The sequence below is a fragment of the Lactuca saligna genome, chromosome 8 (genome assembly GCF_052625555.1).
Source record: "Lactuca saligna cultivar CGN05327 chromosome 8, ASM5262555v1, whole genome shotgun sequence".
Lineage (NCBI taxonomy): Eukaryota > Viridiplantae > Streptophyta > Magnoliopsida > Asterales > Asteraceae > Lactuca > Lactuca saligna.
In genome coordinates, this window is record NC_136424.1 from 117,106,445 (window position 1) to 117,250,623 (window position 144,179).

Sequence of the window (144,179 nt, forward strand, 5' to 3'; positions counted from 1 at the left end):
CTTCAACTCTATGTCTGATATAATGGTACTTTCTGTCGATATGTCTTGATTTACCATGATCTTTCGGTTCATTAGTCAAAGCAACTTGTAATAAACACGTTAATAACCATGAATAATTATCGTGTTTTGTAAGCTTTATAGCTTAAAAGTGAATATTATATATAATATGATTTTGAGCGTTGCATTCTAACAAGATAGTTTAATGAGATTTGAATTAAAACTATGTTTAGAATCATTCAGAAAGTGATGGGAAGACTTATGAGATTCCGCTCAAAAAGTCAATTATCAAAATTAACGAACATGCAAAACTAAAAGTTTTAAATTATATCATTAGAAACGTTTAGGCGAAAACATCATCGAAATCCAAGTTATAACGAAGAAGTTATGAATTATTGAAGTTTCGCGACAAAACCGACACGACGCCATATGACGTAAAAAGTGAGTTTATGATAAGCTACTTATTAGCTTTAGTAATATAAATGAAAGTCGTAGTATTTGTTAAACGGAGAACTTTCATAAAAATTAACGTCCAAATCTGTCTTTGTATAGTGAAGTTATGATTTTTCTAAGATTCGGCATAATAGTGTACAACTCGAAATTCGAATTATAGTTCAAGCAAGTTTTAGCTGATACAACCTAAACAAAAATCAAAGATCTCGTCAATAATATTTCAATGGAAAAAGACAGACAAAAACGGATGTCGGATGAGGAAGTTATAAATTTTTAACGGACTTTTCCTGTCCCGGCCTGTTAAAAATATAAGATTAAAAATGAAATAAAAATTAGCCGACGGAGTCTAAATGAAAGTTTTAGAGTATAATTTCACCTACACATGGATATAAAGAACGTCAAAAACGGAGCTCGAATGCAAAATATATAAAATTTTGAAGTTTTAGATACAAACTTCTAGGCTGGAAGAACGTCCAGTGTACCAAGGTGTACGCTTAGCGTACAGATATATTCCCAACATACTTCAAACGTACGCCTAACGTACTACGGATGAAAGACACGTATCATACATTCTTGACACGTCTGAGGTTCGAGAACCAAACAGATGCCACACATCACTCTATGCGTCGCGTATTATGCTTACGCTAGTGTAGAGCGCTGCTACGTAATACACCCTGCGTATTGAAAATTTACGCCCAGTGTAATGCTGAACATCGGGTACTATATATAGAAAGTGAGTTTCTCTGAATTTTGTTTACAACTTTTACTCTTTTCACCCTCTACTCTCCCTCAAACTACCCTAACACCCCCCGAGGCCTAGGAAATCACCAACACCCGAAACAAGTCCCGACGCACCAAAGACCCCGAGAAAATAATATTTTCAAGTTGTAACTCTGCCCGCACAAGGCCCGATTTTCAACAAAAATCCCTGGTTTCATCAAAGAAAGTCATTTTTAGACACGCAGTGCTGCCAAAATTATCCTTTTATCATTCGGTTATTTCACAGTGAGTTCAATATAGGGACAATTGTATGGTATGTGTTATATGCTCAATGTTCTTTCCTAAGTTATTCTGGTTTTATACCATTGATCATGTAGATCATGACTCGTATAACTTCTGGTATTGGCTTTGAGCCTTTGGCCATGTCGATCATGTCTTGTTTTATTTATGGTATCAGATTTATGCCTTTGGCCATGTAGAGCATGTCACATATCACTTCTGGTATTGGTTGTGTGCCTTTGGCCATGTAAAGCATGACTCGTATAACTTCTGGTACTGGCATAGGGCTATGTAGGGCTGAAAGCCTGTATATTCTAGCAAAATGATAATCCGAATTTGTATTTTCTCTGCCACTTGGGCTGAAGCTTTATTGAAGTATATCAAGTTGAAATTGTTATGTCTTATTGATTATAAATATTTGAATCAAATGATTGGTTGATTTGGAAAGCCTAACATATGATACACATATGCCTTTGTTTTTCTCTTTGTTTCTGTCATATATATATATATATATGGCATAACGTTATATTGTAACTATTATTGAACTCACTTAACGTCATTCACTTATCCCTATCAATGTTGAACGGTTGTAGGTGATAAACATCTGGTATAGTCATATACTTTTGGAAGATGTAGAATAGATAATATTATAAGTTTTGTATTTAGAGTATAAACTCCTGGGAAGTTATGTAATATATAAAACTTTGTAAAAATCTTAATAGTTAGTTTGTATCTAGAAGATTGTAAATTGTATTATGAATATGCATGTAGAATGTTTGGAGTAATAATATTGTAATGGTATTAGAGAAGTGGTTCTCTCAATCATAGTATCAGAGCAGTAGTTTAAGTGAACTAAATACTACGGATTGGTATTTAGTCTTAAACCGCTGGAAGTTCAATATATGAACAGATTCATTATGAGTATACGGATACAAACCATCGGGAAGAATTAAGTGGGTTATTGGGTAATGATAAATCTTAATATTCTAAAGTTCTAAGTTACTTCAAAATTTTAAGAGCATTAGTGTAAGCGAACTAGGAATTGTGAGGATTTCTAGACTTAAACTTGGATTGCTAAGTGATAATGGTGCAATGTGTGTCTAGTATACTTTAGGTTCAATACCTAAATTAATATTAAATAGACACAAGAACTAGAATATTTTAGGAGACATGCCTTATATTCTAATATGTACTAAATGATAAATAATATAGAATGCCTTATGTAGCTTACCTATATAGCTATTACCTGAGGAAGTTTAAGGTCTGTTGCCGACCTTGGTTTGGAAGAGGAAATTTTATGTGTTTGAATTACATTTGGACGAGATGAATGTTTTTGTGTAATCCATGAAGTTGTTCCACTATTGACCAAATTGAAGCAATGATTGCTTACAGAGTTAAAAGAATTGAAGATTGTAATGAATATTTCAACAATATCGAAATTGATGGTGTGCAAGATTAAGAAGAATTCAATGAAGATCAAAGGAAAGGCTAACAAAAATTTCAGACTTAATTGGCCAAGACTTTGTCTAACATTGTGATGTAGTATGCAGTTCGAGTAGTATGATAAGAGTTGATATGTAACCCTATAAAAGATGCTTAGACTTAGTATTCAATAATATTGAGTGGCAATTGATTTCTATCACATCTTTATGAAAGTTCCATTGTATGTTAAGCTGACTTTAACATACATGATTAGGATGGTGAAATGAATCATTTAGTTATGAAAGCCTGAATGACTTACTAGTCAGAGTAAGGTAAAGTACATAGTTGAAGAAGGTACACACTCATAGTGTTGTATGAGAAGAGATGTTGTTGTCAGGAATGACAGAGAACCAAGTTGAAGCTAGTAGAACATGCTGATATGTAGTTAAAACTCCGACTTCCTAGGATAGATTACTATGAAGTAGACTTAAAAGATACACCCATGAGTTTCCCATATAAAGGAATGATGTTGTCATGAAAGGATAATGAAATGAATAAATGTGCATGGTGACTTGCATGAGTTAGAAAATGATGAAGATAGTTAGAGATCGTTTGTCTCCACATTGCTAGAGTATATTATGGTATAATCTGCCTTGCAGAGTAGACACTACCCGAGAAAGAATTTATATGAAGAATTTTGAAGTGAAATTCCTATCAACCTAGGAAAAGTATTAGGATATGCTAGATAGAGCATATGCGTGAAAAGGATTTTAGAAGGAGAGTATAGGAAATCCAAGATATATTTGGTAGAAATGCGAAATCCCCAGTTGAGTCTAGTAGAAATTGTTGAATGTACTTATTTGAATACGTTCATGTGTGATAGGTTGCTTTGTGAAAAACTTTTGTATGGTGACTTGGGAACTATGAGACAATACTTGGGACGAGTATGAGTAGGTGTGAATAGTAGTAGAGACCTATACTACTAGAAGCACAAGACTCACACTTGGATCAGGGAAAGTCACAAGGTTACCAAGAAGCTAGTAATTGATTCCATTTTTATTCAAGTATGTCATTACCTTAATTTCGGTGATGACTAAGAAGATGATTCTCGTTCAGACCTTAGTGGTCATAATGAATCGAATCCGATTAATATAGATCTGCGAAGTGAATTGATTGGTTCAGAGAACCATGTCTTGTGTAGTGACGAAACTTCAGTCGGAAGATTGAAGAATGAGATGGTCGAGGTAGTCGATAGAAGTATAAAAGCCTTCATCAAAGGACTAAGCAACCATTAGCTTGAAATGATACTTGTTATGAAGATATTATATCATATTAGTACATGAAGGAAGGTTTCTTCTGTGATAATTTTTTGACTAATAGAAACCAGAGTATGGTTCCTTGTGTGTCTTTTGCATTATGAAATCAAAGGTCACCAGAGTATGACCATTCGAGTTATTGTTGTAAAAAAGGTGAAGACCTTATCTTGATTTGAGTCTATAAACCTAATTTAAGAAGGAGCAAGAGTCTACAATGAGAATTGAGTTTTTAACTCGAAGATTAGGACCGAAGGCCCAATAGAGAATGAAGAGCGAGTGAAGGTTTAAGCATCACCATCAATTAAGAAGTTTGAAGAGTTTGAAAATCGTTTGGCAAGCCAAAATCGAAAGGCCATAAATTTTCATATTGCCATAGAGGAGGCACACGAGGACCTGAATGTTGTGACTGGTTCATTTCTTGTCAATTCTAGACTTGCTCACATCTTATTTGATTTTGGTGCCTAAATTTTTTTTGTTTCTGATGAATTTGCACATTCTTTTCAAATTGCTTGTTATACATTCGCACAATCATTTCATGTAGATACCTTGGGAAGTGTATCATTACTTACTGATAAAGTCAATAGAGATGGTGTCAAAGAAATTTAAGGTTATAATTTTCTTCTTAACCTGATTCCCATCTCCTTGCCTAACTTTGATATTATAATTGGCATGGATCGATTGTCAAAGAACCATGCAGAACTCTTGTGTTACGAAAAGATGGTACACATCCCTATCGAAGGGAAGGATCGTATTTATGTCTACGGTGAACAAAGACTTAATAATCTTAAAGTTAATATTTTTCCTAAAATCTCGTAAAATTATATCGAAGGGGTATTCTATTTATCCAGCGTATACAGTTGATATCTCAAAAGAGGGGAAGAAAACTGTAAATGATGTTCCTATTGTTAATGAATATGCTGATGATTTCCTCGATTATTTTCCTGAACTACCCCCGGATAGGCAAAAAGAATTTTGAACTGACTTGATGTTTAATACTGCTCCAATTGCCAAAGACTGTTACACAAAATAATAGCATTTGGATAATTGTTGATCGGCTGACTAAGAGTGCCCATTGTCTAGCCATGCATGAAACAAATCTAATGGAGAAATAAGCACAAGTATACTTGGATGAAATTGTTGCAAGATATGGTGTGCCACTAAAGATTATTCCCGATCATGATACACGTTTCACTTCTCATTTTTGGGAAAGTATGCAATGTGAATTGGGATATCGAATTACTGTCGGCACAACTTATCATCCCAGACAGATGGTCAGACGGAGAGAATAATCCAAACAGTGGAAGATATGCTTCGTGCATGTGTCCTGGAATTTGGTGGTAATTAGGACAAGTACTTACCTCTTGTCGAATTTTCATATAACAACACCATATTAGGCATTATATGGCCGTAAATGTTGTACTCCATTATGTTGGCATGATGTAGGACAGAAAATCCATGGTGGCCCTGGAAACGCATTATGCGATTTGGAAGAAATGAAAATTGAGTCCTAGATTTGTTGAACCATTCAAAATCATCCAGGGAATTCATAAGCAAGCATACCGTTTGGAATTGGCGGAAGATTTGACAAGTCTTCATGATGTATTTCATGTAAGTTATCTACGTAAATGTTTAAGCATTTATGATGAAACGGTCCCTTTATCCGAGGTGAAACTGGATAATCAATTAAGATATGTAGAAGAGTCTGAAGAGATCGGAAACGAAAGAACGACTGAATTGCGTAATAAAGAAGTAGAGTTGCTGCTTGTCAAGTGGAAACACCATCAAGACCCAAATTATACTTGGGAAAATAAGAATGAGATAAGAGCGAAATATCCCAATTTGTTTAAATTGCTGTAATTTCGGGGACGAAATCCTCAAAAGGAGGAGGTATTTGTAACATACACGTTAATAACCATGTATAATTATCGTGTTTTGTAAGCTTTATAGCTTAAAATGGAATATTAATATATACTATTTTATTTTTAGCGTGCGTTCTAACAAGATTGTTTTATGAGATTTGAAATAAAACTATGTTTGGAATCCTTTAGAAAGTGATGGGAAGTCTTGTGGGATTCTGATCAAAAAGTCAATTATCGAAACTAACGAACATGTAAAACAAAAAGTTGTAAATTATCTCATTAGAAACGTTTAGGCGAAAACCTCATTGAAATCCGATTTATAACGAAGAAGTTATGACTTATTGAAGTTTCGCGACAGAACCGACACGATATTGTATGACGTAAAAAGTGAGTTTGCGATAAACTACTATTTATCTTTAGTAATCTAAATGAAAGTCGTAGTATTTGTTAAACCGAGAACTTTAATAAAAAGAACATCTAAATCTGACTTCATATGAGTAAGTTATGATTTTTCTAAGATTCGGCATAGCAGTGTACAACTCGAAATTTGAATTATAGATCGAGCATTTTTTAGTTGATACAACCTAAATGAGAATCGAAGGTCTTGTCAATAGTAGTTCAACGGTAAAACGATAGACAAAAACAGATGTCGGATGAGGAATTAAAAATTAGCCGATGGAGTCTAAACGAAAGTTATAGAGTATAATTTCACCTACGAGTGGAATAGAGAACATCAAAAACGGAGCTCGTATGCAAGAGATATGAAATTTTTAAGTTTTAGGTACAAACTTCGAGGCTGGAAGAATGCCCAGCATACCAAGGTGTACGCTTAGCATACAGATATATGCCCAACATACTTCAAACGTATGCCCAACGTAATACGGATGAAAGGCACGTAAAATACACTCTTGACACGTCTGAGGTCCGAAAACCAAACAGATGCCACACATCACTCTAGGTGCCGTGCATTATGCTTACGCTCAGTGTAGAGCGTTGCTACGTTGTACGCTCCGCGTATTGAAAATTTACGCTCAGCGTAATGCTGAACTTCGGGTACTATAAATAGAAACTGAGGTTCTCCGAATTTTGTTTACAACTTTTACTCTCTTTCACCCTCTACTCTCTCTTAAACTACCCTAACACCCTCGAAGCCTTGGAAATCACCCCAACACCCGAAGCAAGTCCCGACGCACCAAAGACCCCGATAAAATAATATTTTCAAGTTGAAACTATGCCCGCACAAGGCCCGATTTTCAACAAAAACCCCCGATTTCGTTAAAGAAAGTGATTTTTAGACACGAAGTGCTGCCCAAATTATCGTTTTTTCATTCGGTTATTTCATAACGAGTTCAATATAGGGACAATTGTATGTTATGTGTTATATCTTTAATGTGCTTTCCTGAGTTATTCTGGTTTTATTCTGTTGATCATGTAGAGCATGACTCGTATAACTTCAGGTATTGGCTTTGAGCCTTTAGCAATGTAGAGCATGTCGTATATTATTCTGGTATTAAATTTATGCCTTTGGACATGTAGAGCATGTCTCTTATCACTCCTGGTATTGGTTTTGTGCCTTTGTCCATGTAGAGCATGACTCGTATAACTTCTAGTGTTGGCATAGGGCTAGGTAGGGCTGAAAGCCGGTATATTCTAGCAAAGTAATAATCCGAAATTTTATTTTATATGCCAATTAGGATGAAGCTTTATTGAAGTATATCAAGTTGAAATTGTTACGTCTCATTGATTGTAAATCTTAGAATCAAATTATTGGTTGATTTGGAAAGCCTGACATATGATACACAAACCTTGATATGTGCTCTCGTCTAGAAAAAGCTTCATAATCCCAAACCTTGATATGTTCTAATTACAGAACTTTCCCTATCCATATCTCATGAGGTGTTTTGGCAACTTCTTGGTAGGGATAAGATTGTGGATATGTACAACTGTATTTAAGGCATACCCCCATAAAGAAAAAGGAAGAGAAGCTTGACTCATCATGGAATGAACCATGTCTAACAAGGTCCGATTACTCCACTCATACACACCATTAAGTTGTGGTATCCTAGGAGGAGTTAAATATGAAACAATTCCACATTCCTTGAGATATTCATGGAACTCGATACTAAGATACTTTCTTCCTCTATCAAATCAGAGCATCTTTATCTTCCTACCTAATTGGTTCTCGACTTCATGTTTAAATTCTTTGAAGTTTTCAAAGGTTTCTAATTTATGCTTGATTAAGTATATATAATCATATCTGATATAATAATCTCTAAATGTCACATAAAATAGATTAACATCCCTTATTGTGGATCTAAAGGGCCCACGCACATCTATGTATCTAAGATCTATCAAACCCTCAACTCTTTTACAAGATCTTGTAAAAGGTGATTTTTTCATCTTCCCCAATAGACAAGAGTCACATTCATCATCTGGCCTTAAGTCAAATGATTACAACACTCCATCCTTTCGGATTTGGGCGATGTGTTTCTTATTAATGTGCCCAAGATGACAACTTCATAAGCATGCCTTGTCTAAACCAATAGACGAATCAATATAAAATACATTATTGCCTAAGCTATCATCACAAATCACAGTTTCATACACAGTATTACAAGGTAAAGCTTCAAACATAAAAGGGCCATTTATATAAACCAAAATTGATCCATTCATGTCATTAAACGAGTATCGAAAACCTTGTCTAAAAATTGCATGAAAAAAATAATGTTTTGCATAATTTCTGAAGAATAGCAAAAATTAACTCAATCTAATCTAACATCACTACTAGGAATAAGACTATAAGATCCAATCTGGGTAACAGGAGAATATCACTTATTGCCCATTATTAGATTTATCCTTCCATGGTCCACCTCTTCACTCTCTCTTAGTCCATACAGATCAGAACAACCACATCCTATATCAAGGACCCAAGAATGAGTAGGTTGTGAGTTATTAGTTCGAGTACTGTAAATACCTGCCAACGATGGCTTCACCTTACCATCCTTGATGTCCTGCAAGTAGTTAGGGCATCTTTTTTTCTAATGACCCTTATCATTGCAATATAATAAAATGGCCTCTTTGGGATCACTAACTAAAGGAATATCAAAACTGGGCTTTGCTTTTAGGCCATTACTAGCCGAACCAACATGGGCCTCTCCCTTCAAGTTATGCTTAGGAGCACCTTTCCTTTTCTTTTCTTTATTTCCTAATGGCAAGGACCGGAGCATTAGTAGAGGTAGGAGTTTGATTCTTCTTCATTCATTACTTAGTTGTTCGTAACAGGTTTTGGAGTTGGGCCGATGTGGTTTCTGTGTTATTCAAATGATAAGCTAGTATGAACTGAGCATAACAAGGTGGAAAAGAGTTAAGGACCTTGTCTATGGCCAACTCTTCATGAAATTCATATTCAGCCTTTCAAGGTGCTCCACGTATCTTTGCATTCTTTGCATGCGCTGTAACACCCGAAATCAGAAAGGTCAAGAAAGGAAAGGGAAAACTCTAAGTTAAAGAGGGGTGACTCGTCGAGTCGGTGCGGGATCCGGGTGTAAAGTAAGTGACCGACTCGGCGAGTCGGAAAGTGGACTCGATGAGTCTGGTCTGGGTTGGGAAACCCTAATTCCGGTACTTGGTACCCTATTTAAGCATCTTATTCTCTTCCCTAGGGCTCATTTGCAGCCCCTATAGTCCAGAACCTGAAACCCTAAGCTTCCATTGTTGCTCATTCAATCTTTCTTGCCATTGTGGGTGATTTGAAGGAAGAAGGAAGAAGGCAACCATTGGGGATTCAAGGATTGGCATTAGATCCAGAGTTTGTGGGATTTTCTAGAGCACTAAAGGTAATAAGTCACTACCTTCACTCCTTTGCATATAGATCAACCTTTATCATGAGATTTGGGGCTTTTAGGGCAAGTTTAAAAACCATTTCGAGTTAGAAGCCTAGATATGAAGTTGCTACTTCAAATCTAAGTGTATCTTGGTCTAGAGAATCATAAAGCATCAGTCTATGGGTTGATTGTTAAGCCCATTTGTCTTAAACCCTATTTTATAGTGTTTTGAGCCTAGATCTCCTTAGCTACATGTACAATTTGCCACTTTACATAAGGAATAGGCTTTAGAAGACTGGATCTACAATTTAGAGTCCATGCATGACTTAAAAGCCCCTTATTATGTGAAGGACTGAATAGACTCGGCGAGTCCTTCGAGTGGACTCGACGAGTAGTATGAAGATGAAGATGAACTCGATGAGTTGGATGAACAACTCGGCGAGTCTGTTGAAGATTGCCTTGGACTCGGCGAGTCAGGTCGCGAAACCCTAAACCCTTCGAGTTAAGACTCGGATCAGTGAGTTGAGTGGGGACCGAGTGAGTGGATAGGTCAGGACTCGGAAATCAGTAGACTCGGCGAGTCATGGTCTGACTCGGTGAGTCGAGTCGCGGATGAAAGGGATTTCAGAGCTTATGAACTCGGCGAGTCAGTAGGCTGACTCGTCGAGTACGGTCAACATGGAAGGTTGACTGTGACCAGGACTTTGACTTTTGATCAGAGTTGACTTAGTTGACTTTTGAAGGACTGTCACACTAAGTATCATTTTGATATTGATAGCTCAGAGAGTTAGAGGAGCAGCGGCTCAGAAGGTTGTCGGTTAGCAGCCAGGGGGTTATCAGCAAGTTCAGCAGTACCAGGTGAGTTTCCTTCCAGTAGGAATGGGTCTAAGGCCACAATACCGGCCGGTTTAGTTAGCAGTAGTTCCACACTTCAATATGAGGCAGTAGTTCAGCATGTTTGGAGTCTTTGTGATACAAGCATGGTATGAGTTATGTGTTCTGGATTATGGTCCGATGCAGTATGCAGTATATGTGTTCATGTTATATGATATGATTATGTTATGCTATCTTCAGTTAGTTCCGGACCTCGGTCCGATGCAGTAATTAGGGTGCTTGATGTCTCTGTGATTCAAGCATGCTTGTGTGTTATATGTTCCGGACTTCAGTCCGATGCAGTATGCAGTATATGTGTTTATACTAGTTGATATGTTTTTATGCTATGTTATGAGCAGTCAGTTCCGGATTTGGGTCCGATGTAGGGGACATGGTTCCAGTTAGTCCGGGCTTCGGCCCGATGCAGTTTCCGGACTTCGATATGATGCAGGGGCAAGGCCCCAGTTAGTCCAGGCTTCGGCCTGATGCAGTTTCCGGACATCGGTCTGATGCAGGGGGCAAGGCCCCAGTTAGTCGGGGCTTCAGCCTGATGCAGTTTCCGGACTTGGGTCCGATGCAGTGGGCAAGGCCCAGTATATGTTTACATGTTATTGTATGGTATGTAGTAGTTTAGGGGAGCTCACTAAGCTTCGTGCTAACAGTTTCAGTTTTGGTTTCAGGTACTCAGTTTTTAGAAGAGGAGCTCGGGAAGATTGCAATGCACACACCATTTGTTCAGCCTGGGATGTTTATACTCTGATATACTTGACAATTGTTATGATATTTTGAGATACATTGCTTATGATTTATATATGAGGTTTATCAACTATGGTTTTTATTATTAAATTAAACGAAATTTTTAGACTGCGTTTTCAGGATGTTTCACGCGCTTGCAGACAGACTCTCTTTCCTTCAATTTGCAAGACATTTGTCACGTCGTTATAGTGTTTCTTGTAGGAGGCTATTTCTTCAGGAGTAATAGTGGCCTCATCGACCATAATGATTTGTTTCTCAAGGACATACTCTTTGCCCTCGTATCGAAGATCCATATTGATGTTTTGAATCCAATCACTATAGTTGGTGCCATTCAATGTCACATTGGACACGATGAATTGGTGTGAAAAGTTGTGGGTGGAGTTTTGAGAAGCACAAGCATCACCAGGGGTAGACATCTATAGAGAAAAAAAAAGTTTTACTTAGATGATATAAATCTTAAATATTTTAACCCATAATTAATAATTAAGGCTAGGATCCAATATAACAATACACAACTAAGAAGAGGGATTTCGTAATCTTATTGCAAATTTATATAAGGTAGGTAAAAGAAATTCACCAATTTCGAACTATAAAATTCCAATATGTTTTGAGATTCATTGCATTTTATCAATGGCATTACTCTCGATATCATTTATCATCTCCAATTAATGTTCCTGTTAACCACACACTCCATTAACAATGATAATTTCCGAGATACCCATTATTACTCTTTATAGTCACTATTAGTGTGTCGGGTAACCACACATGCTCCATTAACTACATATAAAGCATAATGTGTAATTTTATGGATTAGCATATTTTTCACATTTTTCTTAAAGTAAATAAGAGTAAGATTTTTAAAAATGGTTTAGTTACTTTATATCATTACACTTATTAATGAGATTATGTCCTATCAAATCCGTTCGGCTAACGACCTTCCACCGTACAAGAGAGTGGTGGGTAAGAGTGGATACCCAATGAGGGTAATCTTATAGGCCACTACCTTAAACTCCCTTTATAGTATGGCTTCGTGAATCAAGCATACTAACGATTTGATTGACTTGTCTTATACATATAATATATTAATATTTTAATTATAGTATAAGGTGTATTTTAAAACTTTTTTTAAAATACTAGGTGTAAGTTTAAATTTTCAAAATTAATTTAATTTAAAAGTAACTATTTACAACTAACCAATTAATAAAATAATTTAAATTTAATCTTAATCCTAAGCCTTGTAATTTTCGAAAATAGGCAAGGGTTTATTAGTTTTTAATTTTTCATATTTTAAGGCTTTTAAAATAACAAATAAGGAAACAAGGTAAACCCTAAAAGGGACTCCTCAATTTTCAAAAATGGCTAAGGAGGTTAGGGTTTCTAAAACCGTTGCAAAAGTCGAAAATACTAGGGTGTCGGCTAAGGTTTCAAGAACCTTAGTGAATTTCGAAAATTTTCTCCTTAGGGTTCAGCTTTTATAAACCATAATTTTTATTTATTCAACTTTGTTTAGTATCAATGAGAATCATGGCTCTGATATCACTGATAGGTTTTATAGGTTACAAAAATCTTATTTTGGTGGGAAAAGTGAAACCCTAAGTTCACATGTAACCTAAAGGATCTATGTTCTCACTATGATTTGCAACTAACAATTGAATATTAGAAACCCTAATAGTACATTGATATGGTCAAAATTAAGAAAGGGATCTTAGGAATTATATACCTTTAGTTTATTATAGCAAATAAACTAGTAATGCTTCTTGATTGGTCTTTAAAAAACAAGCTCCAGAAGTCTTGTGCCTGTAATGGCTCTCACCAAAACCCAAGCAATTGGAAGATAAAGAGGAGAGAGGAGAGGTAAGAGAAGGAATATTTGGCTCTAAGATCTTAAAAAAGGGATGGAAAAAATACGAATCCCATAAGGGTTTATACAGTTTAGTAAGGAAGCTAGGCTAAGGCAAGTTTCCTTGGATAACCCTTATCCCTTTTCTTACTCCCTGAGACATTCTAAGCTTCCTTAAAGTCCAAGAAAAACTCTAGAATCCTCCTCTAGAGCTTTCTCCCTCTTGGGAGGTTCTAGAATTGTCAATGCTCAACTTTTGAAACATTATCACCTTTAGTCCTTTTACTTTTAATTAATCTAATTAATCCCAAAATTAATTCCAATTAACCTCTTATTAATTCTTAATTAAATAATACTAATTCTAATTAATATATTATTCTAATAATATATTAATAAATCATTTATTTTGATTTCGAATTAACTTATTAATCATATAATAAATTATTAAATCAGTCTCTCTTTCCAAAAAAAATCTAGTCAGTTACCAGGTTTAAGGGCAACCAAAATGACTTTGCTAATAATTTAAAACTATACTACTTTAGTTATTCGCTTAGACACCTTGTCCAACAATGTATGCTCTCGGTAACTTACAATATAATAAAAGGGCAATTGTATCTATGTTACTAAATATTAAGTTTAACCCCCACAAATAAATAAATTTCTCAAAACACGTCCTCAATTTAAAAGGACATTCCCCTAATAATAAACTAAGAAAACAAAGCATATATTTTCAAATAATATACATATGTATAACGTATCACAAATGGGAAAGCACAAGAAGGATACTCATTTTGGGGTCAAGTGTTCGAAGGTAAAAGTACTCACCTTAAGTCCTAAGCTTACAACACCGAAGATCTTCTAATCATGAGCTATGTCACTTCCAGTTCCAAAATCCCCAAATAAAACACTTAATATCATTATAATGTGTCAAAAGACTATAATACACTTCTATGGGAAAACTTAACATTCTAATTTCAAAATACTCCAAAATGGTCTATTAAGTCACTTATTAATTTCTTAATTCCAAAACTCAGTTTTTATGATTCAAAACCTTCCTCATGTTAAAAGAAGAATATAGACGAAAATTGTGCCCGATTTTGAGTCTGGGTGAAAAAGTTATGACCAAAACAATTTTTTTTTATATGTAGCAGAACACCAGACACTACCTGTGTCAAAATAACACGACCTGTGTCCATCCCAATTGGTCAAAATGTAAACAATTTCACTTTTAAACATCCATTTTTGGTTCCAAACATCCTATAACTTACACAAATGACTCAAGGAGCTTCAAATACATGTTAAAACACTTCAATTGACATATGAAAGGATCCCCAACAAGGTTCATATGTAACATCCTCATCTATCACATATCATAATATTTTCGGTTTTGGGCTCCCAACACAAAACTTCCCAGGGCTCATCCATCCTTGAAATGCTCTCACCCGATCATGCTTAATTATAGAGTTCTTATAAGATAGTTTGCCATCATGACTTTAAACACATTGTGACAGGAAAGGTATCCACACCCCTTTAAGTAATGTTTCATTCTCCTTCCCAACCAATGTGGGAACAAGTGAAACCCACCTTCCCCCCGCCATTATATCGTTCAACGTCCCCATCAAACACATCGACCCGTGCCCTAGATCTAATACCATTCTTTAAGCACTTCCTGAATATGATCAAGAACACTCTTTTAGGTGATTCAAATAAACTTTTAGCTTCAATAATGGTCAAGATGTAACAACGCAAATTTTCAAATAAAATTTTCATTTAAAATAAAGTGATTTAATTCAATCAATAGTATTTATTCCATGTTTCATATCAAATACATATATAAAATCCCCAAGATCTCAAATAGCAGCAGTGTGTATGCATCATGCCGGCGCCTTCCCACGGTCCTCGCTAGTACCTGAAACACATACATAACAACTTGTAAGCATAAATGCTTAGTGAGTTCCCCAGTATACGACTTACACACATACGCCCTTCCAGGCCCTGACCTTCCGGTCCACAACACTTCGCCTTCCGGCCCGTAAAATAATCGCCTTCCGGCCCATAACATATTGCCTTCCGGCCCGTAACATATCGCCTTCCGGCCCGTAACATATCGCCTTCCGGCCCATAACGCATTGCCTTCCAGCCCATAAACATATACAGCACATAATACATTTACTCTAACACATAAACACATGTATCATATATCATACCTGACTTTTCTGTCACATAACATATTGCCTTCCGGCCCATTAACACACATAGCATGCATAGCAACTACCTTTCTATTTATAGCGTAAATAACACATATCATATCCGACCTTTCGGTCTCATAGTCAAACCCTTCCGGGTGTAGTATAGTGAGAAGACTCACCTCGTGGTAATGAAAACTATCAACTCTTGAAATCACTCGCACTCAATCCGCCGATCTGCAGACTCCCTATAATACCATATACCCTTATTAATACTCTTATCATTTAAGACAACTGACCCTAAGAAATTATATGCAGGTCAACTCTGGTCAACGGTCAACTGGACCGGACTCGTCGAGTGCAAAGGTGACTCGACGAGTCGAGACGTCCTCTCCAACTTTCCCTGATATTCCCTTTCTACTCGTCGAGTATCCCCCTTGACTCGACGAGATCCACGTGGAAGAATCGCGGGGCCACCCCGACTCCACTCGCCGAGTCTGAAGAACAACTCGGCGAGTCCCAGTGAATCTTCAAGCTACTCGCCGAGTCTGTTCATTGGACTCGGCGAGTCCATGCCATGCAGTCGATCAACTGCTTCCTGAAATACGTATGGTCCCGAAATACACAATCATGGGACTTTCTGGACCTCTAAACATCCTATTACTGGGGTATAAACGTTTGGGTAACAACATAATAATCCATCTAATCACCAAATGGGTTTCATAAACCCTAAATCCGTGTACACATCAAAATAACAGGAATGATCCGAAGTATTACCTGAAAAACGTACTCTCTGTGTCCCCAAACCTCAGAACTCGGATCCCTTGCTGTTCCTTTAGCCAAAACTCCTCTCCTTCTTGCCCAACAATCTCTTCAAAGTTCCAATAGCCTCAAATCTTGCTCTAGATGTCCACAGACGCTTAGGGTTCTTCTCAATCGGCTAAAAGACGGACAATGACGGCCTAAAAGGCGTTATATACGATCCAAAACCAAACGGCTAGGGTTTCCGCTGAACAGCGCAGACTCGCCGAGTCCATAATGGACTCGTCGAGTCCAGTCGCGAACCCGCGACCCAGTCTGTGGTCCTACTCGGCGAGTCTGGCTCCAACTCGCCGAGTCCCTTCCTAAAACACCCCAAAAACAATATTATACAAATACCTGAAATTCCGGGCTGTTACAACTCTCCCCCACTAGGACTAGACTTCGCCCTCGAAGTCTCATTCTGCAAATAACTCCGGATGTTGCTCCCGCATCTCACGCTCCGGCTCCCAAGTCATCTCCGATCCTTTCCAGTGCTGCCACTGAACCAACACCAGAGGTACTTCCTTGTTCCGCAGAACCTTGATCTTCCGATCCCTGATAGCTACCGGTCTCTCGGCATAATTCAGGCTCGCATCCACCTGAATATCCTCTAACGGAACCACTGCCGATTCATCGGCTATACACTTCCTCAACTGTGATACGTGAAAGGTATTGTGAATCTGTCCCAACTCTGATGGCAACTCCAACCGATAAGCTACCCGACCTACCCTTGCAATTACACGAAATGGACCTATGAACCGGGGCCCCAACTTGCCCCTCTTTCTGAACCGGATCACTGCCTTCCAAGGAGAAACCTTCAGGAGAACGAAGTCGCCAACCTGGAATTCCAGCTCGGACTGGCGTCTGTCCGCATAACTCTTCTGTCGGCTCTGGACGGTCAATAACCTCTGCCTAACCTGCTGAATCTGCTCTGTCGTCTGGAGTACGATCTCTGTACTGCCCATCACTCTCTGTCCCACCTCTCCCCAGCAAATGGGAGTCCGACACCTCCTACCATACAACAACTCAAAAAGTGGCATACCAATGCTCGAATGATGGCTGTTGTTGTAGGAAAACTCAGCCAAAGGCAAATGCGCATCCCAGCTACCCCCGAAGTCTAACACACACGCTCTAAGCATGTCTTCCAATGTCTGAATCGTCCGCTCGCTCTGACCGTCTGTCTGGGGATGGTATGCGGTACTAAAATGCAGTTTAGTACCTAGCTCCTCATGGAATTTCTTCTAGAACCTGGAAGTGAAGCGTACATCACGGTCTGAAACAATCGAGATCGGCACTCCATGCCGAGATACTACCTCTCTCACGTATAACTCCGCCAACTTCTCCGCTGAAGAACTCTCGCTAATGGCAAGGAAGTGTGCACTCTTCGTCAATCTATCCACAATCACCCAAATTGCATCGACTCCCCTGGCAGTTCTCGGCAATTTGGTGATGAAATCCATAGTAATCTATTCCCACTTCCACTCAGGAATCTCCAAGGGCTGCAACTTACCATGCGGTCTCTGGTGCTCGGCCTTAACCCTACGGCAGGTCAAACACCTCTCAACGAACCATGCGACGTCTCTCTTCATACAAGGCCACCAATATTCCTTCCTCAAGTCCAAATACATCTTCGTAGCACCGGGATGGATCGAGAATTTCGATCTATGGGCCTCCTCCATCAAAGTGGCACTCGTACCGCCCACGAATGGTACCCAAATCCGACCCTGAAACGTCAGAAGTCCTCGTCCATCCTTAACGAACTCTGAAATTAACTCAACGACCCGCTCTTTCTTCTGCATCTCGGATCTCACAACCTCGGCCTGTGCCCCACGAATAGCATCTAATACTAGAGACATCACCGTCAGTCTCAGACATACGTCTCGCAATGGAGTGCTCTCCGCCCTACGACTCAATGCATCGGCTACCACGTTAGCCTTGCCTGGGTGGTATAGGATCTCACAGTCATAATCCTTAACCACGTCCAACCATCTCCTCTGACGCATATTTAGGTTGGGTTGATCCATCAAATACTTCAAACTCTTATGGTCCGTGTATATAGTACAACGAACCCCGTACAGGTAGTGACGCCAAATCTTGAGAGCGAACACTACTGCCCCCAACTCTAAGTCATGCGTGGGATATCTCGCCTCGTGAGGCTTTAGTTGCCTCGATGCATAAGCTATCACATGGCCTCTCTGCATCAACACTGCACCCAATCCCGAAATCGACGCGTCGCAATATACGACAAAATCCTCCATCCCCTCCGGGAGGGCTAATACCGGGGCTTTGCACAGTCTCTGACGTAGTGTCTCGAAGGAAGTCTGTTGCTCGGGTCCCCATGAGAATGGAACACCCTTCCGGGTCAATCTGGTGAGCAAGGGATCCGAGTTGCATTTTCATGGGGACCCGAGCAACAAACTTCCTTCGAGAGGTAAAAGGTAAATGCAAACCGCAGGATAAGAATGATTCATACAACTTAAAACACATAGAATTAAGAAGTCAGACTCATGAAAAGTGTAATTATATTTTCTCAATAGATCAAATTAAGATCAGGTCCAAATTAGACCAATAACTGAATAACATAGAACTGATTTAGTAGAAAATGAAAAAAAATAATAATAATCATGATAACGATAATTGCACACATAAAATTTCTAACTATAATAATTATTGATAATTTTAAAACATATAATTTAATATAAGCTTTTAATTAGATAAATAAAAATAACAAATTCGGTTATTTGGTGGACCATCCATGTAATGAACCGTAACGGCATAAAATAATAAAAAAAAAAAAAACATTATCGGTTCAATTAAAAAAAAAGGAAAATTAAAGAAAAAATGGTTCCGAAATGGTTTAGCGAACTTAAGTAAATTTACTTCAATTTAAATAAAAAAACCACTAAAAAACGATAAATAAATAAAATTATATAAAAACTAAAGATCAAAAAGGTAATTATTAAATTGTTAAAAAATAAAATAAAACCAATATATATATATATATATATATATATATATATATATATATATATATATATATATATATATATATATATATATATATATATATACTACTTAAAAGTTAAAATTAGCACTAGATGGACCATTCATGTAATTTTCAAAACCATCAAGACCAACGACGTGACATTTTTTTTTTTTTTTTATAGAAATCCTTAAAATGCAATATTTTATAAAATATATGGACCCATGTCAATAGAATTTACCTTGTAATTAATTAGCTTTAGTTATGATTGGAATTTCTAAAGTGAAATTAAACGTTAAAAGTATAAATTTATTTTACTATATATGTTTTATAAAATCTTCTAACATAAATACAAATTCAAGTCCATAAATCTAAAATCTTTGTTTATATTATATTCTCAACAATAATGTGGATTGTGTAACATATCAGCTATGGGCAGAATCGTTAGGCACTGAGACGGCATCATTGATCCATTATTGATTACATAGAACAAATACAACAATATATTCATAAATTAGGAAACTTTTATTACCAAAGGGGAAATTACATTTGATATTTAATCTGAAAGGACTAAAATTTGAAAGCACGGAACAAGCGTTAAAGAATTGGCCAACTGATGAAAGTACTATACAATACTATATAGACTGTCATTCCATTATTTTTATTTTCTAATTAAGATAATACATGTGATTTGAAACATGTCTACATAATCTACATAATGTTGATGAATTCATAAGGATGAATTATTAGAATCATAACTACTTTTAATCAAAGTATGTTTTCGGTGTATATAAGTAGTTTCCAAGCATATATATATATATATATATATATATATATATATATATATATATATATATTACACTCTTAATTTTACAATGATTCCATTTAAACGAGCTCCTAACTAGATCGTTTTCCCCTCTCGACGCTTCATTGGATGTCGTAAATGATAGACAATTATCACCCAGTGTGACTTTACCATCAAGTTTGTAGCTATCAACCACAGGTGGGGGTGTCACCCGTATAGATCTATACATTATCATCTCGCTCACGAAGATTAACAGCTATAGTTTAGCAGTCAGCTAATTATTTCACTTAGGTAATGAATATGTCTCATTTAAACAATTAAATGAAATTTTTAAAAGTTTGTAATCCCTAACTTGTATATAAAAGTGTCCGGTCATAATTTTGACAACATATATCTAATGTATATGTTCTCTAATCATAAGATCGACAAATTAAATAAATATCACTTTTGTATGTACAAGCGTGTGTTTTCGTAATAAATAATAGTTAATAGCAGTTTGACATATATTCCTCACCGAAATTGTAAAACGTTATAAGAAGGGGTTGTAAAACTCACTTTGGTGATCACATAGCTTATAATAATACTTCGGAGAGAGGCCCATAAATTTTTCTAAAAAAGGCTGAACAATGCTTCTCCGGACGAATGAATAGTAACTCGTCGTAGTTTGGCTGCAGAATATTATCGGAGGTTCGCTAGTGGTCGTTGGCGGCTGGCTATATCGAAGATAGTTCCTCACATTGGACTTGGTTGTCAGAGGTCGAACGGAGGTGGGAAACAGCTGATAGAGATGGAAGGTGGTGGTCCAGTGGCTGTTGGTGATGAAATACAGTAGTGGAAAGGTGGTCGGTGGTGGTTTGTGTCGAATCCGAGAAAGAGAGAATGGGAGGGAAAGACTTAGAGCGGGAGAGAGAGAGAGAGAGAGAGAGAGAGAGAGAGAGAGATGGTGTAAGTTGGAGAGAGGGACAAAGCCTCCTATTTATAGTTAGCCAAAACTAGATCTGACGGTCCAAATAATTTCTAGATTCGGCGGTTAGGTCGAGCTTGACGTGACTCGATCTTATCTAACACAATGTCGATTTTTCATGAAAAAATGTTAGAGCTCTATTTAAATACTAGGCTGTTTTATGATTTATGAAATGTAAAACATTGTTGTGAAGCAGTATAGATAACCTAACAAATCATTTTAAGTTTCATTTTTATGTTTTCGGTTCTCGTGTCCATGTCCATTTATTTGTTTATCGATAATTGTTACTTTTTCATACGAACTCTGTTTTTGATGTTCTTTATGTCCATAGTTTCATAATTATGTGTACTCTTTGTTTAGCATATCATATATACATATAATACTTAATACACATAGCTACATAAATTATTAGATTTTTATATTGACAAATGTTTGTTCGTCGACGATGTAAGAATATGAAATTTAGAGTGAGTTGACTTGTAGTCAACTATTGACCAAAAGGGGAAAATTATCATTAGTGAGAAATGTGAGATTATTAAGATGTGACTTCATTAAAATGGACAAGATGAGTTTAACTCACTAATATGATATAGGTGAGTAAGTTTAGGAGAAGAAATACATATGAAGATGCATTTTGACTAAACTGGTAAAATGGAAAAGTTTATGTTTTTGGTCCATCTTTGTGACTTAATTGATTAAGACGCATAATAAGTCAGTTAGAAATGAATTAAGAAAGATGTACAATATCCTCCCACCTTCGTGTGGATATAAATATCATAGGAAACAGGTTAGAAATGAAGAAGATATACGTGTTAGAAGTTGGGAAAAAAGTTATCCCCAAAGTTGGAATAGAATTAGCAATGAACTTTGCTGATCTCTAGTTATTGGGATGCGGTAAATATGTCTCCACATTAAGGTGATCGATGATAAGGATTTACTCGAAGTTGGTTGCTATATGGGAAAGCCATCGCGGCTGAGCAAGAGGTTGAACACATCCTATTTACACGCACCACGACATGGTAAAGTCTTCATCGCAACACAGTGTCAAGATAGATTAAAGATCTATTAAGCCTTTTGTTCTTGCCAAAAACAACCCTAAATCCTTTGGAGCTCATCTCCGAAGATTTTGAGAATGAAAGATGATCTAGAGGAGATCAAGGGTGTTTGTGGCTTAAATTGAACATCAAGAACTCAATAGGTAATCATATGCTCAATTTTTAAGCTAATTAGATCTTAATGGTGTTTTTTTGATTATTTGAGTTAGTTATGTAAGATTTTTCTAAAAAGGATTGTTAGTGTTGTGTAACAAAGTGTTTAGAAGTCTTGAAAAAGCTCTATATATGTTTTCCAAGGTGAAATCTACAAATGTAAATTTAGGGTTTGAAACCCTAACTAGTGGTACTATTCAATTGATGCATTATATATTAGAGTGTAATGAATTAGGTAGTATGGGATGACTAGTTTATTATTTGGATTGAATTTGGAAGTAAAAAATGAAATGTTAGAGTTTTGATCAATTAAGTGATCATTTTGACATTAGGAAGTAGATAAGATCTTAATAGAATAAGATGGGTTTTAAGGAACTTGAAATGTTGTATGAATAGTCATTGAGCAAGAGGATAAGCTAATATACATCAATTGAAGATTTGGAGTCAATTGGTAGTTAGTCCACACTAACTAACAAGGAAAGTCATTACCCTCTCTCTCTTGATTATGCTATATATATTCAGATGCATGTATGTAAGTATCATATATATGAGCATGATATAGATAAAGAAAAGATGGGATTTTATGTACTATAATCCTCTGTAATATTATATACTAAGCGTTATACACATAAGATCATGTATCCGAGCATGTATGTATAACCAAAGTATGTACATATGTATAAGGAAAGGATAAGGGTATTAATATTAATAACTATTGGGTTATATGTGCTATAATCCTATGTAATATTATATACCTGTCACACCCCCGAACCAGAACGACGGAAACGTTCGGAGGCAGGTGACATCATTGAGCAGTATCATAACAATTGTAAATAAATTAAACATAGAAAACCCAAACATCATACATCAATAATACAAGCTTACATTGTTTTACATCATGTTTATGTTTTTAAGTTTACACAAAAGAAACATCAGTAAGCAAATTTCCAAAACACAACAAATTAATCTTTAGTCCGCGATCCATAACCTGCTTATTGATTTCCTGAGAATACAAGTCGTTTGTAAAAGCGTCAACATAAAATATGTTGGTGAGTTCATAAACATTTTTGTATAAAACTTTGAGGATAGTTTAGAAAATCCAGAAAATCCAATATTTTTTTTTATCAAAATAGTTATGAGTCTTATTTAAATTCGGGTATAGTTGCATGTGTACCTTAATTCATTGTTTTCAAAATTGTAATAAATCGTATCTCCCAGAAAATTGTATATTTTCTTTTGTATAAACATAGTAGCTTTTATAAAGTCCTAAGACTTGTTTGGAAAAGATCTCATTGAGGAGATCAAGCGTAGTTAAGTGTGAACCGTAGGTGAAATTTGTATAAATATGATTCTAATATATGCTAGTGAGTCGTTATAACCATAATGATGTGACGGAGTGCCTGTTATGACATTCTTCAGGCGTCGGTTTTGTTCAAGACATTTGTCACCCTAGACTGGCCGGTCTAGCTGTAGCGAACATCGAAGGTGCGAGGTGTCAACCCTGTATAGATCTATACATAAATTGCTGCTCTCCCTCCAGGAGAATCTAGTTATAACTCTTACAGGACTTAAAGCGTACACTATTGTATGAATATATGTACTGTGAAGATTTGTCTGACTAGAATACTAACTGATCTTTCAGCATAACGTGAAACCCATTATTTACTAAATAAATAATAATACTTGTAGTCGTAACTAGATATTTTGCTTCGTTCGTTTCGTTTAATGAAATCAATCCACTTTGAAATATTTATCATAATGAATTGATATTATCAAATCCGGAAAACAACCCCTTTTTCTTTATAAAATACTATGTGTGACTCAATTTGTCAGAAAATGCCAAGTTGCGATTTATATATAACTTTGACTTGTGAGAGTTCATGACAGCAGCTTTATGACATGCGAATTTTTCTGTCATAAAGGCCCCATTTGTGTATTTCCATGGTGAAATTACTTATCAATATTTATTGTTGGGCTAGAGATTATTTTTGAAGATTGCGTCTTTTGGGCTCGTTTAGCATATGGCTTTTTGTATTACGGTTTGGGCCTGTCCAACCGTGAACCTTTTATGTTTTGTATATAAGTTTACGCTTGCATGCATATTAGGTTAAGGTTTTTAGAGATCTGAGAATAGTGATACATCTAGACGATAACAGGTTTCTTTGATCGTTCTTGTAACCTTCCAATCCTCTACAGTTGATGCTCTTAATCGAGCTCTTTTGAGGATTTTGTTTAATCATTCGACTCGTTTGATTCCATCTTGACTTATTCTTTTTATTGCGTTCTTATTGTTTACGTTTATATACTTTTTCAAGATCTAATCAATCTTTATAGATTAAAGGTTAGTTTAATCTCATCAATTGGTATCAGAGCAGGAGGCTGTGTAATCGATACACATCTTTTCTGTGAAAAAGATTTCAATTAGGGTTTTTCCGCAATTATCAATATTTATTGAGCCGTCATCTCTTTATTGACGTATCTTGATATTTATTGTTTTGCCCTAATCTGCTTTATTACAAGTCTGATCTTTGAACAGGTTTTTACGATCATAATGGACGCAACGCAATCAAACCTTCTTAATATTTCCAACAGCATCGGTTCGACGACAAGGATTCCAATCTTATACACCCATGACTATGAAGTATGGGCGCATCACTTCGAAGACTACGTAATTGGATCGGAGGATAATGGGTATCTCATATGGGAAGCCATCACCAATGGACCGTTTTCTCATTCTGCAACGTCCAGAATCATCAAAACACAAAAGGAGTACAATGATCTGCTAAAGGACGTGAAGGATATTGCACAAGATGAAAAGGATAAATTCCAGTGCAATATCAAGGCATTAAGGTTGATTAGATTCGCCCTTCAGTCCGACACATTCAGGTTGGTCAGCTCATGCACGACGGCAAAGGAAGTTTGGGATAGACTTCGTGAACTGTACTCTACAAATGAGGATCTTGAACATTCTATTCAAACTTTGCTTTTATCTGAGTTTGGAGAATTCAGGCAAGGAGCCGAAGAAACGGTGACCCAGACGTTTGATCGTTTTAATCATCTTCTCAGCAAGATGATTAAACATGATATTGAAAGGAAGCTTATCGAACAGAAGGTTACTTTCTTGAATGGATTGAGGTCTGAATGGAGAGCAGTAGTTTCCACAGTCAAAGCCCATGAGCAGTTTAAATCATACTCTTTGGCGAAACTGGTGGGTATTCTTAAGTCACAAGAGAAGATTGTGGTGCAAGAAAAGAACGTCGTTACTAGTCTTGGTTCGTTGGCCCTCCTATCTAAAAGTAAAGCTGTGATGGAGGATGAAGACCTCAACCTGGAGGAATATGATCTCACGTCTGAAGATTATGCCATGATGGTATCCAATCCCAAGAGGTTCATAAAGAAGAGATTCCCCATCAACAGAAACCGAAACTGGCAAGGGAGTTACAGCTCTGAAAAGGTGAACAATGAACCGAAGGCTGAGGAGCACAAGAAGGAACCGAAGGTGGATGGGGATTCCAGAGTAAGCTGTTTCTACTATGGTGGGAAAAACCACTATGCCAAGGACTGTGTCCTCAAGAAGATGGCTAAAAAAGATGATGGAAATGATGAGGAAGCTGTGTTGCAGAAAAGATTGGACGAGTTGAGAAAGAAGAAGTCTACCGCTAACCCTTCTATTAATTCTCTTATTGTGCAGGGTTCGGTTAAAGGTGACGAGTTCGGTAGCACGGAAGTTTGGTCTACCGACTTAGAAGACGATGAAGTGAGGAAGCCTACCCATGGAAAGGCTTATGTGGCTAAGGAGGAAAGCAGTGGAGGAAGATGCTTCATGGTGACTGATGTATCTCAAATGAGGGGATACTACACCGATGGAGGAAGCGATGGACCGAAGGTACAGGAGGATATGTGTTTTGCGGCCAAACCACTTAGCCAACAGTTCAGTGAGCTCGATGAACTGATAAAGAAGGTACAATCTGTTTTTGTTTCATCTAAAGTACCATCAACCTTATATGAGAAAGAACTAAAAAATGTTAATACAAGAATTTCTCATCTAGATAGTAGCTTAACTCAAACTCGAGTCACCAATTCTAACCTAACTGATCAATTGAGCAGGGTGGCATCGAAAAGTGAGGAGCGGAGAATGTGGATCGAGTTAAAGGAGTCGGAATTAGTTAAAGTTAGAGACGAAAACATTTATTTGCAAAGAGACAATTTAAAATTGTTAAAACAGCGGAATGTTTTTTGTTTAATAGCTAAACGTTTATACTCTAATATTACTCAGCTTCACTTGGATTGTGAAATAGGCCAAAAGATCCACCGCATGATTTTGCCCTTCCTAGAGTTTAAGGAAGATGAAATCGATGCCGAAGCCTACAATTGTGAGAGTGTGATATCGTCTGATGATGTCAATCCGACCTACATGTATGGACTGGACAAAATTGAGTCCTTCATTAAATCCAAGGACCACAAGGACATGCTTAAAAACCTTTTGGATGAAAATGACAGACTTAAACTGAGAACCGAAACCATGCAAAAATTTAACTCTTTAAACGCCAACGTAAGCTCAGAAAACAAAATTGATGTTGAAAATGCATCTGAGCTTAACGAGGATGAAAACATGAGTGAAATTTCTGTAAAGGACACGGTTGACTGCTCAGAATTTACTAAAAGCGGACCTGAAAACCACAAGAATCTTATTTCTGAAAATTCAGTAGAGTTCGCTCGTTTGTCCCATCAAAAGTCCCCAGTTTTAGTTGAGAAAGCAGTTGTGTATCAAAAGGTCAGGACCACTCCGAATCAAGTATACAAAGTAACAGGAGTAACCGAACATCAAACAACTGAACTTGTAGCCATTGTAAACGAAGACAATGCTGATGGCTGCGATGAGTACTTCTGGGAAGCTCCAATTGATAATGCAGACGAAACCATTGGTTTATCTGAAAGAACTTCCTGGAAGAGCAAAGGAAGATACATACCTGAACCCTTGAATAAGCCGAACAACTTCGATGAGCCGAGCACCGGTGGTACAAAAGATATTCCTCAGAAGAATGATCACTCGGCAAAAGAAGACATTCCCTCGGCTCCTTCAGCTCAAAGTAAAACTCCTGCAGTTCAAAAGGAACCAGCCAAAAAGACTCCGAAAACGAAAGCAAATGTTCATCATCAACCTACTCAGATGAGGAATAGGAAGAGAGAAAGGAACAATAGATACAGGAAGAACCTTTCTGAGAGGAAACAATTCTGGCACTCCCAGAATGCATATTTCTCACACCAAGACAAAAATCTAAAGTATGAAAATAATCCTGTAGGAAAGCTTGAAAGTCACAAAAACCGAAAGCCAAGGTTCGGTTCACAAGAAGATATCAACCGAAACCAAAGGTTCGGTTCCAAAGACAGCTCCAACCGAACGCAAAGGTTCGGTTCTGAAGTCAAAAGAGAACAAAACTCTAAGGTCAATCCCTCCAACGATCAAAAGCAAAAGGGTCACCTAGAGTCTCCAGCCAGGAAATCTTCTCAATCCAAACCCTCTCATTCTAATTCTTCTCGTTCATCTAATTCTTCTACTTCCACTGATTTATCTCCATCTTGTTCTAAAACTGATTCCTCTTGTTCTCAAAAATCTCACTCGTCAGCTGAACAAAAGGGAAAGCAGAAGGTGAATGAATCCAAACCAGAGTCCAAACCGAACACATCCAATCCTAACAAAATAAAAGTTTTTACCATTAAAAGGAAAGATGAAACAACTCTTATAAAACGAACTTATCTTGTTGACGTCTCTCTTACTGTTCCCGTTCCCATGCAAAGCTCACGTGGACCCAAGAAACTTTGGGTTCCTAAATCTGTCTAATTTTTGCAGGTTATAAGTGACGAGCAGTTCGACGAAGAATGGTACATCGATAGTGGCTGCTCACATCACATGACAAGGAGGAAAGAGGAGCTTAGGGAATACAGGTCTCTTGCAAATGGTGGCAACGTCAAGTTTGGAAATAATTCCTTCGGCACCATAAAGGGATATGGGATGATAACAAATGGGGACTTTACTATAAGGAAGGTGGCTTATGTGGAAGGACTCCAACACAACCTCATTAGTGTATCTCAGCTTGTTGGAGGTACAGGTCTCAAAGTCTCGTTCGATGATGAAGGTTCTGAAGTCATAGAGAAAAAGTCAAAGAAAGTGATTCTCAAGTCAGAGTGAAAGGGTGAAATGTTTCCCTTAAATCTTAAACCCATCAAAGGAAACCCAGCTATATGCTTGTTGTCAAAAGCTCAATTCGACGAAAGCTGGTTGTGGCACCGAAGATTATCTCATCTCAATTTTAAAGATATCAACCGACTTGTCACTGGAGGTCATGTTAGGGGTCTTCCATTGCTCAAGTTCGACAAAGATCATTTGTGTGCTGCATGCGAAATGGGGAAGCAGAGTCATAAAAGTCACCCATCTATAATCAACACGAAAGTTGTTGAACCACTCGAATTACTTCATATCGATTTGTGTGGTCCTTCATCTATCGAAAGCATCGGTGGTAGCAAGTATATTCTTGTTATTGTTGATGACTTTTCATGATTTACATGGGTGTTCTTTCTAAAGCTCAAATCTGAAGCGACTCAAAAGCTGAAAGTGTTTATCAAGCAAATTGAAGTACAACTCAAGAAGGTTGTTCGCAACATCAGAAGCGACAATGGTCTCGAATTCAAGAACAGGGATTTTGAAGAGTTTCTTGCAGAAAAGGGAATAAGTCACAATTTCTCAGCTCGCTACACACCGCAACAGAACGGAATAGTCGAAAGACGAAACCGATCTTTGTGTGAAGCTGCCCGAACCATGCTAAGTTTCGCTTCCTTACCTCTTTATTTTTGGGCTGACGCTATTTCGGCTGCTTGTTTTACACAGAACAGGTCCTATCTCAACAAGAGGTTCAAGCTCACTCCATATGAGATACTGAACAACAGAAAGCCCAATGTGAAATTTTTCCATGTGTTCGGCTCGAGTTGTTTCATCATTAATTCTAAAGAACACCGCAACAAGTTTGATGTCAAAGCCGACAAGGGAATTTTTCTGGGTTACTCTCTCACATCCAAGGCGTACAGAGTCCTAAACAAGCGTTCGAGAAAGATTGAAGAAACATACTATGTGACCTTTGACGATACCTATGTCAAGAAGCTACAGGCCAAAGAAGACACTGCAGGGGAAATCTTTCCTCTAACTAACAAGGTCACAGTTTCGGTCGCCAATTTATACAAGACATTTCTGGAGCTCTTTGACGAACCAGAGAAAGCTTCACTCTTCGAAGCAGGTGCAGCAGACAACAAAGTTGATCCTATGAAGCAGATTGTCGAAGATGCTGCAAGAAGAATGCATGAAGAAGGATCAACCACTAATGACTCACCTTCCAACAACGCTCAAGTCGAGGGGGAGCCAAGCTCTCAAGTTGAGGGGGAGCCAAGCTCACAAGTCCAGGGGAAACTAAATTCTACCACTCCAACCGAAGGTCTTTCACCAACCGAAGATGATTCTCCAACAGAAGATACCTCTCCATCCGAAGATGCCTCAATGCCTGGAAGCTCAGTACCACAAGAAACACCTGAACCTCATGCCTCTCAAAGCTCATCAATTGAGGACGAACATGATGATCTGACACTTGATTACGATAGCCAATCTGAGCCAGAAGAAATGATCAATGCTGAACTAGATCCAACCTTTAATCCGAATTACCCTCCTCTTATCAAATGGACCAGAGATCATCCTGTCTCTCAAGTAGTTGGCGATGTTTCTGAAAAGGTTCTGACCCGATCACAACTGAAGGCAAAACAGACATCCTTATTTTCAAAAGTTGAGTTTTGTATGTTTAACTCATTCGTATCAAAAGTTGAACCGAAGACAGTTAACTCTGCCCTAGATCACTCTGATTGGGTTCAAGCTATGCAAGATGAACTGAACGAATTTGAAAGGAACAAAGTCTGGCACCTCATTCCAACTCCTCCAGATGCTTCGGTTGTTGGTCTCAAATGGGTTTTTAGGAACAAATTGGACAAGGAAGGTAATGTTATAAGGAACAAGGCTCGTCTGGTGGTAAAGGGATACTGTCAGGAGGAAGGGATAGAATATGAAGAGACTTTCGCTCCAGTAGCTAGGCTAGAATCTGTTAGAATATTTCTGGCTTATGCTGCTCACAAGAATTTTGAGGTCTTCCAAATGGACGTCAAGTGTGCATTTCTTAATGGAGAACTCGAAGAAACTGTGTACGTGGAGCAACCTCCCGGGTTCGTGAACGAAAAGCATCCAAATCATTGCTATATTCTGGATAAAGCTGTGTACGGCCTCAAGCAAGCTCCGAGGGCCTGGTATGAAACGCTTACAAAATTTTTAAAGATGTCTAAATTCAAACAAGGTTCGGTTGACCCAACCTTCTTTCGCAAAAAGGAAGGTAACCACCTTATGATAGTTCAAATTTATGTCGATGACATCATCTTTGGCTCCACGAATCCCAGCTTAACAACTGAATTCAGAAAGCTGATGGAGACTAAGTTTGAAATGAGCTCAATGGGTCCTATTAACTTTTTCCTTGGTTTAAACATAAGACAGGGACCCGAAGGCATCTTTATTAATCAGGAAGCTTACACGAAGACTCTCCTAGCAAAGTTTGGTATGATGGGAGACACAAAAGTCAAAGTCCCAATGGCATTCGGCACCAAGCTTACCCCATCCCTAGACAAACCGGCTGTCGATATCACACTCTATCGTCAAATGATTGGATCACTGATGTATCTAACTGCTAGCAGACCTGATATCATGTTTTCTGTGTGTTATTGTGCTCGATTTCAGGCAAACCCACGCGAACCTCACATGCTTGCAGTGAAGAACATCTTACGATATCTCAAGCGAACCACCTCCTTAGGTCTATGGTATCCATCCAACTCAGGCTTCTTTGTTCAAGCCTATTCTGATGCTGACCTTGGAGGATGTGGACTCGACCGTAAAAGCACAACTGGTGGTTGTCAATTTCTTGACGGGAAGTTAGTCAGCTGGCAATCCAAGAAACAAACGTGCGTGTCGCTATCTACTGCCGAAGCGGAATACATTGCAGCTGCATCCTGCACATCACAAGTGATTTGGATCCAAAGTCAACTTCGAGACTATGGACTCAATATGAAGAAGATCCCACTATATTGTGACTCTGAAAGTGCAATTAGGATCCATCATAACCCAGTGCAACACTCCAAAACCAAACACATAGCACTGCGGTATCACTTCATCAAAGATCACGTGGAAGATGGAAATGTCGAAGTTCACTTCGTAAGAACCACTGATCAACTGGCTGACGTCTTTACAAAAGCTCTTCCTGAAGCGTCATTCAATAAAATATTGCAAGGACTAGGTATGATGGAATCAGAGTCAGTACCTCACACTATCTCTCAAACTCAAACGTAAGAACCGAAACCAACCGAACGTTCGGGTTCGGTTCAACTATCTGACTCACTCATTACTTCAAAGGTAGTTTTTCTATGTTGTATATTTCTTGTACAATTCTGTTTTTCCTCGTGTTAAAAATTTCTTTTCCTTGTTTGCTTAAATTTCCAGGTTCCTCAAAATTTTATTGAACCGAAACCAACCGAAGGTTCGGGTTCGGTTTTTCAAAATTTTCTAGAATCGAAACCAACCGAAGGTTCGGGTTCGGTTTTTCAGAATTTTCTAGAACCGAAACCAACCGAAGGTTCGGGTTCGGTTTTTCAGAATTTTCTAGAACCGAAACCAACCGAAGGTTCGGGTTCGGTTTTTCAAAATTTTCAACAACCGAAACCAACTGAATGTTCGGGTTCGGTTTTTCATTTGTCAAATTTTAAAGTTGTTTAAAGTTTTTTTTTATGTCTAATTTTTTTTAAGTCTTATTTTTTTTAAATCTCAAAAACTCCAATTTTTTTTTTTTCATTTCTTGTGTGTTCGTGTTCGTTTATGGGGATAAATTTGATGAAATACCTAAGTGTCCCTAGAAGCATGCTGCTGTATGTGTCTCAAGCCTCATAAGATTTTGAATAATGGCCCTCATGACCTGGTATACACAAACCTTGTCTTCCCAATAAGGCCAACTCATTTATTCTAATCGTGAGCTACCTCACTCTTTTCTCACATGAGTTAAGAGTTTCCTGCTTGGTCCTTCTTTTCGCAGCAGAGGTACTTCGCTCTCTTACACCATCTCCACATTACTTCTCCACTACACTCATTCCATCATAGTAACCCTTGAGACTCTCAGAAATTACCACTGAGGTTTATGGTTACACAACATATGTGTTTATGATCTTAGTATTGTGTCACTACGAACTAAGTGAAACCCAAAATTCCACACCTAATGAATTGACGGTGAACAATTAAATTGCTCAAGTTTTCACTACAGAATTGATGAAAGTTCCCTATTAAAATCTCCAATTTTATGTGGTTCCTATGAAATTGTTTAAACCCAAAACATTTCTTCCCTTGGGATCGTGTTCTTATTTTTCTTTCTGAGATTTTATTTCTTTTCAAGCCACTCTTATTTAGCCTAATTAAAAGAAGCCTTTCAACATTTCTTAATAAATGGTTGATCGTAATTTAACGGGAATCCTCTTTTAAACCTTAAGTTCTCTCTTGTCCTGTGGCATTAAATGCGCGTGTTGGAATAGTAACGGCTTGTCCCTATGAAACGGTGCTTGGTGGGCGGCGTGATCCTAGGAACCTGACACTCCTACGTGATCATCGCACGCCCCAACTGTCATCCATCTGTCACTCAACAACCCGGTTCAAATTTCCATAAGAGATTTGAAATGATTTTTCTCTCTCCTATCACCCATTATAAATAGCCCACTACACCACCTTTTACCTCTTTACAACCTTCAAAATTTCCAGAACGCAAATACTCCCAAACAGTTTCCTGTTCATCATCTTCTTCATACCTACAACAATGGCTGATTCCTCTTCTGTTCATGCTACCTCACAGATCCTTCCCATTCGCCCACAACAATGTCTGGTCATTGATCTTAACCCACTGGCGTACGACTCATATATGTCGCCGGTCATAGAGTGTTTGAAGTATTCCCAACTTGTTCCGGCTCTTTCCAGAATCGAATCGGTGCCGATGGTGGCCCTATCGCAGGTCTACGCGACTGCATACTACGACAAGGCCGTCGACCGGGTGTTCTTCGAGATTGGAGAACACAAAACCTCCGTCTCTCACCCACGTTTATGCACCTTGCTAGGGTTTGCTGCTGACCCTTCAAGAGTTCATCTGGAGTCGGTTCAGATTGGTCATCTGTATAACATGTTTTACAACATGGGATACACAGAAGTTCTTACTTCTGTCGCAAGGTTCAAAAAGTCATGCCTGCCGCCACAGTGGAACGGTCTATTTACACTCCTTTTCAAGGGCTTGTCGGAGAGAAGTTCAGGATCAGATGGTGCAAGTCGTCTCTTCCTCACCATCATGTACGGGGTTTACAATGGGATTAACTTGGACTATGGGTTTGTCCTATGGTAACAACTTATTCAAAGCCTCTCCTCTTCATCCCGACACTCTGAGGTATCTTTGGCTCGATTCTGGATCCTGATTACAAAATGGGCCATGGACATATTTGATGTTCCTACTGCTGATGGTGCATCGATGTATTCTGTTGGTACTTTCCATACCAAGAAGATCATCGTCTCAGATGCATCAAAATTCTCCTTCATTGGCTCTATCCCGGAGTCAATGTATGGCGACGTGCCATCTGATAGCAGGTTGATTCGGAAGCTCAAGGAGCTAAGGCCATCTGGTCCAAGGGATCTGACCCCGAATATGCTCAGGTCAATTCACGATGCAGACAAACCGGTGAGCAGGGGCAAAAAGGCAGAAAAAGGGAAGCAAACATCCAAAGCTCCAAAGGGACCTTCTCCTAAAAAGCGGAAACAACCGAAAGCCGCACAATCCCCACTGCCGAAGAAGAGGAAGACCCAACCGAAGCGAAAGCTTGTAATTCCCTCTTCTTCGAGTGACTCTGAGGGTGAGAGTTCGGGTTCTGACGACTCTCAAGGAGACGCATCTCCTCAACGAGGCAACACACCACCTCGGTCCCCTACCCCAGAGATGGAACTTCCAATTTCCCCAATTCCTTCCCCTCCACCAATCTTTACAACTACAACCGAATCACCACACGTAACCGAACCACCTCAAACCAAAACCCAAACAACCGAAACTACCCATACTCAACAACCAACCGAAATTATACCAACACCCACTCAACCTGATCCTACCAAACCCACAACACCCCCAACTTCACCACCCCCTTCATCTCCTGAAAATGCCTCTGAGGGTGAAAACCCTTATCTTGGTGGTGAAAATCTGATCTTTGATTCGGTCTACTATAGTCCGTTTCAAGTTCAAAATGACGAGGAGGATGATGCTCCAGTAACAAAGAAGCATCTAAAAGAGCTCAACGAGAAGATTGACCTACTTCTCGCCTCCTCTTCCAACCAGCAGTCCTCTCTGTCTGAAGCTGCCCTTCAGAAGATTGTTGATGCCTTCTCCAGGGCTCAACATGATTCGGTGGCCTCAGCAACTGCTGCGATTGAAGCCTCTACCAGAGCCTGTGAGGCAGCGACCGAAAAAGTCGATAAACTATTTTCTGATGCCTCTACCCTGCTGCAGTCCCTGCAGGAAAGTGCCAATGCCACCCAGACATCTTTGGAACAAATTGTTCAACAATTGGCCACCTTTGTCTCATCGGAGTTTCCTTCGTTCGCTACTCTCCGCCAAAACATAAGCGACGACAACTCGGCCTTTCGTGACTCCATTGATGCTCGCCTCAACAAACTACAAGAGGATCTTGCAACCGAGCGTTCGTTAATGGACGATCTGGCAACCAAAACAACCGCACTTGAGGTCAAGACAACTCAACTCTCCCAATCCCAACAACAACTGGAAGATCTTCGATCTGAAAGGGAGGTGATCAAGACATGTGTTTCGGATGTCCACGCTGCTATATCCAACATTCTGGAAGCACACGATCCCATCTTAAATTTTTCCGTAAGGCGTTCCCTTGCTGAAACACTCTCTCCAGCCATCGATCTTCTTAACAAAGTAGAAGGGCTACCAAGTTTCGTGTCCATTCCGAAACAAGGGGGAGATGAGACGACAGGATCAAAACCACCTCCTTCCTCCAAAGCTACTCACACGACCGAACCATCTCCGACTGGTCAAGCTTTAGGCTCAGGTGTGAAGGACAAAGGCAAAAACATAGCTGAGGAAGAAGATGAAGAAGGCGACAAGGAGACCATTGCTGACATTTTAAAAAGAAAGAACAGTCGCAAGGTTGATGATGATGCCAGTCGTGTGGCGCGAGAGGCTGCTGAAGCCGAACGCAAACAAAAAGAAGCCCACGATCTCCTTGAGAGCCGAAAGACTCTCTTCCCTGCCTGGACCAGGGAACGTTTGATTAAAGAGGCCATTGAAACTCCTAGCATCTTATGGCTCGAGCCGGTTATATCGTTCGACTGCAACAACACTGTCGATTCGCAGTTCGATATGCTGCTGACTCGAAAGGCGTTCATCTTCCACGTCTTCTCAAACATCTTTGAAGTCCCTCACCCGAACGCTGAGCTTGACAAGGAGCTCATTGACTTCTATCTGGCGGCTGATCATCCACAATTCCTTACTTGGAGTGCCCAGAAGATTGTAAACGTTCGGGTGCTGAAACCTTATACTGAAGGACGTTTTATAAATGTTCGGTTCAAGTTGATTCGGGGATCTGCAAGAACTGCTCATCTTATCTCCCTGGCAGATCTACCGAATCTAAATCCTCATGATTGGATTGTCCTGTATAATATCCTTTTGACTAATGAAGCTGAATATGGTCCCATTCTAGACCATGTCAAAAGGATGTTAGCCTGCTACATCATGGAGGTTGCCCTAATGGATCAGAAGGTCGCCACAGTCTTCAAGAAGAAACCCAAAATTGCTCCTGTGGGATCGGCCAGTGATCTCAATCAAATGCTACTGGGCAGGATCGACCCGAGACGTAAGTCGGTTATGTTCACTAGAGCGGAAGGACAGAAATGTCTATTCGCTTTAGCTGAGAAGCATCTTTACACCACAACCTGTTTGGAGCATGTGTTGTTCATTATCAAACGGTGTAAAGAGAACTCGGCTGATGACGTCAAGTACTTTGAAGATATGATTAACTGGTACATCCGGTTTAGACAGACCATTCTTTCCATCACCAAATGTCTGTTTAGTACCGTGAAGAAGAAGGTACCTGCTTCAGCTGCTGGCCCAAGTAACTAGTGAAGGTCTCGCTCCAAATTGACGCAAAGGGGGAGATTGTTGGGCTAGAGATTATTTTTGAAGATTGCGTCTTTTGGGCTCGTTTAGCATAAGGCTTTTTGTATTACGGTTTGGGCCTGTCCAACCGTGAACCTTTTATGTTTTGTATATAAGTTTACGCTTGCATGCATATTAGGTTAAGGTTTTTAGAGATCTGAGAATAGCGATACATCTAGACGATAACAGGTTTCTTTGATCGTTCTTGTAACCTTCCAATCCTCTACAGTTGATGCTCTTAATCGAGCTCTTCTGAGGATTTTGTTTAATCATTCGACTCGTTTGATTCCATCTTGAATTATTCTTTTTATTGCGTTCTTATTGTTTACGTTTATATACTTGTTCAAGATCTAATCGATCTTTATAGATTAAAGGTTAGTTTAATCTCATCATTTATAAATAACCCCTAATAGTTTGCAAATAGTCAAAAAGTTCCCATTTTCGAAAGTTACTAAAAATAGTGTCAACTTATCAAGGTTCCTTTTTATAACTTTTATTTCTACGCATGAAAGCATAGACAAAGAGGTTAAGTTGGACACACCCAATAGTTGGGAGGCTCTTTTGTACACAAAGTATCCTCTGTTCTTTATTAAGTTGTGAAAATTTACGTTCAAGAGAATATTACTAAACTAATAATTTAATAATATTTTACACACACATCCAAACATACGTATACATGCAATTATTCAAGTATTTAGACAAGATTTGACTTATACTCTCCCCCAAAACACTAAAACATTGAAAAAGGCGGGGTATGAAGCTTACCTTGGTTAGCTTGCTGGGTGATTTGAAGAGTGATGAGCAAGTTTCCAAGCTCCAAAGTTTGGAAGATTCTTAAATCTTTAGAGGATTCTAAGAATGTGTAAATATAATGAAATCTTAGAATAATGTGAAGAATAATTAGTCAAAGAAGATAAAATACTTACCAAAGAAATCTGGAAATTTCCTTAAAAGGAATGAAGTTGAACCTTGAAGGAGTTGAGAGTATTCTTAGGAGTTTTCTGGAAGTGAGAAATGAGAAGTGGAACTTGGGGAGGAAAAAGGAGTTCACATATTTAAAGGGAAGGATAAGGGTGACTTGACATTTGCATGGAGAGATGGTGAATAAATCTTGTTATCGATGGATAATGTGTGGTTTACTTAGATTTTCATGGGGAATCAAGGATTTACATCACATCACAAAGTCAAACCCCTATATTTCCTTAGAATCTCCAAGAAATCTTGGGCTTTATTTTATGTAAATATGTTTAAAATAATTAATTTTGGCATAAAATAGTGGTTTAAGGGGTCTAAGATATGAAAAATATGAGTTTGGAGGTATTCCCGACGTCAAAATGCCTTAAAATGATAAAAAGGTCCGGAAATGATAAATATCAGAAGCTTAGAGGCGAATTCCGGAGGGTTTAGGAAGGATTCCAGAGTCAGCTGATAACTTCCGAGGCTAGGCTCTAGTTTCCATAGTGCTCTTCTTGGTTTCCGGAGTCAGGAGGCGGATCAGTGGTCCGGACCGACCAAGAATTTCCGAAGCAAATTAAGAAGTTCCTTGGGCATGCTCTTTCAAGCTTTACTCCTCTCATTAAACTGAGATTTGACTAAGGAAAGGTTATATATGGAGATTAGAGAGAGATTTAACATACTTGGAGAGATGTGCGAGAGATTTTACATACTTAGAGAGATTTGGGATATATATATATATATATATATATATATATATATATATATATATATATATATATATATATAGTAGGAGAGATTGAGGGAGACTTTATCGGGAGCCTTTATTAATGTTTTTATTCATATAGTAAGGACTTTAGACATAGTTACATCCCATTTTGAGTGTTAAACACCCCCGAAGGGTACTTAATAGTACTTTATAGAGTTTCTACTTCCCTAAATCAGATTAGGGTTTTAAATTTTGAGCATTTCGTACTTTCAAGTGTTACTTTGCATTAAGTTTTATAGTTTTACATTAGTAAACGTAAAGAAATCCCTCACATATAACACTAGTTGGGTTGACCAAGTTGACTTTTTGACCTTGACTTGACTTTGACATGACTAGAAGCTTGCCGGTTGTCACATCATCCCGTGCTTGAAGGAATTTTGTCCTGAAATTTTGCTTTGAAGTAGCCTTTAAGGTTTAGCAATTCGGTGGGGATACTTCTGTAGCATTTGATCTTCACGTTCCCAGGTGAAATCAGGTCCGCGTTTGGCACTCCAACGAACTTTTACAATTGGGATGGAAATTTGCTTAGTACATTTCACTTCTCTATCCATGATTTCAACTGGTTCTTCCATGAACAAGAGATTCTCGTTTATCTTGATCTCTTCAAGCGGGATTACAAGGGTTTCATCCGATAAGCACTTTTTCAAATTTGATACATGCAAAATGGGATGCACGTTGTTGAGCTCGGAGGGTAGCTGCAGCTTATAGGCCACTGGACCAATTTGGGCAAGAATCTCGAATGGTCCGATGTATCGTGGGTTTAACTTTCCTCTCCCCCCGAAGCGGATCGTCCCTTTCCGGGGAGAGACTTTTAGTAACACGCGGTCCCCCACTTGGAACTCCAGTGGCTTTCGTCTTTTATTTGTGTAACTTTTATATCAATCCCAAGATGCTTTAAGTCGTGACCTGATCTACTCGGTTGTTTCCCGAATGATCTTACACCCTGTGAGGGTGCTATCCGGTAATTGCCTTCTTGCTTGCTGGGTGTCACCCACCTCGGCCCAACAAAGGGGCGATCTGCACTTCTGGCCATACAAGGCCTCAAAGGGGACACTCCTATGCTTGTATGGTAGCTTTTGTTATATAAAAATTCCACTAGGGGCAAGTGGGTATCCCTGGATTTTCCAAAAACTATTACACATGCTCGGAGCATGTCCTCTAGAGTCTGAATTGTTCGCTCACTTTGGCCATCTGTCTGGGGGTGGTAGGCAGTGCTCACATGCAGCCGGGTTCCCAATGCTTTCTGGAGCGATTGCCAAAAACGAGAGGTGAATCTACTATCCTGATCCGAGATAATAGATATGGGGAGCGATTGCCAAAAACGAGAGAGCGATTCCCAGCAGACTCGCCGAGTCCATGAAGGGACTCGACGAGTCCAAGGCAAAATGCATCCAACTCGACGAGTTTTGTTCCTGCACTCGACAAGTTGGACCCCAGACAACATATCTTCGAGGTTTTTGGCTACAAATGGACTAGGAACATTCCCCTAAGTTGTTTTTGAGCTTATAAACTTGTTTTTTAATGTGGTAATGTTCATGCTAATCCATTTTCAAAGATAATTGTCAATAGATTCATGTTTTGTATTAGTTTAAAGGTTAGACTAATTACATGAAAAAATTTGATTTGAATTATCTTGTTCTTATGAGTTGCTTAGATTAATAGGATAGTTACTTGAAATAGTTGTTTTCAATCCATTTTAATCTAAGAGTTGAGTATAAAATGTGTTTGTGTAACTTGTCCTCAAGTTACATATAGAGTCACATTAAAGACTCATAAAACTCATAAAAGTTGGCAAAGGTTACAAAAATGAAGAGTCTAGTTCTAATTAATTGGAGTTATGACTCCATAATTTGTCCTCAAGTTATGGAGGACCAAGAGTCTCTTCATTAAATAAATAAATAAAAAAAATAATAATGTAACCTTAATTAATTCCATAAGTTATAAAATAATGAAAAGTTAATTCTTTATTAGTTTAAAGTCTTCCATAATTTGTCCTCAAGTTATGGAACTTGAAGAGTTTTTGGATTAAAACTACTTTAAATACATAAGTTATGGAATTAATTAGTTTTGAATAGTTTCAAAACTTGCCCTCAAGTTTTGGAATTTGTAAAGTGTTCACTTATGAATACTTTAATTCCAAGTTAGCCCTTAGAATTTTAAAAAGTTAAAATTCAACCCTTATACTTTATAATATTATAAGTTAATAATATATATATGTATAAGAGTAAAGTCAGTCTTACCGCTAGTACGCCTCATTCACGAAGCCGGTCTATAAGGTGGGTATAAGGTTGTTGCTTATAAAATGGCAACTTAATGGGTGTCCACTCTCACCCACCGCTTGCTTGACTGGTGGAGGGTTGTTAGCCGAACGGGTTTGACAGGACTATACTTCTCCCTTCATTAAAAGTATTAATGATAAATACTAAGTAGCTAAACTCTTATAAATACCCAATCTTAGTTACTTAGGAAAATGTGAAGAAGGTGCTAATCCATGAAATTACACTTTGCACTTTGTTTAAGTCGGTTAGTGGAGCGTGTGTGGTTAACCGGCACACTAACTCGTATTTAACAAGGTAGGCAAAGGGTAACTTAATGTTTATCATAGTATCGATGGAGCTTGTGTGGTTAACCGGCACATCGATTGAGGGATAAACACTTAAGGGTACCATGTAATTTGCATGGTTACTTCACACCTTGTTTTGTGATCCTCGACATCCCAGTCACAAAACCTGAAGGGCACACTCGAGATTGAAACATGCCATTGAACAGTTCAATGAATCTCAAAAGATCTAGGAATTTCAAATCCAATGAAAACCTAATAATACATTTCGTTTATCTTGGTGGAAATTGGTGAATCGTCATTCACCTACCTTCAAATTGTTTTATAGCTTGGATTACGGCATACCTCTTCTAAGTTATAAAATAGTTTGTTGCGTCCTAGCCTTAATATTTCATATTGGGTGTCATATTAAGGACTTTAAGATCAACTATCTTGAATATCTCCCAAAACATGTCTGTTTTAGACATTTATGATCTTCCCAAATCTCTTGAAACAAGCATTCCTAATGAAGATGATGTCCCATGGATATCATACTTCTTTCTCCTCCTCCAATTATTCTCCCTAACCCACAAGTTCTTGAAAAGTTTAAGATCACTCAAGCCCCATTGGCAAGGCAAGGTCTAGGTGTGATCACATCTTGGAGATGTAGTCACATATTGACAAGCCGGGAGAGAAGGGTGTCAAAGTCTTGAGAAAGTTGGTGGTTCAACTACTTTCTAAGTCACATAGTGAGTTCTTTTGGAACACCTATGAAACAGACTATGACAAGACCCTTAATGATCTTATCTATTTGTTAAGATCAACTTCCTCAAAACTTGATGGACATTGACAATAGTGACACAGGAAATCCAGAAAAGCATTCTCTTCCCAATGGAAAGGGATCGGCCATAGTCAACTCGGTTGACCAAATGGTTAAGAGAAAAGTCTAAGTCTGTGATAGTCTCGTGTACCATTATCAAAGGGTCCATATGTTTATATCGCCAAAGAAAGGGTCATTAGTTGCGAAGCTGCCAAATTTACCTAAGGATGTTAAAGTCAATAAGATTGACTCTACTTCAGGTAAAGTCCACTAATCTAACTCTGTTAAGTTTCTATTCTGAGATTCCTGATACATGATGTGACTGGGTCACATGGTAATGTTTTAAGAATCAAAGAAAAAGTGAAGAAACTTAAAGAAAGAATATGCTGAATCTGACCGCGTAGATGGATTTCTATTGCGTAGTTTGAAGATCGGATTCTTGAGCTACTTCTTAGGAGTTATGAGTTATTGCTAAGGAATAGATAACAACAAGTTTTCATATGGATTGTAAGGATAAGTTTTTCCGCATAGTTTTAAAATAAAAGAAAATTTTGATTTTATTTATTTTAAAAATATCCTTACAATGGCATTTGAGGAAAAAAAAATTTTGTTGCTTATATGATTCCATTAATAGCAAGAGTGGAAATATGAAATTGATTCCTTCATTTGTGGTAATGTCTAAATTTACCAAATAAGAAAAGATTCTCATTACCACGTCTCAATTGGACCAAAACTTGGAATCATGCAAGCTGTATAGCATGATGAATGAGAACTTTCAAGTATGGGAAAAATTAAGACTAATTACTTGTTCACATGGATGTGTGAGTCAAGTAATGGACTAAGGGATCGAGTACATAGTCAGGTGCACTGATTAAGTCCACCACAAAAGATGTAAGGCTATTCGTCATAGTTTACTAAAGCTCAGTAAATATGATTATACTTACAAGCTTAAGTGTAACTCCGAGACATTGGAAAAGGTTTCAATGCATAGCAGAGCGGATAAGAAGAATCAAATTAGGCAGAAGGATAAAAGTTTCTCAAATTTGAAAAGATGGGAGAGTACTTTAGTATCATCTTTGTGATCATCTTAATGATTAAGAAACCATATCAAAATTTGTTCTCTAAGGAAGTCTTAGTGCATTCTTATGACTAAGAAGAAGGGATCTTGAAATTGTTGAAATGGTTAAATCAAGAAGATGAGTCATACTTCGTTCCAATACAAGTCTTAGAGTCATACTCCAAGATTGTAATATGAGTGACATGTCTTAAAGAAAGTTTAAGAACACTTATCAAATGTAAGAGTAAAAGTTTTCTACTCTTGTACAGTTGAAATTGGTAAGTTGTGATGTTTTGGATAAAACAAAGACCAACTTAGGCCAATTGTGTGAAGTGTTTGTCTTGGTTAGAATCCACACTATCTCTTGGATGTTTGACAAGGGAGTCTTATAGGTCAAGAGGACAGTGGGAGTCTTAAAGGTCTTGAAAGTCTCAAGAACTAATCAAGAATAAAACCTGAAGTTCTTCACTAGCACACGACTTGAGGTTTATAACCTATCGTGTTGACATATTCTGTGCCCATTTCAATCAAAGTTGGCTTTGCATATGAGTTCTTAGAATTCTCAATTGGTTGCACAACAACTTGGAAGCAATGGCAGGCCCTTGAGCTGCCAAGTGGCAAGAAATTAAGATTGAGTTCAATCCATAAGGTTTGGATTTGTCATTATCCTTGTCTTGTGACTATGGTTTTGACAATTCACATGGATAAGAACTCATACACCATTAAATCTAAGTGTCATAAGGTTTCTCTCCGATTCATGAAAATGATGGTGAGGAAACACTTTCACTAAGTAGATTTTAGCTAGATAGCAATTGTGATATTTGCATTCTCAAAGTCCTTAGTGGAGCGTGTGTGGTTTACCGGCACATTAACCTGGACTTGTGAGAAGTGGCAAAAAGGTCTAACCATTATGATTACGACATTCCTCTTCATAATTGTTTAGACACACAAGTGTGCTATCTAAGGGAAGGTGTATGATTTTGATAAAGTTCTATCAAAACAATCTAGTATCAGAAATCTGAACTTTGGTAAGAAAGTCAATAAAGTATTGATTTCTAGAAGTCCAGCTGATTTCTGAGTACATGTCAAAGCTAGTGGGAGCATAAGTGTTATGCTAATAATCATCATGTTAGTGGGAGCATGATAATTATGATAAGTATTGCAAGTTAGCAATGTTAATTATAGAAAACAAAAGTTTCAACTGGGAAAGAGTTGTTTTGCTATAATTAAGGGAGAAGAAATTATACTTCATCTCAAATCTATAAGCTTAGATTGTGAAGTTTTAATCATTTAGTCAAGGATATATATGAATTTCATGTTGGAATAGCTCAACATAAGGAAATTCTGTATATGGGTCCATTATTTGCGTTCTAAAATTCGATTATGATTACGGCATCCCTTTTCATAATCTGAATTATGAGAACTTGGCAAATAGAAATGGCAATGTTATAGCAAAAGACTGGTTTAGTCTTTATGTGAGACATCATGAATCGTGTCCCATATGCTTCGGATATAGGATCGATTACATGTGCTATATTCATCCTTTCTAAAATTTTCCAGATGTCTAGGGCATTATGAAGGGAAAAGGTTTAGAACCGGATATGACTAAAAGGATTAAACAATTGTCGAGGACAATCTAAGGTTTACCAAAGATTGGTTGCTCAAGGACAGTTGGAAGTATAGTGATAATTCTGGAAGGACCATATTGACATAATCTGTAAGGAGGCAACTCTTGTTCAGAAGTCATAGTCAAAATGGAATCTGGAAATGTTTCAAAGTTAGAATTTTCAATCTGTGTAAGATTAAGGAAACTTAATGCAAGAAGGATGGTTCCAAGGAGTTGATCTCCTTTGGAATGCTCTGTAATGATTGTTGTCAAGTCTTTCTGACTTTGTGCATAACCATTACAAGAGGATCAATGCATATAAGTTTAGAATCTAACAGATTTCAGTAAATGACATGAATTTGGAATTCTTGCATTTGTAGTAAGGATTTGGGAGTGTGAAAATAGAATCATTGAAGTTATGTTCAATTGATCTAGTTCACAAAGTAAAGATCATAGACAAACATAGTATGCATACTTGGTGTGTGGCATGACTAGTGTTTAGAAAACATAGTGTACATGCTTGGAGCATGGGACAACTATTGTTTTAAATTCAAGAATAAAGTTGATAGCTGAAATAGTATACAATAAATAATGTGTAATCATATGGTGATAAATAAAAGGTGTTTTATTTATGTTCATAGGTTTTGATACCATATTGGATTCAATTATTATTGTGTTTCACTTTGCATGTTTTGACTTCCCGAATAAACTAGGTTATTCTTCCGGAATGACTAAGTTATTCAAACCATCCACAGTCGGTCATATGTTGGAAGTAGATATGAATTAAGACTGTCATGGGTTGGCTTGTAGAGGTCTAAGGTGTTGGACAAAGGTCTACAACACTCATGAGTGCTCATAATTTCTGAGTATTGGATTCAACCCGCGCTCATTGGAATCATTTCATGGATTTTATCATGAGTGATCATGAGACAATAATATCTTATATTCTTCAAACCTAGAGATATGAGTTGTTAGTATGAGTTGGTTGTACATTGATTGCACGAAACCGCATTTGGTAACTCGGTGCTATAAAACGTGCCTTTGTGTATGATTCAACAAGTAGTAGAACAAGCCATATGAGTCGAAGTTTATCCATTCCTTTTACCTTCGGGATAAAAGCGATATCTGTGGGCCCCTCGATTATTTGATGATGACAAATAGAAGTGCTTGGCCGGGCCAGGACTGATTTGATTTGTTCAATTAGTCAGTCGTCATAAATCGGAAATCGGGAAACAACAAATGGACAGAGAGAATGATTATAATCCATGTCTCAGCTCATATGATATCTAGAATGGAGGAATATATGATCCCTTATCTAATGGACAAGTCATTGACAAAGGTCAGAGTTCATCTACAAGGTCAGAGTTCGACAGAAGCTTTTGAGAGCTACGATTGCCAGTTGGTTCCTGAAGTCATACGCAATAATAGTTTTAGAGTTATCCAAGTGGGAGACTGTTGGATTAATGTCTAAGTCCATAACTATAATTGGTAAGACTTGACCCGACCCGGCATGGTCCATTTGGGTTGCATGGCATCATGCACTTGGATAGACTATAATGAGAGAAATAAGACTCTTATGGTTATTAATATATTATAAGTTCTAGTATATTAATAATAAGAATAATAAGATTATTTAATTAGTATTGATCAAGAATTAATCTAGGATTAATTAAGTGATCAAAAGAAGACTAATTAAATATATGGGTTGATTGTGTAAATCATCCATACTTGTATAGTGGGCTAATGCTCCATGGATAATCAAGTTGGGCTAAAACCCATAGGATGGTCCATGGATGCTCCATGGTGTATTTGAACCCATGGATCCAAGGAAATGGAAAGTCATGACAATTAGAGTTTAACCTAATTGTAACACTATATAAAGATCTTATTCTTGACCAAAATCGGCCACTAGTGAGAGTAAGAAAGGGCTAGTCGATTTTCATGAAGTGTAGAATTCTCTCAAGTTCTTCCAAGTGTATTTGGTGTTGTGTGAACCATTTGAGGTGTCACACTTGGGGCACTAGGCACTCAAGCTTCATGAAGACATTCTACATCAAAGAGGTATGTATTCTATCTTGTTATATTGATAGTTTTGTATGCTATATTAGGATAATACCTTGGATGTTCATATTTGCATGTATAATAGAGAAAACATAGATCCAAGGTATTTAGGGTTGCATGTACACTTAGGAGTGTTAGAATGCTCATAACCCAACACTTTATTGGAAGGAAATGGGCGGATTTGGTCAATTGGTCAACGATCACCCATATAGTATCCACACCATCTTCCGTCTTGGGTAATTTGGTTATAAAATCCATTTTTATCCTCTCTCATTTCTACACGGGTATTTCGGGTTGCTGAAGTAGACCCGAGGGCTTCTGATACTCTACTTTAACCTTGGCACAAGTGAGACACTTGCCAACATAGGTAGCAATCTATGCTTTCATGTTCGACCACCAATAATGTTGTTTGATATCCAGGTACATCTTGTCGGAACCTGGATGGATCGGGTACTTCGTTTTGTGAGCCTTATTCATTATCACGTGCTGAATTCCACCAAACTTCGGTGTCCAGATTCAGTCCATAAGATAATAGGCTTCATCTTCTTTAACCATCAGATTCTTTTCCATTTCGCACAATGCCTCATTGGTGACATTTTCCGGCTTTAAGGATTCCTGCTGTGCTTCTTTGATTTGTGAGGACAGATGAGAATGGATGGTCATTGTCAACGTCTTTACTCGGAGACCCGAGTACTCTTTTCGACTTAAGGCATCAGCTACTAAGTTTGCTTTGCCTAGGTGGTACTTGATTTCGCACTTGTAGTCGTTTAGCAATTCGACCCATCTTCGTTGCCTCATGTTCAATTCTTTTTTATTCAGGATATGCTGGAGGCTCTTGTAATCTGTGAAAATGGTGCACTTTGTACCATATTGGTAGTGCCTCCAAATCTTTAAAGTGAAGACCATAACTCCTAGCTCGAGGTCGTGGGTGGTGTAGTTTACTTTGTGGGTCTTTAGTTGCCTAGAAGTGTACGCTATCAATTTTCCTCATTGCATAAGCACACAACCTAACCCTTGAATGGAAGCATCACAGTATACCACAAAGTCCTCTGTTCCTTCTGGAAAGGACAATACTGGAGCACTGTAGAGGGATCGTTTCAGGGTTTGGAAGGCATCTTCTTTTTTGTCATACCAAAGGAAAGGCACACCCTTCTGGGTGAGAGTGGTAAGAGGCTTGGCGATTTTGGATGAATCTGCGGTAATAACCGGCGAGGCCTAAAAATTATCAGATCTCGGTTGGGGATCTTGGGGTTTTCCAAACCTCAATAGGTTTGGTCTTGGCAGGGTCTACATGTCTTCCCTCTTCACTGAGTATGCGACCTAAACATTCCACTTTATGAATCCAGAATTCGCATTTTGAAAATTTCGCGTAAAGCTTTTCCACTCTCAATGTTCCCCAAATCTGCGGTAAATGTTGACTGTTTTTCCCTGGTCCTAGAGTAAATGAGTATATCATTGATGAAAACAATCACGAAGTTATCAAGAAATGGTCGACAAACTCTGTTCACCAAATCCATAAAGGCCGGTGACGCATTTGTGAGACCGAAGGGCGTGACTACGAACTCGAAGTGTCCATAATGGGTTCGAAAAGTGGTCTGTGGAATATCCTCCTCTCGGACTCTTAGCTGATGGTATCCGGATCTCAGATCTATCTTAGAAAAGTAAATGGCTCCTTGGAGTTGATCAAATAGATCATCGATTCGGGGGAGTGGGTATCGATTCTTGATGGTGAGTTTGCTCAATTATCGATAATCTATACATATTCTAAAAGATCCATCTTTCTTGTTGACAAACAAAATCGGAGCTCCCCAAGGTGAGAAACTCGACCTGATGAACCCGTTGTCAAGAAGTTCACTTAGTTGACTAGATAACTCTTGCATCTCATTACGAGCCAATCCGTAAGGTGATTTGGCGATTTGGGTGGCTCCAGGTACAAGATCAAATCAGACTTGACCTAGTACTCAGGCGGTATTCCAGGAAATTCCTCGGAAAATACGTCAGGAAAATCACGTACTTCAGGAATATCGTTGATGTTTTTCTCCTCCTTTTTTTATCCATAACATGAGCAAGAAAGGTGTGATTCTTTTTATGCAGGCACTTTTTGTTGGATAAGGTGTCTAAGTCCTTAACTATTTCTGGTATGTACTTGACCCGACCCGGCATGGTCCATTTGGGTTGCATGGCACCATGCAATTGGATAGACTAAATGAGAGAAATAACACTTGGAGATTATTAATATATTATAAGTTCTAATATATTAATAATATTATTTGATTAGTTTGATCAAGAATTAATTTAGAATTAATTAAGTGATCAAAAGATAACTAATTAAATATATGGGTTGATTATGTAAATCATCCATATCTTGTATAGTGGGCTAAAAGGCTCCATGGACTATCAAGTTGGGTTCCACCCATAGGATGCTCCATGGGAGTTACAAACCCATGGGTCATGGAAATGAAGAGTCATGACACATTAGGGTTTAACCCTAGATGTGTCAACACTATATAAGTAACATGTTCTCCACCTAAAATCGGCTACACTAAGAAACAAGAGGGCTTGGCCGATTTTGAGAAGTGTGTGTTCTCTCATAAGTTCTTCCAAGAGCATTTGGTGTTGTGTGAAGCATTTGAGGCATCACACTTGGGGTGCTAGGCTCACAAGGTTTCAAGGAACACAAACAACAACAAGGTAAGTTATTCTATCTATACTTTATGTTAAAATTGTTCCCCATGTATGCTAGATAGGAATATAACCTTGGAATTCAACTTTGCATGATAATTAGACAAACATAGATCCAAGGTTATTAGGGTTGCATGTACACTTAGGAAGTGTTAGAATGCTCAAAACCCATCAGTGGTATCAGAGCCTAGGCTTGTTTGCTCTTATTTGTGCTTAAAAGTTGAAAACAGAATCGGAAATCTTGCTGTCTGCGAATGGACTCGTCGAGTCTACAGGGGGGACTCGTCGAGTTCATGAGTATCTTCAACCAACTCGGCGAGTCAGTTCATGCACTCGGCGAGTAGGGTCGACTGATTGCAAAATTTCAATTCAGTTGCTGAAAATGAATTAGAAACATTACCCTAAACTGTTTTGGTAATTGAAAAACTTGTTTTTGGTGGTGTAATGTCTTTGCTAATTCATTTACAACAACTAGTTATCAAAATTACAAAGTTTTAAATGTAATTTTTGATTGTGTTCATATTCATGTTCTTGTTCTTATGATGTTTTAGATGATCATAGGAATTATTTGTAACCTATGTGGTAGATTAATTCTTGATCATAATGTGTTTTAATGGAGTCCATAACTTATCCTTAAGTTATGGAAAACCAAGAGTCACACTTGAGTTAAAACCATTAAAACAAATACAAGAGTTAGAAAAATGAAGAGTCTTCATTTTATTACTCTATTAAACTCATAAGTTACAAGAAATGAAAAGTTTTGAAAGTTACAAAACTTGCCCTCAAGTTTTGGAACAAGTAAAGTTAAGTTAAAACTTTAAGTTCCAACCCCTAGAATTTTAAAAGTTAAAATTCAACCCTTATACTTATATTATGATGATTTAATAATTATATATATGTATAAGAATAAAGTCGTCTTACCGCTAGTACGCCTCATTCACGAAGCCGGTCTATAAGGTGGGTATAAGGTTGTTGCCTATAAAATGGTGACTTAATGGGTGTATATTCTCACCCACCGCTTGCTTGACTGGTGGAGGGTCGTTAGCCGAACGGGTAAGACAAGGACTTATAAATTCTCATTCAAAGTATGATGAATATAATAAAGTAACTAAATATTTTATTAAATTCCCAATCTTAGTTACTTTAGGAAAATGTGAATAAGATGCTAATCCATGAAATTACACTTTACACTTTGTCTAAGTCGTTGGTGGAGCGTGTGTGGTTAACCGGCACACTAACTTGGACTTAACAAGGTAGGTAAAGGGTGACTTAAGGTTTATTATAGTATCGGTGGAGCATGTGTGGTTTACCGGCACATCGATTGAGTGATAAACTTTAAGGGTACTAAGTGATTTGCATGGTTACTTCACACCTCGTTTTGTGATCCTCGGCATCCCAGTCACAAAACTTGGAGGGCACTCTCGAGATTGAAACATGCCTTTGAAAAGTTCATTGGATCTCAAAGAATCTAGGAATTTCTAAAACCAATAAAAACTAAATATCTAATATTTCGGTTTTCGTGGTGGAAATTGGTGAATCGTCATTCACCTACCTTTCAAATATAGTATAGCTTAGATTACGGCATACCTCTTCTAAGTTATATTATATTGTGATTGGATCCTAGCCTTAATATTACATTTGGGTGTTTTATTAAGGACTCTCTTAAATCTAAACTAAACTTGTTCTTCTCTTTCAGATGTCTTCAAATAATGCTTCTGGCTCGAATCCTAATGGCTCCTTTACTCTTATGAGTTTGTGTGGGAAAGTCACCTTTGATGGATCCAACTTCAATAAATGGATCAGAAACATCAGGATGATTACCCGCTACGAGGACAAAGAATATGTCCTTGACAAGGAGCTTATGGAAATTGATGAGTCCACTGCAACTCCCCAGGAGATCGCTGACTTTCATACTCATGAAAGAGATGCAACCAAGTTGGCTTGCATCATGTTGGCCACAATAACAGCTGAACTCCAAAGTCTTATGAAGATTTCTACCCTTATGAAATGCACCAAGATTTGATGGAAAGATACCATCAAAGTGCACGACAAGAGAGGTACGAAGTCATCTGCTCCATGATAACAACCATGATGAAGGACGGAGAGTCCGTCACGAGCCACATGCAGAAAATGCAAAGGTATGTGGATCGTTTGCTGAAGCTCAATGTGAACTTCCCTGAGGAGCTTGCAATAGATATCATTTTGCACTCCTTACCATCGTGCTATGATCAATTCCGCATGACATATCACATGAACAAGGAAGAGGTCACCCTCAGCAAACTTCAGGGACTTCTCAAGACCGTAGAAACAGGTCTTAAGGGGAAGTCGGTTGCTATCACTCCTACTCCAGAATCAACTTCGGTCTTGGCAATCGGGCAAAGTCGAGGGAGGAAAAGAAAGAGATCTTCGAAGGGTACCAAGGCTCGGACCCTTGATGGCTCTTCTTCAAGTGGAACCAAGAAAGGTTTCATTACTCCTTCTTCTGACCCAAAAGAGGCTGAATGCTTCTATTGCCATGAAAAAGCTCATTGGAAGGGGAACTGCCCAAAGTACCAGCAGGATGTGAAGGATGGGAAAGTCAAACCCAACCATGCAGGTATTTACACTATCATTTCTAATAACTCACCCCATTCGAAATCTTGGGTCCTTGATACCGGTTGCGGTATTCATATTTGTTGTGACTTGCAGGGACTAGGAAGAAGTGAGAATGTGGAGCAAGGAAGAATAAACTTAATCATGGGGAATAGGAAAGTTACACCTGTCACCAAGATTGGAGTTTATACTTTATCGCTAAGTAGTGGGTTAAATTTAGATTTGAATAAATGTTGTTATTCGCCAGAAATGGCAAGAAATATTATTTCCTTTCATGCATTGTACAAACAAGGTTTCACCTTTTCGTTTGATAATGAAGTTGGTTCGATTAATGCTTTCCTTAATAATGTACTTTATTTTAAAGCATTACCTTGTGATGGTGTGTATGAAGCTGTATCTGTTGTAGATAACTTAGGAAATAATGTTTTGTGTATTGATTCTACTAATAATAATAACTTGGATAAAGCATCATTATGGCATTGTCGTCTTGGACATATAAGCAAGAAACGCATAGGCCAACTCCAAAAGGATGGAGTCTTGGAGTCGTTTGACCTAAAGTCAAATGATAGTTGCGAATCATGCTTACTTGGAAAAATGACAAAGTCACCCTTCACAGGCTCGTGTGAAAGGGGTGAAGGTTTGTTGGACCTTATACACACGGATGTGTGTGGACCATTCAAACATGCCACAAGGGATGCTAATCGTTATTATTTGACTTTTACTGATGATTACAGTAGATATGGATATGTCTACTTAATCAAGCATAAGTCAGAGACTTTCGAGAAGTTTAAGGAATTTAAACAGGAAGTCGAGAATCAATTGGGCAGGAACATTAAGATGCTTCGATCCGATCGGGGTGGTGAGTATCTTAGTTCAGAGTTCCTCGACTATCTTAGGGAATGTGGGATTGTCTCACAATTGACACCTCCCAGGACACCGCAGTTGAATGGTGTGGCTGAGAGGCGTAATCGAACCTCGTTGGACATGGTTCGCTCCATGATGAGTCGAGCTTCGCTACCAATCTCATTCTGGGGGTATGCCTTAGAGACTGCCGCCCATATCCTTAATCTAGTCCCTACAAAGAAAGTTGCCAAAACTCCTCACGAGATGTGGACTGGTAAAGTACCTAAACTAGACCACATCAAGATTTGGGGTTGCGAGGCTTTCGTGAGACGCGAGACTCATGATAAGCTCGAACCCCGAAGCGAGAGGTGTATTTTCATCGGCTACCCACAGCAATCCTTTGGTTACCTCTTCTACAGACCTAGTGACAATGTGGTCTTTGTAGCAAGAAGAGGAGTCTTTCGAGAAAGAGAGTTTATAAGCCAAGGAGACAGTGGGAGGCAAGTTGATCTTGAAGAAATTCAAGAGTCAAGTGGTGAAGGAACTTCAAACTCTAGCCCTCAACTTGAGGAGGAAACTCCTGTTGAGCCAATTGACGAATCTGTACCTCTGAGGCGTTCCACGAGAGTTAGGAGTGCACCTAAGCATTACTATGGATTCCACATTACTGCAGAAGGTGAGACACTTATTAGTGATGGAACACTAGTAAGTCAAGATGACCCTAACAGCTACGAGGAAGCCATGGCAGGCCCCGAGTCTGCTAAATGGAAAGAGGCTATGGATAGCGAGATACAATCCATGTATGACAATCAAGTTTGGAACTTGGTTGAGAATGTACCAGGTCGAAAGACTGTAGGGTGCAAATGGGTCTTCAAGAAGAAGACCGACATGGATGGTAAAGTACACACTTATAAGGCTAGACTGGTTGCAAAGGGCTTCTCTCAAATTCATGGAGTGGATTATGATGAGACCTTTTCTCCGGTAGCCAAGATTAAGTCTATTCGGGTTCTGTTAGCCATAGCCGCATTTCATGACTATGAAATTAAGCAAATGGATGTCAAAACCGCTTTCCTTAATGGGAAGTTGGCTGAAGATGTTTACATGAGTCAGCCAGAGGGTTTTGTCAGCAACGAGTACCCTAATAGAGTGTGTAAGCTTGAGAAATCCATTTATGGATTAAAGCAAGCACCTCGCAGATGGAATCTTTGCTTTGATGAAAAGGTCAAGGAATTTGGCTTTTCTAGGAGTGAAGATGAATCTTGTGTATATGTCAAGGCTAGTGGGAGTATAGTTAGCTTTTTGGTATTGTATGTGGATGACATACTACTCATAGGAAACGACATTCCAACCCTGCAGGAAGTAAAGTCCTGGCTTGGAAAGTGTTTCGCTATGAAGGACCTTGGTGAAGCTGCCTATATTTTAGGGATAAGGATCTTGAGAGATCGGAGTAAAAGACTAATTGGAATTAGTCAGAGTACCTACTTGGAGAAGGTTCTGAAGAGATTCAGAATGCAAGACTCCAAGAAAGGAGAGTTGCCCATCCAGAGTAACGCCAAACTGAGTAAGACACAAAGCCCTAGCACTGAGGCTGAGATAGCACAAATGAGTCGAGTACCTTATGCTTCGGCTGTAGGATCGATCATGTATGCTATGACGTGTACTCGACCTGATGTAGCTTTTGCCCTGAGCATGGTTAGCAGGTTTCAGGGGAACCCTGGCAAGGCACACTGGACTGCGGTAAAGAATATTCTCAAGTACCTACGAAGGACTAAGGACTGGGTCCTTACCCTCAGTGGGTGTGATGACTTGAGAGTTGTAGGGTATAGTGATGCTAGCTTCCAGACTGATAGGGATAACTTCCGCTCTCAGTCGGGCTGGGTCTTTACCCTAAATGGAGGAGCAATTTCTTGGAAGAGTTCCAAGCAAGAGACAGTGGCAGATTCTACTTGTGAATCAGAGTATATTGCAGCTAGCGAGGCGGCAAAGGAGGCGTTATGGCTGAGGAACTTCATTGGAGACCTTGGAGTTGTACCAGCTATTAAAGAGCCAATGGAAATTTTCTGTGATAGTGAAAGTGTTGTTGCCTTAGCCAAGGAACCAAGGGATCACGGGAGATCCAGACACATCGACAGAAAATACCATTTCATCAGATATCGGATCGAAGAAGGACTCCTCGTGGCAAAGAGGGTATCATCAGATGAGAATCCGGCAGATCCCCTCACGAAGGGATTGACTCGGATTAAGCATCTCCAGCATGCTCGGAGCATAGGGCTGAAGGATGATATTAGATTTAGTAGTTAGATAACCTCGAAATTTGTAAAGTGTAATTGACATTTGATGATGAATAAAAGTGTTTTATTTATGAGTAAAGTGTTGCTATCTCTTGTCGATCGTTTACTATATTTCTTTTGCATGTTTTGACTTCCAGAATAATTTGTTTGGTATAACATATTATTCAAACCTCCACAGTCGGTCATATGTCGGAAGTAGATATGAATCAAGACTGTCATGTTTGGTTGTAGAGGTCTTGGACAAGGCTACAACAATCATGAGTGCTCATAAGTTCTGAGCATTGGACTCAACCCACGCTCACTGGAATCACTTCATGGAATTCTATCTCGAGTGATCGTGAGACGGTAATATCATATAAGTCTTTAAGCCTAGAGATATGATTTGTTACTTACAACATTGATTGTACGAAAAATGCATTCGTAACTCGATGTTATAAATCGCGCTCTTGTGTGTAATTCAATAAGTAGTAGAACAAACATATGAGTCGAAGTTTATCTGTTCCTTCTTGGATTAGAAGCTGATATCTGGGCCCCTCGATGATTTTGTTTTGACCTATGTACCGGGCCCGTTCAGAACTAAAATTGATGTGTTCAATGAAGTTCTTTGTTAAACAAATTGTAAATCGGGAAACAAATTGTTGGACAATAAGTAAGACATTGTTCCATGTATTTGTCCGACTGATATCTAGAATAGTGGATTATATGATCACTTATCTTAAATGGCGTACCATCATCTTCTCAGTTTCGAGAAACCTTGTAAAGAGCTAAGATTGCCGATCGGTTCCTGAAGTCATACTTACAGTAATAGTTATTAGACTTATCCAAGTGGGAGACTGTTGGATAAGGTGTCTAAGTCCATAACTATTTCTGGTATGTACTTGACCCGACCCGGCATGGTCCATTTGGGTTGCATGGCACCATGCAATTGGATAGACTAAATGAGAGAAATAACACTTGGAGATTATTAATATATTATAAGTTCTAATATATTAATAATATTATTTGATTAGTTTGATCAAGAATTAATTTAGAATTAATTAAGTGATCAAAAGATAATTAATTAAATATATGGGTTGATTATGTAAATCATCCATATCTTGTATAGTGGGCTAAAAGGCTCCATGGACTATCAAGTTGGGTTCCACCCATAGGATGCTCCATGGATGCTCCATGGGAGTTACAAACCCATGGGTCATGGAAATGAAGAGTCATGACACATTAGGGTTTAACCCTAGATGTGTCAACACTATATAAGTAACATGTTCTCCACCTAAAATCGGCTACACTAAGAAACAAGAGGGCTTGGCTGATTTTGAGAAGTGTGTGTTCTCTCATAAGTTCTTCCAAGAGCATTTGGTGTTGTGTGAAGCATTTGAGGCATCACACTTGGGGTGCTAGGCTCACAAGGTTTCAAGGAACACAAACAACAACAAGGTAAGTTATTCTATCTATACTTTATGTTAAAATTGTTCCCCATGTATGCTAGATAGGAATATAACCTTGGAATTCAACTTTGCATGATAATTAGACAAACATAGATCTAAGGTTATTAGGGTTGCATGTACACTTAGGAAGTGTTAGAATGCTCAAAACCCATCACTTTTGTGCTTGGATGCAAGAAATAAGTCGAAGGTTTGAGCCAGGTTTATCGTCATACACCATTACAGTTTCTTTGTTGGGTAGGTGAAGGTGAACGACCTTCTCGTGACACATAATTTCAGCATGGTGGGGGCTAAACTAATCCATTCCAACAATCACATCAAATCACCTAATATTAACAGGCATCAAACTGATTGGGAAGGAGTGATTATTTAACGTTAGTGTGCACCCTACATAGACATCATTGGTTGATTATATTTTACCGTTGGCCGTCTTGACCGTATAAGATTTGTTCAATTTGTGAGGGTTTTGATTTAGTAAGTGCTTGAATTTATGGCTTACAAAGCTTCGCTCATCGCCACTATCAAATAAAATGCACGCATAAGAGTTGTTGAGGGGAAACGTACTAGTCACCACTGTTGGATCTTGAACCGCTTCACCTTGCCCCATGGTTAAGACCCTTCATGTGTTCTAATTGTTGTTCTTGGGGCAGTTGCATTTAAAATGGTCGGTTTCCCCGCATCCGTAACATGCGCGGTTGGCTCCGGTGTTGTCGTCATTGGATTGTTTGTTTTGTTGCCAGGGCATCTTGCAATACCGGATAATGTGTCCCTTTCGATTGCAGTTGGTGCATTGGAAATCCTTGCATGCCCCGTAGTGATGATAATTACACTTGTTACATTTGGGATTGGATCCTGCTAATGACTTGGTTGGCACTGTTGTAGTTGAGGCTGGGGTGGATGGAGCTGGTGCGGATGGAGCGGTAGTAGAATGGACTGTTACTGTCTGTGGTTTCTTGGATGGCCCTGCATCCTACCTTCCCTTTCGCTTGTTTCCCTAGTTTTTCTTGTTTCCTTCTTCTAGCTTTCTCTCTCCCTCGGTTGTTTTCGTGCTTTTTTTATCATTGTGATCGTAAAGCTTCTTGGCCAAGCTCTTTGCACTATCATAGGTTTCAGTTTTTGAGGCAATTATATTACCCTGAATGGGAGGCATCAACCCCCAGACCAATCGCTCGAGCTTCTTTCCTTCGGATGTAAACATACCAGGACATAAGTGGGATAGCTCGTCGAACCTTGAGATGTACGCGTCAATGTCCAAATTCTGCACTGTAAGGCTCCACAATTCTTGCTCAAGCTTTTGTACCTCCCCCCGGGGATAGTACTCGGCAATCATCATTTCTTTGAGTTCTTCCCAGGACATGGCGTTTGCAAAGGGGAACGTTATTGCCTCAAAGTGACCGTTCCACCATGAAAATGCTTGATCAATGAAGGTGGAGGCAGCGAAGGACATTCATATATTCTGAACATCGATTCTATCTTCTAGATCCATCGTTTTAAGGCTATGACCCCTCCAGTCCCTTTGAAAGTGTGGGGTCTTGCATTGGAAAAATATATGTAGGTGCAGGCCCTTACAGGTCCTTTATTCATCCCTTGATGGGAGCTTCCCGTCCCTTGACCATTACCACCATTATTTCTGCTTTGAATGTGGGCTAACTTTGTCGTTACTACTACTGAAACTGCCGCTTGGAAGGCCACAGAGTTTATCTCTGGCGGGGGCAGCGATGGTGGTGTTCTTTCTGTTTGGTCTGTTCGGCATCTTTCTGTCATGGATCAGGAGGGAAATAAGTATCCAAAGTATTTCTCTATATGATTTATTGATTATAGAATAGTATCGATGCTTTGGATGCATATAAACAAGTGTGTATAAATTCAACATGCAATAGTAACAATAGAGCGCAAAATGGGAAATCATATCATAAGAAGATATATATCCGCTTTCCATTGATAATAATTTCTTGAGCACATGAAAATTTTGCCCTAAAAGGCATACAATACATGCATTGAAATAAAAGCTAGCACGAAAATACATAGAGTAGTTCGCAAAAGAAAGTCGATGTGGTACCTAGAGAATAGATACTAGTCGTGGCGAGTCGGTTCCGGTGGGTTTGACAATGAGGTAGACGCACCATGGAGCTCAACTAACATGCGTTCGGTGATCCGTACATGCTCCTCCAAAGAGATGTGTCGCTCTTGGTATTCTCTGACCTCTGCACATGCAGTGGCAAGATCCTCCACAAGTCGTTCCACTAGATATAACTCTCGCTCTAGATCTCGCGTGCGAGCACCCGTGATCTGCATAGCTGCCAACATCTACATTACCCGATCAACGGTCACTCGAGTCTGGTCCCTGATGTCCCTAATACGTCTGCCCATGACGGGAGTGCATGATCCGTTGGTCCTCCATGCCAAAGATCGTAGTAATCTTGGTTGATCCCAAACGGTGGCTGCTGACCCTGACGTCAGCCCCATCTCTCAATAGTGTCAGCCCAAGGAGGTGTAGGGCCATTCTAGCCAATCTTATACGGTGGTACTCTTTCCATGTAAGGACGGTTGATAATTTCTGACTGAGCGTCTAATTCCTCGTCCTCCTCAACCTCCTCCTCGCGATCTTCCTCGATTTCTTCATCGATGTCCTCTTCTTCAAATTCTCTTGGTTCTTCGAGATCCTCCATAGGTTCCTCGGGATCTTCTTCTTGGTCTTCTTCAATCAAACCTCCATTTCCTTGATTGCGAAAGTATGGGTCTCTGGGGGTGGTGAAAGCATGCCATGTCGTATGTGCAAGAATAAGTGAGTACAAGGAAATAGATATTGTGTTAAAATACTCCTATAGTATTTTACTTGTTTTAGGGTTGGTTCTTAAAACTTTTGGATAACGAGTTAGGAAGCCTTAGACCAGTTGCAATACCACTACCACTCCCGAACACATGTTGGTCATATCTCAAATAAATATATTTGATCAGCCTATATTTATCCCAAATATGATTACATACTTCCCAAGTTTGATGGTATTGTTCAATCTCTCAGTTATTTTGTTTTACTTCTTCTTATGATACGTTCCTAAAAAGTATGTGTTCTTTTTGTCAAAGTGTTTTAGTCTAATTGTATTTATAGTTGTATATCCTGTTGGTGAGTTCATAAGCATTTTTGTATAAAGCTTTGATCATAGTTTAGAAAATCCAATATTTTCTTATCAAAATAGTTGTGAGTCTTTTTTCAATTCGGGTATAGTTGCATGTGTGCCTTAATTCATTGTTTTGAATTTGTAATAAATCGTTTCTCCCAGAATAATCCTATATTTTCTTATGTATAAAAATAGTAGCTTTTATAAAGTCCTAAGACTTGTTTGGAAAAGATCTCATTGAGGAAATAAAGCGTAGTTAAGTGTGAATCGTAGGTGAAATTTGTATAAATATGATTCTATTATATTCTAGTGAGTCGTTATAACCATAATGATGTGATGGAGTGCTTGTTATGACGTTCTTCAGGCGTCGGTTTTGTTCAAGACATTTTTCACCCTAGACTTGCTGGTCTAGCTGTAGCCAACATCAAAGGTGCGGCGTGTTAACCCTATATAGACCTATACATAAATTGCTGCTCTCCCTCCAGGAGAATCTAGTTATAACTCTTACAGGAATTAAAATGTACAATATTCTATGAATATATGTACTAAAAATATATGTCTAACTAGAATACTAACTGATCTTTGAGCTTAACGTGAAACCCATTATTTACTTACTGAATAAATAATAATATTTGTAGTCGTAACTAGATATTTTGGCTTCGTTCGTTTCGTTTAATGAAATCAATCCACTTTGAAATATTTATCATAATGACCCGATATTATCAAATCCGGCAAACAACCCCTTTTTCTTTATAAAATACTATGTGTGACTCAATTTGTCAGAAAATGCCAAGTTGTGATTTATATATAACTTTGACTTGTGAGAGGTCATGACAACAACTTTATGACATGCGAATTTTTCTGTCATAAAGGCCCCATTTGTGTATTTCCATGGTGAAATTACTTATCAATATTTATAAATAATCCCTAATAGTTTGCAAATAGTCAAAAAGTTCCCATTTTCGAAAATTACTAAAAATAGTGTCAACTTATCAAGGTTCCTTTTTATAACTTTTATTTCTAAGCATGAAAGCATAGACAAAGGGGTTAAGTTGGACACACCCAATAGTTGGGAGGCCCTTTTGTACACAAAGTATCCTCTGTTCTTTATTAAGTTGTGAAAATTTACGTTCAAGAGAATATTACTAAAATAATAATTTAATAATATTTCACACACACATCCAAACATACGTATACATGCAATTATTCAAGTATTTAGACAAGATTTGACTTATACTCTCCCCCAAAAAGACTACAACATTGAAAAAGGTGGGTTATGAAGCCCACCTTGGTTGGCTTGCCAGGTGATTTGAAGATTCATGTGGTAGTTTCCAAAATCTAAAGCTTGGAAGATTCTTAAATCTTTAGAGGATTCTAAGAATAATTTTTGTGTGTAAATATAATAAAATCTTAGAATAATGCGAAGAATAATTATTCACAGAGGATAAAAATACTTACCAAAGAAATATGGAAATTTCCTTTGAATGAATGAACTTGAAGCTTGAAGGAGTTGAGAGTATTCTTGAGTTTTCTGGAAGTGAGAAATGAGAAGTGGAACTTAGGGAGGAAAAAGGACTTCACATATTTAAAGGGAAGGATGAGGGTGACTTGACATTTGCATGGAGGGATGGTGGGTAAAGCTTGTTATCCATGGATAATGTGTGGTTTACTGAGATTTTCATGGGGAATCAAGGATTTACATCACATCACAAAGTCAAACCCCTATATTTCCTTAGAATCTCCTTGAAATCATGGGTATTGTTTTATATAAATATGTTTAAAATAATTAATTTTGGCCAAAAAGTAGTGGTTTAAGGGCTATAAGATATGAAAACTATGAGTTTGGAGGTATTCCCTACCTGAAAATGCCATAAAATGATAAAAAGGTTCGGAAATGATAAAAATCCAAAGCTTAGAGGCGAATTTCGGAGGGTTTAGGAAGGATTCCGGAGTCAGGTGATAACTTCCGAGGCTATGCTCTAGTTTACGAAGTGCTCTTCTCTGTTTCCAGAGTCAGGAGGCAGATTAGTGGTTCGAATCGACCAGGAATTTCCGAAACGAAACGGGGCAAGGCGAGATCTTCCGGAGCCAAGAAGTTCTGAGGTGCGAGATTGTCCGGAGCCAGATGTTCCTGGATTGCATGATGGTCCGGTACTTGGCCCCTTTCGGAGCTGTTGAAAAATGTTCTTATGTAACCTTGTATGTGACCATAACGGAAATAAGATGAACTGTTTTTATACAATCTAACAAATATTATCAGTTATTTCAGGTTGCATGAATGTGTGATAAAACGGAAAATACGAAAACACGCGAATCACGAAAACACATATGTGTGACTAAACAGTTTCAACAATATATATATATATATATATATATATATATATATATATATATATATATATATATATATATATATATATATATGTATGTATTATATACATAAGTATGTATTATATATGTATATATGTATTATATATATGTTGTATATATGTTGAATAGTCAAACAAAGAAGAAGTCAACAAAAGTCAAAGATGAAGAAGCTAAACCCATTCACATGTTTTTTTTGCTCTTACTACTACATCAACTTGCAGCCTCTACATCATCTTTCAACTTACACTCAAGTGTACTACTACAAGATATTTGTTTCTCATATATATATATATATATATATATATATATATATATATATATATATATATATATATATATACATGTGCTTGTAGTGTGTGTTTGCGTTGGAGATAATAGAATAGAGTAAGAGAGATAGATATGATATAGTGAGTTTTCCTTTGTAAAACTAAACTCTCTCAATCTTCATCCCTGGAGCTAAATGAAGAACACCAAGATCAATCAAGAAGCTAAGTGAAGAACACCAAGATCATCAACAATGAAATGAAGAACACCATCAACCATCTTCATCTTCTTCATTGAAACTAAAGGTTTTTCATCTTCACCACCTTTGATCATCACATCATACACCACGAAACACTTTCCTTACATCAAAACACCAAAACACAACCATGAAACAACCCAAAACCTTCTGCATCAAGATCAACCACAAAACCCATCACTATTCATCATCATCTTCATAGAAATTTCACCACCTTTACCATCTTATATCAACTTCCTTCCAACCTCCTTCCAACCTTGAAAACATCCTCAAAACACCATAACACCATTACCCTAGCCAAAACATCACAAACAAAACTTACCTTCATATCACAAAAATCCCAAAATTGACTCAGACACGAACACGCCCCGTGTTAAAAACCAAGGCAAAATCAACACGCCCCGTGTTGCCCTCTGATTGCCTTCTTTATACTTCTGAACCTCAACACGCCCCGTGTTCAGCAAGGCTAAATCAACACGCCCCATGTCAGCATCATTCATCAAGAAAACCCTCCAAAAACCCTCCTACACGACCCGTGTCACTTGTGCCTTATCTTACGCGACCCGTGTGCATGTTTTTACCCAAAAATACCTCAAATACAAATACATAAACCCATGTATTTTGTACCCTTTTGTAAACACTTGTTTTACATAAAATCGAGCTTTAAATGAACTTTTTGTTACTTATCCAATGCCGGATTGATCTTTGAACAAATATCGACCAGTCGCTCCAAGACTCCCAATATCGACCAGTCCATTCAAAGAACAAATATCGACCAGTCGCTCCATGAGTCCAGTTCAGTGAATTTATTGACGAACCTACTTGATATATATCGATATATTTATATACTTTATTATAGCTTTATGTCATTTAAATATAGTCATTTATATTATTTATAGCTTTATGTCATTTAAATACAGTCATTTATATTATTTATAGTTTTACGTCATTTAAATACAGTCATTTATATTATTATAGCTTTCAGTCATTTACTGCTTTCATATTTATACTTATTCTGCAATTATTATTCTATATATATATATATATATATATATATATATATATATATATATATATATATATATATATATATATATAACTTATATCTTAAACTGATATATCTGTCACATAGTAACTGGTAACCGAGCCTTTTGTTGTGGTGATCAGATTGTTATATTTCCAACAAATTGGTATCTGAGCTGATATATCAAAGGAATAATATCCAACAATTGGTATCAGAGCTTGTGTGATTTACCTTGAAATTTTTGTCGAAAAACTTTTGGTTATAGCGTTTATAAACCTTCCATAAGCTTTTCTTTAAAAATTTCATTTTAATATCACTTGTTCAAAATCCTTTCAAAAATTTAAAAAGAAAAATGTCTTTGGGAAATTACTCCAACATGAACTCTATCTCCATTGCAAATAGCTTAGGATCTGGTTCACGGGCACCCATACTTATTCCTGAAGAGTATAATTCGTGGGTTGGCCGTATGAATCTTCATATTAATGCTATAAATGAAGATGTCTGGAAGTGTGTAGAAGGAACATATGTTACTCTAGAAAATATGGCTACTCTTGCTACAAATCAAGCCACTCAAGCTGAAATTACAAAAAAGTTGGAACTCCAAGCCAAAAAGGAACTTGTTTCTGGAATACCTCACATTATTCTAAGTCAAATGGCTGACATTATACTATTAACTGCAAATCAAATTTGGGAGAATTTGAAAAATCGTTTTTGTGGAAATAAAAGAATTATCGGAAACAAAAGAACATCTGTTTTAAATGAATTCGATAATTTTATAATGCTTTCATCTGAAACCATCCATGATGCTCATGATAGGTTCAATTTGATATGGTTAAAATGAACAATTTGGGTATCAAAAAGACACAACACGAGATAAATCTCAAGTTTTTAAATAATCTTTTCGAAAGCTGGAAAATGGTTAAACTCATTATTCAGGGAAATCCAGCTATTCATATTGAAACTTTGTACAACTTGTATGGAGAACTTCAATCGTATGAATGCTCGATTGACCCACCAACCACTGCAGCTTTTGGAGGACCACTTGCACTTGTGTCCACAACTTCTCAAAACCAAACACCTTTCAATGATCAAAACTTTAATCATTTTAATCATACTACATCTTTTCAAAACCAAGCCTTCCAGTCTGATTCAAATGATGAAGTAGATTATCAACAACTGTGTGCGTTGGTTGCAAACACAAATCTCCAGAGATTTCTCCCAAATCATGGTCAATCAAATTTTAGACCAAATTTTCAACCAAGACCATCTTTTGGACAAAATAACTCAGGTTTTCAACCAAGGCCATCTTTTGGACAAAACAACTCAGGTTTTCAACCTTGACCTTACTTTGGACAAAATTCTCAAAGACCTTCTTTCCAAAATAACTCAAACCAAGGTTTTCAAAACCAGGGATTTCAAAACGATCCCAACTCAGGTCATAATCACAATCCAAATAACAATTTTCGAAATCAAAATGGAGGTTTCCAAAATCAAGGTTACAACAATCAAAACAATGGTTTTCAAAACATCCAAAATTTTGGATTCCAAAAAAACCATTCTCAACCTTCCCAACAAACCCAAAGTCAAGCACCTGAAAGACTTCCGATTAAAAGTCAAAAGGATGATAGTGATGAATAAGTGATCATTTGTCACAACTACAAAGGAACAAATCACTATGCCAGAGAATGTCGAGCCAAAAACAAAACCAAAATCAAAGACTCAGCATACTATGCTCAAAGAGCCGATGAATTGAAGAAACTGGAAAACCAAGAAAAGCAAAGAGCATTGATGGCAATCCATGAACCAAGTGTGGAATACTGGCCAACTTCTGATGACGAAGCTGAACATGAACCAACACAATCAAACTTCTGCTTCGTAGCTGGTGTTGAAATACCTTCAAGAGCTCCCAACGTCATAGAACAGGTATGGTCTATGATCTCTGAACTTGGTTTTTCCAAAACAATTTTTGAGTCCCACATAACCAAAATTGAGACTAGTCTGGAAGCTGATCTCAAAACATATCATGACACAATGGTCAATTATGATATTTGCAAATCTGAGTTACAAACCTTGCAACTCAAATTTGGAGAATCAACATGAACGAAAAGCAAATTGGAAAGAGACGTTGAAAGAAAATCAGAAGATTATAATCACGTCTTGGAACAATTAAATCAGAAAAGGGATTTGGAACTAAAAAATTAGTTAGTCATTTCTTCTAAAATAAAGGATGTTTTAGAAATGGAAATCCTTCAGTTGAAACAAGACTTTCAAGCATCAACTGACAAATACAATGTTTTAAAAGAAAAATTGACTGATTCTTTAAAACAAATCAATTCTCTTGAAACCGAGAATAAAAGACTGATATGGAATATGGATTCTATCAAAGTTGGCAGAAAACTAAGTGATGATATTTTCACCAAGGCAAACACCTTAGGAACTGGCAAAATTGATACGAATTATAGACCAGGAATTGGAAGAGAATCCTTTGAAATTGAACAAGCAAAACTGGAAAACATGACGAATTGTGAAAACTCTGAATCTACTCTACCTGATCTTTACACATCTGTTAATGTGGAAGATTTAGATGACGAAACAGTTATCAACTGTAGTCCAGATGATACTGCTTTCAGTGTTTCCAAAAAGTCTTTCAAAAGAGTTGTAAATTCTAAAACAGACTCTGCAAGTTCTTTAACTCACCAAATCAAAAATACCGATGGAACCACTAAACTCAAAAACTTTTTGAATGGAGACAATTCCTCTTATGAGGATGGTAGTACTTCTATACCAACTGCTTTTCCTACAATGACTTCATCAATTGTTGGAAAAACTAGTCTGGGACAAAAATACTCCAAGAAACAACAAACAAGCAAAAAATCCATTCAAGTCACCAAAACCCCACTAATCAAGCCAAACATTTTTAAAAACCAACCAAAGAAACCAGTTAAACCCTACATTATACCTCATAAACAGGTTTCAAAACAAAAACCAAAACCTTTTCAAAAACCTTTTGAAAACCGCTTTCAAGATATCACTTTTAATCATTCAAGGAACTTTCAAAAACCATCACATCAGAAAGTTTCAAACCATCATCATCAAAAAGCTTTTCAAAATCGCCCATCACATCCCAGATATGAAGAAAACTTTTCAAACAAACCTTCACATCTAGGATATCTTTCACCAAATCACAGATCTTATCAACCCATAGGTTTTCAAAAACAAATCACATTTTGGGTAAAATTGACAGATCAAATCAAACCTCAACCATTCCATCGTTATAAACCAAACCATTACAATAATGTGAAGTCAAATGATAAAAGAAATTCATTAAGAAAAGCACCCAAAATAACAACTGACAAACCAGGACCCATTCAGATTTGGGTACCTAAACTTTTTGTCTGATTGCAGGTACTTAATGCTGGAGAACCCAATGATGATACATGGTATATTAATAGTGGCTGCTCCAAGCATATGACAGGAAACCGGAACTACTTACGTGACTTCGAACCTATACAAACCAATCAAGATGTTACCTTCGGCAACAACATGAAAGCAAAAATCAAAGGTTATGGAAACATAACAAATGTTAATTTTACCATAAAGAAAGTTGCCTTCGTCGATGACCTGAAACACAACCTCATCAGTGTTTCTCAACTATGTGATAACAATCTTGAAGTTCTTTTCACCAAACAACGAAGCTTGATCATGGACGCCAAAACCAAAGATGTTATAGTTGATTCTGACCGTGCCGAAAATATGTATCCACTTGACATGGATCTTATCTATGGTAAACCCGATATATGTCTGCTATCTAAAGCCCCAGCAGATATTAGTTGGTTATGGCACCGCCACCTTTCCCATCTAAACTTTGGGTACATCAACAAATTAATCGGCGATGATCTTGTTCGAGGGCTACCACTTTTGAAGCTTGATAACGAAACTCTTTGTGCCGCATGTGAAAAAGGAAAACTTTCCAAATCCACTCACAAAAGCATCTCAGAATCTAGCGTATCCGAACCACTAGAGTTGTTGCACATAGACCTTTGTGGCCCTGCCAAAACCCAAACCATACAAGGGAAGAAGTACATTCTTGTTGTCGTTGATGGTTTCTCGTGCTTTACTTGGGTCTTTTTCTTAAAACTAAAATCAGAAGCACCTGAAGAGATGATTAACTTCATCAAACAAATTGAGTTGAAGCTGAAACGACCTGTTCGAAGAATCTGAAGTGATAATGGTTTAGAGTTCAAAAACAATACTCTAGATTCATTTCTCAAAGACAAAGGAACTGAACATAACTTCTCAGCCCCATACACTCCACAACAGAACGATGTTGTCGAAAGAAGGAACCGAACTCAATGTGAAGCTGCAAGATCAATGCTTATCTTCGCTGATCTGCCACAATACTTCTGGGCAGAAGCAATAGCCACAGCTTGCTATACTCAAAATCGTTCCTTAATCCATAAACATCTTCATAAAACACCATATGAAGTCATTAACAATCGAAAACGAAACATCAAATTTTTCCATATTTTTGGTTGTCGATGCTTCGTAAAAAATAATAAAGATCACCTTTCAAAATTTGAATCAAGGTCGGACGAAGGAATTTTCCTTGGTTACTCTTTTTCTTCAGCTGCTTATCGAGTACTGAATAAACGTACTAGAGTAATTGAAGAAAGTACCGATGTTCATTTCGATGAATTTTATTTTAGGAAAATGGATCGTGAACATTTTGGTTCAAAAATGATTGAAAATATTTTTCAAAATCCAATTCAACAAACACCTTCTCCTGACATAGACATTGAAATCGATCTTGATTTGCTTTTTGAACAACCAAAAACCGCTTACAATTCTGAACTTCTAACTACTTCAATTGACCCTACAGGAACACCCAGTGAAGTAATTCCACAAACAAACCAAAATGATGCAAATCAATTCGAGGGGGAACCACCAGCACATACTTCCTCTTTGGAACAAACACCAAATCCTCCTTTAAACACCCCATCCCCAAATAGCCAAAACAATCCCGATGCATCATTTATGGGGGAACCTTCAAACCTATTCCAAGATGAAACACCCGGAGAAGAAGAATGGGATAATGAAACTCTAATTATTATAGCGGAATAGAATCGCTTAATAAAGTGGACCAGAAATCATCCAACATACCAAATCATCGGAGATCCCAACTTAGGCATTCAGACTAGAGGCACATCCACAAATGAATGTTTATTTGGAGCCTTCTTATCCACGACTGAACCCAAAACCATACATTCTGCTATAAAAGATCCAGATTGGGTAAAAGCTATGCAAGAAGAGCTAGCATAATTTGAATGAAACAACGTATGGAATCTTGTTCCTACTCCACCCGATGTTACTGTTATAGGTTCAAGATGGGTATACAGAAACAAGACTGACGATCAAGGAATCATTTGTCGAAACAAGGCACGTCTTGTAGTCAAAGGATATTCACAACAAGAGGGAATCGACTACGATGAAACATATGCTCCAGTTTCCCGAATTGAAACAATTCGCATCTTTCTTGCATATGTTGCACATAAGAATTTCAAAGTATTCCAAATGGATGTTAAATGTGCATTCCTACATGGAGAGGTAGATCGCGAAGTATACATCCAACAACCACCAGGTTTCGAAGATCCCAAATTTCCAGATCACAGCTTTAAATTGCAGAAAGCTGTCTACGGCTTGAAACAAGCCCCTCGAGCTTGGTATGCCACGTTGTCAACCTTTCTCGAAGAATCAGGTTTTAAAAGAGGTTCAATTGATCAAACCCTCTTTCGTAAAATCTTTAATAAACATATGTTAATCGTACAAATATATGTTTATGACATTATTTTCGGTTCTACTGATGAATCTTTAAGTGTTAAGTTTGCAGATCTAATGAAGAGCAAAGTTGAAATGAGCATGATTGGGGAGATGACTACTTCTCTCGGACTTCAAATTAAACAGTCAACTGATGGCATTTTCATCAACCAAGAGAATTATGTCAAAAACCTACTCACTCGTTTTTCAATGGAAAAATCCAATACCGCAAAAACCCCAATGGCTTTTGGATACAAAATTGATGCAGACTTAAATGGCAAACCCGTTGACTAGAAAAGATATTGTGGAATGATCGGATCACTCTTGTACCTCATTGCCAACAGACCTGATATCATGTTTTCTACATGTGTATGTGCTAGATACCAAGCAAATCCTATGGAATCCCATGTAGTTGCTGTGAAACGCATCTTCAAATACCTTAAAGGCACTCCCAAACTTAGCCTTTGGTATCCAGCTAAATCCGATTTTCAGCTGAACGCTTTCACCGATTCAGACTACGGAGGATGCAAGCTAGATAGGAAGACTACATCTGGTAGCTGTCAATTCCTAGGAGGTAGACTAGTGAGTTGGACTTCAAAGAAACAGACTTATGTGTCCACATCAACAGTAGAAGTTGAATACGTCGTGGCCGCCAGCTGTTGTTCACATGTCATATGGATGCAAACTTAACTGCGTGACTATGGCTTCAAAATCTCACAAATTCCCATATTTTGTGACTCAACCAGTGCAATTGCCATTTCTCACAATCCCGTTCACCATTCCATGACAAAGCACATCGATATTCGATATCACTTTATCAAAGACAACATTCAAAAGGGTCATCGAACTACACTTCATCAACTCCGAAGATCAAATTGCCGATGTCTTCACTAAGGCTCTCGATGAAACAAAGTTTCAATACTTCCTAGGCCGTCTAGGAATGCTAAATCCAGATAACATCCATCCTTAAACTTTTACTTTTTGTTTGTACAAAAGTGTGTTTACTTTTATTCAAAAAGAAAATTCAAAAACATTTGAAAACTGCTTTCTTTTCAAAAAAACCCAAAAACATTGAAATAACCAATATTTCCAAAAACATTCAGAAAAAAAAATCTTCAAAAATAGAATAAAAGACTTGCCATAATAAGCTTTTATAGAACCTTGTGATTAATCATCTCTTGACTTAATATTCGGATGCTTATGCTCAATGAAGATTTTAAGTCATATTGATTCTCAGTTGGAGTGAAGTTTCAAATCTCCTACTTTTCATAATGTACATAACTTTATTTCCTTCAATTTAATTTCATTATTGATGATTTTAAAAAGGGGCATAAGGTTAGGAGGCTCAGATGAAAACAAAAACCCATGTAAGAATTTGTGCCTCATCAATCTAAATCATTGTGGAATTCATTTCTTGTGAGCTTAGGTGTGTCATTATTGCTTATAAGGTATATCCGATTATACCTTGTCACGATCTCATTTTTTCTTAGATATCAAAATGACCAGGGAGGATACATTCATTTCTTACATACTAGACAAATTGTCTTTTATGCCACCAATCCCTACCTAGATATAAGCCAACCAAAAATGAAGTCTTGAGATCCCGTGATCCATCAACAAGAATAGACGAAACGAAAAGAATTTCAACAATCACTTATCAAATAAAACCAAAGATCTATCCAAATCTAATCATCAAAGACGAAACAAGATAAAGACGAATCAACAAGAAAGCCAAATCATTCACCGAAGAAATACCAAACAAAACAAAAAACTCTACATTTGGTATTTTTAAACAAAGTTCAACCAAATGGTTATTTCAAAGCAAACATCAAAAGATCTCGTGATCTGTTTTTAACCATTTTTCACAAAAAGGGATATCTTGATCCCGCAAGATAGATACTCTCAAAACTCCCAATTTTCTCAAATGTAGCAAATTATCGATGCTAAAAAAAATCCTTTTACAACAAATAGATATTGATCAACAAAAAGGATACCATCAAAGAAAAGGCTGAAACAACAATGGATTTCCTGGGATACTGTAGCCTTCATCATTGAAGATTCTTACTTGCAAACTACACTATGAAAATTGCTAAACCCCTCTACATGTATTTCCTGACGGAGAGAGAGTGAACTTAAATGTTATGAATGAAGAAACCCGCTGAGTAATGCCGAAACCAGTCTTATGTGATTGATTATCTAATAATGAGACTAAGTGACCTTTCGGGAAAAGCATAGTTGAACACCTCCAATATGAGTGTGAGTCGTCAGAGAGAGATATCACTCGTTTTTAGTGATCATTAACTTGTTCTGCTGCCAGAACAACCAAACACCCAAGTGAAGTGTGAGCTATACCTATGAGCGTTCATCTGAATCGACCTGTTAGACCACTTGTCATCATTAATAATGCTATAAAATCTTAAGAAATTTCTTTAAATACATATATGGCTACCCTTTGATAACCGAACCCGAGACTTTGATTCGGAAACAAATTTCTGAAAATCTTTTACATAAGATATGTTAAACCAAGTCACAAACTTTCAAATCAATTGCTATGGTTTTATATATATCTTATCTATTGACAAATCTTTTATCTCGAATCTTCAAAAGTTAAACTGTCAATATGATTATATCATACCTGTCCTTATTTCAGCAATGATCACATAGGGGGAAATTGTTGAAAAATGTTCTTATGTAACCTTGTATGTGAACATAACTGAAATAAGATGAACTGTTTTTATACAATCTAACAAATATTATTAGTTATTTCAGGTTGCATGAATGCGCGATAAAACAGAAAATACAAAAACACGCGAATGACGAAAACACATATGTGTGACTAAACAGTTTCAACAATATATATATATATATATATATATATATATATATATATATTATATACATATGTATGTATTATATATGTATATATGTATTATATATATGTTGTATATATGTTGAATAGTCAAACAAAGAAGAAGTCAACAAAAGTCAAAGATGAAGAAGCTAAACCCATTCACACGTTTTTTTTTTGCTCCTACTACTACATCAACTTGCAGCCTCTACATCATCTTTCAACTTACACTCAAGTGTACTACTACAAGATATTTGTTTCTCATATATATATATATATACATGTGTATGTAGTGTGTGTTTGTGTTGGAGATAATAGAAGAGAGTAAGAGAGATAGATATGATATAGTGAGTTTTCCTTTGTAAAACTAAACCCTCTCAATCTTCATCCCTGGAGCTAAATGAAGAACACCAAGATCAAGCAAGAAGCTAAGTGAAGAACACCAAGATCATCAATAATGAAATGAAGAACACCATCAACCATCTTCATCTTCTTCATTGAAACTAAAGGTTTTTCATCTTCACCACCTTTGATCATCACATCATACACCACCAAACACTTTCCTTACAGCAAAACACCAAAACACAACCATGAAACAACCCAAAACCTTCTGCATCAAGATCAACCACAAAACCCATCACTATTCATCATCATCTTCATAGAAATTTCACCACCTTTACCACCTTATATCAATCTCCTTCCAACCTCTAAAAAACTTTGAAAACATCCTCAAAACAGCATAACACCATTACCCTAGCCAAAACATCACAAACAAAACTTACCTTCAAATCACAAAAATCCCGAAATTAACTCAGACACGAACACGCCCCGTGTTAAAAACCAAGGCAAAATCAACACGCCCCGTGTTGCCCTCTGATTGCCTTCTTCATACTTCTGAACCTCAACACGCCCCGTGTTCAGCAAGGCTAAATCAACACGCCCCGTGTCAGCATCATTCATCAAGAAAACCCTCCAAAAACCCTCCTACACGACCCGTGTCACTTGTGCCTTATCTTACACGACCCGTGTGCATGTTTTTACCCAAAAATACCTCAAATACAAATACATAAACCCATGTATTTTGTACCCTTTTGTAAACACTTGTTTTACATAAAATTGAGCTTTAAATGAACTTTTTGTTACTTATCTGTCACACCCCGAAAATCAAAGGCGGAAACATTTCCGAGGTGGACTACCACGTTGTGTATCAAATCCAATGTACATAGTAATCACAGTTATACAAGATATACATATGCATCATATTAACAAAAGTTGAGACGAGTCTTCCACGCACTCCGTCTTCATCAAAAGAGATAACCGGGTACCTGTCTAACTTGGACCTGAGAATACAAGCGGTTTGAAAATCAGCATAATGCTGGTGAGTTCATAAGCGGTTTTGTTTTATGAAAATGTATCGATTTCCTTTAGTTTCTGAAAATATTTGTTATCCAAGAAAATCGCATATTTTCTTATGCGAAGTTGGTTTAGTTGTCATTTGTTATCAATTCGATTATGTGTTGTATTTTACCCCAGGAAAATCCCATATTTTCCTAATTGTAAGATCAGTTGTATATCACAAAGTATAGTTTAACACACAAAACTATATAATGAAAATCTTGGGATCACTATCCCGAAAGAGATATAAAATAGTTTGACACATATGAAAGTACAGATTTAAGATCATGGGACTTTCATCCCGAACTAGACACGAGATAAGTTGATGTATATATGGAAATAAAGATTGGAAAACCATGGAATCACAATCCCGAACAAGATACAGATTTGGAAAACCATGGGATCACTATCTCGTATAAGATATAGATACAAAAACCATGGGATCATTATCCCGAATAAGATATAGTTAAAGACCATGGGGAAAGACATCCCGTACAAGTTATAGACTGAGTTCATGGGATTACTATTTTGAAATAGATATAGATTAAAGACCATGGGATCACTATCCCGTATAAGATATAGTTAAAAAGCCATGGGATCACTATCCCGGACTAGATATAAAATAGTTTGATAATACCATGGGATCATTATCCCGAAAGAGATATAGAAACAAAACCATGGGATCACTATCCCGTATAAGACATAGATACAAAACCATGGGATCACTATCCCGAAAGATATAGATATAAAACCATGGAATCACTATCCCGAACGAGATATAGTTTCTAAACCCAAACTGCGAATAAGCTAATATTAATACATGTTGTGAGTCGGGTAACCATGCTAATACGAAAACGTGACCTCCTTGACGTTTGTCAGACGTCGAAACGATATCCAGAAATTTGTCACCCCAGGCGTGCCCGCCTAACTGTAGCTAGCAGTTAAGGTGTGGGATTGTCAGTCCCGAATAGATCTATTCACAAATTCCGCGCTCTCCCTCCAGGAGACTCTGGTTACACTTCCGGGGAGGATTTACTGATCATCCATAAAGGGTAGTGACTATCTCACAAACCAGTACTAAACTATTCACAGGGTTCTCATAAGATATCGACATACAGAAGATTATGAAACATAGTACAGTAAGTATAGATACATACAATGAAATTATCTGACAATACATTCAAATGATACGGAGATAAACTGAATCAGACATAGTTTATCTAATAACTGGATATAGATATCGACATATAATAGAAAGAACAGTAAAGACCCCCAAATTATTCCCATAATAATTTGATTAGTTTGATTGTTTCCTTAACTAAGATTCTTTTAGTTGTAATTGATAAGTCATTCCTTATGCTCAGCATAATATGTCACACCCCCAAACCAGAATGGCGGAAACATTCGGGGGTGGATGACTTCAAGTAGTATCACAACGATTGAATATTGTAAAGAAAGTAACACAACCATCATATATATAAAAATGAAAACGTGTATTGTTGCGTTATACATGTTATCAAAAGAATATTACAATATGATGATAAATGTTTAATGATAAAAACATCCTTTGTGTTCCTTCTTCCAAAAGCTGGTAGTTTACCTGTATCACTGATTCCCTGAGAAATACAAGTGGTTTTGAAAAGTGTCAACAATTAAGTTGGTGAGTTCATGAGTGTTCCGAGTTGAAAAGTATATTCCTTTTGGTAGTAATTTGGTAAACGAGGTTTTTAGAAAATCCAATATTTTCTTGAAAGATGAACAAGGTTCCAAAGTTGGAATGTGTTAGTAACTTTTATAAACAAATGATAACAATAATTTAGTATGAAAATATAATGTAGGAATACTGCGATGCACATATGAATCTCGTAAATCAATCTTGTTTTATACTTTTTATGTGAGTTTTATAACCATACTATTGACACTGACGGCCTGTAACAATATTCTTCAAGTGTTGCAGTGTTATGACATTTGTCACCCCAGACCTGCCGGTCTAACTATAGCTAGTAGTTTAGGTGCGGGATTGCCAATCCCGTATAGATCTATACACAAGTATCACGCTCTCCCTCCAAGAGATTATGGTATATAATACAGGACTTGAAATGCATACAAAAATGTACGTTGAAGTTTAAATATCTCACATTACCTAGTATAAATAGATTTACAATGAAATGACCTTACTTCCTTTGAAAGTGTTTCGTTTTTCAAATTGTATAAAAATGTAGGATTTACTTGCTAACTATACCCATTATAGTTTTTCAGATAGTATGTTTCATTTCGTAGACATAACTTAGTGATATAATCGCCCTTGTATACGTAAGATGTTTGTATCGATATTCGAAGTTAGAAATTTGCATTTATGTTTAGAAAACGATACTTTTAACGTGTAATGTACTTGTATTTCCCCCCTAAAACATGAAAAAGGATTGAAAAGTAGGGGTATGAACTCACTCGTTAAGTTTGAAGAGAGGGGCTAGAGTTGAGCAGAGTTTCGATCGCGGATAGTTGCGTCGTCGGGCTTTTCGGGGACCTCTGCAACGTAAATCTTTCGTCGGGGGCTCGAGTGCGGAAACCGAGGCAATGAAATGGTCTCTGGAACAGGGAGAAATGCTGAGAAATTGTGAAGGTGTGCCAAAACTCAAGTTTTATGCCCTCTATTTATAGGGCTGAAAACCCTTGTACGCGGCGCGTACTTCCGGAGTACGCGGGGCGTAGTCAGTTACGCGGGGCGTACTTCGGTTACGCGGGGCGTAATAATGCGTCATGGCTTATGACTCCTGGCTAACTAGGCGTAGCTTGGGCGGGCCGATGGGACTCGACTCTGGGTCTAGTACGCGGGGCGTACTCCCAGAGTACGCGGGGCGTAATCCCTGCTTCCAACTTCTAAATTCCGTAACTTTCGCGTACGAGCTCCGTTTTTCGCGTTCTTTATATCCATGCGTAGGTGAGATTATGCTCTACAACTTTCATTTAGGCTCCGTCGGCTAGTTTTGAATTTATTTTTAATGATATAATTTTAATAGGCCGGGCCTCTTAAAGTTCGTTAAAATTTCATAGGTTCTTTATTCGACGTCGGTTTTCGTTTGTCTTTTGATTGTTTTATTACCACCGAGGAGATCTTCAACTTCCGTTTAGATGGCGATAGCTAAATAACACTCGATCTTTAATCCGAGTTTTTAGCCCTCTACTACTGTTACGAAACTTTGAAAATTCGTAACTTCTTCATACGAGATCCAATTTGGGCGATCTTTTTATGCACGCTCATCTTTCAACGAGATCTACGACTTTTGTTTAGATACTTTAAGGCTAAAATGTATTTTATTGATATTCCACTTTTTACGTCAAATTATGTTTTAACGTCGTGTCGTAATTATACGAGTGGTTATAAGTTCTTCAATATAACTCGGTTTTGAGTGTTCTTTATGTTTTTGGAAACCTGGCATGATATCTAATATTCGATGCATCCCAACTTAGATACCTGAACACTTTATTTTCGAGGTTAATTTCGTTGTTTTTAGCTTTCGAATGTTTACAATGCTTTTGGGAAAATAGGGTTGTCACATCATCCCCCTGTTATGGGAATTTCGTCCCGAAATTTAATCTAAGATAGATATTACAAATTAAGAAAAAGATGCGGGTACTTTTGTTTCATTTGATCCTCTCGTTCCCAGGTGTATTCAGGTCCTCGGTTGGCGTTCCAGCGGACCTTTACGATAGGTATGCGGCTTTGTTTAGTCCTTTTGACTTCCCGATCCATGATCTCTACCGGTTCCTCTACAAATTGGAGGTTTTCGTTTATTGCAATTTCGTCTAGAGGGACGACAAGGGTCTCGTCGGATAAGCATTTCTTTAGGTTTGATACATGAAAGGTAGGGTGTACGTTGTGGAGTTCCTGAGGTAGTCTAAGTTTGTAAGCCACTGGACCGATCCTCGCAAGGATCTCGAATGGTCCGATGTATCTGGGGTTCAGTTTCCCACGTTTTCCGAAGCGTATCAATCCTTTCCAAGGCGAGACTTTTAGTAGGACACGGTCTCCAACTTGGAATTCCAAGGGTTTTCGTCTCTTATCTGCATAACTCTTTTGTCTATCCCTTGATGCCTTTAGACGTTCTCGGATTTGAACAATCTTCTCCGTAGTTTCCCGTATGATTTCTGGCCCAGTAAGTGTGTTGTCAGTTGCTTGTCCTTTTGCTAGTTGGGTGTCTCCTACTTCGGCCCAGCATAAAGGTGACCTGCACTTGCGGCCATAGAGGGCTTCGAACGGGGCAGCTTTGATACTGGTGTGGTAGCTATTGTTGTACGAGAACTCGACAAAGGGTAGATGTGTGTCCCATGCTTTGCCGAAATCGATTACGCAGGCTCTCAGCATGTCTTCTAGGGTTTGTATGGTTCTCTCGCTCTGGCCGTCGGTTTGAGGGTGATAGGCGGTACTCATGTCTAGTCTTGTCCCCAAAGCTCTTTGTAGCGACTGCCAGAATCTTGAGGTGAATCTACTATCTCGGTCCGAGATAATGGATACGGGCACACCGTGCAGTCGTACAATTTCCCTGAGGTACGTCCTTGTTAACTTCTCCAATTTATCCGTCTCTTTGATCGGTAGGAAATGCGCTGATTTAGTTAACCTGTCGACGATTACCCAAATGGTGTCGAGTCCGTTTGTCGTTTTGGGTAACTTGGTTATGAAATCCATAGTTATCCGCTCCCACTTCCATTCGGGTATTTCTGGTTGTTGTAATAAACCTGAAGGCTTTTGGTATTCTATTTTGACCTTAGCGCACGTCAGACATTTACTCACGTAGGTAGCAATTTCGGCTTTCATCTTCGGCCACCAGTACAACTTCTTGAGGTCGAGATACATCTTGTCGGAGCCGGGATGTATGGAGTATCGTGTTTTATGGGCTTCGTCCATGACGATTTCTCTGAATCCACCGAACTTTGGTGTCCATATTCGATCCATGAAATAACGAACTCCGTCGTTCTTGGTTTCAAGATTCTTATCCATTCCCCTTAGGGTTTCTCCTGCCACATTTTCAGATTTCAAGGCTTCTATTTGGGCTTCCTTGATTTGCGTGGACAGGTGGGAATGGATCGTCATAGTTAGGGACTTCACTCGGCGACCTGAGTATTCCTTCCTACTGAGTGCATCCGCCACTACATTAGCCTTTCCGGGGTGATATCAAATTTCGCATTCGTAATCACTTAGTAGCTCTACCCACCGTCTTTGTCTCATGTTGAGTTCTTTCTGGTTGAGAATATGTTGAAGGCTTTTATGGTCAGTGAAGATCGTGCATTTTGTGCCGTAGAGGTAGTGTCTCCATATCTTTAGAGCGAAGACGACTGCTCCTAGCTCAAGATCGTGCGTTGTGTAGTTCACTTCATGCGTCTTTAGTTGTCTTGAGGCATAGGCGATGACCTTCCCTCGTTGCATCAGGACACACCCGAGTCCTTGGTTTGATGCATCACAATAGACCACGAAGTCCTCCGTCCCTTCTGGCAGGGTTAGGATGGGCGCACTACATAATGCTCGTTTTAGCGTTTGAAATGCGGCATCTTGTTTTTCTCCCCAGTCGAAGGTCACATTTTTCTGAGTTAGTGTGGTGAGTGGCTTAGCAATCTTGGAAAAATTCTGTATGAACCTTCGGTAATACCCGGCGAGTCCTAAAAATTGTCGGATCTCTGTAGGGGTTCTTGGAATCGTCCAATTCTCTATTGCTTTGATCTTCGATGGATCCACGTGTATTCCTTCCTTGCTTACTACGTGTCCTAGAAAATCCACCTCTCGAATCCAAAATTCGCACTTGGAAAATTTTGCATAAAGTTTCTCTGCCCTTAATGTTTCCAGAACTTGGCGGAGATGTTGGCTGTGTTCTTCCTGGTTTCTAGAATAGATGAGTATATCATCTATGAACACGATCACGAATTTGTCCAGGAAGGGGCAACATACTCGGTTCATCAAATCCATGAACACTGCTAGAGCGTTTGTCAATCCGAAGGGCATCACTACAAACTCGTAGTGACCATATCGTGTTCGGAAAGCCGTTTTGGGGATGTCTCCTTCTAGTACTCGTAGCTGGTGATAACCGGATCTTAGGTCGATTTTCGAGAAGTAGCTCGCTCCTTGTAGTTGGTCAAAAAGATCGTCTATACGTGGAAGGGGATATCGGTTCTTGTTTGTCAGTTTGTTCAGTTCTCGATAATCGATGCACATGCGAAAAGATCCGTCCTTCTTCTTCACGAACAGGACTGGTGCACCCCATGGTGAGAAACTTGGCCTAATGAATCCCTTGCTCAACAGCTCGTTCAATTGACTGGACAGTTCCTGCATCTCGGCTGGAGCTAAACGGTAAGGTGACTTTGCTACTGGGGTGGCTCCGGGAATCAAGTCGATTCTGAATTCGACTTGACGTTCCGGTGGGATTCCTGGGAGATCTTTGGGGAAAATGTCTGGGAAGTTGCAGACTTCTGGAATATCTTTAATGTTCTTTGGTTCTTTCTTCTGGTCTACTACGTGGGCTAGAAAGGCATGGTATTCCTTGCGAAGATATTTTCGTGCTTTGACACAGGAGATGATTTGTAATTTTGCACTAGGTTTGTCTCCATATATGATGAGATTTTCACCGTTGGGAAGATTGAGACGAACGGCCTTTTCATGGCAAAGAATGTCGGCATGGTGAAGACTCAGCCAGTCCATACCGATGATTATATCAAAACTTCTTATCGAAATGGGCATAAGGTCGATTTGAAATAAGTGTTCGTTTAAATTTAATGTGCACCCGACGTACATATCACTTGTGCTTTCTGTTTTTCCATTAGCCATTTCTACAGTGAATATTTTATTAAGTGGTTGGGGTCTCTGGTTAAGTAGATGTTTGAATTTATGGCTCACAAAACTTCTCTCCGCACCACAATCAAAGAGTATGCATGCATAAATGTTGTCGAGGAGAAACGTACCCGTAACTACTGTTGGATCAGTTATTGCTTCATTTTGACCTATCGCCAGCACTCTCCCAATACCACCAACATTCCTTGTCTTGGGGCAGTCCCTCTTGAAATGCCCGGTTTCTCCACATCCATAACATGCTTGGCTTACTCCAGTACCGGGAACTTGAGTGAACGGCCGCGCTGGTGCCTTACAGAAACGGGCTGTGTGCCCTTTCCTGTCGCAGTTCTTACAGTACATCTCGCGGCAATTACCGTGGTGATGGTAGTTGCGTTTGCTGCACTTGGGCAAGTTCCCTGCATATTGTTTTGTTGGCGTCGAAGTTGTAGGAGTTGTGCCGGGAGTAGTAGCAGCATGAACCGCCACCATTTGTCTCTTTGAAGGTTCTTGCGAGGTTAGTCCCTTCCTCTTGTTCCAGTATTTCTTCTTGCTGTTGTTATTGTTGTCATTGTTCCCTTTGGTTGGTTCAGTTACGATAGTCGTGACTCCTTGGCAGACGCCATGATCCACAAGAGATTGCGCCAGTTCTTTGGCACTGTCGAAGGTCATGGGCTTGGAAGCTAGCACACTTCCTCGCAGTTGGGGTGATAATCCCCAGATGTACCTCTCCACTTTTTGGCTTTCTAGAATCAACATCCCAGGACAAAGCGTTATCAAATCGCTGAACCTATTGGTGTAGCCTGCGATGTCCGATCCTTTCATCGAAAGGTTCCACAATTCTTGTTCCAGCTTCTGAATCTCGCCCCTTGGGCAGTATTCCCGTAGGAGCATTCGCTTCAAATTCTCCCAACCCATGGAGTTTGCCACCACCAGGGTTAGTGTCTTGAAGTGGCCGTTCCACCATGTCAAGGCGCGTTCAGAGAATGTACAGGCAGCAAATTTTACTTTCCTCTCTTCCGGGCATGCGCAAATTTCAAATACGGCTTCCGTTTTCTCTATCCATTGGGACAGAGCTAATACTCCTCCAGTTCCATAAAAGGGAATAGGTTTTCCATTAGTGAAGTCTTTGTAAGTGCAGACTCTAGTACGGCCTTGGCTTGGGCCGTTGGTAAAGCTATTTATTCCACCTCCCGACCCATTGTTGCTCATTTGAGCCATCGCCGCGGTTACAGCGGCCGTTACAGCAGTTTGGAACATAGCTGCATCCATAGTTGGAGGAGGTGGTGGAGGTGGTGCTGGAGTTGAGTTTCTGCGTGTTGTTCTACGAGGAGGCATGTTCTGGTAGAGAAAATAAGAATGAATACTATAAGTTTCTAATGTTTTGACAATCGTGTAGTTGAGGGTTAGTCGTATCTTGTAATTTGTTTTGACTTTAGTTTTTGGTTTCAAATTAGATATAACAATTTAATTAATTTCGAGAGGTATATAAAGAGGCACTACATATATATATATATATATATATATATATATATATATATATATGTCACACCTAAGGTGTGTTTCATTATGCTTCTAGGAAAATTTGACCTACCTATGAGGTCTCCGTTTACAGATACAAAAGAAAATAAGAGAAAAACTTTATCCGCGGTCCTAGTCTATATCAAAATTTGTTGGAGCTTGAACAAACTCTACTTGTGGCGTTTGGAGCTGGATTCGGCATCTGACCGTTTGACTCCCATCAGTCGCCTCTCGAATTCCGCTTGTTGTTCTTTCATCTCTCTTATATCATCTAGAGTTGTTATCATTTGGTTCTGTAGTGTCCCCGTGTAGATTTGGATATTCTCATGTAGTCCTTCCAAATGGCTGATGTCGGAGGCGTTACCTTGGGTAGCAGCATTGATCTCTCGAATTCTGGTTGCTTGTTGGTCTGCCTGGTAGTTCTGGTTAGCTATAGCGTTCACGACAACGGGAAGTGCTCGATCAGCTGAGCCTCCTCCACTGACATTGTAAAAATCCCGACACATGCCAAATGGAGGGCGTACACCTTGCTGACGGCTCCAGTAGTAGAGGTGGCTTCCCCAGATGGAAATGGGTCCCGGTTGATGTGGCCTGATCACTGGAGGATGGGGGATGGGAGGGTCGATTACTTCTGGTTCGGAATCTGTTCCGCTAGAAATTTCCACGATCTCCTCGTCGACTTCGTATTCCTCTCCGACTTCGATTTCGAATTCTTCTTCGACTTCTTCTTCGATTTCTTCTTTGATTTCTTCTTCGATTTCCTCTGGGTCTTCCTCCGGGTCTTCTTCTATCCAGCCGCCGTTACCTTGATTTAGGTAGTAGGGGTCTCCCGGTAAAGGAAATCCGGCCATTTGTCTATACTGGGATAGAGGTATGAGATTTTTATAAGAAAAGAAATTTCTAATTAACGACTCCCTAAGCCTATTTACATCTTTACTGAGCGTAATGTTTTATCGTTTAATAATAGACTTATATTATTTCAATTTAGCGAATTTAGATTTTATAAGTTTTTGGCTTGTTGACTACTACGACCATTCCTCGACGTATATTGGTCAAATCCAGGATAAATATAGTTGATCAGGCTATATTTATTCTTGATTTGGTTACATACTCCAAGGCTCGATCGTGGTATTGCAACTTTCCATACTACTTTTTAGAAAAACTTGTCATGACGCGAGACTGATACGTGCGGTAAAAACGTATATATTTAAAAGAAAATATATTTCTATGAAAATGTTGTTATCAGAGGGTTTTTGGTTCCCGTTGTATTTATAGTTTGTATATCTTATGTGGTTTGATATACTTAGTTCACTATAAACAATGCTCTGATACCAATCTGTCACACCCCCAAACCAGAATGGCGGAAACATTCGGGGGTGGATGACTTCAAGTAGTATCACAACGATTGAATATTGTAAAGAAAGTAACACAACCATCATATATATAAAAATGAAAACGTGTATTGTTGCGTTATACATGTTATCAAAAGAATATTACAATATGATGATAAATGTTTAATGATAAAAACATCCTTTGTGTTCCTTCTTCCAAAAGCTGGTAGTTTACCTGTATCACTGATTCCCTGAGAAATACAAGTGGTTTTGAAAAGTGTCAACAATTAAGTTGGTGAGTTCATGAGTGTTCCGAGTTGAAAAGTATATTCCTTTTGGTAGTAATTTGGTAAACGAGGTTTTTAGAAAATCCAATATTTTCTTGAAAGATGAACAAGGTTCCAAAGTTGGAATGTGTTAGTAACTTTTATAAACAAATGATAACAATAATTTAGTATGAAAATATAATGTAGGAATACTGCGATGCACATATGAATCTCGTAAATCAATCTTGTTTTATACTTTTTATGTGAGTTTTATAACCATACTATTGACACTGACGGCCTGTAACAACATTCTTCAAGTGTTGCAGTGTTATGACATTTGTCACCCCAGACCTACCGGTCTAACTATAGCTAGTAGTTTAGGTGCGGGATTGTCAATCCCGTATAGATCTATACACAAGTATCACGCTCTCCCTCCAAGAGATTATGGTATATAATACAGGACTTGAAATGCATACAAAAATGTACGTTGAAGTTTAAATATCTCACATTACCTAGTATAAATAGATTTACAATGAAATGACCTTACTTCCTTTGAAAGTGTTTCGTTTTTCAAATTGTATAAAAATGTAGGATTTACTTGCTAACTATACCCATTATAGTTTTTCAGATAGTATGTTTCATTTCGTAGACATAACTTAGTGATATAATCGCCCTTGTATACGTAAGATGTTTGTATCGATATTCGAAGTTAGAAATTTGCATTTATGTTTAGAAAATGATACTTTTAACGTGTAATGTACTTGTATTTCCCCCCTAAAACATGAAAAAGGATTGAAAAGTAGGGGTATGAACTCACTCGTTAAGTTTGAAGAGAGGGGCTAGAGTTGAGCAGAGTTTCGATCGCGGATAGTTGCGTCGTCGGGCTCTTCGGGGACCTCTGCAACGTAAATCTTTCGTCGGGGGCTCGAGTGCGGAAACCGAGGCAATGAAATGGTCTCTGGAACAGGGAGAAATGCTGAGAAATTGTGAAGGTGTGCCAAAACTCGAGTTTTATGCCCTCTATTTATAGGGCTGAAAACCCTTGTACGCGGCGCGTACTTCCGGAGTACGCGGGGCGTACTTCGGTTACGCGGGGCGTAATAATGCGTCATGGCTTACAATTCCTGGCTAACTAGGCGTAGCTTGGGCTGGCCGATGGGACTTGACTCTGGGTCTAGTACGCGGGGCGTACTCCCAGAGTACGCGGGGCGTAATCCCTGCTTCCAACTTCTAAATTCCGTAACTTTCGCGTACGAGCTCCGTTTTTCGCGTTCTTTATATCCATGTGTAGGTGAGATTATGCTCTACAACTTTCATTTAGGCTCCGTCGGCTAGTTTTGACTTTATTTTTAATGATATAATTTTAATAGGCCGGGCCTCCTAAAGTTCGTTAAAATTTCATAGGTTCTTTATTCGACGTTGGTTTTCGTTTGTCTTTTGATTGTTTTATTACCACCGAGGAGATCTTCAACTTCCGTTTAGATGGCGATAGCTAAATAACACTCGATCTTTAATCCGAGTTTTTAGCCCTCTACTACTGTTACGAAACTTTGAAAATTCGTAACTTCTTCATACGAGATCCAATTTGGGCGATCTTTTTATGCACGCTCATCTTTCAACGAGATCTACGACTTTTGTTTAGATACTTTAAGGCTAAAATGTATTTTATTGAGATTCCACTTTTTACGTCAAATTATGTTTTAACGTCGTGTCATAATTATACGAGTGGTTATAAGTTCTTCAATATAACTCGGTTTTGAGTGTTCTTTATATTTTTGGAAACCTGGCATGATATCTAATATTCGATGCATCCCAACTTAGATACCTGAACACTTTATTTTCGAGGTTAATTTCGTTGTTTTTAGCTTTCGAATGTTTACAATGCTTTTGGGAAAATAGGGTTGTCACATAATACATAAGGAGTAAAAGAGTTTATAAGTTTGTCAGATATAATTTGAAACATATCAATGTTTTGATTTGAAAACAGTTGTAGTTTGTTTGTATTCCCCCCCTGAAAACATTGAAAACAGTGAAAAAGCCGTAGGGGTATGAACTCACCGGACGAGATATGAGACGGTTTGGATGCTAAGAGTTGATCCGGAACTTGTAAACACACGAGGTTCCTAATTATAATGTAAATATACACATTTGTATCTAATTAGGACTTAGATTTATTGTTGTATCTAATTATAATGTAAATATACACATTTGTATCTAATTAGAACTTGTAAACACACGAGGTTCCTAATTATAATGTAAATAACACTCCGATACAAGTGTTTGGAGGGACCCGGGTGGCGTTTAGGGACATGAATGATGCGAGGGACTTAGGAAATGAGTTGGGACTTCAAAGGAACACCCCCTCTAGGGAGTTTATGGCCAAAAAACCCATTCCCCATGAGTTTACGGCCGTAAACTCATGATGGGTGGTTTATGGTGCAATTTGGACTTCAAACACTTTAGGGATAATTTCTAGACTTGGTTTAAGGACTTGAAATGATTTTAAAACATCAAATAGACACATTTTAGGGAGTTTACGGCCTAGCATGGTCTCATGGCCGTAGACTCCTATAAATCCATGAAAAGTTGTGTTTTTGGATCCCAAACTAATCACATGTGATTACTAAAATTGTACCAAACCCTTATATGCATTTGTTTGAGGATTTGAAAGGATTGTTGGAGTTTACGGCCAATGAGACCCCTCTCATGGCCGTAAACTCTCTTAAAGAGCAATTCCATGTGTTTTAATGCTAAAAACTTGTTTGTATGGACTTCTAAAATTCATTCCAAGGCTTTAGGGGTGGTTTAAGGCCATTTTGACATGTGTTTATGAGTTTACGGCCAAAGGCTATGTGCTTAGGCCGTAAACACCAATATGTGGTGTGTTTGATGTGTTTAAGGCCTCCAAACCATTTTTAGATGATTCTAGGATTTACCACAAGGTCATTGGTTGAGTTTCAGGGCATTTGGACATATTTTAGGGCACTTAATCCCCCTTTTAGAGGAGTTTACGGCCCAAGCACATACCTTGGCCGTAAACTCTTATTTGTCCCCCAAAAATGATGTTTCAAGTGTCTAAATGAAATTATCAATGTTCTATAATTCATAACTAAGACATATAAGTGATTTGGAAGGGTTTAAGGGCATGAAAACCCTAGATATATGAGTTTACGGCCCAAGAATGATCCTTGGCCATAAACTCCTTCAAACATCACAAAGTTCATGTTTTAAATGTTCTAAGTCCATATCTTGAAGTCCCTTAGCAATATCTAAAGTCCAAATGAGTTTAGGAAGGAGTTTAAGGGCTTAAAACCCTTCAAATTGGTGTTTACGGCCTAGGCAGCCTCCTGGGCCGTAAACTCATATATGTTGTCCCATTTCATGATTAAATGTCGAATTTGGAAGCCAATTATGCTATAGATTAAGGCTAGGAAGGTACCTTAGGGATTTGAGGCCTTAAATTTGAGTTTTTGGACCCTTAAACTTGGATTTAGGAGAGAGGTTAGAGAGAGAGTAGAGAGAGAAGGAAAAAGCTTCAAATGGATGCTAGAACACGTTTATATAGGTCTTAAAACTTGTACGCGGTGGAATTCTACCCGATACCGGCGTTAAATGCGGTTTTTGGTCGCACCCGATTAAGTTCCGTCACCCGGCGGGGACATTTCTAAAACTTATGAAATGATTATATTCGGGCTAATTACGTGAGTTCCTGAGTGATTTAGACACTCATTAAATAAAATAATCATATAAGTTTGAATAATTAACTCCAAAAAGAAAACGGAACGAATTTGATAACGGCGACCTTTCGGGTAGAACGGGTTTTGGCGACGAACAATTTCAGGTTGTTACATTATCCAATGCCGGATTGATCATTGAACAAATATCGACCAGTCGCTCCAAGAGTCCCAATATCGACCAGTCCATTCAAAGAATAAATATCGACCAGCCGCTCCATGAGTCCAGTTCAGTCAATTTATTGACGAACCTACTTGATATATATCTATTTATTTATATACTTTATTATAGCTTTATGTCATTTAAATATAGTCATTTATATTATTTATAGCTTTATGTCATTTAAATACAATCATTTATATTATTTATAGCTTTACGTCATTTAAATACAGTCATTTATATTATTATAGCTTTCAGTCATTTACAGCTTTCATATTTATACTTATTCCGCAATTATTATTCTTTATATATATATATATATATATATATATATATATATATATATATATATATATATATATATATATATATATCTTATATCCTAAACTGATATATCTGTCACACAGTAACTGGTAACCGAGCCTTTTGTTGTGGTGATCAGATTGTTATATTTCCAACAAATCGGTATCTGAGCTAATATATAAAAGGAATAATATCCAACAGGAGCAAATTAAGAAGTTCCTTGGGCATGTTCTTTCAAGATTTACTCCTCTTATTAAGCTGAGATTTGACAAAGGAAAGGTTATGTAGGAAGATTAGAGAAAGATTTAACATACTTGAAGAGATTTATGGGGATATATATATATATATATATATATATATATATATATATATATATATATATATATATATATATATATATATATATAGTGGGAGAGATTGAGGGAGACTTTATCGGGAGCCTTTATTAATGTTCTTATTCGTAGAGTAAGGACTTTAGACTTAGTTACATCCCATTTTGAGTGTTAAACACCCCCGAAGCGTAATTAATAGTACTTTATAGAGTTGCTACTTCCCTAAATCAGATTAGGGTTTTAAATTTTGAGCATTTGGGAATTTCAAGTGTTACTTTGCATTAATATTTATAGTTGTACATTAGTAAACATAAAGGAATCCCTAACATATAGCACTAGTTGGGTTGACCAAGTTGACTTGTTGACCTTTACTTGACTTTGACTTGACTAGAAGATTGTCGGTTGTAACAATACCTAGCGTTATACAGTTAACATCATGTATTTCGAGCATGTATATATAACCAAAGTATGTGCATATGTATAAGGAAATATAAGGGTATTAAGAGTAATACGTATAGGAGTCGATAAAAAAAGAATAGGATTATATATATATATATATATATATATATATATATATATATATATATATATATTATAATCCTATGTTTAAGTGAATGATGAGAAAGCTATCTGTTGATACATAAGAGGTTGTAGATAGAGAAGGTAATGGAGTTGTTTTTAGAACTTAAATGTGATTCAAGAGTGATTATGAGTAAGGAATCTATTATTGATTTAAGAGAAGAAGATTAGTTAAGGATCCACGAGGGATATTAAGAGAGAAAAAGACCCTTAGGTCTAGTTGAGAATAGAACGTTGCGGCCTGAGTATATGAGAATAAATATAGGAAGAGTAAAGAGAGTGTGAGATTGGCATGCTAAGAGTAAGGGATGAGGAAAGCGCTAAGTAAGAGTATGGCAAGGGCTGCGTAAGAGAGGAAAGAGTAGAGAAAGATGAGATGGTTTAGAGTATGGAGAAAGACTAAAGATAAAAAGTAAGTACAGTGTGATAGAGGTAAAGAAAGAGAAGATCGGGTACGTATAGAGTATGAGATAAGCCTGAGAAAAAGCTAACAAAAGAGTATGCGAAAAAGAAAAGATGATTGACTAATAGATAATTGAGATGAGAAAGATGGAGAATAGAGTAGAGTATGAGAAAAGAAGAGATGATGTAGAAACGTGTGAAGATGAGAGCATGATAAAGTGGAAAGATAAATTGTATAGTATAAGAAATAAAACACAAAGAGATTACAACATGTAAAGATAGAAAAATATAATGAGAGTAGAAATAGAAAGAATATAACACACCAAAAATTGTTGTCTGATGTTGTATTGATGCTTCATATTTTACAGGTTCATGTAGAAACCAATGTACATGAAGAAGATAGGAGCACAAGGAATTAGCGTATATGAATAATTTCATTATTTGTATATTCCTCAGGTTGCATAAGGATCACTTTTTTTTTGAATCAATAGTCTCCCCCTGACTGAACATAGAAATATCTTGACTTGTCACTTGTATTCTTGAAACACAAACATATAAGCACTTTGGAGCAAGCTTCAGACTCAATGTACCATTGGAGATGCTTAATAAATTTCTTCTTGATTTGTTAAGGGAGTCACTCTTGGGAGAATTTGGTATAAAATTTTGAAGAATCTTGGTGGGAACAAGATGTTTGTCAACAAAATCAAAAATATTCCTATTGATTGGACTTTTTCTTGAGATAGACATAACCAAGTTTTGGTTCTTTAATTAGTCATTCTGCTAAGATTTGAGCTCCAGGAAGCTTAGTGGTAATTTTAGCCAAGTATCTCTTAGTGTCGAACAGGTGAGTAAACTCCACATCGGATCTACAATATTCAATAATTTAGTCCTTAAAAAAATGATTGCGGAGTTGTAAGCTCCAATTCTTTATTTTTTTTAACGATCTCTGAGATGAGAAACTATTATGAGAATGTCATTTAGAATCATCGAGGGAAATTTGCATTAGTGATGGTGATAATGGATTGCTTTCTCCAAGATATGAAGTATCTATAGGGAAGTCAGTCGAGATCAAACTTGATTTAAACCTTCTACCATGACCAACAATCTTGGTAACTCTATTCCGAGACCACACTTCCTTTTGAGGTCGTGCATTGGTGGAATAGAATGTACTCAATCTTTCTTGATGAGTTCAGATGATGGCTTGAGGATCATCTAATGGATGCAAAGGTGTGAACTTGATGTAGTAGTATCCATGAGGATAGATTGGTAAGTCAAGTTTTTCTACATCATTTGATGGAATATCAAAGTACATAAAGGGCACAAAATTGATGTCATGTAAGATTCCTTCTCAGAAGAGAGGAGATATGCCTAACAGTGTATTTGGAGTCTGTTGTACCCCTATTATTTGTTGGATTTGGCATGCCTAATACCTACATACAATACCAGAAAGCTAACTATACTCTCACTAGCTATCACATATACACATGACTCATGCTTGTTTCTCGAAAAACCAAACTTTTAGACATTCTCATAAAAAAAAAGATTACATTTGCGAGATGCTTGTTTGAATCCATAAATGGACTTTTCAATCTTACACACTCTAGTAGGGTACTTTGCATTACCAAAACCCTACAGCTGACTCAAGTAAAAATCTTCAGCCAACTTCCCATTAAGGAAAGCGGTTTTGACATCCTTTTTCCATATTTCATCATCATGAAATGCAGTTATGGCTAGCATAACCCTTATAGATTTAATATTCGCTACTTGTTAGAAGGTCTCATCATAATCAACTCTAGAAGTTTGACTAAAGCCCTTCGCAACCAATCGTCCCTTATAAGTGTGTACTTTCCCATCCATGTCGCTCTTCTTCTTGAAGATCCATTTGCACCCGACCGTTTTATGACCTGGTACATTGCCAACTAAGTTCCAAACTCGATTGTCATACATGGACTGAATCTCGCTGTCCAGTGCCTCTTTCCATTTTGCAGACTCGGGGCGTGCCATGGCTTCCTTATAATTGTTAGGTTCATCCAAATTTACCAGTGTACTACAACTAATAAATGTATCACCTTCATCAATAATTCGGAAACCATAAAAATTAGGTTCCATTCTAACTCTACTGGAACATCTAAGAGGTAAGGACTCGTCAACTGGTTCAACTGGAGTTTCTTCCTTGGGTTGAGTACTAGTGTTTGAGTTTCCTTCATCACTTAACTCTTGAAGCTCTTCAAGGTCAATTTTCCTTCCACTGTCCTCTTGGAATATGAGTTCTCTTTCGAGGAAATCCCCTCTCTTAGAAAAGAAGACAACATTGTGAATCGGTATATAGAAGAGATATCCAATGGATTTCTATGGGTAGCCGATGAAACTATGTCGCTCACTCCGAGGCTCGAGCATGTCGTGAGTCTGTCATCTTACGAAAACCTCGCAACCCCAAACCTTGATATGTGCCAATGAGCGAACCTTCAATGTCCACATCTCGTTAGGTGTTTTGGCAACCTTTTTAGTTGGGACTAGATTAAGGATATGGGTAGCAGTCTCTAAAGCATACCCCCAGAATGAGATAGGTAACGAATATCGACTCATCATGCAACGAACCATGTCTAAAAAGGTTCGATTGCGCCTCTCAGCCACACCATTCCGCTGTGGTGTCCAAGTTTGCAGCCTGTATTCACACTGAGGAAGGTTACCAGCATATCTACTGGTAGGGGTTTGAGCTATAGATCCCACAACAAAAGCAGCAGCAACGGGGGTAGTAGCAGCATGGATGGCTACAGTCTGTTGTTTCTTTGAGGATCCTTGAGAAGGTTGACCTTTCTTCTTCTTCCAGAACTTCCTCTTTTCACCACTAGTCTTGGTCGGTTCGGGTGTGGCGGTTGTTCCCTCAACTTCATCACTGTGGTCAATCAGGATATGGGCTAAACTTTTGGAACTATCATATGTATCCGGCCTTGCAGATAAGATGTTTCCTTTGGTCGGTTGGGTCACCCCCAAATAAATCTCACTATTTTCTTACTCTCCGGGGTAACCATTCCCGGACAGAGTAGTGCTAGGTCATCAAACCTCGAGGTGTATGCGGCAATATCGGTACCCTTCATTTTCAGGTTCCAGAGCTCATGCTCTAACTTCTGTATTTCCCCTCGAGGACAGTATTCCTTTAGAAGAAGTTCTTTCATGGCTTCCCATCCCATAGCATTCTCTACAGGTAGAGTTAGGGATTTGACTCGGCCGTTCCACCAAGTAAGGGCTTTGTCGCTGAAGGTACAGGCTGCAAACTTTAATTTATCGGACTTCGAACAGGCATATATTTCAAAGATGGATTCGATTTTCTCGAACAATCGAGTGAGGGAAATGACACCTCCAGTGCCATCAAAGGAAGTGGGTTTTGCGCTCATGAAATCTTTATAAGAACCCCATTTTTGGTGTCCTCAACTGTCTTCTAGGTTTTGGGGCTGGGGACCACCTCATGAACTACCAGGGTTCATTTGTGACACGGTGGCTGTCAGTGTGTAACTAATAGCTGTTTGAAGCGTTGCGAGGTCAATTTGAGGAGAAGGTGCTGGCGGAGGGTTGTTGGTCTTTGAGTTGGGTCTCTTTCTTGGTGGCATCTTGATCTAATAAGATCCGGAAAGAAAGGATGATAATTTCTCTAAATTGAATCGAGAGATATGATAGTTATATATTCCGAATAAGCAATAAAGCAGAAAAGAGTTATCAAAAAAGAAAATTTTATCGGTAGAGAAATGATCAGGGAACAACGCTCGAATGAGGATTTCTACAAAGGACTGGTTCGAGAAATACTCCCATAGTATTTCATGATTCACTACGACCACGGTTCAATGTTTTGGATATTAGGGTAAGTTTTAGGCATGTCGCACGCCACAGTCACTCCCAAGCACATGTTGGTCGTGTCTCGAATGAATATAGTTGGCTAGGCTATATTGATCCTAGACACGACTACATAACTGCCCAGGTTTAACCGCAACATACAACACCCATTTACTTATGTTTTGTTCTACTTGTAGTTACGGATCACCACAGTTAGGTATACTTGTATACTTTTTGAAAATACTTATATTTTGAAGTATACTTTTAGTTCAGAACACTTAGGCCCCTTAGTGTTTATAGTTTTATACCATGTAAGGTTTGGTATACTTCATTCACTATAAACAAGGGATCTGATACCAATCTGTCACACCCCGAAAACCGAAGGTTGAGACATTTCCGTGACGGACTCCACGTTGAGTATGAAATCCAATGCACATAGTAATCAAAGTAAACAATCATTACATCACATATAGAAATTTACATTTTTTCAAAAGTGAAGTTGTACAGTGTTATACATATGTATATATAAACAAAAGCAAGATGTGTCTTCGAGGCACTCCGTCTTCGGCAAAACGATCATTGGGTACCTGTCTAATGCGGACCTGAGAATACAAGCAGTTTGAAAATCAGCATAAAGCTGGTGAGTTCATAAGTGGTTTTGTTTTATGAAAATGTATGAGTTTCCTTTTGGTTTATGAAAATGTTACGATCCAAGAAAATCAAATATTTTCTTAAAAGTAATGTTTAGTTAACTGTTAGGTTACACGGTTCTGGTTATGTTCAACTGTGATCCTAGGAAAATCCCATATTTTCCTAATGTGAAAGATGTATACTGAAAACCTGGTTATCCTTGTAAAGTGCATGTTAGTTTACCAACCCGAAATGTAATGTAAAAGATGTACACCGAAAATGTATTAGTTTTAACACGTTTATAAAACTAATAAATACCAAGTAAACTAGTTACTAAAAACATTATTACTAAAATGTAAATCTCTGTTATCCAAATTGTGAGTTCCATAACCATACAATAGACTAGATATGGCAATATGTAGTCCACATCCTTATGACTTTCGTCACCCTTGAACCTATCGGTTCGGCTGTAGCTAGCAGCCATGTGTGGGGTAGTCAGCCCCGTATAGATCATACACTCAAGTCACGCTACCTATCTAAGAGATTCTGGTTACGGGGGCGGTCCTCCACTCGCGTATCTCTACGGAGTGTTCTCTGAAGACGTGTCCAATTTATAGGAATAACAAATTTACTAGTAATAATACTGAAAGATCGAATGACTATCCTCCACCCGCGTATCTCTGTGGAGTGTTTCCGAGGACAAAACAATGTTCTAAGTTCAAATGTTATGCTTTTAACTGTTATAATGTGGGAAAACATTTGTGAAAATATAAATACAACAATTTATATTGTTTTTCACAAATAATATGATAATGTATTCTGTAGGTTCATATGGTTACTTGTTACGACTGTCAGTGTTAAAAGGATATATAATATGAAACACAACACATATAAAACAAGTTTTGTGTATAAGTATCCCTTGTACTTTGCTTGTATTCCCCCTGAAAATAGTGAAAAACATTCAAAATGGGAAGGGGTATGAACTCACCAAACTAGAAAACGCGACAGTTTGGATGCTATGTGATGGTTCGGGGCTTGATAACACGCGAGGTTCCTATGTAATATGAAATTGTATACAAATGTATCTAATTAGACTTTAAATCACTAATTAGATATGATTACACACTACAAGACGCAAAAACACTTCAAATCAAGTGTTTAGAGTGACCCGGGTGACATCTACGGACATATATGGATTGGATAATGAGTTTGGACTTCAAGAGTAAACTCCTTAGGGAGTTTACAGCGCTAAGACCATAACCATATGATTTCACGGCCGTGAACTCATGAATATGGGTTTTTATGGTGCCAAATGGTCAATTAACACTTGGGAAGGGTTGATATGATTAATTCTAAGGCATAGGAATGAGTTTTACCACCAAAGGGACCATCAAAGGGAGTTTACCGCCCTAAACTAGGAGTTTAAGGCCGTAAGCTCCTATATCCCTCTTATATTGATGATTTGGTGGCTTTAGATCAATCACATGTGATTCAAACTAATTTTACAAGCCTTAGAATGAAGTTTGGGCATCATTTGACTTGTGTAGATGAGTTTACGGCCTAGGAACCCTTAATAGGGGGTTTTATGGCTGTGAACACTCCAAGGGGTTGTTTTCATCAAGTTTAAGGCCCCTAAATCGATTGTGGTTGGTTCTAGAATTTATTCCAAGGCCATCGGTGTGTAAGTGGCTTTTAAACACTTGGATTTGAGTTTACTCCCCATGAATATGAGTTTACGGCCCAAGCATGTTCTTGGGTAGTAAACTCATGTTTACTCCTCAAAAATGATGTTCAAGGTGTTCTAAGTCCGAATTGGTAAGCCATTAAGTCATATCTAAGTCCTAAAGTTTGTTTGGAAGGGTTTAAAGGCTCAAAAACCCTCTTCACATGTACTTACGGACCAATCATGTTCCAGGGCCATAAACTCATGAATATGGTCGTTTTCCAAAGATTAAACACGAATTTGAAGGCTAATGGTGCTATACTATGAGTTAGGGAAGTTACCTTGATGAATTTGAGCCTTAAATTGGTGTTTTTGGACCTAATTCTTTGGTTTGAGGAGAGAGGTTAGAGAGAGATCAAAAGCTTCAAATGGAAGCTTAATCCACTTTAAATAGGTTCTAAGTTTTGGACATGGTGGAATTCTACCCGATATCGGCGTTATACGATGCTTTTGGTCGCACCCGATTAAATTACCATAACCCGATATGGTCGATTCTAAAATGTTTCCGATTACTAATATGGAGTGTTAATATGAGTTCTAAACATATTTAGACACTCATTAAGTGATAATAGAAGTCCCACAATTATGACTTAATTTAATGACGCAATGGAAACGAAATCGAAAATGACGACTTTATTAACGGAAAGGTTACAATTGATGGAACGAACTTCGGGTTGTCACATTATCCCCCCGTTAGTGGGAATTTCGTCCCGAAATTCAGAATTAAGATACAAATCTTGGATCTGGGAAGAGATGCGTATACTTCTGTTTCATCGAGTCTTCACGCTCCCAAGTGAACTTCGGTCTCCGCTTGGCATTCCAGCGAACCTTCACTATCGGGATGCGACTTTGTTTCGTGCGTTTGATCTCTCGATCCATGATTTCGATTGGTTCCTCCACAAAGTTTAGGTTTTCGTTGATCTCAATCTCATATAGGGGAATCACGAGGGTTTCATCGGATAAGCACTTCTTGAGATTTGAGACATGGAATACGGGATGGATGTTACTGAGCTCGTGAGGTAATCGGAGTTTATAGGCTACCGAACCGATCCTGGCGATGATCTCGAAGGGTCCAATGTACCTCGGATTAAGTTTCTCATGCTTTCCAAAGAGTACCATACCTTTCCAGGGCGAGACCTTCAACAGGACACGGTCTCGAACCTCGAACTCCAGAGGTTTCCGGCGTATGTCAGCGTAACTCTTCTGTCGGTCTCGTGAAGCTTTTAGTCGTTCTCGTATCTGGATGATTTTCTCGGTGGTTTCACGGATGATTTCAGGACCAGTGAGAGCACTGTCGGGGAATCAAATCTTGGCTAGCTATGTGTCTCCTACCTCGGCCCAGTACAAAGGGGATCTGCACTTGCGACGGTAGAGGGCTTCAAACGGAGCAGCCTTGATGCTGGTGTGGTAACTGTTGTTGTACGAGAACTCGATCAATGGAAAATGTGTGTTCCATGACTTGCCGAAGTCGATGACACATGCCCTAAGCATGTCCTCCAGGGTTTGGATAGCTCTCTCACTCTGTCCATAGGTCTGTGGATGATAAGTCGTGCTCATGTCTAGTTTAGTTCCAAGAGACTTCTGAATAGACTGCCAAAATCTGGAGGTAAACCTGCTATCTCGATCTGAGATAATGGACGCAGGCACACCGTGCAGTTGAACTACCTCTTGGATGTAGATCCGCGTGAGTCTTTCCATTTTAAACAATTCTTTAATCGGGATGAAGTGAGCGGATTTGGTCAAACGATCGACAATTACCGAAATGGTATCCTATCCACTTGGACACTTGGGTAACTTGGTGATGAAATCCATGGTAATCATCTCCCATTTCCACTCAGGTATCTCGGGTTGCTGGAGCAGACCCGAGGGCTTCTGGTACTCGACTTTCACTTTGGCGCAAGTCAGGCACTTGCCCACAAACGTAGCGATCTCAGCTTTCATATTCGACCACCAGTATTGTTTCTTGAGATCTAGGTACATTTTGTCCAAAACTGGGTGAACGGAGTATTTGGTCTTGTGTCCTTCCTCCATGACAATCTCCCTGAATCCTTTGGACTTTGGAATCCAGATTCGGTCCATAAAACAGTAGACTCTATCACCTCTGATCTCAAGTTTCTTATCCATTCCCTTCAAGGCTTCGCTCGATTTGTTCTCTGGATTGAGGGCTTCTATCTGGGCATCTCGAATTTTCATGGATAATTAGGAATGGATAGTCATTGTCAGTGTTCTCAATTTACGGCTTGAACTTTCCTTTTGGCTAAGGGCATCTGCTACCACATTGGCCTTGCTGGGTTGGTAGCGAATATCGCACTCATAATCGCTGAGCAGCTTTACCCATCACCATTGCCTCATGTTTAGGTCTTTCTGATTGAGGATGTGCTGCAGGCTTTTATGGTCATTGAATATTGTACACTTGGTTCCGTAGAGATAATGTCTCCAAATCTTTAGTGCAAAGACTAAGGCTCCTAACTCCAAGTCGTGCGTGGTATAATTGACCTCGTGTGCCTTCAACTGTTTTGAAGCATAAGCAATCACTTTTCCTCTTTGCATAAGCACACAGCCTAAGCCCTGATTAGACGCATCACAATAGACAACGAAGTCTTTTGTCCCTTCGGGTAGGGACAGAACAGGAGCGCTACACAAGGCTTGCTTTAACGTCTGGAACGCGGATTCTTGCTTTTCACTCCAACAAAAGGGTACACCTTTCTGTGTTAGAGTGGTTAGGGGTTTGGCGATTTTGGAAAAGTTCTGGATGAATCTCCGATAATAGCCGACGAGACCCAAGAATAGACAGATTCATGTGGGTGTTTTCGGTGCCGACCAACTCTCTATCGCTTTAATCTTGGAAGGATCCACATGAATACCCTCCTCGCTTACCATGCGACCGAGGAAAATAACCTTCCGAATCCAGAATTAACACGTGGAAAATTTTGCGTACAACTTCTCGGATCTAAGGGTTTCCAACACTGATCTAAAGTGTTGTTTTTGATCTTCTTCACTCCTGGAGTAGACAAGGATGTCATCAATGAACACAATGATGAATTTTTCTAAGAAAGGAAGACACACCCTGTTCATCTGGTCCATGAACACTGCCGGTGCATTGGTTAGACCGAAGGGCATCACTACGAACTCGTAGTGTCCATACCGAGTCCTGAAAGCTGTTTTGGAAACATCACTCTCAAGAACTCGTAACTGATGGGACCCTGACCGAAGATCTATCTTTGAGAAATAGCTGGCTCCCTGAAGTTGATTGAAGAGGTCATCTATTCGCAGAAGAGGATATCGGTTTTTGACGGTCAACTTGTTCTACTCACGGTAGTCGATACACATCCGAAAGGATCCATATTTCTTCTTTACAAATAAATCCAGAGTTCCCCAGGGTGAGGAACTCGGTCTGATGAACCCTTTACTGACTAACTCATTGAGTTGGCTGGATAACTCCTGCATTTCTGCTGGAGTTAGGCGATATGGAGACTTGGCTACGGGGATAGCTCCAGGAATTAGGTCAATGCGAAATTCGACATGACGTTCGGGAGGAATTCCTGGAAGCTCTTCTGGAAATTCATCAGGAAAGTTACAGACTTCGGGGATGCTCGCGAGGTCTTTAATTTCCTGTCACTCATTGGTTACATGGACTGGGAATGCTTGACATTCCTTTCGCAAGAGTTTCTGAGCTTTGATGCAGGAAATGATGCGAAGGTTGGAGCTGAGTTTATCGCCATAGATTATGAGAGTTTGATCCGAAGGAAGGTTAAGACTGATAGCTTTTTCGTAGCAAAGGATATTAGCATGATTGGGACTCAACCAACCCATGCCAATGATAACATCGAAGCTCTTAATGGAGACTGGCATAAGATCGATGGGAAATGAATGATCGTTCAGGGTAAGGGTACAACCTATGAATATGTCACTAGCGTTTTCTTTCTCACCGTTAGCCATCTCGACGGTAAACATTTCGGTTAATGGTTGGGGATTAGGTTTTAGATTATGTTTAAACGAATGACTAACAAAGCTTCTTTCAGCACACGAATCGAAAAGAATACTAGCATAAGAGTTGTCGAGAAGGAACGTACCCAAAACAACAGTGGGATCGACGACTGCCTCCTCCAGTCCCATGGCTACGACTCTCCCGATATTATCAGTTGTCGCCTTCTTAGGGCAGTTCCTCTTGTAATGCCCAACTTCTCCACAATTATAGCAGGCTCGACCAACACCTGCTCCAGAGGATTGATTTGCAGATTGTGCTGGTGCCTTGTAGAATCAGACCGTGTGCCCCTTTTTACCGTAGTTGGTGCTTGATAGCTCACGACAGGGGCCGAGGTTATGGTGGTATTTACACTTTTCACACTGATGAAGGTTACCAACATATCTACTGGTAGGGGTTTGAGCTGTAGATCCCACAATAGAAGCAGCAACAATGGGGGTAGTAGTAGCATGGACTGCTATAGTCTGCTGTTTCTTTGAGGATCCTTGAGAAGGTTGACCTTTCTTCTTCTTCCAGAACTTCCTCTTTTCACCACTAGTCTTGGTCGCTTCGGGGTGGCGGTTCTTCCCTCAACTTCATCACTGTGGTCAATCAGGATCTAGGCTAAACTTTTGGCACTATCATATGTATCCGGCCCTGCAGATAAGATGTTTCCTTTGGTCGGTTGGGTCAGCCCCCAAATAAGTCTCTATTTTCTTACTCTCCGGGGTAACCATTCCCGGACAGAGTAGTGCCAGGTCATCAAACCTCGAGGTGTATGCGGAAATATCGGAACCCTTTATTTTCAGGTTCCAGAGCTCGTGCTCTAACTTCTGTATTTTTCCCCGAGGGTAGTATTGCGCTAGAAGAAGTTCTTTCATGGCTTCCAATCCTATAGCATTCACTACAGGTAGAGTTAGGGATTTGACTCGGCCATCCCACCAAGTTAGGGCTTTGTCACTGAAGGTACAGGCTGCAAACTTTACTTTATTGGACTTCGAACAGGCACATATTGTTGGATAAGGTGTCTAAGTCCATAACTTATTTGGTATATACTTGACCCGACTGGGATGGTCCATTTGGGTTGCATCTCATCCAAACTATTATGGATAATTTTATGAGAGTTATACACATATGTTTATTAATATATTATGAGTTATAATATATTAATATGAAGTTACGTTATTTAATTAGTTTTAGTCTTAAATTAATTATGAATTAATTTAGAGATTAAAAGGAATACTAATTAAATTATGGGCTATTTGTTTTATATAGTGTGGGCTAATACTCATTTGTTAATGGGCTAGGCTTATGTGGAAGTCCATGGATGATCCATGGAGCTTTTAACCCATGGATCCTTGGAAAAGGAAAAGACATGGGTTAGTAGGGTTTCACCCTAACCATGCACACTATATAAGCATGCTTATGGAGCATGAAATGGAGCCTAAGAGAAAACTAGTGAACTAGTGTGTGTGTGCATGTGTGTGGCCGATTTTATACAAGGTGTATACTCTCTTAAAGTTTTCCAAGAGTTTTTGGTGTTTGTGATTCCATTTGAGGCATTCAAACTATTGGTGCTTGGCCCTCAAACTCCTTAGAACCAAACTCACCAAAAGGTATCTAATCTCTTCTAACTCTTTTATGTTGAAATGTTCCCCATGCCATGTTAGATAGGTTATAAACCTTGGAAAATTATTATTTTGTATGTATTTAGACAAACATAGATCCAAGGTTTATTAGGGTTGCATGCACACTTAGGAAGTGTTAGATTGCTCAAAACCCAACAGTGGTATCAGAGCCTAGGCTTGCTTGTTTGATACTTGATGCAAAATAGTGAAAAAAGTTGAAATCGTTGCTGTCAGCATGGTGGACTCGCCGAGTCCATTGGGGGGACTCGACGAGTCCAAGGCAAACTTCAACCTACTCAGCGAGTAAGTTCATGCACTCGACGAGTAGGATCGAAAGAGTGCAGATTCTCGACTTTTGCTGCTGGAAATGGACTAGAAACATTACCCTAAACTGTTTTGGTGTTATAAAACTTATTTTAGTTGGTGTAATGGTTGTTCTAATCCATTTACAATAGCATATATCAAAATTCCATGATTTTATGTGTTCATATAATTCTTGAATTTTTGATGATCATGTTCATGTTCTTATGAATTTAGAAAATGATATGAATTATTTGCTGAATTGTTTAGGATTAATTCTTTATCATTTATGTGTTTTAATGGAGTCCATAATTTGTCCTCAAATTATGGATTACCAAAGGTCACTTTCATTTAACACACACTTAAAACACATAAGTTACATGAAAATGAAGAGTCTTCATTTTTATGAACCTTTAATTCATAAGTTATGAAATGAAGAGTTTTGCAAAGTTACAAAACTTGCCCTCAAGTTTTGGAATTTGTAAAGTTTCACACACTTTAATAAACTTTAATTACAAACCTTAGAGTTTTAATAGTTAAAATTCAACCCTTATACTATTTATAACATTAATGGTTAATTATTATATATATGTATAAGAATAAGTCGTTTTACCGTTAGTAGGCCTCATTCACAAAGCCGGTCTATAAGGTGGGTATAAGGTTGTTGCCTATAAAATGGCGACTTAATGGGTGTATACTCTCACCCACCGCTTGCTTGATCGGTGGAGGGTCGTTAGCCGAACGGGTAGAACAGTGACTTTAAATCCTCATTAAAAGTATAATGAATATTATAAAATAACTAAACTCTTTTAATTCCCAATCTTAGTTATTTTAGGAAAAATGTGAACATGGTGCTAGTCCATGGAATTCACACTTTGTACCTTACCAAGTCGTTGGTGGAGCGTGTGTGGTTAACCGGCACACTAACTAGGACTAGTAAGGATCACGAAGGGTGACTTAATGTTTGTCATAGATCAATGGAGCGTGTGTGCTTAACCGGCACATTGATTAGGTGATAATATTAAGAGTACCAAGTGAATTAGCATGGTTATTCACACCTTGTTTTGTGATCCTCGGCATCCCAGTCACAAAACTTGAAGGGCACAATCGAGATTGAAACATGCCATTGAAAAGTTCAATGAATCTCAAAAGAATCTAGGAATTTCAAATCCAATTAAACCTAATAAATCATTTCGTTTTCATGGTGGAAATTGGTGAATCGTCATTCACCTACCTTTCAAATATATTATTACTTAGATTACGGCATCCCTCTTCTAAGTGTAATATATTGTGATTGGATCCTAGCCTTAATATTACATTTGGGTGTCTTATTAAGGATCCTAAATATCTAATCTAAACTTACTTTCTTCTTTCAGATGTCTTCCAACACTAATGCTTCAGGCTCTAACCCAACTGGTTCTTTCTCTCTCATGAATCTTTGTGGGAGGGTCATCTTTGATGGTTCCAACTTCATGGATTGGATTAGGAACATCAGGATGGTTACTCGTTACGAGGACAAGGAATATGTCCTCGATAAGGAGTTAAAAGAACTTGATGAGTCTACTGCTACTCCTGAGGAGATCAATGAATTCAGGACTCATGAGAGAGATGCTACTAAGGTGGCATGTATCATGATGGCCACGATGACAGCCGAGCTCCAAAAGTTGTATGAAGATTTCTACCATTTTGAGATGCACCAAGACCTGATGGAAAGGTACCATCAGAGTGCTCGTCAGGAGCGATATGAAATAATCTCCTGCATAATAACTACCCGCATGAAGGATGGTGAATCCGTCATGGGCCACATGCAAAAGATGCAAAGGTATGTGGACCGTTTGCTGAAGCTGAATGTTAACATCCCCGAGGAGTTGGCAATTGACATCATTTTGCACTCCTTGCCTTCTTGTTATGATCATTTTCGAATGACATATGATATGAACAAGGAGGAAGTTACCCTCAGCAAGCTTCAAGGACTCTTGAAGACCGCTGAAACCGGTCTTAAGGGTAAAGCGGTTGTTACCTCTACTACTCCTACTCCAACTTCTACCCCTGTTTTAGCTATTGGGCAAGGCAAAGGGAAAACGAGGAAGCACCCTTCGAAGGGTACCAAGGGAAAGTCTCTTGAATGCTCCTCATCAAAGACTAAGAACGGTTTTGTCACTCCTTCTACCATTCCCAAGGATGCTGAATGCTTTTATTGCCATGAAAAGGCACACTGGAAGCGAAACTGCCCTAAGTACTTGCAGGATCTAAAGGATGGGAAAGTGAAACCCACCTATGCAGGTATTTACACTATATTGTCTAATTACTCAACATATTCTAACTCTTGGGTGCTTGATACAGGATGTGGTATTCACATATGTTCTAATTTGCAGGGCCTAAGAAGAAGTGAGGATGTGGAGCACGGGAAGATAAACTTAATCATGGCGAATAGGAAGGCTTCACCTGTTTCCAAGATTGGAGTTTATACTTTGTTGCTTAATAATGGGTTAAAATTAGATTTGAATAAATGTGTGTACTCGTCTGAAATGGCGAGGAATATTATTTCTTTTCATGCTTTGTACAAACAAGGTTTTACCTTTTCGTTTGATAATGAATGTGGTGGTATTAATGCTTTCTTTAATAATGTGTTTTATTTTAAAGCATTACCTTGTAATGGTGTGTATGAAACTGTGTCGATTGTAGACAACTTAGGAAATAATGTGTTGTATATTGATTCTTCTACTAGCCTAGATAAAGCATCATTGTGGCATTGTCGTCTTGGATATGTAAACAAGAAACGCATAGGCCAACTCCAAAAAAGTGGAGTCTTGGAATCATTTGACCTCAAATCAGATGATAGTTGTGAATCTTGTCTACTTGGAAAAATGAAAAAATCACCCTTCACTGGAACTTGTGAGAGGGGTGAAGGTTTGTTGGACCTAATACATACTGATGTATGTGGGCCATTCAAAACCGCCACAAGGGATGCTAATCGGTATTATGTGACTTTTATTGATGATTTTAGTAGATATGGGTATGTCTACTTAATCAAAAATAAGTCCGAAACCTTTGAAAGGTTTAAGGAATTCAAGCAGGAAGTAGAAACTCAATTGGGCAGGAACATTAAGATGCTTCGATCCGATCGATGTGGTGAGTATCTTAGTACCGAGTTCCTTGACTACCTTAAGGAGTATGGGATTGTCTCACAATTGACTCCTCCCAGGACACCACAGCTGAATGGTGTAGCTGAGAGGCGTAATCGAACCTTGTTGGACATGGTTCGCTCTATGATGAGTCGAGTTTCGTTACCAATCTCTTTTTGGGGGTATGCCTTAGAGACTGCCGCCCATATCCTTAATCTAGTCCCTACAAAGAAGGTTACTAAAACACCTCATGAGATGTGGACTGGGAAGGTTCCCAATTTGGACCACATCAAAATTTGGGGTTGCGAAGTCTTTGTGAGGCGCGAAACTCATGATAAGCTTGAACCCCGAAGTGAAAGGTGTATTTTCATCGGCTACCCACAGAAATCCTTCGGTTACCTCTTCTACAGACCCAGTGAGAATGTGGTCTTTGTAGCACGAAGAGAGATCTTTCGCGAGAAAGAATTTATAAGCCAAGGAGACAGTGGGAGGCAGATTGATCTTGAAGAAATTCAAGAATCAATTGGTGAAGGAACCTCAGACACTAGCAATCAACCTGAGGAGGAAACTCCTGTTGATCCAGCTGACGAGTCTGTACCTTTGAGGCGTTCCACACGGGTTAGGAACACACCTTCATTTTATTATGGTTTTCATATTACTACGGAAGGTGATACGTTTATTAGTGATAGTACACTAGTAAATTTGGATGAACCTAGCAGTGTCAAGGAAGCCATGGCAGGCCCGGAGTCTGCTAAATGGAAGGAGGCTATGGACAACGAGATACAGTCCATGTATGACAATCAAGTTTGGAACTTGGTTGACAATGTACCAGGCCGTAAAACAGTCGGGTGCAAATGGATCTTCAAAAAGAAAACAAAGATGGAAGGAAAAGTGCATACTTATAAGGCTCGACTGGTTGCGAAGGGTTTTACTCAAACTCAAGGTGTTGATTATGATGAAACCTTTTCGCCGGTAGCAAAGATTAAGTCTATTAGGGTTATGTTAGCCATTGCAGCATTTCATGATTATGAAATATGGCAAATGGATGTCAAAACCGCTTTCCTTAATGGAAAGTTGGCTGAGGATGTGTACATGAATCAGCCAGAGGGTTTTGTCAATGCAGAGTACCCTAATAGAGTATGCAAGCTTGAGAAATCCATTTATGGATTAAAACAAGCATCTCGTAGCTGGAATCTTTGTTTTGATGAGAAGGTAAAAGAGTTTGGCTTCTTGAGAAGCGAAGATGAGTCTTGCGTGTATGTCAGAGCTAGTAGGAGTATAGTTAGCTTCTTGGTACTGTATGTGGATGACATACTACTCATAGGAAATGACATCCCAACCTTGCAAGAGGTTAAGTCCTGGCTTGGGAAGTGCTTTGCTATGAAGGACCTAGGGGAGGCTACCTATATCCTAGGGATAAGGATATTAAGAGAAAGGAGTAGAAGACTAATTAGACTTAGTCAGAGTATCTACTTGGATAAGGTGTTGAAAAGGTTCAACATGGAGAATTCCAAGAAAGGAGATTTACCGATCCAAAGCAATACCAAACTGAGTAAGACTCAGAGTCCGAGTACAGAGGCAGAGATAGCTGAGATGAGCCAATTACCATATGCTTCCGCAGTTGGCTCGATCATGTATGCTATGACTTGTACCCGTCCTGATGTGGCATTTGCTTTGAGCATGGTCAGCAGGTATCAGGGGAACCCTGGCAAGGCTCATTGGACCGCGGTAAAGAACATTCTCAAGTACCTGCGGAGGACTAAGGATTGGATCCTTACCCTTGGTGGCAGTGATGACTTGAGAATATTAGGGTATAGTGATGCTGGTTTTCAGACTGATAGGGATAATTTCCGCTCTCAGTCGGGCAGGATCTTTACCTTAAATGGAGGGGCAATTTCTTGGAAGAGTTCCAAGTAGGAGACGGTGGCTGATTCGACTTGTGAATCAGAGTATATAGCAGCGAGTGAAGCAGCGAAGGAGGCGATATGGCTAAAGAACTTCATCGGAGACCTTGGAGTTGTACCAGCTATTAAGGAACCTATAGAGATTTTCTGTGACAACAATAGTGCGGTTACCTTAGCCAAGGAACCAAGAGATCATGGTAGATCCCGACACATTGACAAAAAATATCACTTCATAAGACACAAGATTGAAGAAGGACTCCTTGTGACAAGGAGGATATCGTCGGATGAGAATCCTGCAGATCCCCTTACGAAGGGACTGACGAGGGTTAAGCATTTTCAGCATGCGAGATGCATCGGGCTGAGGGACGATATTAGTTTTACAGATTAGATAGTTTTCCTGAAACTTGTAAAATGCAATCGACGTTTGATGATGAATAAAATTTGTGATTTATTTATGAGTAAAGTGTTACTATCATTGTCAATTATTTACTATTGTTTCAGTTTTGCATGTTTTGACTTCCAGAATAATTAATTTATTCAAACCTCCACAATCGATCATACGTCGGAAGTAGGTATGAATCAAGATTGTCATGAATTGGGTTTGTAGATGCCTTAAAGGTGTTTAGACATGGCAATGGTTGCTGCAACATTCATGAGTACTCATAAGTTATGAGTATTGGTATAAACCCACGCTCACTTGTATCACTTCATGGAATTTATCTCGAGTGATCGTGAGACGATAACATCATATAAATCTTTAAACCTAGAGATATGAGTTGTTACCTATGAGTTGGTTGTGCATTGATTGCACGTAAACGCATCAGTAACTTGATGTTATAAAACGTGCCTTTGTGTACAATTCAATAAGTAGTAGAACAAGCATATCAGTCGAAGTTTATCTGTTCCTTCTAGAAATAGAAGCGATATCTGGGCCCCTCGATGATTTTGTGTTGACCCATGTACCAGGCCTGGTCAGAACTAAACCGATGTGTTCAGTGAAGTTCTTCGTCAAACAAATCGGAAAATCGAGAAACAACTGCTAGATAATAAGCAAGACATAGTTCCATGTGTTTGTCCGGCTGATATCATGAGAACAGAGGATTATGTGATCACTTATCTAAAATGGCGCTTCATAGTTCGACAGAGTCTTCATTGTTCGAGGGAGTTTTCGAGAGCTACGATTGTTGGTTGGTTCCTGAAGTTATAGGCAAGTATAGTTATTAGACTTATCCAAGTGGGAGTCTGTTGGATAAGGTGTCTAAGTCCATAACTTATTTGGTATATACTTGACCCGACCGGGATGGTCCATTTGGGTTGCATCTCATCCAAACTATTATGGATAATTTTATGAGAGTTATACACATATGTTTATTAATATATTATGAGTTATAATATATTAATATGAAGTTACGTTATTTAATTAGTTTTAGTCTTAAATTAATTATGAATTAATTTAGAGATTAAAAGGAATACTAATTAAATTATGGGCTATTTGTTTTATATAGTGTGGGCTAATACTCATTTGTTAATGGGCTAGGCTTATGTGGAAGTCCATGGATGATCCATGGAGATTTTAACCCATGGATCCTTGGAAAAGGAAAATACATGGGTTATTAGGGTTTCACCCTAACCATGCACACTATATAAGCATGCTTATGGAGCATGAAATGGAGCCTAAGAGAAAACTAGTGAACTAGTGTGTGTGTGCATGTGTGTGGCCGATTTTATACAAGGTGTATACTCTCTCAAAGTTTTCCAAGAGTTTGTGGTGTTTGTGATTCCATTTGAGGCATTCACACTATTGGTGCTTGGCCCTCAAACTCCTTAGAACCAAACTCACCAAAAGGTATGTAATCTCTTCTAACTCTTTTATGTTGAAATGTTCCCCATGCCATGTTAGATAGGTTATAAACCTTGGAAAATTATTATTTTGCATGTATTTAGACAAACATAGATCCAAGGTTTATTAGGGTTGCATGCACACTTAGGAAGTGTTAGATTGCTCAAAACCCAACACATATTTCAAAGATGGATTCGATTTTCTCGAACCATCGAGTGAGGGAAATGACACCTCCAGTGCCATCAAAGGAAGTGGGTTTTGCGCTCATGAAATCTTTATAAGAACCCCTTTTTCGGTGTGTCCTTGACTGTCTTCTAGGTTTTGGGGCTGGGGACCACCTCATGAACTACCACGGTTCATTTGTGACACGGCGGCTGTCACTTCGGCAGTAATAGCTGTTTGAAGCGTTGCGAGGTTAATTTGAGGAGAAGGTGGTGGCGGAGGGTTGTTGGTCTTTGAGCTGGGTCTCTTTCTTGGTGGCATCTTGATCTAATAAGATCAGGGAAGAGAGGATGATAAGTCCTCTAAATTGAATCGAGAGATATGACAGTTATATATTCCGAATAAGCGATAAAGCAGAAAAGAGTTATCAAAACAGAAAATTTTATCGCTACAGGAATGATCAGGGAACAACGCTCGAATGAGGATTTCTACAAAGGATTGGTTCGAGAAATACTCCCATAGTATTTCATGATTCTCTACGACCACGTTTCAATGTTTGGGATATTAGGTTAAGTTTTAGGGATGCCGCACACCACAGTCACTCCCAAGCACATGTTGGTCGTGTCTCGAATGAATATAGTTGGCCAGGCTATATTGATCCTAGACATGACTACATAACTGCCCAGGTTTAACCGTAACATACAACATCCATTTACTTATGTTTTGTTCTACTTCTAGTTACGAATCTCGACGGTTAGGTATACTTGTATACTTTTTAAAAATACTTATATTTTGAAGTATACTTTTAGTTCAGAGCACTTAGGCCCCTTAGTGTTTATAGTTTTATACCATGTAAGGTGTGGTATACTTCATTCACTATAAACAAGGGTTCTGATACCAATCTGTCACACCCCGAAAACCGAAGGCGGAAACATTTCCGGGGCGGACTCCACGTTGAGTATCAAATCCAACGCACATAGTAATCAAAGTAAACAACCATTACATTACATATAGAAATTTACATTTGTTCAAAAGTGAAGTTGTACAGTGTTATACATATGTATATATAAACAAAAGCAAGATGTGTCTTCGATGCACTCCATCTTCGGCAAAAGGATCATCGGCTACCTGTCTAATGCGGACCTGAAAATACAAGCAGTTTGAAAATCAGCATAAAGCTGGTGAGTTCATAAGCGGTTTTGTTTTGTGAAAATGTACGAGTTTCCTTTTTGTTTCTGAAAATGTTACGACCCAAGAAAATCCCATATTTTCTTAAAAGTAATGTTTGGTTAGCTGTTAGGATACACGGTTCTGGTTATGTTCAATTGTGATCCCAGGAAAATCCCATATTTTCCTACTGTGAAAGATGTATACTGAAAACCTGGTTATCCTTGTAAAGTGCATGTTAGTTTACCAACCCGAAATGTAATGTAAAAGATGTACACTGAAAATGTACTAGTTTTAACACGTTTATAAAACTAATAAATACCAAGTAAACTAGTTACTAAACTCATTATTACTAAAATGTAAATCTCTGTTATCCAAATTCCGAGTTCCATAACCATACAATAGACTAGATATGGCAATATGTAGTCCACATCCTTATGACTTTCGTCACCCTTGAACTTATCGGTTCGGCTGTAGCTAGCAGCCAGGTGTGGGGTAGTCAGCCCCGTATAGATCTATACACTCAAGTCATGCTCCATATCTAAGAGATTCTGGTTACGAGGGCGGTCCTGCACTTGCGTATCTCTATGGAGTGTTCTCCGAGGACGTGTCTCCAATTTATAGGAATAACAAACTTACTAGTAATAATATTGAGAAATCAAATGACTATCCTCCACTCGCGTATCTCTGTGGAGTGTTACCGAGGACAAAAAAATGTTCTAAGTTCAAATGTTATGCTTTTAACTGTTATAATGTGGGAAAACATTTGTGAAAATATAAATACAACAATTTATATTGTTTTTCACAAATAAAATGATAATGTATTCTGTAGGTTCAGATGGTTACTTGTTACGATTATCAGTGTTAAAAGCATATATAATATGAAACACAACACATATAAAACAAGTTTTGAGTACAAGTATCCCTTGTACTTTGCTTGTATTCCCCCTAAAAATAGTGAAAAACATTCAAAATGGGAAGGGGTATGAACTCACCAGACGAGAAAACGCGACAGTTTGGATGCTATGTGACGGTTCGGGGATTGATAACGCGTGAGGTTCCTATGTAATATGAAATTGTATAAAAATGTATCTAATTAGACTTTAAATCACTAATTAGATATGATTACACACTACAAGACGCGAAAACACTTCAAATCAAGTGTTTGGAGTGACCCGGGTGACATCTACGGACGTATATGGATTGGATAATGAGTTTGGACTTCAAGAGTAAACTCCTTAGGGAGTTTACAACCCTAAGACCATAACCATATGAGTTCAGAGCCGTGAACTCATGAATATGGGGTTTTATGGTGCCAAATGGTCAATTAACACTTGGGAAGGGTTGCTATGATTACTTCTAAGGCATAGGAATGAGTTTTACCACCAAAGGGACCATCGAAGGGAGTTTACCGCCCTAAACTAGGATTTTAAGGCTGTAAGCTCCTATATCCGCCTTATATTGATGATTTGGTGGCTTTAGATCAATCACATGTGATTGAAACTAATTTTACAAGCCTTAGAATGAAGTTTGGGCATCATTTGACTTGTGTAGATGAGTTTACGGCCCATGAACCCTTTATAGGGGGGTTTACGGCCGTGAACACTCCAAGAGGTTGTTTTCATCAAGTTTAAGGCCCCTAAATCGATAGTGGTTGGTTCTAGAATTTATTCCAAGGCCATCGGTGTGTTTAAGTGGCTTTTAAACACTTGGATTTGAGTTTACTCCCCATGAATATGAGTTTACGGCCCAAGCATGTTCTTGGGCAGTAAACTCATGTTTACTCCTCAAAAATGATGTTCAAGGTGTTCTAAGTCCAAATTGGTAAGAGAGAGAGTAGTGAGAGAGATCAAAAGCTTCAAATTGACCTAATTCTTTGGATTGAAGAGAGAGGTTAGAGAGAGAGAGAGAGTAGTGAGAGAGATCAAAAGCTTCAAATGGAAGCTTAATCCACTTTAAATAGGTTCTATGTTTTGGACACGGTGGAATTCTTCCCGATACCGGCATTATACGATGCTTTTGGTCGCACCCGATTAAGTTATCGTAACCCGATATGGTCGATTCTAAAATGTTTCCGATTACTAATATGGAGTGTTAATATGAGTTCTAAACATGTTTAGACACTCATTAAGTCATATTAGATGTCCCACAATTATGAGTAATTTAATGACGTAACGGAAACGAAATTGAAAACGATGACTTTATTAACGGAAAGGTTACAATTGATGGAACGAACTTCGGGTTGTCACACAATCTATTCTTCTCAAGACAACCAAAAGCCAATCGAACTTCCTTACTACAGAAAGTGAACGTCAGCTTCAGCAAATCACTTCTTCTTTTCCAGATTCAGATCCATGTTGGTCTTTCTCCCTGACATTCTACCCACACATAAATATCTGTAGGACAATTATACTTGATAGAAGGCTTAGATAATTCTTCCAGTAAAATATTCATCCCTACAATGGTTAGAATCAGATGAGAGCCGTGCAACATAGTCAAATCAATTACTCTGAGATTATTCAATCCAGTTGTAAGTGTCTTCGGTCTTCCAATCTGCACGCTACCCTACGCACAAGAACCATCATAATCACAACTTTTGACTGAACATCACACTGTCTCTTATCTTCCTTCCAAAGAAACCTAACCTCCAAGGTCCAAAAATATTTGTGCATTATCTGGTATACCGGATTCCACCCGATTACTAAACCAAAGAACACCCTCTCAGCCTCTCTCAACAACTTTCTACAAAACTTTGGGTATTGAAATTGCTCTATCCACATTGACACTCTTGGCTCTATAAATACTGGAATCCCTAAACCTATATCTTCACCCCATGGTCTCTTCCTGGTCACACCTGCCTTGCTACAATCACACGGGGCTTTCCCACAGGTCTCACCTGAATAATACTATTGAGTGGTCTTGCCCCCAGGTCTCATCTATCTAGGGCTACGCATGTACAAGTCCCTCAAATTCTATATGCCTATCCTTTCCTGATTCTGATCATGCTAACTAGGAGATATGGGCCTCGCCCACACTCTGCTGACTAGGAGATATGGGCCCCCACCCACACTCCACTAATTAGGAGATATGGGCCCCCACCCATACTCAACTAACTAGGAGATAGGGGCCTCCGCCCTCACTCCACTAACTAGGTGCTAATGAATGTTGTGGCTATCCCGTAGTCACACAACATTTCCTATGCTATCTGGCCGTTAGTGAATGATACGGCTAACCCGCAGTCTTACAACACTTTCCATGTTGATCACGCACATGGCCTAACATCCTGGCTGAACTCGTGTCCTGACGGGAATTTCCTCAACCTGGTCCCCAAAGCCAACTATCGAACACAAAAAAGACGTGAAACCTATGTTGGGAAGTTTCCTAAACTCCCAAATCACATACCCCTCATCCAATCAGCCACTTGGGCATCCTTCCATCATGACGAGAATGCGAACTCATCCTAAATCCACACTTCCTTCTGTTCCTGAACCCCTGGAGAATTCTCCCCCGCTTTGATTTAACCAACATCTTACAGCAAGCCAGGCTGGAAGGATTCCTAATCCTTTGTATCATCCAGTGATCAATCTTGTTCGCAACCAATGCTTACCACTATTAGTGTTCCAAAACTAACAACCACTAAAACAATAAGATCTTTGAAAACTGCCGGAACACTTCCCGGGTCCCAATCACATTTGCTACAGCTACCGCATCCCGAGAACCCACTATATAAGGAGACGACCTCACACTACTACTCTAAGACTCATGGTATACAGATGGCAGTTAATTCAAACATAAGCATGGAGTATAACCCCAAGATATAATTACTTGTATGAATGCAAGACAATAGCAATAAAATCATAAATAATAACAGATAGGAAAGAAAAGATATGCACCTGCAACATCAGAAGCTGCTTGTGTCTCCTCTATACTCAACTGGAAAGCCCTACTCCTCACCGCAGGCACCTCCACCTGACCCTAACGGCCGTCGGTGATCCACAATGCCGCAGGGGAAGGTGCTATCACATGTCCTGCTACAGCCAAACTCGAACAGTAGGCCTTCATGTGGCCCCTCTGACTGCAATAGAAGCCGATCAGGTATCATCCTTGGGTGGTGGTAAAAGTACACTCCCTGGTAGAATGATTGATCTGGCAGTACCTGAAGCAGCGATAATCACCACCACTACGACTCCTACATGCACCCTCGTGTGCCCTGACGCACTTGCCACAACGGCTACAATCCTGATGACCTCTCGATCTACAATATGATGTCTTGCGCCTCTTGCCTAATCCCGTAGATGTCTGGACCTCGTCCGGTTTCCTCCTTATCTCTTCCTATAAGCAGATCTCCCTCTCCCTGGATCGAGCGATCATATACTCCAACGTCTTGCAACTGGACCAACTGATAAACTGCTTGACGTCATTCCTTAACATCTTGTGATATTAGGACTTCTTCATCTCCTTGTCCGCTACATACTAAGAAAAAGTCGGGCCCTCTCCCTGAACTTGGCAGTGATCTCTGCCACCATCTCTAGAGTCTCCTGGAGGTCCTAGAATCCGTCGTTCTAACTACTGCACCTCAATCACTGGTGCAAACTCGACTCTGAACCTGGCCGAGAAGTCACTACATGTCATCGCGTCCAACGCAACATCATCCCCAATAGAATTTCCAACCTCCTCCCACTAATCACACTGTCCTTTAGAGGACAGGAGGCGATTCGAACCTTGTCCCCCTCACGACACCGGCTAGAACGAAAGGCGTTGGCGACATCTACCAACTACCGACTGCTAGCAATGGGGTCCTTAGACCATGCTAGTCTGGAGCTCCACAGGCTCTGAACTCCCTGAATGTCAACGTATGTGCCACTACCATAGCCGCCATCTCAGTGCGGAACGCACCCAACCTCTTATCTAAAATCTTCAAAATGCCCACCTTGACCATACCAAAGATCGTAGGAGTTTCGTCCAAAATGCTTCATGCAATCTTAGCTGAACTAAACTCTCTCATTTACTCATCGAGTTGCCCGAGTCTAGAGCCCGAGTCAGATCCCTCCCCTACGCCTAAACCACTAACTGGTCTAGTACGTAGCATCACCATACTACAACATAATATAACAACCATCAAAATATTAATCCCTATCGAGTGATCACACACACAATACATGTTTTTTTGGTTTTATTTCAGCCCTCCTTGACTCAAGTTCGGATCCTCTGTTTTCAGTAGTATGGGCCCATACTACCTTCCATATCTATCAGTACTTTCCTCAAGGATTGCCTCGACTCCACCAAGCCGCTTTTCCACTACTACTTTTCCCAGCACTAATCTCATCCTAGGCTTTCTCTACGGTAATCTCGCCCCACCCAGTCCTTAGCTGCTGAAGGTTTTCCCATCAATTTCAACTAGATACCTCATGAATATAGCCACATACATCAAAGATCAGATAATCCTTCAAGTAAAATACTCAACCATAGAATGGTTGGACTCAGACGAGAGCTGTGTAATAGAGTCAAATCCATCATTCTGAGATTATCCAGCATGTGCCATATGTGGCTTAACATATTCAATTAGTAGCTAACTCACATTGCTAAGAGTCCCACGTAGCACAAAGCAAGCATCATTCAAACAATGGAAAATCTAACTACATACTCTAATCAAACCATTTTATCCACTAATCAGGAATCTATACTAGCATGCAATTCTAAAGCTCATACAATCAGGCATAACCTAAACAGATTATCCTACCACTGGTTGGTTAATTCTAGCATGGAAATCTACAAGCTCATACACATATAATAGGCACATGAGGAATCCTTCCTAGATCCGTAGGCCTAATCTACCATGCAGCTCTCATAAACATATCATAGCATAACTTGTATGGGTAATTTGGGAGTATTTACTTAAGCTTGGCTGATTGCATGCACCACACCCTTTTCTCATTTCAAAGTTCTTTTCTCTTTTCAATATTCGTTTCTATAAAAATGATTTTCTTTTGAAAATTTTCATAACAAGTCCTCAGTTTGAGTTCCGACACACCCGAGAGTGTGCCCGAATCCCTCAAATCAAGGCTCTGATACAAACTTAAAACATCCCAAAATACAATCCAAAAATTTCATTTTAAATCATTAATAAAACCATAGTTAACAAATCCTCACATAAAAGTCATAAGTTCTGTATCTTAAAAAATCGTAAATCCTATCAAAACAAATCAGAGTATAAACATTCCAGGCTAAATAAATGGTGTGTACAATGCAATTATCCCGAGTAGTTCACCTTGCTACTGGAAGTACCAGAAACCAAAATTGAAAATCGTAAGCACGAAGCTTAGTGAGACTCCCCAAGCTACCACATACCATACACACAATCTCATAACAATATACATTGGGCCTATCCCACTACATTGGGCCTCGCTCAGCATAAGAAGAATCTGACATCAGGCGCCGCCTGGCATCGAGCCCTGCTCGGTATATAGATCTATTTCTACTAGGGCCCGCCTATCTTTGGGCCCTACCCGCTATACACATGAAAAATATAACATATAATCATGCTAGTACATAAAGAATCATACACAACCCTATATCTTCTAGTCTTAAGGCCTCACCTATCATAGACCCGCTCCTACTCTGCTAATGGTAAGATATGGAACCCTGTCCACTCTTAACTAGTAATAGGATATGGGACCTCGCCAACACTTACCCCCTACAAGGAATACACAAGTATCACAAAGACAAAAAGTATAAATAAACACGCATTCCTTCAACGGGTACCACCCGACATCAAACCGTAGTTCAGAACATATATATGACCTTCCTCGGGCCTCTCCCAGCATCAGATTGAAATTCAAAAAAAAAAACATTCCTCGGGCTTGCCCCGACATCGGCCGAAAGTTCGGAAACATATATCCTACATCGAGCTCACCATGGCATCAGACCTAAGTGCGACATAAGCTAACATACATAAACGGGACAACTTAGGTGCCTTCAACTAGTTCCCACTAGAGGAAAACTCACCGCACAAGCTGTCTGCAGAATCCCGCAAATGAACCTCCGGCTGCTAACTAACAGATCCTCAAACTATTTATCTCTCAACTTCCCCAGCTAACATTACAAAAATAACAATTAGTCCAAACTAATAATCCTCCTTAGGGTAAAATGACCATTTTACCCCTATTCCAACTTGGTCCATACCGAATGTAACACCCTGATTTCGTAGATGTGGAACTTGGGAATTTTATTCACTTTATTGGACCTACTCGAAGAGTTAGTTGGTCTCAACTCATTGTGTAGGAGTTGATCAGGGCGCGTCGAATATGAAGTCTACTCTTCGAGTAGAAGGACTGAACTCGATGATTGGAGTCTGTTTGATGAAAACCTAATTAGTCGAGCTTGCAGCCTATTTAAAGGAGTTTAACACCTTTACCCCGCCTCCCTCATCACTTTATCACCTCAAGACAAACCTTAATAGAGTACCTTCCATTTTAGAGTGTTTAGAGCTAAAAGTGGGTATGTTTTGGTGCATTCCTTGTGATGTGACAAAGAACATGGTTTGGCATGCGGAATTAAAGCTTACACAATTGAACATGGTGATTTGGGTGCTAAAAGATATATTCGATCATAGTAAATGAGTATAAAAATGGATCTAGTCTAGAGCTTCATAAATATCTCACTCACTAATCACTATGACTACATCTCTCAAGCACACCTCTAAAAGTGGACAAACCCACCTTATATAGAGGTGTTTACATGTCTCTCTCTCACTCTCATTTACACATGTGTCAAAAGGAAAATACTCCACATGCAAGTGGGTTTTACAAAAGTCAAACATTTACAAAGTTAATCATGAATAACTTTGCACCTCAACATTGTGGTTCAAGCCTCAAAGATGACACATGTCGAAACGAACTTCAATCTTCAATTCTTCCATGATTCTTCAATTTGGGCTCTAGGATGTGAAACCATACAAACCGAGAAGCAACAAATGATTAATTCCAAATAATCACCAATAAGTTACACATAAAAACACACCCTAAAAATCTTCGATAAACCAAACCCATTTCGAATATATCACTTCCGAACTTCCAATTGCATCATCCCGTGGCTTCAAACTTCAAGATCACTTCGGTGTTCAAATCCGCGTAATATGAAAAATTCAAGTTCTAATTTCCATATAAAACTTCTCCCATTTTTTATAATCGAAATTTGATTATAAAACTCCAAGGAAAAAGAACGTTCTCTATTTGGAATCTTTCATGTCAACACTCCCCCTTAACATGTGGCATAAACTTTGTGCTTCAATCAGGAAAATCCAAAAAATAATCAATTTTTATCTTCGTTCACGGATTGCCTTTGACAAAATTTCTCAAAAATGGGTAGAAATTGTCAATTTCAAAATTCTGCAGTGATCCGTTGCGCCCAAAACAACAAAATATGCAAAACACTCCCCCTTTTCCAAATCTAGGTAACAAGTGTCAATTTGCACAAACTGCAGGGACTTGAAATGCATAATCTTCAATTTCTAATAAAAATTAGTCCTTTTTGAATTTGGGTGCAAACTGCCAAAAATTTGAAGTCTTAGGGACCACTTTCAAAAATTCTACCCTTTGTGCCCAATTTATACTGTCACACCCCCGAACCAGACGGCGGAAATGTCCGGGGGCTGTTGTGACTCAATTGAATACCATCACAGTGAATATACATGAAACGTAACATCATACATCACCAAGCATTGGAATAATACAACTGGTAGCGTTTACATCCATTACATTGTTTCAAAATATTACATTCCAAAATACATTGTTCGTTGTTACTTAACCAACCGCAAAACAATCATAGAGTACAATCCTTTCTTCACTTATCTGTTACCTGAGAATACAAGTATTTTGAAAAACATCAACATGTGAAATGTTGGTGAGTTCATAAGTAATGTTTGAAATCCAATGTTTGTAATGTTTTGAAAAACCACCAGAAAATCCGATATTTTCTGAAAATAGAATAGCGTAAAAATATGTGAAGATCTGTGAGTATGCTTGTTTGAATTTTATAGATGTAAGCGTAAGAGTTGTGAAATTCGACATGTAGTTCATAAGTGTACTTGTTGAAAACCCTAGGAAAACCCGACGTTTTCCTATCACTTTGCTTTACTTAGTTTGTGTACTGTTATTTCGTTACGTTAGAGGTGTTCGTTGAGCTCCGGAGGCATTGAGTATACAGAGGGTGGTGAATTGTTGTAACGTACGTTAATGAAAACGTCCAGTTGACAACCGTACTAGCGATCCCTTAGGCGTCACTCGCAGTTATTCACACAACTCAATCCTCCCGGACTTGTGTAGTCCCACGACCGAGGAGAAAAAGTGAAGGTGCGAAACCCTCGGTATTTCCCTACGTCGTTCAAGACCATTGCAATTGCGAAAGGCCCGAAGCCCAACCCGCAATCGTGAGTTCCCGACTTTACTAGCAGCACTGAAGGACCCTTGGGGACCAGTAGCATGTTTGCCATTGAAAGTCCTTTTACACGCGGTCGAGTCGTATTAGACCCAACTACATGTAAGCAAGTGTCATTTGGGCCTAAAGATCATGTCATCGGGCTAGCTAGGCTCGACAAGCAGGATTTGCAACTTTTGGGCCTAAGGAGTGCACGTCGACGTATTGAGTAATTCCACGAGAGTAAAGAGTTCCAAGAGTTCCATATGTGTATTGAGCGTTGCAGTGTTAGTAGTTTTGGATTTGTTATTGATTCAAGACCGAATCAATTCGTTTGGTAACGATTGTTGGTGATATTGTGTATTGTAATTCATCGAGAGTCGTAGTGTCAATCTTTGTTCACAACGAGTGTATTGAATTATCATTGAAAATTTTCTGTTTACAACCCCTCTTTATTTTGTAAATTTACTTTTTCACCCCTTTAGGTAAAATAATTTCCGGTTTAGTCCTTAAACCATTTTTCTTGACATTTTAACACCAAAAATTATTGAAATTAATATTTTTCAGCATATTTTTCATTGAAAACAGTTTAAGTCCCTGAAATTGCAGTTTTCTCGGTTGTAACCCCTCTTTTTCGCAGTTTTTACATTTTTGGCCCAAATTGGAAAATTTTTGCAACTTTGGTCCCTTTTAAATTTGAAAAGCATTTTAAACCTTTGAAAAGTACTTGTGACACTAGTGGTCCATTTTTTTACAGAAAAACACAGTTTTGGCCCTCCAAAATAGAAAATTTCGCATAATGGGCCCTATTGGGCCGAAATTGTCATTTTTAGCCCATTAAGCTTGAAATTTATGCTTTTAATCCTCCAAATAGTATATTTTCAGAAAATACATTATGGAAACTTTTTTGACTCATCTCACCCATCAGATTTCGAAATATTTCATTTTAGGCCCTTCAACTTTGTATTTTTAACATTTTGTGTCAAAAAAATGAGTTTTTAGCCCAAAATAAGTGTTGTCAAGCCATTTGGCTATTTTTCTTGGTATACTTTGCATGTAGTAGTATATTTTATGCTAGTATAAAATATATCTCGGTTTTTAGCAATTCATAACTAGATCTAGCATCAAAATCATACAAAACATACATATAAGCATAGAAATCAACCAAAACATACACATAATGATGGATCTACACCTTTGCTTGTATTCTCCCCCACAAAAACTTATAAAAACTGAAAATAAGGGGGTATGAAACTCACCTTGGGTGTTGATTCGGTTTTTGAAGAAAGGATGGAAGAAATGAAGTGATTTTTAGCCTTAGCACCCTTTTCTTGAAGATCTCGAGTTTGAGGGGTTCTAAGACACAAGTTCATGATTTCATGAGAGTTAAGAAGAGATTTTAGATAGATCAATGAACCTAGATCATAGAATTTAGTATAACCTTACCTTGGATGGTGATTTTTGTAAAAAATCTCCTTGGAATGCACTTAAACCTCAAAAATTTTAGGAGAGGGAAGGAGGAATGCTCTTCAAGAATTAGAGAGGGTTGGAATGAATTTTTGATGAGTGAAGAGGGGTGTTCGGCCGAGAATGAGAGAGGGGAAGAAGAAGAGAGGAGCTTGCATGGAAAGATGAGATTGTATGGATGTTTGGAGTGTAAAACATGGATATCCCCCATGTAAATGTGAGGTGTCATGGTAATAGTCAACTTCTTCCTCTTGGGCTTGTCTTGGGCCGAAATTTGGAAGGAAAAAGAGAGTATTGGGCTTTAATGCCCCTAAGCCCAATATTAGAGTTATGTTTGATAATTGTAAGATATAAGTGTGATTTTTATACTTTGTTGGGCTAGTTTAAGTTCATTATTGTTCATTATTTTTAATTTATTTCATTCTAGGCCCAATATGGCCCAAAATATTGAAATAAGTAAATGTGGGTCCAGTTAGAGCCCATTTAAGGGTTCTAAGCCCATGATAGTCAAATTGGAAGCTTATTGGTCCATTTAGGTCCAATAAGGAAGTCCTAGTCCAAAATAGACCTAATCAAGAACTTCTAGGGTTTCCAATTGCTTGATGTAGTGAATTGGGGTTTAGTTTTCCATTGAGTAAGCATCATACATGCTCTTGAGTTTTTGAATTCAACATTTACTTGAGTATAGTGATTACAAGACACAAAATTTCTAGTTGTGACATCATCCCCCCGTTAGAGGGAATTTCGTCCCGAAATTCTGTTTGAAAGCTAGATTTGAGAATGCTAGAATAGGTGAGGGTACTTTTGCTTCATTTGGTCTTCGCGTTCCCACGTGAATTTTGGCCCACGCTTTGCGTTCCACCGTACTTTGACGATCGAGATGCGACTTTGCTTAGTACGCTTCACCTCCCTATCCATGATTTCAATTGGTTCTTTAGTGAATAGGAGATTCTCGTTGATTTTGATTTCGTCAAGAGGAATGACAAGGGTATCATCTGATAGGCACTTCTTCAGATTAGAGACATGAAACACAGGGTGTACACCGTTTAGCTCTGCGGGTAGTTGCAGTCTGTATGCTACTGGACCAATTCGGGCGACGATTTCGAAAGGTCCAATGTATCGTGGATTTAGTTTTCCCCGCTTCCCAAAACGAATAACTCCTTTCCAGGGTGAGACTTTTAACAGTACTCGATCACCGACATGAAATTCTAAAGGCTTTCGCTGTTTATCAGCGTAGCTCTTTTGTCGGTCACGCGATGCTTGCAATCGAGCTCTAATTTGAACGATCTTTTCCGTGGTTTCACGAATGATCTCCGGTCCTATTAGTGCTTTATTTGACATATGCATTTTTACTAGCTGGGTGTCACCTACTTCAGCCCAACATAACGGTGATCTACATTTACGCCCGTACAGTGCTTCGAAAGGAGCCACCTTGATGCTCGAATGGTAACTATTGTTGTATGAGAACTCGATTAAGGGTAGGTGGGTATCCCAAGACTTTCCAAAGTCTATCACGCATGCGCAGAGCATATCTTCGAGCGTTTAGATGGTTCGCTCGCTTTGACCATCCGTTTGTGGATGATAAGCGGTGCTCATGTCAACTCACATAGAAATCATCAAACTGTTATACACTTTGAAATTCATTTTGTTTGAGCCTAATACTTCATTAATCGATCATCAATTCCAGAAATAATATTCAAATTAATCATCATTGATATTTAGATCGGTGAATAACCAGAAAGTAGAACTTCAAATTGAGTATGAGAATAAGAATCTCATACCACATCGATCTAAGAGTGAGATCAATTTAAGATGAAGAATTCGAATCAACAATTAATAGGATGACTCAATGAAATCAATAGAACGAAAACAAGTTAAAGAAAAATAGATGAAATATTGAAAGAAAGATGAAGAACATGCACAATAGTACAACCAGATAAAGTTGGTGTACAAGTCGATTGACGAACATCACGTACGTCAATTGAATAATATGATAGATTCAATATATCGAAAAACAGATACAAGGATGTTTGATCTTTGAAGAAATCCGATCAAATATGGGCTTCATTAGATGAACAGTAACCAACTCTTTTTGAGTGGGCTCAAATCGATAATGAACAGTAATCATTAGAAATTTGGGCTTGAAAACTTGGATCAATGAATAATAATGAATTAGATCTTTAGAATTCAGATTTGGGCTTGATCGTTAAAAAAAATTGTTGAATCACCAATGGGGTAAAAACAGATTATATTCAATGAAACAAATTGATAATAATTCAAAAACGTAAAGCACGAATCAACAAGATTAAGAGAGATCATAGAGAGAGACTCACCAAAATTAATCAAGTTGCGACAAAAATTACGAAACCGAGAATCGTTCTTCAAATATCACCTTGATCTTGAAGACCCGCTCTGATACCAATTGATGTGACAAAAAACATGGTTTGGCATGTAGAATTAAATCTTGCATAATTGAACATGGTGATTTGGGTGCTAAAAGATATATTTGATCATAATAAATGAGTACAAAAATGGATCTAGTCTAGAGCTTCATAAATATCTCACTTACTATTCACTATGACTACATCTCTCAAGCACACCTCACAAGTGGACAAACCCACCTTATATAAATGTGTTTACATGTCTCTCTCTCACTCTCATTTACACATGTGTCAAAAGGTAAATACTCCACATGCAAGTGGTTTTTACAAAAGTCAAACATTTACAAATTCAATCATGAATAACTTTGCACCTCAACACCTAGAAGAGTAGAAGGCTTGGAACAAGAAGGAGTCTTTGGATCTGGCATCATCTCAGCGGTAGCAGTCATTTGAAGGTAAAAAGTCATTACATTGATCACTTGTTTGTTAGATCTCTCCATTTGAGAGTATATGGCCGTTTCTAGCTCCTCCCTGAGTCATTAATGGTTGTGAGCTTGCTATTGAGCTAAGACCTTAGATCTGGACAATACTAGGCCCTTTAGGCCTAAATCCTCAAGCTTTATGAAGCTTTGACCCTTCTTCATGTCATAAACCCCTTCTTGAGCTTAGTTTTGGGTTCTCTTGCCTTGTGAGTCCTTGCATGATTGTAAAGTTAGTAACTTTACGTGGTAACTTCATCCTAGAAGGATGGATTTGGAGTTTGGAGCAATGGAATTGACTGGAATGAGTTTAATGAGTAAGGGCTGAGGAACTCGAAGATTTGGGCATCCAACTCGACGAGTTGACTCGAGTTTTCATGTCTTTGGATTCAGAATGAACCCGATGAGTTGGTGAGACAACTCGACGAGTGGTTAGGGTTTTTTTCGATTTCTGGACTCTACATGGACTCAACGAGTTAGCTAGCAACTCGGCAAGTTGACTCGGGTTTTCATGATCTATTGAGTACTAAGGAACTTAACGAGTTTATGAGTTGCACTCGACGAGTTGGCTTAGCTTTGACTGTCGACTTCTGTTGACTTCAAGGTTTCGGTCAAGATGTGGATTTTGGAGACCATGGAGAGGTGGAGTCTAGACTAGTAGTTCGAGTGTGGGATATATTGCTTTAGTAGGCGAAGTGAGTCTTCTCACTACGCTTACCTGAGTGGTAATACTATGTAATCGGAGGGTCTTAATTGAGTTACAGACCAGAGGGTCTTATGTGCTTATACTGAGTTATATTATATCATGCATTTTGTCTTTGTGATTTGTGATGTATATTAATTTTGTGCCTTATTGAGTTAGGACCAGAGGGTCCAAACCGAGTTGTGAGACCGGAGGGTCCAACCCGAGCTGTGAGACTGGAGGGTCTTCACTGAGACACATGACTGAATGGTCCTTAACGTGTATAGCCATAAGAGGCTAATTATTTTTGTGTGTGTGGTATTTTGGGGAACTCACTAAGCTTCGTTCTTATAATGTTGTGTGAAATGTGTTTTAGGTACCTCTCAAGATAGCGGGAAGGCGCCTACATGATTGTACACACCAGCTTGAGATTATATTTTAAGGATTCTGGGATATTATTAAACATGTTGGTGTCTTGTCTTTAAACAATTTATACATTTGGGTTTTTTCGAAATGTGAGATTGTGTTTTATGCGGTTTTAAAATTGAATGTTTTTTTTTTAAGTTTAGAGTGTTACACATATAGCCCAAAAACCATAATATGAAAGGCCCAGTACTAGGTAAGCTTCCCAAGCCCACTATTAGCCCAATTTTCTAAATTGAGCCCAAACTATCTAGTGGGCCTTACCCTAAGCCCAAACGTATTCTAAGCCCAAAATATATGTCTTCTAATGGCTCACCAAGTCCCAAAGAAACAAAGTCCAATGTATGGCCCAATCTGAGGTCCAAAACATGCAAAGCCCACTTTTGTTAAGTACGTTGGACGTACTTTTTTGTATGCTAAGCGTATGGTTGTATGGCTTGTACGTTGTGCGTACATGAATGCACGTCGAACATACTTCTCTGTTAAGTCACTTTTCCTGTTAAGCACTCTATTCCAAAGGCTATAATCAATAATCCAAGTCCTCTTCAACTTCTTAATCCATAAAGTCGCTGATTTGGTGACTTTAGATGACCCAAATAAGCCCAAACTCCAAAATTTGTATACTATTTCCATGAACCCATTAAGACATCCAAGATGGAAACTTGCTACCTTATGGACTTATTTAGCACTAAGAGTGGCAACTCTAAGCCTAGGAATCGGATTTGAAACATAAAGCTCTATTCTTGGGACCAAAAAGGTCCAAAAACTCAACATAATAGATGTAAGCATTCAATAGGCATGTTCAAGACTTTATACCTCAAGATGATTGTAAATGATTCAACAATCTCGGATCTACAGCTTCTCCTTTGAACCACCACCTTGATTTGCTCTTCACTTGCTTGGAAAATGGATCTACAACACCAAAATGCTCTCTAATGTACTTCTAAGGTCCAAGAACACTCAAAGAAGGATTATGGTTTTGTAGTGGCTATCTAAGGTTGAAAGGGAGGCTGATATCTAGGTTATTATGTTCTTTATATAGTGTTTACCCTAAAATTGAGGTTTACAAACTCTGAGTGTATGTTGGGCGTACTTCTCATACATTGGGCGTACGCCTCCAACACCCGCGGCCACTTACTCGTCTACGTTGGGCGTACCCCCAATTTACGATGGGCGTACTCCCGCGCTAGCCATTTTGAATGCATGGTACCTTCTTGCCGGTTTTCTCCATTAGAGACGTATATTGCCAATAAATTCAAAGTGCTATAACTTCTTTGTTCTAGGTCCGTTTCTAACAAACTTTATATCCATGAAAAGGTGGCGGGAATCCCTACACTCCTAGAATCACCCCAATCCTAAAACCTTCCAAACAAGACCCGAGACCTATAAAAGACCAAATCGTCACATTACAACTATACCCTTGGGCTCCAAAGCCACAATCGAGTACTTTCAAAACCGGGTGTTACACTCTTGCTGCATACGAAGTTCAGAATAGGCAGATTCTAGATCAAAATTTTATTTGAACGAATAGTTTGGAATTGCATGAACAGGTGCAACATGTGGTGTGGGTCGTGTAGTTCGAACAGATGGAGTAGGTGGGATGGCTCCAAATGAGTCCACAACATATGGGTTCGGAAACAGTGGATTAACCAAGCTAACTAAAGCAAGAGAACCTCTTGAAAGTTCTCTCAACGTTTGAGCAACGTTGGATCATGACCTTGCAGTTTGTCAAATAACTGATTGAGCTTCAGTTTTTGTAGAGACCCATTGCTCTAAATGTAGATCCAATGTTCTAGGTAATTTTCTATCCAAGCAATAATTCTTAATAGTTGGCAAATTGGTCCCAACACTGGGCATACGATTCAGGTATTTCGGGCATAGGAACCTTGCATGTTATTAGGACTCTCTCACGTACGCTGGGCGTACGTACATCTATGGTAGGCGTATGCAAGAAGGGGAAAAACCCTTATTTTTAGGGTTTGGACCCTATTTAAGATCATTATGACCTCAAACGTCTCCTTACCTCCAACCTCTATTCCTCTAAACCCTAAGATCGAAACCCTATCCTTAGGAGTGAGATTTGAAGCTTTTGAGTGAGTTTTGTGTTTTCTTGTTTGTGAAGGAAGATCATCAAAGAAGTGGTTTTGATCTCAAGTCTTTGGATCCAATAATTTCTCATCCTTGTGCATCTTTTGGAGGTATAAAGCTGCAAACTTGATGCATATTTCATTAGATCTTTTTTAAGCTTAGATTTACACTCTTTTTGTCCCAAAACCTATATCTTTGTGAGTATGGAATACTCCAAAGCCTTTAAGTTTTCCTTTCAAACGTTTTAGGGTGTGTTAATACATAAAAATGCAAACTTGGACATTGTTTTCACTCCATGAAACAGTTATGGGGACTGAGATGATTAAAGGGGTTAGGGTTTTCTTGTTGTGCTCTTTGTAGCAATGCAAAAGCATAAAGATTGAAACTTTATGGCTATTGCATTTCTTTAGACTTGGATCTAAATTTTGGACATTAGTTCTTAAGCTACTAAGACCTAAATAGATGATTTTGAATCATGATGCCTATGTCGGGCGTAATCTGAAGTACGCTGCACATACTACATCTTGGTCCCGTAATTCCTTCCACATCAAAATCTTGTACGATGGGCGCACATAAGTATACGCAAGGGGTACTACTTAGATTCACATTTAGTCCACTTTGGGCATTGGGCCAATAGGAATTTTGGACTTCGTTTAGTTGATTAAGATTGGGAAGAGCAAAGTTGTCTTTTGCCCTCAATTCAATAAACGATGACTCAAATCATTATTTATGGTGTATTAGGGTATTTATTGGGTTATGTTTAGTGTGAGGAGTCGTGTTCGCAGCAACTCAAGTGTATGATTCAATTATCTTCAGTTAGAGGTGAGTCTTCGTACCGTACTAGTGGATCGAAGGCAACAACGTCGACCCACTAATTTGTGACTATGGTTGATATGATTTAAATGATATATATATATATATGTGTGTGTGTGTGTGTGTTTGTGTGTGTGTGTGTATACATACATATATATATATATATATATATATAGAGAGAGAGAGAGAGAGAGAGAGAGAGAGAATTTAGGCTCAGAGTCATTATAGACTTGGGGGTTAGTGTAGACCCGGGGGTTGATACGGAACCAACAAAGCTACATGTTGTTACATGGGGTTGAGATACCTCCGACACAGCCACGTGCTGTTATGTGTAAATGTGTATTATATGTGGTATTTTTAGCGAAGCTCACTACGGATTGTGCTTACAATTATGGTTATGGTTCTAGGTACTTCCAGTTTGAAAGGGAAGGGCCCGACCTGATTTCAGTGCATCCACACATATTCCAGCTTTTTTTATGATTTAGATTTCTACTCTGATGATTGTTCTCATATTGACATTTTTATTTTGGGATTGTTTATGTATACTTGATGGTTTTCAATTTAATTAAAAATGATAATTTTATCCATGATTTTGGGGTGTTACAAGTTGGTATCAAAGGCTTGGTTTGAGGGATTCAGGCACACTTTCGGATGTACCAGAACTCAAACTGAGGAAATGATAATCCTCAAAGAAAAATGAGTTTCTAAAAGATTTTTTTTACAAAATAGAAAAGGGATATGATATGTGTAATCAACCAACCTCAAGTAAGTAATTCCCAAGATAATCATACTTATGTTTTATGATAGTATGCCTGATATATAAATTGCATGTTAGAATAGGGATAAGGGTACTTTCAAGAATCATATGATAGAAATTCCTAATTTTTTGTGATGCTTTATAGCTTAGGAGAACTAAATGATATATATATATATATATATATATATATATATATATATATATATATATATATATATATATATATATATATATATATATATATATATTACACGAAATTGATATCGGCTCAGTTAATTTCTAAGGGTATGATTTGAAAATTCTATACGAGTAGGATCATATAGCCCTAGAATGGTTGATTTTGCCTTATTTCATGATCCTTATTTGGTTGTGGACTTAGGGTAGAATCATTATTTGACAGTTTATGTGATCCCATTTTTTGTATAACTTGCATGCATAAAGCAACCAATAGTGTGGATTGAGATTTGTTAGTATTGGGCGTTGACAGAGAAATCCTAGAAGATTCTAGGGAATGTTATAGTAGAACTTGTATGTAGTATAGCATAGTATTGATATATGGACTTACTATGGTAACTTAGAGGATGCGAGATGATTCTTGAGTGTGGAAGGAAGTATTAGGCCCGTACTACTAGAAACATATGATTTATACTTGAGACAAGGATAATCTTGGGGATTCTAATTAGATCTATAGTGTGAGGGTTTCCACGAATTATGATGATCAATTTTATGTTTGCAATTTTAGTTTGAGAATTGTGATGATTACTTGAGGAGCAGCTTCTAGCTTTGGTTCTGGATGGTACTCCTATGATTTTTGGTACCATCAAGGAGGGGATTATGGAGCTTCGGGATGAGTGGCTTAGAGCATTTTGAGCCAAGATTGTTGTTGGTCAGATAGGAGTGCAGAATCCCTCATTTTAGGAGTTCAATGATTGTGGAGCTCCTAAGTTCTTTTGGGTCCAAGGACCCCATCGCTAGTCGATGCTAGATCATTGACATAAAAAATGGTCGGTGGCAGAGTATTTTCCTTAAGGGGGAAAAGGTAGGGTTTGCATCCTACCTATCGAGGGACCGGGGACATAACTAGTGGGATGAGGTTGGTCGAGTTGTGGGGAATACGATAGTAAGAGTCATGTAGTGGGAGGATTTTTTAATGATATTTCAAATGGAGTTTACACTAGTGATCAGGGTGTAACAGCTAGCGATGGAGTTTCAGGACATCGCCAGAGTACAGAGACTATAACAGATATCACCGCCAAGTTCCATGAGAGGGATCTTTTCGTTTCGCAATACGCTATGAATGAAGAGATGAAGAAGATGAGATATCATGACATGTGTAGGGATGACATCAGAAAGTTTGTGAGATTTTCGAGGTGCAAGGCCCTGAATGATATGATCGAGAGGTCTGCTAACAGGAGATTGTGTTGGAGCTTTGGGAGAATTCAAGATGGAGAAGGTGTAAACAGTTATGGACCAGGAAAGAGGCCCAAAACTTCACAACCACATTCTATGGGCCAGTAAGGCCAGGGACATTACAGAAAGTGCCGCTAGTCGCATAGTTGGGTATGTTGATTCGCACGTTTGGGATGTTTCAGGTGTGGTCAGACTAGGAATATGAGTATGGATTGCCCTCAAAGTACATTGATCTATTTTCGTTGTAACCAAAAATGTTATTAAAAGGCCGGCTATTCGAGGTTGTTAGGAGGGGCAGTGGCAGTGCCTATACCAACCAGTTTGAGGCTTAATGATGGCTAGCAGGGTAAGGCGGAGGTACATGTGATGAAGAGCAAGGCTTTTTAGCTGACTACCAATGAGGCTCAAGTGACACCTGATGTGGTTACTAGTATTTAATATCGTGATGTATTTTATTACTTTTTTTTATTTATGCTTATGTTGCTTCTTATCATGAATAGGGACTTTCTTAGACAATGGGATGACTGCCCATGTTATTTTTTATTCGGGTGCTACCTGATCATTTGTATCTCTTGATCTTAGCAAGAAGTTTAGTGATGCTCCTGGATTTCTGTATTATCTGTTAGAGGTCAGATTAATAACGACCGATCTGTAAGTGCTTCGAGGATTAATTAGGGGTGTATTTTGAACTTGTTCAATGATAGGTACTCTATTGATTTGGTGACTATTCCTCTACGAGGATCGAAGGTATAGTGGTGTGAATTATGATTAAAAATGTAGAATATGAAAGATCTAGTGAATCATCAAACATATTATTAACACATGGAGTAAATAAATCATGTTCAAGCTCTCATTAGTTTTTTATAGAAAGAGTTCAAATTGGTCTTGCAATTTCTCTCTCTAAAACTAACACTCTAAAATGATCATTTCATGAGTGTCACTCACTTTCTTATAAAGGAAAGACAACTCATTACACAATACAAGAGAGTAAGCACAAACACATCCAAGCGTGACTTTGCACCCTAACATTCTCCCCCCTCAAATTTAGTATTAGATGTCCCGACTTCAATATACAACGAGCTCGCATGATCAAGACCAAACTCCCCCTCGAGGTGATACTAGTCTTCATTTCCGCAAATGAATAATCGAAACTTCGAATACCCACTCTTCATTATCCCTCTTATTATAATCAGAAAAATGATTGTAAAACCCATTAAGGGTCAGAAGCGCCCGAGGAATAATCTTCACATAATTCCCCATTGATGTGTGTCAAAAATGAAACCTCGAAAAACATACATGGAAAAACAATCATGAAAAAGCCTCAGAAAATTTCCAAATTTGCGAAAATTTTCGACTTTTGGGTGAGAGTTGCAAGAATTTCCAAAATCCAGGTAAAAATTGTCACTTTCAGAATTATGCAGAGCCCCATTATGCCAAAAATATCTTAAGATGAAAAACACTCCCCAAATTGCAAAACTAGGTATAAAGCGTTAATTTTCATTAACTGTAGGTGCCTGAAATGTAAATTTCTCCAAATATCATAAACTTTAGTCCTATTTAGAAGTTGGGTAATTTCTTCCAACATGTCAAAACTACAGGGACTAAATGAGAAACATCTTATTTCTTCACAATTTGTTTTTATCAATTCAACTATGGATGATAATTGCCATTTCGTTAAAAGTTCGAGGACCCAAACCAAAACTTGTTTGTTTTCTTCTTCCTAATTCGTTTCACATATGCGTATGAGAAGCACCCTAATGAAACTTGTTTGGCATCGATAACGAATCGCCGTAAAGGAGCGTTTAACAAAATTGCCATCGAGCTTATTTCTCAGAATCGAATTCTTCAACTACATTTTCTTTGCTTTTAGTGTTCAATCCAAATCGAAATCACATAAAGAAGCCTTTAAATCCAATCATCCCATAGTGAAGTAATTTTGACTTCCAAATAAATTAGCCAAATAGCTAAGCTAGTGAAATCATTCATACACATTGTTGACCCATAGCTAGGTCAGTTGACATACACCCAAAACATAACTTGCTCATGTCGAACTCATCAAGTACAATAGTCGAGCCATTACAATCAATCAAATTCGATCTCCTATCACCTAATTCAAATCAACTTTTAACCACAACATCAAGTAATGAGCATCGATTTCAATCCCTTGAATCCCACTTACTACCATCGACATCCTTCTGTCTTCACTTTTACAAGTACACCAAAAGAATCAGTCTTAGAAATAAAAATCAAAACCAATTCTCATATAACTCAAAATCAGTCATACAAAATCAAACTTCTAAATAAGATGAATAACTCGTATGAATTAATGATCAAGCATATGAAACCGAGAATACAAATCAAAATCAAACATCAAACTCAAATTAAGGTAGTGTCAGTTCAAACCAATCAAACTTGATATCAACTCAAAACAGTTTTGGTTCTTCAATCAAACTCAAAACTAAACGAACACAAAGGTTGACATTACAATTGAATCAATTCCTTAGCATCTCAATCAAAATTGTTGTTCCAGTTCTTCTTTCCGATCAAGAATCGACACCGATACACTTCAATCCAACTCAAAATTTTCTTTGGATTTAAGAACCTAATTGGTGTATGATGAACTACGACGAAAAAAAATGAAGAAATCTTGTTCATGAACAGTGTTCAGATATAAAGTTTGGGGCGCATGAACATCAATAATCGAATATATGAATAGGTTAAGATGTGTCGATCAAATGAACAGTAAATTCGAATAGAATTTGGATTATGTTCAAATCAATAACCAATGAATTGATTATTAATTGGGCTTCAAATTATGTATCATATGAATAGTGCTAAAACACGTTTTAAATTCGAATGAACAGTAACATTTCGAAATTGAGTACCAAAAATGAATTTCGAAAGAAACTTTTTTTATGTGATTATGATTTTGAATTTTATGATTTGATCTAGATAAAAAAATAATTTGATAAATCAATGGGGTAGAAATGGATTTGATCCAATGTGAAAAATCGATCAAAAATGAAAAGTGAAAAACAAGAATCGAAATCATAGACTTTTTGGAATCCATTTGAGAATTTGTGATACCTTTTTGACAATTCGAGTTCTATTTGCAACGTATGAATAAAATTTAGAAGATCTTGGTTCTTTTTTTGGAACGAGAAAATCTACAATTTGAACATTGTACCACCCATGATGTGTGTTGTACAACGAGAAAATTTAGAAGATCTTGGTTCTTTTTGGAATCCATTTGAGAATTTGTGATACCTTTTTGACAATTCGAGTTTTATTTAAAATGTATGAATCAAATTTAGAAGATCTTGGTTCTTTTGTTGGAACGAGAAAATCTACAATTTGAACATTGTACCACCCATGATTTGTGTTGTACAACTAGTTCTTCGTGTTCTTCAACGATCTAAGAACATCTTCGTAAGAACCATCAATACTTTTGGGTTTTGACTTCAAGTTCAATGCAACATTTGGAGATTTTTGCTTTTGAACCGAAATTTGTTTCATGGATTTCGGATTCAGAACCACATTTGAAGATTTTTTTGAATAAACCCGCTTGTTTTTACGTTTGATTTTCTTCTTCTTTTTCTTTCTTATCCTCTTAGAACTTGAAGATTTGAATTCATGAACAAGCCCATTTTCCACAACTTCAACTTGACAAGTTTGGATCATATCTTTTGGAGTTTGATATTTGTAAATTTCTTGGATTAACAGCTTTTGATAAGGAATCATTCCTTTAAACGAATTACAAGAACACAAAATATCATTGGCTTGAACTCCAATCGAGTAAAAACCTTTTTCATCTTCATGAGCATCAACTTGAATCTTCTTGTCATGAACTTCAAGAACATCAAGAACATCACATGGAACTCCATAATCTTGAACTTCTACATACTTAACAGGATGAAGATCACTTGGGTTTTCAACAAGAGGAATGTATTTCTTATTAAACAAATCTCTTTCTTCACCTTCCTTTTGATTTTCACTAGAAGGTAACATGATCAAGGAGATTTCAACCAACCATCCAATCTTCGAAAGTGGTTGAAAAATCAATCCTCCATGATCATCCTTCAAATCTCCATAAGAAACCATAGTACTCCATGAAATCAAACCTCCTTTCAACAATAATCCATAGAATTGATTTTTGTTGACTTTATATTTCACACCTTCAATGATTACAACCCAAGAATGATAATCCAAGTACACCATCTTTGATTAATCGATAATAACTTGAGATTTTGTAGAGAGAGAAAGTGATTTTGAATGGGTTTTCTAGAAAGAGAAAGAAAAAATCACTTGAATTCTAGTGAAGAAAATCGAATTATAAGTAGAATCAATAAGGTGTTCGATTTCTAGAATCCAAACTATCAATTAGACAAAGATCAAATATCAAAATGAAAAATAACCAAATCTAGAATGCCATCATAGATCAATTCTTGATCTAATCAAGACCACCCACTCTGATACTAATTGTAGTTGTGTGGATCATGATGACAAATGAGAAATATGAAAGATATAGTGCATCATCATACCAGTCATAAACACATGGAGTAAATAAATCTGGTTCAAGATCTCATTAGAGACGAGGATGTTTAGAAGATAGCCTTCAAGACTCACCATGGTCATTAGGATTCCGTAGTGATGCCATTCAGTTTCACCAATACACCAAAAACATTCATGGATCTCAGGAACCGGGTTTGAAGATCGATGATCTCACCAACATTATGTTGACGTTTTCAAAAACCTCATATATTCCTAGGAAACTGTGAGACTCAAGCACGCACTCCTGGAAGCAACAGTTGATCAAGGAAGCAACTAGATGACTTCTATCAGTATAGTTATGCCTAGTTGTTAAGACACTTTTTTTATTACGAATTGTAGTAATACAATGTAATGTTATAGCTATCAATAAATGTGAAATTTATGATACATATTGTTTTGTATTGTTTTATGTATGTTTAATGACTATGATCCAATATACCTACGTTGCACAGCTCGACGTTTCCGCCGCCGAACGAGGGTGAGACAAAATGGTATTAGAGCTTTGGCTATAGCGAACTAGTACTTTCTTAAGAAATACGACTATAGCCTAGGGGCTTATAGTTCGATTAGGTTTGTCCTCAAAACTGCAAATAAAAAGTATCATTATTAATTACCCTACTAATAGACTACTTCCGACAAATGTACCTAGGCTGGAAATTGTCGCTTTAGGATTCTGGATTTTAGAACAGCTATACGCTAAGATGATCATGCCCTCTGAATTTTCCTACCTCACCGTTCCTTACTTGTTAATCTGGAAGTACAAAAGAAGAATTAATAAAATACAAACCAACTTCAGATGCGGAGTTTTATAAACTCAATACCTCGAAGAGAAAACACCTAAATTTAAATTTACAGGAACTCAAACTCAAGAGCTTAGGTCAAATACGATATATGTTCTTAGAACAATGTGTGGGCCAAAACATCACTACGCATAGCCTGTGCACCTATGCTTACATATGGTTCGACCAAAATACAACTAATCTTGGATATGGTAGTTGATATACTAAACTCTCGAGAATCCCATAGAGCTTAGTACCTAATGATTTTGATTAGTATATCTAGGAAAGATAGCATGGTCATCACACGATATTGGAAGAACTTGGAAATAGGATAACAAGACCAATTCCAGAGAAAGATCAAATTATTACATCCCCTCTTAAGACAAAGGATACCTATTTTCTTGAGTTTCTCATGCCTCTATTTAACCCCCCCAATTAGGAACCTAACAAGAAGTGTGAATCCTCATAAGAACCTCCAAGGACCCTTCGGAGTCCTTTGAGGAGGATCCTACTAAGGAGAAGACAGATCCTACCAAGTAGGAAATTTATTTCACGCATTATAAGTATAAGAGGCCAAAAATCAACATACGATTCAATATCTATCTATTTCCCTTGAAATGTCACATAGTTCTGTCATGCCTACTCTAGCCACTCGCACCACGCATGGCGCCAATCAAATCAATGATGAGTTAGAAATAATCAAATAAGCACGATAATCTAGTCTAATATGAGCTAAAGGTTAAATAAGGAGAAAAGACTAGATAAAAGGATTAAAGCTCCAAACACAAGTTTCATAGAAAAACTCATTGACGCAAGGGCAATAGTGTTGGAATAGTGTCTAAGGCTGCAACTATAATAAGCAAGTATTTGATCCGGTTGTGCATGGTCCTTTTGGGTTGCCTTCACCATAGCAACTTGATGGATGATTTGTTAAAAGAGAGTAAATATTATAAGGAATAATATATGGTTATTTGATTAATATAAGTCATAAATTAATTGGAATTAATTTGGTGACTTAAAGAGATTAATTAAATAAGAGGGTATAAACTGTCAATTGTTTGATAGTTAAACTTTAGACTGTAAATCCATTGGGATATGCTTTGGACGAATTGTATGAGATATAGGATAGCTAAAATCGTCCAAAGACTTATCTATGGAATGGATTTGGATAGCCTTAAGAGAAGATTATCCAATTAGGGTTTAGGTTGTAACCTTAAGGAGTCTACAAGTATAAATAGACCCTAGGGGTGAGGGAATTCGACACACCATCAAAAGTAGAGATACTCTGGCCGAATTCCTCCCCTCTCCTCTCTCCTAAATCATTCTTCTTTCTATTGGTGTTTGTAAACCATTAGAGGAGTGACATTTGTGACTCTAGAAGCTCCATGACAACAAGATCAACAAGGAATCCAAAGGTATGATTCTAGATCTATTTCAATGTTGTTATTTAACCTAATTAGCCATTAGAAGTCTTGGATTCAAAGCATGTTTAATTAGAAAGCCTAGATCCGAGCATTAGGGTTTTGCATGCGCACATAGGAAAGTTCTTATGGCTAAAACCCATCAAATAGCATGTGCGATAAAGATAAGACCTCAATCCACTTAGCAATAGATACAAAATCTAGTATAGTAGAGTGCCTAGTTATTATCTAAGATTTGTGAATTATAAAAAGTTTGGTTACGCAAGAAAGCAGTACCGTCACTATCCCCATAGAGATAGCCTTTTTGTACATCAAAGCTTTCCCCACCTAACATATAAAATTTTGTGATATTTGATTTTACATTGGCCCGTGAGCTTAGTCCTTACTACCCGCATCCGTAAAAGATGTCATCAACTAACACGCTATCTTTTGATATTGGTAATAGGAACCAAACATGCCTTAGAGAAGAGTCGTTAGAAGAAAACCCATGGAATAGCCAAAGCTTGATGCAGCAACCATCGAAGCATTGATCATTCAACGAGTAACTAAAGCCCTAGCTAATAGGAATGTCAAATCCAAACAAGGTAGAGGAACAGGAGGAGATAGTATATCAGATAGTAACGTAAGCACCCATGAGAATATACTTATAAGGAGTTCACGGAATACAAGCCCAAACCCTTCTTAGGAAATGAAGGAGTAGTAGGACTGAATTTTAGGATCGAGAAGATGGAATAGGTATTTGAGATCAGCTTTTATGCTGAAAATTTTAAGGTAAGGTTTGTTGTTTATACCTTCAAGGACACAACATTGTCATGGTGGAACGGCCACATCAAACCTATGGGAGTTAGGACAGCTAATTCCATCTCATGGGAAGATCTAAAGAAACTCATAATTGAAGAGTATTGTCCCAGTGAATAGATGTAAAAGCTAGAACAAGAGCTTTGGAATCTTACCATACAAGATACATACATTGCAGCTTATACCAGTCACTTTAATGATTTCTCCATCTTCTCTCCCATTTGTGTCACACCGGAATGCAAGAAAGTAGTAAGGTACATATAGGGTTTAGTTCAACATATCCAAGGATTGGTTACGGCTTCTAAGCCAACTACTTATGATAGTGCCAAGATACTAGCCTTTGACCTGACCAATCAGGTAATCCGCCAAGGTACCATGGTTTTAAAGTTGATCTTCCAGGATCAGAAAACAGCAAAAGAAAGCCCGATGAAGATTTAGAGCAAGTAGCATGGAAGAAACAAGACTTAGGGAAAGCCTTTGTGGAAACTGTTCCATCAGCTACTCTTTTGAGTTAGTATGCATGAGATCTTCCATTAAACAACAAGTGCAACTACCATCACACGAGTGCATTTAGAGAGCTAATCTGTAATAACTGTAGCAAGAAGGGACACAAAAGTATGTCTTGTAGGAGTCCAATAGTTGCCACTACCAAAGGAATCGGTATTCACAGGAACTATAATTGTTATGAATGTGAAGAAGTGGGCCACATAAAAAGATATTGCCTAAGGTTGGAAAATCAAAGGGGTAATGATCAAGGAAGAGCATGTGTCATAGGCATGAGCGACGTTGCCCAGAATCTTCCCTTAAGAATTGGTAAGTCCTTCCTTCTAAATTACGAGCAAACTAGATAATCATATAGTTTTATAAACATTAGATAAAAACACGTTAAAATATAAGTTTAAGAAACACATGTTATTAATTAGAGGATGGATACATATGTTATATGATTCCACAATTAAACAGTTTTAGAAAGTGCGATTCAGCTCAATAGAGCTGCTTTTGTCTGAGCCTAACCATAATAAGGAGGAATCAAATAGTCAAAAAAACACTATCAAACTTTATGAGACATCCCTAAATTCATGGTCATTTTAAAAATTTTATTTATGCTTATTTTAAAATTAGAGTATCCTTTTTGAAAAATAGTATTGCAGAATTTTTTCCCAGAAAAAATGATAATGATATTATCATAGCATTTCTAAAGAAAAGTATTTCATTTATATTAAAACATTGGGATGTCATCGTCAATACAAAAAACATAAGCAAAAAACAGACCTTACATTCATTTATACTAATGATTTACATCTCCTTTAATCTCTCAGTGTAATATATCTTCACATCAATACCAGTGATACAAATAAATAGAGTAGGTCAGTTTGGGAAACCTTTTGAGTACATAGGGTTTTCAAGCCACAATAATAGACTTATTATGTTTAATCATCAAACAATTGACCCAACTACCCATCCCCATTATCTTGTTTATTCTTAAGGATCTACCCTAAGAATCATCTATCATTCATTCATTCCTAAGGATGGCCCTATGGAATACGCATGAAGTCTAATGCTGCCAGGGTTTAGCTAATGAGCACTAAGTTCATAGTTGTTGATGTTATCTATTAGGCACTAAATCCATAGCTACTAACGTTCATTTATAAGGCACTAAGTTCATAGTTGTCAATGATCATCTATAGGGCACTAAATACATAGCTGCCAACGTCCATTCATAGGGCACTAAGTCCATAATTGCTAGGGTTTTTAGTGTACATTTAGTGAACACATAGTTCAAAAACACCTCTAGGTTGCGAGTCTGCTAGCATTGCAATGGACTATCTAGAATATTCTATGGTTGTCATCTATACTTTGCTAGATGACTGGATCATCGTTTATGTCAAGGATTCTCATCATCTTTTTAACTCTCAATACCTATATCATCTTTCATCTCTAGTTATCCATACCATCTTTCATCTACCCATCATAACCCAATATATTTATAGGTATAAAATACATATATAGTTTAAATCAATTAAAACATGTATAAATCGTTCATCCAGCATAGATATTACAATCACAGATAATAAACACATATAACATGTATTATCGCTAAGTTTTAGTCTAATATTTATTGCGACTAATTATTATTCTATATGCATCATTAACTCAAAGTGCACTTCAAGATCTATCAAGTAAATAACAACTAGGTAGGATCATATCGGAGGTAGGGTCCATTTGGTATACGAAGTATACTGTTTGGAAAGCCAACTTTAAACACCTCACTAAAATATAGCCTAGACACTATCCTTGTATGTAGATCAATCAGTATAACAACTTGAAATCACTAATAAATCTTTTTTTATAAGTTCATAATAATGATAATAAACTTAAACATAAGGCACCCTTAAAGTAAGGTAAGCATAACTCACTTACAAAGGGGTTTAGCGAGGAACCTGGCTCTACGCGGGCTGAATTTCTGAGCCTAAAGGTCTTCTTCTCGGAGCCTTCTGGTACTTCGGGACTCGCTAATAACTCCTAAGAAGGGAAAGAGAAAAGCCTTGAGGCTTTAGGGGACTTGGAGAGAATAGTTAGAAATTGTGAAGAAATGGGGTGATTTGTGCCATTATTTATAGGCTGGAAACTGACTAACACGGCGTGTTCTGAGCCCCAACACATCATATTGAGGTGCCAAGTGTCACCATCTGGTGGGAAGGCGTGGGGAGGAAGCTGTGGCTGAGATGGTGCCACATGTCACTCATTGGTCACTCCAAAAACTAATTATCTTCTAAAATATGTACTTTTACATACGAGCTTTGTTTTGATGTTCTTTATATCCATGCATAGGTAGCAACGTGATCTACAACTTTTGTTTAGACTTCTTTGGATAATTTTGACTTTATTTTTAAAGTTATATTTTAACAGGTTTAGATAGTTAAAGTACGTTAAAAATTCACAACTTTGTAATCCAACATCTGTTTTCGGGTGTCTTTATATATTTTAGATCCTATTAATGATATCTTCAATTCTCTTTTAGGTTGTGTTGGCTAAAAATCAATCGATCTAAAATTCAATTTCCGAGCTGTGTACATAACTTCCTCAAACGAAGTCAAATTTGGACATTCTTTTTATGTACATTCTCAGTTTAACGTATAGTACGAATTTCGTTTAGATCTCTAAGGCTAAAATGTATTTTATCTAAAATTCACTTTTGCAATACGCGGTGTTGTGCTGGTTTTGGCACAAAACTTCGAATGGTTATAACTTTTTCATTATAAGTCGGATTTCATCGTTCTTTATATATACAAAATCCTTGTGACATATACTATACTTTTCTTAATATTATTTATTGTAAATAATCTTCTATCAAAAAGTCATTTTTAATGCTTGTTATCTCGAAATTGACTTGCCCGAATCTACGGGCATTACAATTATCTCCCCTTAGGATGATTACGTCTTGGAATCATCAACAAAACAGGGCATGTATAATGATTCCAAATGTTATCTTTTCATCCTATGTAATAATCGTAACTCTTATGTCTTTCCAAATAAGTATCTAACTCTTGGACTTCTTGACTGCTGATGGTGCTCAATCTTGTAACCTTCAAGTTACAAACCTGATCTTTATTTGAGACTCGTACTACTTCACAAATAGACTTAACTTAAGATAAGTTCTTTACTTCGATTATCCTAATAGACCGATGGGTCATGTTCTAATGACCTCTCATCGTATGATGCGACACTTAGACTCATGTCCTTTTTAGTCAGATTATAGAATGGAATATACCTTCTTTCATGTTCTAATGTGATATAATAACAATCTAGCATGTAGAACTTCTAGCTACAAGATTCTTACCTTAACAACGATCACAATACTTCTATTGATCACTTCAATCTTCTGGCTTAAGTCAGATACTACATCGATCTTGGTTCTCTAAACCATGTTACAAACTTCTCTTAGCCGAAATCAATTTGATATGACAACTATAGTCGGAATAACAATAATCTTCTTAGTTATTACGGAAACAATGGTACTGACAATCATGAACAAAAAAAAATCAATTACTAGTGCCTTGGTAACCTTGTGAGTTTCCCTAATCCAAGTGCAGGTCCTGTGCTTCCGGTAGTATAGGCCTCTACTACCTTTCACACCTACTCATACTCGTCCCAAGAATTGCCTCACAATCTTTGTAGTATAGGCCTCTACTAGGACTTCTTTCATGCATATCTTCAATCATCAATTCTGCTTCAACTCGGTTAGGGATAGAAATGCCAGATGATGGGATAACTTCATGGATTAAACCAAAAATTCCTTCTTTCTGCTAATCAAAAGTGTACTTCTCCTGTACTATACATATTGCTTATTAGAGGCCTTCTAAAGGCAATATACCTCTCATACGACACATTCTGATAAGTTTCATTCACTACCGTAAGCCTCCTCATTTCCTCCATTTACTCAATTTGCTACGAGTCTTCACAACAATGTTATGTTCATGGAAGCATGTGTTCAGTGTATTGGGAAGAGAATATAGATATAGAATATTTAGACATGTAATCCTCCTTATTACTCCAAAAAAGTTACATGACAGTTCTAATATCGTAGTTAAACATTTAGAAACCTGAACACATAAAGTTTCTAGCTTCGGTCGGAAATAGACGATTGATCTGATCAAATAATGGCATCATAAAGCATCACAAATCATTTACCACATAAAAGCAATTTAGGCATCTGTCCTAAATAAGCTAGTGCTTGTGTCTATTCTGGCATAGATCCTAAATATAGCAGACACTCATCTCACAATCATCGCTTAGTATTCTAAGTTTAAGTCTAGAAATAAATCCTTACTCCTAGTTCGTTTAAACTAATGTTCTCATACCAACTGTGAGATCCCCAAATTCACGGTCATTGTAAAAATTTTATTTATAGTTATTTTAAAATCAGACTATACTGTTTGAAAAATAGTATTGCGGAATTTGTTCCTGGAAAACATGATAATGATATTCAAAGCATTTACGAAGAATTATATTTTATTTATATTAAAACATTGGGATGTCATCGTCAATACAGACACATAAACATGAATAGACCTTACAGTGATTTCCATCTCCTTTAATCTCTCAGTGTAATATATCTTCACATTGATACATGTGATACAAATAAATTGAGTAGGTCAGGTTGAGAAATCTGGTGAGTACATACGGTTTTCAACCCACAATAATATAATTATTATGTTTAATCATCAAATAATTGACTCAACTTCCCATCCCCATTGTATTTTTAATTCTTAAGGATCTACCCTAAGAATCATCTATCCTTTATTCATTCCTAAAATTTTTCCTACGGAATAGTCACAAAGTCCATCACTGCCAAGGTTCAGCTAACAGGCACTAAGTCCATAGCTGTAGATGTTGTCTATTAGACACTAAATCCATAGCTGCCAACATTCATTTGTATGGCACTAAGTCCACAGCTGCTAATGATCGTCTATAGGGCATTAAATCCATAGCTGCCAACGTCCATTCATAAGGCACTAAGTCCATAGCTCCCATGGTTTTTAGAGTACACCTGATGAACATGTAGTTCAAAAACACATACAGGTTGCGAGCCTGCTAGCGTTCAGTTGGATTGTTTAGAATAGTTTGTGGTTATCATCTATACTCCGCTAGACGACTAGATCATCATTTACCTCTCAACGCCTATATCAGCTTTCATCTCTCATCATCCATATCATCTTTCATCTACCCATCTTTACCCAATATATTTATAGGTATAAAAATACATATACAGTTTAAGTCAAGTAAAAACATGTATAAATCATTCATCCAACATAGATATTGGAATCATAGATAATAAACACATATAATATGTATTAATAGTAAATAATTCATATTTATGTGTATGATGAAAGTAACTATACACTCGCTTGTTAAAGTGGAGACTTGAAATTTGGGCAGTGCTTCACTTCAAGCAATTGTCTTTTCCTTTGATGTAACCTAACATAATTATCGCTAAGTTTTAGTCTAATATTTATTACGACTAATTATTAGTCTAGATTCATCATTAACTCAAAGTGGACTTTAAGATCTATCAAGTAAAGAACAACTAGGTAGGATCATATCGGAGGTAGGGTCCGTTTAGTATACGAAGTATACTGTTTGGAAAACCCACTTTAAACACCTCACTAAATCACAACCTAGACATCATCCCTATAAGTAGATCAATCGGTATAACGACTTGGAATCACTGATAAATCTTGTTTATAGGTTCATAATAATGATAATGAACTTAAATATAAGTTACACTTAAATTAGGGTAAGCATAAGTCACTTACAATGGGTTTTAGCGAGGAACCTGACTCTGCGCGGGCAGAAAATCTAAGCCGAAAGGTCTTTTTCTTGGAGCCTTCTGGTGCTCTGGGACTCGCTATTAACTCCTAAGAAGGGCAAGAGAAAAGTCTTGAGGGTTTGGGGGAATTGGGAGAGAAGAGTTAGAAAGGTGTGAAGAAATGGGGTGATTTGCGCCTCTATATATAGGTTGGAAACTTACCAACACGGTGTGCTCTGAGCCCTAACACATTGTGATGAGGTGCAAGTGTGACCATCTCGTGGCAAGGCGTGTGGAGGAAGCTATGGCTGAGATGGTGCCACGTGTCACTCATTGGTCACTCCAAAAACTAATTACCTTTTAAAATATGTAATTTTGCATACGAGCTCCTTTTTTGACATTCTTTATACGAGCTCCATTTTTTGAAGTTATAGTTTAACAGGTTTAAACAGTTAAACCGTTAAAAATTCATAACTTTGTCATCCTACGTCCTTTTTTGGCTGTCCTTATATCGTTGAGCTCCTATTAACGAGATCTTCAACTTTTTTTTAGACTTCGCCGACTAATTTTGACTTTATTTTTGAAGTTATATTTTAATAGACTTAGACAGTTAAAGTCAGTTAAAAATTCATAATTTTTTTCATCCTACGTTTGTTTTTGGCTGTCGTTATATCCTTGAGCTCATATTAACGAGATCTTCAATTCTCGTTTAGGTTGTGTTGGGTAAAATTCAATCGATCTAAAATTCGATTTTTGGATCGTGTATTGTTATGCTAAATTTTAGAAAATTTATAACTTCCTCAAATGAAGTCAGGTTTGGACGTTCTTTTTATGTATGTTCTTAGTTTAACGTATACTACAACTTTCGTTTAGATCTCTAATACTAAAAAGTATTTATCAAAAATTCACTTTTTGCGATACACGGTGTTGTGCCAGTTTTGTCTCAAAACTTCGACGGATGATAACTTCTTCGTTAAAAGTCGGATTTCCGTTCTTTATATGTACAAAATCCTTTTGACATAAACTATATTTTGGTTATGATTATTTATTCTGAATAACCTTCTATCAAAAAGTCATTTTTAACGATTATTATCTCTAAATTGACTAGTCCGAATCTGTGGGCGTTACATTTTATCATCATGTGATAGTATTCACTAGATAATTGGATAACATTTGAACGGATGATAATGAAAGCTAAAAGAATCCTTGTGGTAATACTAGGATCCTTTAAAAGTTATAAAAAGATTTTTTTAAGAAACTTTTCAGTAATTATAAACACTCTAAAGTCTCAGTAAGTACTTGACAGAGGGATCACTCTCACTCCTACTATTGGTATCAATATG